Source organism: Clarias gariepinus, chromosome 3 (genome assembly GCF_024256425.1).
Source record: "Clarias gariepinus isolate MV-2021 ecotype Netherlands chromosome 3, CGAR_prim_01v2, whole genome shotgun sequence".
In the NCBI taxonomy this organism is placed as follows: domain Eukaryota; kingdom Metazoa; phylum Chordata; class Actinopteri; order Siluriformes; family Clariidae; genus Clarias; species Clarias gariepinus.
This window is the reverse complement of record NC_071102.1, coordinates 38,298,982-38,443,160: the sequence shown is the minus strand read 5'-3', so window position 1 is coordinate 38,443,160 and position 144,179 is coordinate 38,298,982. Positions and strand designations below refer to the sequence as shown.

General features: G+C 39.7%; 1 protein-coding gene across 2 annotated transcripts; it reads left to right on the top strand.

The window, feature by feature from the left end:
* The first annotated feature begins 39,968 nt into the window (after positions 1-39,968).
* On the top strand, positions 39,969-126,337 carry elfn1a (extracellular leucine-rich repeat and fibronectin type III domain containing 1a). 2 transcript variants are annotated; one of them, XM_053493282.1, is made up of 4 exons: positions 39,987-40,093; positions 52,194-52,442; positions 86,697-86,779; positions 121,805-126,337. In XM_053493282.1, the coding sequence occupies exon 4, from the start codon at positions 122,177-122,179 to the stop codon at positions 124,571-124,573; it is 2,397 nt and encodes a 798-aa protein (XP_053349257.1). In that variant the 5' UTR covers positions 39,987-40,093; positions 52,194-52,442; positions 86,697-86,779; positions 121,805-122,176; the 3' UTR covers positions 124,574-126,337. The 2 variants fall into 2 exon arrangements, with proteins under 2 accessions (XP_053349258.1, XP_053349257.1); XM_053493283.1 differs by lacking the exon at positions 52,194-52,442 and having other exon boundaries at positions 39,969-40,093.
* Positions 126,338-144,179: the final 17,842 nt, after the last annotated feature.

Sequence of the window (144,179 nt, the reverse complement as noted above, 5' to 3'; positions counted from 1 at the left end):
CTTTACTACCTTTAGTACTGTTTACATTACATTACATTTTCTCTAATTTCTTAACACTTTAATGGATGTACTGTAATCCCACTCTAAGGGCAGGATAGCTCAGTGGTTAAGGCATTGGGCGTCCAGAAGGTACCAGCATCAAACCCTATATATATAAATAAAAACATATGTTGCTCTGAATAAAGGTGTGTCCCAAATACTTTAAATGTAAACTGCAAAACATACACCAGTTTATTCTCTTTTAGACTCAAAACTACAACACTTATGTTTTCTGGTAAAGTTCGAACTTTGCGTCAAACTTTAAATGCTATTGTACCTGGACACACACATTCACATCTGCCACTTCATTAAATATGAATATCTACCGAACAAAATAATTTTGTGGAATTTATATTTTCTGAGTTTTTATTTATTTATTTATTTATTTACATGTTGTTTCTTCTCTGTGCTCAGCATTATTGGACCCTGCCGGTGATTCACTCATGAATAATGAATTCTGTACTGTGCCAACAGCTCCTTCATTTCTGAGTCACTCTGAAAATTCATTCTGGTCCCTTTTTTTTACGCTTACTTTATGTATTTCCGGGTATTGTTCCGAGTAGGTTTGCTGCGTCAGTTTACCCAGGGTAGCTATCCTTTACTTTCATTTGCTGTTATATAGTGATATCGTAAAATGTATTAAATGAAATAAACAAAAATTCAATAAATTCTGAGTAAGCAATAACTCTGTTCCAGGGACCATACAATACTGGGGATTAATAATACATTTATAGTGTTCCTAAAAACCTATTCACATAAGAAGCTAGACTCAGAAGATCTGAAACAAACAAATACACTGGACACCAGCGTAGCACTGAGTCAAATTAATTATGCTCTTTAAAAAAAATTACCCAATAATAACACTCTAGAAACTCTGGACTTCTTGTAATTCCTAGAATTTCAAAATCTACAAAAGGGGGTAGGGCTTTTTCATATTTAGCTCCAAAACTTTGGAATAGCCTTCCAGACAGTGTTCAGGGCTCAGACACAGTTTCCCAGTTTAAAAGTAGACTCAAGACGCATCTCTTTAATCTGGCATACGTGTAACTCATCCCATAACTTCATACTCCAGTACATCTATCCTGAATGGCAACTACGCTAATTCTCTCCATCTGTTCTGTACTTTTCTACCCATCCCGAGGCATCTGGAGATTGTACCAGCTTCAGTAGACAAAGGCCAACCCTGCGAGGATCCTGAGGCATCCAGAGAAGGACCAGCTCCAGCTGGATTCTGCTTTATGATGGTTGGAGCTACACATCCTGCTCCTGTGCTCCCAGTGATCCAGACCCCATCTGCCCTCTGCACCTACTGACTCCCTGTGCTGAACTGGACTTCATGTTAATCTACACAACTTCTGTTATATTGAACTTTCACCTGCACAACACAAATGATGTTATTTCTATCTGTTATCACCCAGATGAGGATGGGTTCCCTGTTGAGTCTGGTTCCTCTCAAGGTTTCTTCCTATTGCCATCTCAGGGAGTTTTTCCTTGCCACTGTCGCCATCACCCTTGAAATTTCATTCATTCATCTTGTTATTATGTAGACACATTTTCTCACACATACACAATTTATTATTTTTATTTTTATTATTATTATTATTATTTTATTATATATATATATATATATATATATATATATATATATATATATATATATATTTTTTTTTTTTTTTCTTTCTTTCATCTTTGTAAAGCTGCTTTGAGACAATAACACAAGACAAAAAAAGAAATAGATACTCTCACTCTGTCAGTTTAGCTAAAGTACAGTACAGATCACCCCATTCACATCTCTGAGACTCAGTATGGCAGTGCTAGCTCAGTGTGTTAAGGCTCTTAGTTACAGATGGGAAGGTCATCTTCGCTAAAGTTTCCTCTATCGGGCCCTTGAGCAAGGCCCTTAACCCTGCCTGCTCCAGAGACGCTGTATAATGGCTGACACTACAGTATGCTCTGACCCCAGTCTACTAACAAGCTGGAAGATGTAAAGAATAAAGAATTTCACTGTTCTATAATGTATATGTGACAAATAGATGCTGAACTTAATGTAACCCAACTTTAAGACCCCGGATACCAGAACAGAACTTACACCATCTGGCAAAAAAGCCACATGCTACGACTTTATTTAACCACCTTTAGCTTTGATGACGGTGCACAATATGGTGGCTAATTCATGTGTGAAACTGATTCCACATGCTCCCGGAAAAGACTCTTTTATGAGTCCTGTAATATGTGACTGTATGAAGGAAGGAAAACTCCATAGATGTGATCATCTTCTCATTCAGTACATTCAGGTCGTCCGCTGACTTCATTTTATTGCCACATAACGTTGCTGAGTCTAGACCTGAGCGACCGAAGCAACCCCAGATCACAACACTGTCTCCAGGGGCTTGTCCGTTCTTACTCTGACACACCCACCGCTCTGGAATAGACTCAATCCAGACTCAGATCACATGACCCTTTTTGATTGCTCTTTATTGCTCTAATCTTTATGCTCCCTATAGCAAATGCAATCTTTTTTTCTGATTTGTCTCAATAATGTGTTTTTTTTTATGCCCACAGCTGTTTAGTCCCAACCCTGTGAGTTCTTATCACATTGTGTGTGTGTGTAAATGATTTTACATTTACTGTTAAACATGGAACTGATTTTTACTGTCCATGCATGATGCAACTTCACCAACCGTTAAAGTGATATCTAGTCATGCTTTTTTTCTGATCACATTTCTTCTGTATTTTCAAAAATTCTCCTTAAATCTTCTTCAACTGCTAACATACTGTATCATGCATGAAAGATCTTTAACAAAGTCATATTAAATAAATTAGGCTGTTGAAAATCATTCGTTCAATAAATGTTTTTATATTTCACCTTTTGCTAGGGTCAATAGTAAAAATTAATTTTAATTATTTTTTATTTTATCAAAACAGTACTGTAAGTGCATCAAAAGTCCTAATATCAAATTCAATTAAATGATGTACAGGCTGGGTGAAAAAGTACAGTAACTAGGTATTAAATAAAGTCCATATTTCTAATGCACATTTATTGAAACCATGTGTACATATTCTTTATTACATAGGAAAATGAAAGCAAAATGTTTAATTTTAATGTAGGCACCGGCCACTTTTTTTCGGATCGTTCACTGAGCGTGAGGTCTTGTCCTGACCAGCCTTGCATAACAATTTCTTATTGTCTACCGACATTTCAAGGCCTGTAATATCGACACAAAAAAAATTGAATCCTATTTACTACCATCTATTTAGAGCCTGTTTTCATCATGGCTGAAGTGATACTACAACTTCTATAGTCGTTAAATATCGCCTAGTTAATTTTCACTTACCCTGTAGATTAAATTGGGAACAAATCTTTGACAGTGACAGGCTGCACAGTGCCTACAGACACAATTTATAAATTGTTTGTATTTACAGTATGTAACAACCTCATCAGCATCCTTGTTTCCCCTCTTGTCTATTCCAATCACAAAGTATTTAGCGTCAGCTCGAATGATCTGTAGGTCACTGTGGTTTAACAAACACAAAGCATATCTCCGAAACTACTCAGGTACAGGGACTGGGCTGAAAATGAGAGACAAAAAAGTCCTTCAGGAAGCCTGGAGAACTATTCTTCAACATAACATTAAAAATTCAAGAAAGTCTGGCTCTTTGGAAGCAAAATATGAAGAAATGAGGGGGCGCAAGACATTTGCACAGTACAGTACTGTATATGCCAAAATTTAATCTAATATAGAAACTAAAATAAAATAAACAAAATAAAATTCAGACTATACATTGATCAAACTCAATTATCATCCAATTCAGAATGAACTAATATTCCGGACAGTGCATAGAATGTGGGGTACCAGTCAAAAGTTTCAACACACCCTCTTATTCAACATTTTTTATTTGGTGATATGTATATTCTATATTCTGGACCATTAAATTAAAAAGAGTGTCCAAATGTTTGACTGGTACTAGGTATTACAATATCTTTCTCGGTGTTAGGGCTACTCAAATTGCCCAATTTATGGACTTTTATGGACCATTACCCAAAACAAAAACATACTTTCTTATTAACTGTTTAATAAATAACAATAAACAAGTATGTATATGTGTGTGCCCTTTAATGGATTAGGACCCTGTCCAGGGTGTACCCCACTTTATGCCCTAAGTCTCCTGGGATGGGCTCCAGGCCCCCTGGTATACAGGATGAAACAGTATAGACGATGAGTGAGTGAGTGAGTGAGTGAGTGAGTGAGTGATAAAATTCACCACACTAGTGTCCATACTGTACTATATATCCAAAACCTACTGGAGCCCAAAAGACATTTCCTGGTCAGTCATCTTCAATACATCAAACAGATAAAGACAACCTTTAGATAGAACCTGAACAAACAGTGTTTCATATCTACGTTCCATTAGCCTAGTGCTTAGTCACCACCTTTGTTTAAAAGCCGTATCAAGAGTTGATAGCAGCTTGGGGGAAATTTCACAACCCACTCACTCACACTCAGCAAACAAATACACTCCATATGGCTTATGACACAACTGTGACTTCCCAATCATCAATAATATCCAAACGTTTCCAAATGGGGAGAAAAAGGCTTCATTCTGAGCGATACTTTTATATCTTTCTCACAGCTAAGCCAGCATCACGCAATTGAAAATACCCGGTTTCTTGAATTGAACAAAACTCCAGCATACGCTCTTTCAAAGGAATATGCATTTGACATTCCCCCACTAGGATCAAATCTCGTCCCTTATTATTTCATTTTCACAAATAGTCTAATATCCAAATCCAATCCTACAGTATTAATGGCAGAACAAAATGGAAAGTGGTTACTGCCAGTGCTGACTCCTGGACACATTTCTTTATCATGACTAATACCTGTGCAACCAGGCTTATACAATATAATAAAAAAGAAAAATCTACAATTTAATATAATGGGCAGAAATGGTCATTATGGACACTGAAATCTGTACACCTTGCACACCAACCACTCTAGAAACCTACTTCCAGGACATATGGTCCTGCCTACCCATTTTGCATTTTTGCCAACCAGTCACTATTCAATTATCCCTCCTGCTGAACCACCGCATCCCGCTATCCTCATCACGATGTTCGCTTGGAGATGCAGAAATTAATCTGAAAAAAAGCAGCAGAGTATGTCTTACAGTACTATCCACTGCCAAATGGGGAGGGATTGGAAATCAAAGAATACTATCGATCTCACTTAGTGAATAAAAGGTTAATAATTGACTATATGTCAGTGAAAAACCTATTTATCTCCATTACAAACCCAAAACACAGAATTTTAATGAAATGTCTGGGCACCTACTTAAATCACTTAAATCAGCTACCTCCTTCTCTCTTTTCTTCTCATTCTTATTATACCATATATCCATCCACGTTCCATATGGTTTGACCTATGTAGGGTTGCAGCAGGCCTGGAGCCTATATCACACCCAGGATGGGATGCAAACCCATTGCAGGGAACAAGCAAACATCTAATCAGGCCAATCGGTCTTTGTACCAAGGATGGAATCCAGAGTAAATGGAGTAAATCCACCAAGCAATGGGAAGATCATGCAAAGTCAGTAAAGCAGAGGTAACAATGCTACTAATAATCCACTGGGCTGCCTTGTTGTTGTTCGCTAGTAGTGAGTGAGTATGCTATAGAGAATATGAGTTTCAATGGTTGATTCACCATAATGCTCTACTTTCAGGTTTATATAGTCAGAGAGCTTATCAATGACTGGTGTTGGTGATAAATCTTGGGACTTTTTCTTGATGTTCTTCTTAGTAGTAAGAAGAGTAGTAGTTGTTTTGTATGGATGGGTGGGGTGCGCTTGACATTTTTGAAATAACAAAATCCCAATATTATGAATATTTGGGGCATTGGTGGCTCAGTGGTACTGTAGGTTTCTTTCCCACCATGAGGAGGGCCTGGATTTAATTCCCAGCCACTGCATATACCCCAGGCACTGGATGCCGCACAGGTCCCAAGACAAGATAAAAATGGAAGGGTTGTGTCAGGGTGGGCATCCGACTTGAAACCTGTGCCAAGCTGTGAGTGAATTGGGTGGCAACCTCTCGACAGAAGCAGCTAAAAAAAAATGACAACACTGTTATCAATATTTATGGGACCCCTTTGTGAACTAAAGAAAGATAAAAAGATAAAGGAGGAATAAATATCATTGCAATTACTGTAAGTTCCTATTTTAAAAAAGGAAGGGGGTCATTTATTTATATTACCCAGATCTAAAAATACTTTACCCCAGGAGATTAAACGCTACACATATCTGAATAAAACTGGGGCTTTTTGTTATGTTCCAGCATGCAGATTTACCGCACAGTAGTGGGCTGTTTGCTGTTTTAGGTACATGTTGAATTCGAAGGTTTATGTGGACCTGGGGAGACCTTTATCACAGCAACACAACATCAGCTGCAGCACCAGAGGCAAATGACCTCAACAGTGAAACACAGTTCCTGGCACATGGGCAAGGTTTTCACAGTAATTATTTCTAGTTCTGTTCTAACAACTGCTTTTGCTTTATGTTTCTATGCACAGTATTATAGGCACAGTGCATTCACGAAAAAAAAAAGATTGTTCTTCGAAAAGTGCTTATGCTTAGCAGAACTGGTTTTTAATTAGGAAAATGACTTGAAATGATGTGAAAATGTAGGTCCCCATGCTGCCCGGCGGATTTTTTCGTTTGGTTCTACCATGCTGGATGGTCCTTATGAAAAATAAAGAGGATAAAATGACCATATACAGGATTAAACTTTACATCAATTGCTCTCGCTCTGCATGATGATCTAACCAAACGAGTACTCAGGAACATTTTACCGGATGTATAGAGGAAGCTGCAAAAAATAAACAGCTTCATGCAATATTCAGTATGAGGATCAAAGCACGTCTACCTGCCAGGTCTTATCGAGAAAAGCATGGAAGTAGCACTATTGCCGCCGGCCCTTGGCCATTATAAATGATCATCCTTTAACATCAGGCTGACATATCGGTATTGTTTCACGCTCTGCCTCCTCCTCGCAGACCCCCTGGCCTTTGCTTTCAATCAGACAGACTGCCGAATAAGCCTCCATTGTGGCCAAATAATATGTCTCTCAAGCGGGATGAGTTCTTTTACTGCTTCTGATTGAGTCCACACTGCAATCCCACCCTGCCTCCTCTCTTTGTGTAGCTCAAAGGTGGTAGGGAAAGAAAAAACAGCAAACAATGTTGCGAAGACGCTGACCTTTAGCTGTCAGACAGGGCTGTAACCAGAATCAGAATTTTAGTGAGGTCCACGTAGGAGAGGTGCCTCATAAAACAGTTGCTTGCCCTTAAAAAAAATCCTAACCTGCTCTTATCTAAGGTAGCTTGTTTTATTTTATTGCGTTAAATTCTCTGGTGGATAAATTTTCTCCTTCTCTGTGCATGCTCTTATTTTCCGTTTAGCTTCCGTAATATTCTTCCCAAAGACCTTATTGGATTATGATTATTGTTCTTCTTGTTGATGGGGCTGTAGTTCTATTTGTGCACACTTAAAAAAAATATATATATAAATAATATAATCATCATATTTGTGCAACCTGATAATAATATTTTTGCAATCAGACACCGTTACTGCAATTCAGTAATGTTACTGTAATCGGATAATGGTAACGAGATCAGATCACATCACCACAAGGTTCCTGCAGTCAGATAAGGTTACTACGATCATTTCATATTATTGCAATTACTGTAGATATTGTTGCTTTGATCAGATTATACAGATTTAGATTATTGGAATCTTAAATAACGTTACTGTAATCAGACAAAGCTATAGTGATCGGATAATGCTAGTGAAATCAGATTATGCTGTGGCAGTTAACGACTGTAGCAGTACTGTGTTCAGATTACATTATATAATAATTTATTATACTAAAATCAGATAAAATTATGGTGGTCATATAAAATGACTGGGTGGCTTAGTGGATTGGTGGGTTTCCTTCAGGTCCTCCCACAGACCTAAAACAAGCAGATTAGGCTAATTGGTGTTTCCAAATTTCCTGGACTGGAGGTCCTACCATGATCGGACAAATGGGAATAAATACAAAAGTCAACATTAACCTAAATACAATGAGATAAAATTACAATTTACATAACATTATTGTGATCAGATAACATTGTTGCAGTCTTATGTACAGTACTGAGGTCAGATAACATGACTGCAATTCAATAACATTAGTGTGATCATATATAGCTGCTGAAATCTGATAACATGACTGCAATTCAATCAGATTTAATTTCATTGATCAGATAGCTATAATCAGTTATTGTTACTGCCATCAGATGAGGGTCCGCAGTCAGATATGGTTATTATGTTCTTTTCATTTTACTGCAATTGCCATAGATATTGATTCTTTAATCGGGTACCATGACTGCAATCAGAAAACATTCCTGCAAACAAATGACATTTTTGCAATCAGATACCATTATTGAAATCATATAAATGCATTGTGATCAGATAATGCCAGTGCAATCAGATGGCAAGACTGTTGCAGTTAAATAGCAGTACTGCGTTCAGATTACATTACTACAATGCTGTTATAATACACTGAGATCAGATGACCTTATTGGGATTAATTAACATTTCCGAGATCAGATAACATTATAATGATCAGATAACGTTACTGCAAATAAATAATATTACTCTAATCAAATTCATTTTCTGCTACCAGATAACATTACTGATACAATATAAGGTTATTACAATCAGATCACAGAATCACTGTGATCTGATAACATTCCTGCAGACAAATAACATTATTGTGTTATACATTGTATTATATACTGTAATGCTGCTGAAATCCGATAACATTACTGCAATCAGATAAAAGATCTGTGATCGAATAAGATTACCGTGACCAGTTATTATTACTGAAATCAGATATGGTTGCTGTTATCAGACAAGTTTATTGCAATCAGATAACGGTATTGCAAGCAGACTATGTTATTGAAATCAGATGAGATTATTGTCAACTTTACCATGATCAGATTACTAAAAACAAATATTGTACGATGCAAGGTACATTATACATTATGCAATCTCCAATACTGGCAAACCATGTCTTCCTTAAGCTTTGCTTTATGCCCAGAGCCATGGTCATATCACAAGAGGTTTGGGAAAGAGCTGCATATTGGTGTGATGGACAGCAAGATGGAATTTAACAAACTGTTAAGATTTAAGCACCAACATAATCCAGGCCTTGTTCAGTAGCAGAATGGCAAAACACTGTAATGCTGACTGGCTGACGTTCAACTTTTCAGTTATTAGTTATAGATGTTTTAAATAGTAACATGGTTTTCTATGGCAATTAATCATCAATGGCAGAAAAACTCTACTGCTGCATTAAGAAGACACAGACAATATACAGAGTGCAAGACAGTGTACTTTAGATGCCTTTTCATCTGATTACCTTTTCAACTGAAGACTAGTACGATGACTCCATCCACTGGCATCTCATGCCAGTTTATTACTTCAAGAAATCAAATCAGATAATACAACAAAATGTATTTTTATCTTTAAGCATAATTGTTTGTGTAGCCCGAGGAGCCATGGCATTTAGTCCAGCAGGATCAAAGGCCGGTTCAACTGGTCCAATTCCAGGGGTGTAGCAAGCTTTTTAAAAGTGTGGGGGATGAATGTGGTTTGTTTGTTAACAATAAAAATGATGAATACAATGACAGAAGGGTGCAAAAGGTACTGTATTAACATACAAGATATAAAGAGCTTTCAATTGAAATGAGTGATAGTGATACTAAAAACACACTCAGAACACACTTGCTAGACTTGCTAAAGATTTAGAATCAGAAATGCTTTAATGATCTCAGGGAGAAATTATTTTGTTACTCCAAATATATAGACAACATTTCATACAAACAACATACTGTATATTCAGAACAAAAATATAAACAACTAGGTCCATATATAAATGCAACCAACAACAACAACAACTGACCCAATAATATATGACCAACTATATCTCTCATTCAAAAAGCTTTTTCTAAATAATAATAATATACACAAAAGTATAATAATATAAATACACATTAAAATAATATTCTTCCATAGTCAACAGCTACGCAAACTGACATTATTTCTCACTTTTTTCTCTTTAACAGATCCAATCAAACACAACAGGCAAGTCAGCTAATGAACAAACAATGCTCAAGATATCAAAATCAATTGCACTGGCAATAAACCCATAAATACATTGTTTAACATTGTCAATTTGTCCCTCCTCATCAATTTCCTGCCTTCTTCATCACAGTTACTTTATGCATTGCATGCCACACCATAACCGAATTTAGCTACTGAACACTATCCCAATTAAAAAATGTAAATCTAAAAAACGAAATATAATGCAGAAAACATTCGACATGTCAACAAAACATAAACAGAACATCTTCCCAAACATATATCAAGCTTATTTAAAAACCTCAAAAGCATAAACATTCAAAGGAGATGTAAATAATAATAACAACCATAAGTTCCCGCCTCCTCTGCACGAGCTGACCGATAAATCTAACGCACCAAGAGAGGCGGGACTTAATGCAGAACAGCCAATCATCAGCCGGTGTCATGTTTGAGAAGGAGGGGAGAGGAGAGCTGAAGCGAGCGGAGACACAGAGCAGCCAGAGAAACGGAGGAAGGAATGCCAAGGTGTTTGTTCAAAACTGTAGGAAAAGTCTGGGTGTTAAACCCTCTCACCGGGAAAGTGTGGGTGTTAAAACACCCACATCCCCCACGGGTGCGACACCCCTGTCCAATTCCACAGAGAAACCAATGCAGCGTTAATCATGGAAAAATCAATGCTGGTCATGATGGAAAGGCACCAGGACACCCAGTCCACAATAGCCAGCTGTGCACAGGGCCCAGCAGGCAAATAGCCCAAGGTTGCTGCCAGATACAATCCAAACGAGCACCCATGGGACGCACAGGACAAACAATTCTGCTTCATGGGGGCCCGCCCCTGCAACTCACATGTCATGTTCTAATGTGACATGTCCAGATCTTTCCCAGTGGTACAAGGTGTACCCAAATACCTAGCTGGTAATGTTATAGCTTGTTGGTGTATTCATGTATGTCTCTGTTTTTCAGAAACTTAACTACCTTGATATTTTAGTTGGTAAAAAGGATGGTTTAACCCCTGACAGATTCCTGTTGATAGATTCTGTTACATGTCCAGCCCACTTAATGTTTTTCTTTTTTGCACTCTGAGTCATCTTCGGCAGTTTTATTTTCTAAAGTGAAACATATACAGTTTTTTATGTCTAATGCAAGAGTCAGCCATGGGCAAATTTCATACAGCTGGACGATGACGGTTTGTAATAAAACCCATTACAGAATAAACCTCATTATAACGTTCTACCTATAACACAATAACACAATCTGCTTCCTATGTAAATGAGAATACATCCTCAGAACATATTGCCTGGTGGAACACCCCCCACCCCTCCCTGGCACGTTAATCATGGGCAGTGTCACATGATGCAAATGTTAGCTGTGTGTTTCTAGCAGCGCACCAGAGGTGACTGTGTCAAAAACGTGGGGCTGCATTACTTTGCAAATGAAATGCAGAGAAATTAAAGATACAATCATGTTCACAGGCGAGACAAAAGTGCTGCCGCGACATGGCATGACATTAGACAGCCAGGCCTGGCAGGGGAGTTTGTCCCATACAATTAAAATGAGTGCATCTCCAAGCAGTAGTCTGCTTCTGAGCTATTCTCTCAAAGGCCAGATTGTTTTTTGAGATGACATAAAAACCCAACAGATACACATCTAATTAGCGCACGGCTGTGGTTCTGCTTGTTGAACGCCTGCCTCCAGACATTTCGACCTAAACTGCTGGGAAAATCACATGAACATCATACTTGATCATGTCAATAGCTTTAAAGTTTGCCAAATAAATGCCACGTACCCGGGCGACGTGCAATTACCGATATCAGAGGCTAGAGCATCAAAAGTTTCACAGTGTGTTGTTGCTGTATTATGTTATTAGACTTCAGGGCTTGATAATTAGCTGCTCTCTGATCTAACTTCGCTGTTAAACACTCCAGGGTCAAAGAACTGGAGCAGTTGCATCATCTGTAGGTCAGAAGATGTTACTTACTTGTGCCTCAGAAGTTGCCAGAAATAATATACTGTATAGCAGTTGCTTTTGAATGGAATTACACATCGCTTTAAAGTGGCAGGTTTTTGTGATGTAAAAAATGAAACCAAAATGTTGGATTTTTTTCCACTTTTAATGTGATAGAGCAACCAACACATTTCAACTTGTGGGATCCCAAGTACCATGGAGAACCATGGGGGCCATAAATAAACAAGTGGAAAAAAAATGCGACACCACACTGACATTATGACAAAAATAGTCCGAAGGACAAGACAAGAGAAGTACAACAACATTAACAGAGCTGCAGGAACATCTGGCAAGTAGTGGTCACTCCCAGCATGTAACACAATCTCTAGTGTTCTTCAGTTATCAAAGCTGTGGGGTAGGGTGGCTAGTCAGAAGCCATTTCCTATGAAAAATATTCAAGCCCACCTAAATCCAGAGGTGGCAAGTAACTACTCCATTACTATATTTTACTCTGTATTCTACCTAAGTGTTTCCCATATGGGATTCTTTTTACTTCCACTCACTACATGGGTACCACAATCTGTACTTTTACTTCTTGTATTTTAAATAGACTTGTTACTTTTCAGCTAACAATCACACAATGATACATACACTGAATTTCCATTATACGTGTAAGCGTTTATGTTGTCACTCCCACCATATCATGATTGAGCTACACCCCAATGTGGGAACGACAGAAACAAAACAATTCCACCAGTCCAAGTGTACAGAAATAACTGGCAGGTTAATGACAGCGCAGATTGGTTAGTGCACCAAAGTGATTGATGGTTACCTGGGCAACAGTTCCCACCTATTTCGTTTCTGGGCTGCAGATTCTCCTGGCTCCTTTCTTAAGGCTCTTTAATGAGCGCAGTTGAAAAGGTTAGATTAGAAGCGATGTAGCCGAGGATTTGGATTAAATTTTGTATTAAGTAGGGAGGCAGGGAATAAGATTGACTGAATAAGATAAGACTGAATCAAAACGTGGATGGTCGGGGGGAGAGGGGGGGCAATTACATTAAAATTTTCAAAGCTAACCACTTTATTATGTTTTATAAAAGTTGATCATTATGGTATGATATGGACGGGGGGTGTTATTGGACACATTTGTTTGTTGGGGGGGTTACTCCCATTCCCCTGTAATTTTTGCCCTTAGATTTAGATACCTAACAAACATACTGAACAAAAGTGTTGTGATCTCTATTTTGTATTTCAGACCAATATAAATGTTTTTTTAACAAGTCTTTAATTATAACCTTTATGTGTTTTCTTTAGCCATATTCTGCATCCTTGTAGCATGCCCATGTTTAGTGGCTGAGACTATTTGCATTATGCAGGCTAAGCTAATGAAGTAATGAAAAATGGCAGGTTTGATCAGACCAAGAAAAAAATATTTGGGTATAATTGGAAAAGTTTACCACTTTAAGAACACCCGTGATGAAACATGGTGATGACAGCATCATGCTAGGACGTTGTTTCTCTTCAGCTGGAACTGCAGCTCTACTCAGAATAAAGAGAATCATTAATAGCCCCAAATACCCATTTGTTTTGGAAGAAACCCTGCAGGCCTCTTTGAGACAGGTGAAGATGAAGAAAAATTTCAACTTCCAGCACAATAACGATCCAAAGCACAAATCCAAGTCAGTAAACAAACAGCTTCAGAAGAAGATTTGGGAAAAGTTTTGAAATGGTCCACTCAGAGCCTAGATTAAAATCCTATTGAAAACCTGCCGAGTGACTTGAAGTGGGTTGTGCACAAGAGATCCTCTTGCAATTTAATAGAGAAGCTTTGCAAGGAAGAGGTGAATGAAACTGGCAAATCAATATGTGCTAAATCAGTAGACTTTTATCCAAAATGCTGCATTTCAAGCAAAAGGAAGCTTAAACAATGCACTGGTTAAGGGTTTGTTGTTTTCTCCTTAAAGCATCTCGATTTGTTTTCCACTTACATATTGTTGGTTGATATATGACACTAAATGTGCGGGGAAAAATGATCTAACATAATTTAGCTTAGTTTTCATTTTTTTGATCAAATAACAGGGATTTAAAAAAAAAATTATAACAGGGATGCGTAGACATTTTTAAAAAAAATATCCAGCGTACTCAGAAAAATGGCAACCTTAATGAGATGTAACTTAATGATAAACTCCAAATCATCAATCTATGACAAAAACCTCTTCCAAAGTTACGGTTGATCTGATATGCTTTTAGATTTCATCAGAAGAAACATTCAGCTGTGGAATTCTATTTCTAAATCCAATGTTAAACCATATTAGGTCTAATTATTGTCATTTTTATTAATTAATATAAATTTCATTAGTTGCCATTATTGCTTCACACTTGCTGTCTCCTGGAGTGCAGTTACAGTTTTGTCTGCACTCAAAAAGAGCTCAATATTTTTTCCAATGGAGCTAAAGTAAAACTGTAGACAGTGTTGGATTTCAAGTCAAGGGGCATGTTCTACACTACAAAAATATATTGCGCAAAAAACAAAACAAAAAAGAAAATCCTGCAGCATGATTGTGAGAAAGAAATATGAAATCAAAACAGACGAATACTGTGGCCAAAAGTAACAATCAAAACCCATAAAATAACAGTTATTGCATAGGCCACAAATACAACATGTAACTCCTATTATATAGCTATTATATAGGGGGGCCTGGATCTCAGGAGACTTAGGGCAAGAGACAGGGTACACGCGGGACGGGGTGCCAATACATTGCAAGATACATACAGCCACATGCTCGAACACACACTACGGACAAATTGGGAAGGCCAATTACAGTAGCCTAATCATCATGTCTTTTTCCTGTAAAAGAAAACCTGAACACATGGAGGAAACCCACCAAGCACATGATGAGAACATGCAAACTCCATACACATAGACCTGAAGTAGGAATCGAACCCAGTTCCTGGATGTGCAAGGTGACAGTGGCGACCACTAAACCACCACGCCACCTACATCATAAAACTTCCAGCTTAAAAGAATCTGTTCTCTACAAGGCCATTAAAAACAAAAAGGTTGTTAAAGACATTTTTGAAATCTATTGTGCTCATTAAGTTCAACTTTAAAGTCAATTATAACTTGACTTTCAGCAAACTCTTGTGTAAAAAGATTTGAGTTGAGTTGAGAGTTATCCTATCAGGAGTGTCTATTACTATATATATTCAAATGAAAATACAGCATGATTGATACACACTTGATACACTGATGACTAAAATTTGGGTCGTGCTGTAGAGTAGTGGCACTGTGCCTTTAGCACTGCGTCAAAATACTGTATGAGGAAGGGGTGTGGCTCTGTTAGAGACTACACATGTCCAAACAGGACAAGATGGTACACAGTTCTGTTAGAAAGTTTTCAGTTTAGTTACGGTGTTTTAGCAGCAGATTGATCGGCAGTAGGGAGTGGTGCCTCAGGCAGCTAAGGCTCTACAGTAGGTTGTTGATTTGGGGATCTGATGACCCAGGTTTGAGATGCGCTATTGGTGGATATGGGCCATACCCAATACTACTCAGCCACTGCATGCAGTGCCGGTCCCAAGCCCTGTTAGGAAAATGGGAGGGTGGCATCTGGTGTAAATCCTGTGCCAAGTAGGGCATGGATTGTATGTTCCGCTGTGGCGACCCCTTGACACGAGCAGCCAAAAAAACATTTACAGTTGATTACTAATGTTGTGGGTACGTGGTTTGGTGTCAGCCCAGACTAGGAATATTAAAGTGTCTGATAGCTCGGGAATGAAGCTCCAACACAGTCTGGCTTTGAGTGTCTGAAGGCATCAGTTTTCTTTTTTCCAGACTACAGGAGGTTGAAAAGTTGTGTGGGGGTGTGTGAGCCTGGAGAGAAGAAAGACCCTGCTGATCTTCTCAGCTGTCCTCACTATCCTGTGCAGAGTCTTGCCATCTAAGACGGTGCAATTTCCAAACCAGCAATACAGCTGCTCAGGATGCTCTCTATAACCCCTCTGTAGAAAGTAGTGAGGATGGAGTGGTGGGGGTGGGAAATGGGCTTTTCTCAGTCTTCACAGAAAGAAGACATCCTGCTGGGCTTTCTTTGCTATGGAGCTGGTTTTGAGGGAGCTGTTAAGGATTTCTGCCTATTGAACACGAAGGAATTCGGTGCTCTTTGACTATCTGCATGGAGGCGCTTTCGGTGTTCAGATGAGTGTGGTTGTTCCATGTTATCCTGAAGGCAACAACCATCTCTTTAATTTTGTTTACATTTAAAAACAGATTATTGGCTCTACACCAATCTGTTGGCTGCTGCACCTCATCTCTGCATGCTTATTCATCATTTTTGCAAATAAGGTCCACTGCGGTCATGTCATCGGCAAACTTAATGCTATAAAGAAATAACATGGGCTGGTCCTTTGCAGATGCAACACATGCAGTTATTTGTGGGGTACTGTACTGTAGGTACGAGATATTATTTAATTATTATAGCCTTCATTTCAGTGAGGTAATCCATTCTGAGATGTTGTGTATGTAGTAATTAAATTAACGTATATTTGTCAGGTTGAAAATTCACATCCTGCAGATGAAGTACATGTCTTCGGTCTCTAAACTCACTTCATTAAGTTCATTAAGCAGTCATCACCTAAATGCCTACATCATGTATCACTCCTTCCCTTGCACAAAATAGGCTAATACACTAACTATGTTTCAGTCAGAACAGGAAATGAACATGCACAAGGAACAGAGCGGCAGAGAAGACAAACTGAGTATGACACGCTGTGCATATTTCAAGGCCTGAACTCTCATTCCAGAATATAATGTGCACAAGCTTTCTTGTGTGAATCATTACGGACTATATGCATCCAGAAATCTTTGGACAGTGACACAATCTACATTATTGCCTCTGTATACCACCACATTGGAGCAATGAAATGCTGGAAGAAATCAAGATATGATTGAAGTGTAGACATTCACCTTTAATTGACCGAGTGAGACAGCTCATAAAAATAGCCGGAGGAATTCTGGAGCGTTCAGACATGTACAGTATTTTCTGTTTAGATTAAGTACTGTAAAATGCTGGAAAGTTGATAGGAGACATACTCCTATGAACCCAAGAGCTTTTAAAAATCAATTAAATGAAATGCTCTTCAAGGCCCCAGTGAGTCACCTGACCTCATCCCAGTTCACTTATACCCCTATCTTACCCACGCGGTTTCGCGCGGTGGCCGTACGTACGGTTCATCATGATTCACCGCAAGTTTTGGCGGTGTGATTATGTTTCTCACGGCTCATGGTATCTCCACGTCTCACGGTAACTCTGCATCTCACTGCGGGTCAAACCGCATAGGTGGGATAGGGGTATTACTGAAGACAAAACTCATGACAGAAAGAAACAAGCAGCAACTTAAGGCAGCTGCAGTAAAGGCCCGGCAATGCAACTCAAAACCGCTTAAATTAAAACTTGAAGTCTAGACTTGGATAACATCTTCAACGCTTTATTTTAAATCATTTGTGGTGTGTACATCGACAAAATAAGGTTGTCTATAGCAAAACATTTTATTCAAAACAGCTGCATGTCCATTTTGTAGAAGCTTTGGTAGGAGGCTGATGATTTATGTAAACTGAACTTATGTAAAATGATTTTTTCCTTGTTTGAACTTGCTGGGAGACTCACTACAAGAACATAATTAAAACATGAGCTTTATATATATTTTTTGCGTATTTACACTGAGAAAAAATGCTTGTGGCAGTCAGAGTTATAGCATTTTCCAAAAAAAAAAAAAATAAAAAAAAAAATATATATATATATATATATATAGATATAGATATGACCACAAAAATATATATATATATATTTTTGCTTTTTGACACTCTAAGCAGGCAAAATATAGTTCATTAACGTGATGTATGTTTTGTTTATTTTAAAAACTAATAAACAAACAAACAAAAAACTCATTCAACTAGTACTTAGTCACCCAATTTAAAAAAATGGAAGCTGGTGTGTTTTGAAGAAAGAAGCAGGTGCAACAATCCTCAGAAGAACTCTGGGTTCTGTAGGATGCTCAGTAAAACCGAGTAGTTAATTTAGTAGTTGAAAACTGCAAAATTTGTTACCGGCACTAAAGGATCCTCAAAGCGTCATCACAACAAATACTGATCTAGTTTCATTAATCACTGTTTATGAGCTGTCAAAAGTCTGGACACTCTTTCTAATTGCATGGTCTTTCCTGTTTAAATTTTTTCTACATTGTAAAACGATCTAGACGTGTCTGCTAATTATGATCTGTCAATCCTTCATAACGGCTCTAACTGGTCAGACGGCGCTGTTTGTTAATTGGTGATTTCTGAGGCTGGTGACTCTAAATGAACTTCTCTGCAGCAGAGGTACGTTTCGGTCTTGCTTTCCTGGGAAGGTCTTGATGAGAGCCAGTTTCATCATGGTGCTTGATGGGTTTTGCAAATGCACTCGACAATACTGTCTAGACACACACAAAAGTTTAATTATATAATTTCAATTTTATTGAAATAGTCGGTAAACATACTTAATTCTTTTCAGTAACTTTAACGTAAACATCTACCCTTTTTTTTTTTAACCATTATTTCTTTCTTATTTAACATCCACATTTTACTTGAATGTCAAGTCCTCTCTTAATTTAAATATGTTGCTACATGAATCTTTTTTTTTTTTTTTAAAGCTTATTTTAGTCTGGCAAATGTGCAAGTGTCTTTATAATGGATTACTTAAAAAGACCCACAGTCAGACTGACAAGGAGAAGATTGCACTTCTGATTCATGCATATAAAGAAACAAATAAGTTCTGCTCCATCTTGTTTGCATCAAGTGACAATAGAACTGTGCTGATTTCCTTGAGATTTGCCGTTCTGGGGGTTTCCATATGCTTTGTGGAAAACACTTGGTATGTGTGTGAAGCTGTGTATTGTAGTGCACACACCCATGTGTCAAAAGATAAGACTTTTAAAATCAGACTTTTAAAAACGAAACATTCAAATATTTTCCAAAAAACAAAACAAAAGCATGTTTGTAAACCAGACAAAATGGAATACTTACCTTTAAAAAAAAAAAAAAAAATGAAAAAATTGCTACAAAATCAGGAAGTTGATTAATGTAACCTAGACCATTCAATAAATGAAGCAATTTCAGCCACATTACTTCAGAGTGGATTGAGATCCATGAATTTCATACCAGTTTTTTCCAACTGTAACATGGCAATAATGCACAGCGATGTTATGGTGTAGCTGCAGTACACAGCTCCCTTTTAGCACCGCCGGTTATTGAATGTGTCCTCCGAGCAGAAATTGATGGGTCGCCTGACTGAACCAATCACGATAATTTCTGCTCTGAGAGACGTTTCAATAACTAAAACTCCTGTGTGCCTGCCAGTGTAATATGCTGCCGGCGAAAAAGGAGTAAAAATCAGGAATAACTGTAATCATGAAAAAGATCTGCTTTGCCAATTGATGTCACACTTTGTGAAGGGTAACTCGATTTGTTCGTCCATTCCAATGAACGCTGAAAAGTATTATTTTCTCAGTCTGGCCTGGAAGTCGGGATACCAGCCAATCCCCTAGTTTTTATAAAGCACGGGATTAAATTTACTTACATGTATTTTAATGGATTACTGTATAGGAGTTATCCTCCAGTCTAGAAAGAATTCTGAATGTTTTTGTGTCCTTTTGCACGTTAATTTAATTACGTTCAAACAAGGCATAGTGTGTATTTTTACATGGCCTTTACCTGCTTTGTTAAAACTATATTTTTCAGCCATTGAGTCATTTGAAGTATAATTTTCCTTGAACTAATAACATAACATACAGTATACAAAAATCGGTTATTGTCAAATGTACTACAGTATAAGTCTGCATAATACTTAACTTTTTTTATTTGCTTTATCATTAGCCAATTAAAAGTAAGGTATTATTTAATTAACATATTGTAGGTGAATAACATTTCTTATGTGTACCTGAACAGCAGACGGATAGCTCAGTGGGTAAGGTGTTGGACTGCTGATTAGAAAGTCCCAGGTTTGTGCCCTCGACTGCTCAGATACAAATCAGGTGTCAAACTCACAACCCAGCCCTTTAAAAAACGGCCACTGAAATGACATGATGGCATTTAACAAACGCCCTTATCCAGAGCGACTTACATTTCATCTCGTTAGCACCTGAGAGTTAAAGGCCTTGTTTAAAGGCCCGACAGTGGCAATTTGGTAAGGATGAGGTTTGAACCTGGGACCTTCCCATCAATAATCCAATGCCTTAGTTAGAGAGCTCTCTCTGAGTGTGGAGTATCTGTCACCCAATGTGACTGATGGCACAGGGAAGGACCCTTACCTTTCTTACCCGTATACAAATGCAAATAAAATATAATCACATACATTCATCTAAATACAGATATATGTGTACATTAACACGATTTTCTGATTTGTTTTAGCAGTACTGGTATAAAATCTAGAGCAGACTATAGCTGGAAAGCTGCCAATGTGTATCAGCTGTGCGGGCTAGTGCTCATTAAAAACTTCAGCATTTAGGCTACTAGGTCACGGCCACTGTAATTAAATTTTACATTAAAGAAACCATACTTATTAGCAGCAATTGAGAAATCAAGATTTTTTTATTTTTATTTTTTTATTTTTTTGCCTGATTCCTATCTTGATTGCTGACAAACTTGAAAAGATGGCGTTTGGGTAGAACTCATAACACTTAGAAGTTGCTGTGACACAAGACTGTAATCATCGGAATGCTAAGGAAGATTATACAATGAGAGCGAAAACATGAGATGATCAGGGAATTTGACAGCATAACATGATAAAAATTATTTCATGGCTTTTGGCCAATTTTTATTTTCTAACACATAAGTTGGTCTACAACAAATGTAACGTAACATGTAACTTCAAAACCTTATACAGTGTGAAACCTCCATCCATCCATCTAGAAAGTCCAACTAGGGACTGTGGAGGCCAATGCATTTATTCCCATTTTGTACAATCATTTACGGTCAACATTCACACACTACAGACAATTTAGCAGCATGACTTTAGACTGTGTGGGAAAGCTCAGGGAGAACATGTAAACTCCATGCATACAGACCTGACGTGGGAATTGAACCCTGGACCTGGAGGTACAAGGCAACAGAGCTAACCACTAAGCCACCATGCAAACTATATGAAACCTCTAAAAAAGTTATTAGGATTAATTAAAAGGTTAAAGGTAAAAATAAGCTAAATTGTGATATTATTATTTCAGGTTAAAGCCCACGTACATCTGTCTGTCTTTCTGCACGGGAAACTTTCTAACTGATTAATACAAAAAAAAAAAAAAAATCACATTCTGTAATGTGCGTGTTAAAATTTACTCATACCACTTCAGTGCTGATTTCAGCGAAAGTGTAAATATGAACTCATTCCAGTAAAAACATTCAGTTTAGCTTTTAGATATTAATTACTAAAACATTCAGTTTTAGCAATTAATATCTATTGCTGAAGGCGTTTGTTTACATTGAGCGCATGAGTGTTTTATTTTTAATTTTTTAATTTGAGTCTGGCACATAACTGTTCATAAAATCCACACAAAGTCAAAAGTTTGGACACACCATTTAATTCCACGTTCTTTCCTGATAAAACAATGCTGGAGTCCTCCAAAATATACAATATTCTCATTTGAACAGTTATTGTTGTTCAGATATTGAGATGTATCTGCTACTTCTGCTCTCTGAATCCTCTAATCTGGGGTGCTGTTTTTTAATTGGTGATTTCTGAGGCTGGTAACTCTTAATGAACTTCTCCTCTGCAGCTTTCCTGGGAGAACTTCATGAGAGCCAGTTTCATCATGGTGCTCGATGGGTTTTCCAAATGCACTTGACACAATACTGTTCTTGCAAGAACTGTTCCAGAACAGCTGACCTTTGTGTCTTACAATAACATCTGACTGTTGTTGTTACTTATTTACGTATTTGCTATTTCATAGTTTTGTGGGGGGAAAAAAGTCCAGTATTGTTGTAAAATATAGACAATAAATCCAAACTTGTGTCCAAACTTTTGACTGGTGTGCCCAAAACATGCATCAAATAGCCTCTACCAGTTTGTGGTGGTGTCAATAGTGCTTGCTTCAGTTAAAATAACAACTAAAGCTGCAAAAAAGGTGGGGAAAAAAGGCTAATTTTGTTGTCAAACTGTGTTTCATGTATCCTCTACCAATAGATGATGAATCTTGTCTCCGGATGACAACAGGCAAAAATAAAATGCAATATAGCAAGTGTTAAAGCACCGATTGCAAGTGACATCTTCAATAGGGAGGTTTTCCAAGTCACACAGGAGACTGAAAGAGACCACAGAACAACATACTGCTCAGGTTTCATGATTGTAGCTGTATAAATTCATGTTTAGAATTTGTTTACAAATAAGGGGAAAAAGCAAAATATCAAATTTAACCTGGTCTTCTATACAGGGTGTGTTCCTGAAAAGTGGCTTTCCTAGTAATACTGTATGCTCGGAGCTGCTGAACAGAGCCGCTTTTAGTTTGGATCCAAGAGGATTCATAAATTAATGTTCATGGGGTTAATGTATATTTATTTTATATTTTACTTTATTTACATGTCTATGTCATTTCTAAATTTCTCAATTGTTATATTTGCAAAAATTTGATTATTGTGTTAGAAATTGGAAATATTGGTAATGTTTTTGGGTGTCTGGAACGGATTATCTGCATTTACATTATTTTCTATGGTAAAATGTGTTTTGCAATATGAAGTTTTGCTCCTGGAACGGAATAAATTCATATGCCGGGTACCACTGTAATATATATATATATATATATATATTGCAGTACAGTGGTAAACTTCATATTGCAAAACACATTTTACCATGGAAAATAATGTAAATGCAGATAACCGTATATATGATGAAAATAATTTGTCAGATTGAGTGAAAACCCCAAAATGATGTTTATCAAATTTTGCTGTAAACCCCATCATGGGTATTATATGAGTCCATAAAACCAAATATAGGTTTTTTTTTTACCTATATTTGGACTTGGATATTTATTAACCTTTAGATGCTATCATTTTAAATAAATGTTCTAAGTTCACAAATGTATTTGCATATTATGCTAAATACCACAAAAGCCAAGTGATTAGAAAGATAAGGGTCGAAAGTGTGTGGTGTTTTACAATTAGCTGAAGAATTAAAGCAGGATTTTTTTTCTTTTTTGTATGTATCATAGTTCATGAACTTTGGGCCCATTTTTAAAACACTGAATGACACCACACTCAGATCTATCGAAAACATTCGCTTGCTTGAATTACAGAAGCGACAAAAACCTTATAACCAAGTTATATGGCTGTACACTCACTCACTCACTCACTCACTCACTCACTCACTCACTCACTCTCTAGACCACTTATTCTGTGGTTGTGGCAGACCTGTGGCTCATCCAAGGACACTCGGGCGACACCCTGGATGGGGCGAAAGCACATACCCACTCACTTACTATGGGCAATTTGAAAACACTGATTAGCCTGTTTTTGTGCTGTGGGTGGAAACCAGAGCACCCAGAGGAAACCCACCAAACATAAAATCCACACACACAGACCCTTGTCCCTGGAGTGTTGAGACAACAGTTCTAACCACTATGACACTGCGCGCTCGTACATGAAAGTCCTAATAAATACAAGATGCAGTCAAAAATACACTACATGCAGAATTCTACTGTGTATCATAGTAGATTTTATAAAAGTACATTTCCTAAAAACAGGAAATATTTAGCTGTAATTTTCTGACATCGCAAAGCTCTCTCAAAAACCATGGGGTATTACTGCATTACCATCAAAGTAATATCTGATTGTGGACATGATTGAGCATTAATTCCTAACATTACTCTTGCGTAATGCATTTATCTGATGGATGTTGGATCGATTTACAATTCTGCACAAAACTCTGCGCCTACCTGCAACTTCCTTTTGCGTGATCATAAAAGTTTAAGAGGTTGTGCTTTCAGAGTTTCTAAAGACCCACTCATTATTACGTGTTCGCCTATTTTTAGCGCCGTACAAAGACTGGCGACGGTCCCTTTCCTCTGAGTCATACCTGACCTCAAGTGTACCCTGTCATCAACCACAAATATTTTTGTCTCTTCAACGAATTCTGTATGTTTGCATCAATCACATCATGACACAATAATAAGTATCGTTACTAATAATTATACCTAGACCCTTTCTATAATCATCTTTTCTAGCAAAGGATGCAATACATAGACAGGTTAAAGGATCATGGTGTATAAAAAAAAAAAAAAAGAAAGAAAAAGAACCAAATTAGTGTGTACTGTATATTTCAACATTCATGCACATTACGTCTCTATCACTATTTTAAACTCTTTTTAGGCGTGACAAACCAAAAGACATTTGAACAGTATTATCTAGAGCCCGTGTGATGGTTTATTGTGTATTTAATTGCGTGTATAATCACTGTAGCTAGAGGCGAGACGAGTCGGATCTAAAGCTCGCAATGGAGAAATTGATGTCGGGCTCTGACATAGAATGAGATATAAAACCAGAAGTGTATAATGATAGTGCGCCTAGTCATTTTTAAGTAGTGTGTAATGCCACCCTGTATAAAGGTGGCATTAATTTCCAAACAGAATAAGTAAGCTCAGCAGATTTTGGTTTCGAGGATTAGTGTAAGCTTTCTTTATCAGGTTTCTGGAGACAATGTGTTCTTTTTCACTGGGCCGCTAAATCAGACTAACTGTTATAGATAAAATGTAATCTCTAATTTTAATGCGTGTAGGGTCAAGCCTTTTCTTTTGAGACTCAGTTTCAAGTTTAGGTGCAGCAAAGCTAGAAAGAAACACAATAGAAAGAGAAAATGCACGACTTGAAGTGGTCACGGGATTAAGAATTCTGAATGCATTGAAAATATTCTATCTATAGGTGGTGGGAAAATTACGTATGCACTATTTAATGGGTATAGAACTTGTAGTATGAGTGGAGCGCCACCTCATGGTGCACCACCCCATTTTGCTCTTCCCGTTGGCCGGGACGATGCGGACCTCATGAAGGGCCTCCAAGAAGTCCAGATCTGACTCCATGTCTTTTTTTTCTGTGGGTTTTATGCAAAGGAGGAGGTGTAGAGGCACGGATTCAGGTGGTTCTCATCAATATCACAAACAACTTCCTTCAGAAGTTTGTGCATTCCATCCCCTGGCCGTTTGAAGAAACTGGTGCTTGATGCCACTGGTGCTTTCATTAAAAATGTTTCTATGTAACAAATTACATGTACTATACAATTTGTATCAAAATGCCTGGTTACCAGTCATTTTTTCACCCACACTGTAGTACACTGGTTCTTGGTTAAGTGTTCAACTAACATTTCTAGCAATTTCATGCTTACAAAGATCTGAACAAGCAGACTCAATGCCAACAAACAGATTTATAATGATCAGGTTTAAATGGATTTGTTTTTTAGTGAAGTTTCATTTTTAACTTCTTCCATTGGCATGAACAATTCTGTATTAGTATGTGGAGAATAATACTTTTCCGTCCTTCGGATTTTGGACATTCAGTATTCATTGACAACCTTAAGAACAAGCCATGGTGTCAGTTCAGAGAGGGCAAACCTAAGGGAAACTTTCCCCTTTTTGACCTGATGTGCTTCGGCTCTGTGGCTAGTCTCTGGTCTGATGAGCTGCCATCAGCTAAATTATTTACATAAGGGTCACTCCATTACAAACATACCCTAACTGTGACACAATTCCTGAAAAAAAAAAGTATTTTATAGCCTAAAGCTGACATAAATATCAGAATAAATGGCACATGGATCTAAATATAACTTCACTTAAACATGACTTATTAGGCAATTAGATTTTTTTTGTACAGTGCTTTTAACAAGTCACTATCGCATGGAAATTAGTCTATAACTATAATCTACAGTATAGTCTATGGGTGACAGCAAGGAAAACCTTGTTCATCCATCATGAGACGACAATAGAAAGAAACCTTGAGAAGAACCAGACTCAAAACGGAACCCATCGTCATGTGACTGAAGCAGGTGTCCTGTGTTGTCCATGTAACCACTCACTTACTCATCATCTATCCCACCTTATCCTGTATTCAGGGTTGCGTTGGGGCCTGGAGCCTATCTTACTGTAGGAGATTAGGACAGGGTACCAATCAATCGCAGGGCAGACACATATACATACAACAGGCAATTTGGGAATGACAATTAACCTAACCAACATGTCTTCAAACTGTGGGAGGAAACCCACCAAGCACAGGGAGAACATGCAATCTCCACGCACACAGAGATGTGAATCCAGCCTGGCCGGGAATAAAACCCAGACCCTGGAGGTGCAAGGAAACAGTGCTAACCACTACCATTTAAAAATATGAAAACACTCAAAAGATCAATAAATAACATTAACAGAAATTTGTACCTAATCAGTAAAAAAAATTTTGAATATTTGCAATATATCTCAAGATCTACTTATTTTCAAAAATATTAATGGCTTAAACACTCAATCTTTAAAAAGTTTATTTTAGAAGCTTTAAACTTACACATTGTTTAAGCTGCCAGATTTTCTTTGCGCAAAGGCCAACATGTCATGGTGAGCCAATCCTGTTGCTTCATGCTGTTAAATGATCCACTGATCATATAACAGCATGAAGCAACAGGATGAAAAGTGCATCACTAGGAAGTTAAAGTAAGACCACATCAGTTATTGTAGTTATGATAATTTAGTTGCAACATATCTACAGTACATTAACTGACTGATTTCACTATGTTATTGTTCTTTCTGTTGCTTCCTTCAGGGCTCACCACAGCGGATCATCCGTTTGATGTTGGCACAGGTTTAACACCAGATGCCTTTCCCGACCCAACCCTCCTATTTTTATGCAGGCTTGAGACTGGCACTGAGGGTGCCCTGTAATCCCAGGGGTTGGATATGGGAAGAGAGATTCTGGGCCCCTTGAAAACTTAAAATACTGGACCTCCAATCCTTTTGTAGTTACCATAACCTTTATAAGTGAAATGTCAAATTCAAATCAAAGTTTCTTTGTCATATACACTGAGGGCGCTTGGAAGTGTCCTTACCTCTGCCTAAGAGTGTGGGGCATTGGCTGGGTCGCAAACCTGGGGCTTCCACAGGGCAGGTGAAGCCATCTGTGGCCTAACGACTTTACTACGAATGGTTCCGTCTATGTGCCCCCAAGCACATTGTCCATACATCCACTATTTCTGTCGCAAGTTCCAGCTCGATGCCTGATTGTATCTGAGCACTTGGGCGTCAAGGACCTCGCTCAAGGGTTCTACATTGACAACCTGGCAGCAACTGAGCTTGAACTTAACTTTGCACAAAACATCACAAATGTAACATGAAGTGCGAGTTCGTTGGAGTAACTTATAAATGCCCCGCAAAAAGATCCGCTACAGAGGCAAACCACTTCATGTTTACAAAATTGAAATCACTGAGATACAGTACAGACAGATGTTTTTTTTTTTTTTATATATATATATATATTTATCTGGGTCTGTGTTTGGATCACAGTCTGCCAGCTGTTGACTCCTGAATGGAGGAAACACTTAAAAGTCCTAGAAGACAGTTCAAAACACCACTATTGAAAGAAACCCTGAGGAACCTCTTTTTAAGTAGCCTTTTTTTTCCTCAAAAAGCCTGCAAGCGTACTTCCCTTTGGCATTTTAAAAGGAGATAAAAGTCTGTTGATGGAAGGTAGCAGTCTTCTGAAGAGAGGAAGGCTTTTAGCAGATCTTAACAATTTATTGACAAATCAGGAAAGAGCTCTAGGGTCTCCCTGACATCCCTAATCACAGAAGTTTTGCCCTTTATATGTGGTGCAAACACTTTGGCCCTTTTACAAGGAGTAGGGCATACTCTCTGTAGGCGGGTGCACACGGTTCAGTGTCAGACCAGTTTTCTCACCGAGACGCTCTTGCAGATGGCCGGCAGCTTTCATACAGTGCAGCTGAAATTAACGGACACAATGAGAGATTGTCCAGATTCATTGTAGCTGAAAAAAAAAAACCCATTTGAGTGAAGTATTATTAAGTAAGTTCATGTTCCCAGACATGAAGATTAATAATACAAAAAATAAATTGCAGACATGCACTGGTGTGACAAAGTGTGTTTGAAGCACAATGTGCAGTGGCACATGAGGAACATAAGTCCCTCAGGCAATGCCATGAACATCTGTTATGCTAAATATATCATTTGATCTCACAGCAGGTACATTTTCAACAACATCTTCCTCTGTGTCGCACCAGCGACTCTTTTCTGCAAATACGCTACGGGATGTTGAGCACTCAAAAAGGTGAACAAGTCAGAATGGTACTACTCTGACAAGAGGAGAGAAAGCTGCCGATTTGGAGAAAACACCACAACACACTGGAAATATTTTAAGTGTAGTCAAACGTATATAATCGGTGGGCACGGCGTAAAACCTCATGATATTTACACGTGACTTTAAGCACAGTAAGAGGAGAGAAAGCTGCCGCTTTGGTGCAAATGTTTTAAAGAAGGCGGTACGTCCATGAATGATAATCTTGATCGTTCCTGTGAACATTCAGCGAGTTACTGGTTACAACTTGCGGCCGAATTGTGGAACACACAGTCATTCAACAACACCACTTGTTCACGTTACAGGAAGTCTGCTACTATAGGGGTTACTGCCACATCTCCAGTCGTGACGTCACTCCGAGCCACATGTTAGGAGTTCCTGGGAGGCCAGCGTTTTACACATGAAGCAAGCAGTCAGATCACGGCTTTGGCGTCTCTTTCTACATTAATGGTATCCAAGCACAAGTAAGACACTAGGATAAGTACATTAGTGTAGCAGGGGGTTACTGTCTGTATATAGAGAAAAAAAAAGGGAGTTTTTTTTGCTAAGATGTGCAAAAGCTTAGTACTGTAGCTACTTATACTTAGCAATGGTTTGGGAATGTAGCTAAAATAATCTTATCTCAATATGTCCATCCATCCAACTGTACATTCTTTATACCGCAGGGTCACAGTGGGTGTGGAGCCAATCCCAGAGAACATCACAGAACACAAGTGCACAAACTTATTCACACACCACTGGCAATTTGGAACCACCAGTCAACCTGGACTGTTGGAGGAAACCTGAGTCTCCAGAGAAAACCCACCAAGAGTGGAGATGGGATTCGAACTCCCAAACCTGCCAAACCTCTCAACCACTGTGCTGCCTTGTCTCAAAAGATATATATTTAGAATTAAGGCTTAATCATAATCAATCTCTCGCGCCCACAATGCCAACATGAACTGTACAAACATTTCCTACTAGAAATGCACAACCTTGGTGGATACACACTGAAATATTTACCAAGGTGGGTAAACACTGAAATATCAATCCAGGCATTGCTTCATCTCAGACCGTGTGTATCATGAAAAGTTTTGCCCCTGAAAACAGACCCACAATAACGAGTCTTAATGAGTCTATGAACCACGGAGTGCACTTCGCGTTCTCGTCATAGTCTGGCCATAAGGAACGTGAAGAACGTGACAAATCTGGCAAAAAGAAAAAAAGCAGCAAAGCCACCTGCTAAGCATTCCCTGTGGAGATCGGGGATGTATTTTATGATGTGAAATTCCCAGTTGGGGAAAAAGCTCACGGAGGGCTTGATGCGTGACTACCGAAAAAACTTGCCCTGCTTCACATCTTTTTAGACGGACGCAGTTCAGGACAACAGACATGCTTGTTTCAGTGGTAATGATGTGTCTCTGTGCTATCTTGCCACCGTGGAGGTGGATAAAAGTTTGATAGAAGTTTGACTCCACTTCTGGAGATCAGTGTAAGAGAGAGAAAGAGAGAGACTGATGGGATGTTAAGTTGACCCTGTGCCACTTTATCTGCTCTGCAATCTGACAGACCAGATGTGATGTGAGAAGGCCTGTCATGAAACACCTTCCATCCCTTCAAGTCAGCATCAGCCACTTTTCACTACGGTTCCTCATTAACGGGGCAGATGTCAAAAAAATCCTTGCCTTTGTGAGATTCTTTTTCTTTTTGCAAGACTGCTAATAAGACGCCGTCTCAATGGCTATTCCTGAAGCGATTTAAGAAAAATGGTCTTTTCGCACTTACCGTGCAGATATTTGATCTCTATAAGATCCCAGACATTTTTGCATGCAGGTGGATTTTTTTTTTAATGGTATGAGCCATGCATTATGCATGCATATCAGATAATTCATAAAACAATCCAATTTTTCGCCCTTATTAGGGAAAAAGAGGCGACCCTTTCATTAATTCTAATTAATTCAAACTTTTAGCACCAAACAATTCTGCAGAGCGGCATTTCACAAAGGAGAGTTATCATTTCAGCACATACATAATAGCGCTGACCTATTAGCATGCTGACAGTTTCCAAATGAGTGCAAACTTTTTTTTTTTTTTTTTTTTGAAAAATCTCAGCACCCAACAGGCCCCCATTAATCAATTTGCTCTTTAATGAAGCTTGGTTAGCATGTCAGGCTAATCTGCTTTGGAGGAGGTTAATTGACACATCCAATCTTGATTAAACTCTTATGTCAGTCAGAGTAACACCCTTCGTTAATTAGCAACACCCAAACAAAAGGAAACAACTTTCCAGGAATTTCGAAAGCAGTGCGCGTATATGTGTGTATGCTGCAGGTGACTTGACTGGAGAGCTGTCATTACCCTGGCACCGGTCGCACAGTCACCTCTGTAGGTGTAGACGAGAGGAGCCGACGGTCTCGGGGGAAAAAAAAATTGAGAGTGTCAGCGGACTGCTCACGCTGCTCCTCGGTTCTGAAACTAAACCTGTCATTTCAGTCTCCACTGAACTGCCGAAGTTACTCGGCTGCACAGTTCTGTAATTTAAAACGGGGGAGCGTTCAAGGTCCGGAGAACGCAATTTGGTGTCATCAAGCCAGTGCGAATCAATCCAGGCGAGGTCCAGTGGAAAGCCTTCTGCACAAAACAATTATTGCACAGCAAATCTGGGATTTATTTTCAGGCACTTCGTCATCCTGAAGGCTTAACAGTTCGTCAAAATTCACCTTCCGCACCGGCATATAAGAAGTATCTAGTCTGGCCAGGACAAATTCCAAAGGTAGATCCTATGAGCGTCCTCCTCTGGCTCTATTTTTAGAGGAAAAAATGCAGATGAAGGTTTACAGTAGGGATCTGTTTTAAACGAACACTTTTCAATCTGTTGTTTCGGCTCTGCGTCGTGAGCTAGGAATGGCTTTGACGCTGATGTGTAGGCGGTTTTGAGCCTCTGTTTGCTCTCATCAAACTCGTGCAGTGTCATATAGTGTTCTGGAACCTGTTTTATGGCTGAGGAGTGGAAACGAGAAGCAGGGGATGGTGGAGGAGAAGTCAGGCGGATGGTTTTGGCGTGGGCGGAGAGAAAGAGGGGGGGGGATCCTGGCAGGTTGTGCGCAGACAGCTGCAGACCAGCGGGCATCCTGATGGGAAGGGGCCGCAAATCATCCCAGCACAGAGGAGATACCACTGAGCTGGAGCTGGAGTGGAACTTAAAACTGTTCCCCTCTTCATTTTCGCTCTCTGTCCTGCTTTCTCTCTATTTTACAGCTTTGCATTACATTAACGCTTGTTTGCATGGAGATGCATTTATCGCTCTCGTGCTTTGTCGCTTGTATCACATCATAGGCTCGAACCACACTCCCACACACTCTCACACAAAACCACCCACACACACACACATACACACACACAATGCCTACAGTTTGGTGTACCGTACCCTCCCCCATATCTCTTAACTGAACACAATGACTGAAATATTATGCTACTCAGGGTGCATTAACATGACATCTAAACCACTGGTGTGTCTGACGTCAAGATGTCACATGCCAGCAAAGCAATACGAATGAATGATCCTATTTATCTCTTGCCAACAAAGTCTCCTCTATGTCCTGCAGGTAGCGCAAAGGGCGGCACCGAGCTGAAACACAGGTGAGAAGATCGCTGGCTGTATAAACGTAGGCTCTGGCAGGATGTCAGAAGCGTAGACGGTTTCGCAGATCTTCTGCCAGCCTGGCAAATGAATAGCTGCTTTATACCCCCATAGTGTTCGAATGCATTCCATCCTCACAACTGTGTGATCAGAATTCACCCCCTCCTCCTGCCTTCATTCATACACGTCATTCCTCCTTTTTGAAGCCCCTGATTCGCCATTGTCCCGCGCACAATAGCGCCGAGCGCTGACCAGACAGCGGGAGTGATCACAAGCACACCATCAGTCTCAGCTCGAGAGAAAGGAGCCAGCCAGCAGATCGTTGACAAGGCTGACAGTAGGCTCATTCCGAGCTCAACTAACTCGGCCTTACAATCGCACATTTTTAAGTATTTGCTCCTGGCATGTTGTACGGAAACATACACAAAATAAACACACAGGTTTGTACCTTTACCTATTTGTTATTACACAGGTTAAGATCTACAGTAAGAAAACCATTGGTGTTATCAAGGTGTTCCTGTGTCAGGGATGGATTTAAACCTGCTTCTGGGAAAAACGGACTTCTGATTGGTGTACAGTATGAAAATAATGACGTATTATTGGTTAAAACATGGAGTTTGCATGTACCCCCCCCCCTCCCCGCTTGTTGGGTTCCCTCTAGGTACTTGGTTTCCCTTGTAACATGCATTGTATGTCACTTGGTCGCTTTTAATTTGCCTATGGTCTATCGCTGGATGTGTAATGTAAATCACCCTACAACAATTAGAACTGTATGTTTACATGCACAGTAAAGTCACCCTATGATTATAACTCGACCAGGCCATTTAACTGCACTAGTGCTCTTGCTCATACCAGGGGAATACATTTATTGCCCAAAGTACAGTACTGTGCAAAAAGACTTAGGCCACCATCCTTTATTCCAAACCATTTCTGATTTCCAAACATTAGCATTCCATTAAAATTAAAAGTTACAGACAAATACTTGTACACCAGAAAAGAAAGCAATGTATTAAATAAGCGATCACATTTGGCAGTTGGAGATATGCCTCTTTTATCTTGTTTGTATTGTATTCCCAGTTGACCTATTACTGTACATCACACACCAAAACAATCGACAAACACGTTAGCTGGAGGCAAACTTGGATGGATAACATTCCAGCGCTGTATTTTGTATAGCGCTATACCTTGTGAGTTGGGTGTTATCTGAAGGCAGACGTCGCCACCGTATTGTTAGCAGCTTCTTTTCCAAGCCTGTTTCGGGAACTGAGAAACATGCGCAGAGTGCTTAGGCCAATTCCTGGGAGTGCTGGTCTGACTTAGAGAAGTTTGATTTAGTACGATTTCAGTCGGACTACTGTAACACATTTATATACGTTTAGTAGTCTGATTAACACAGTGTCATGTAAACGTAATTGAGTGACTGTGCTTCCAAGCTATGTATTGTTCTAAATTTAAGCTTTGTCAACTAAATAAAAACACAATGGCTTTTAAAATATATACAAAATACGAAAATAACTAAAAATTATTCCAATGCTAAGTGTCAGAGATTCAGTGTTGCCCTTTGCCAGTGTTGCACCCCAACTCCTGTCATCCTACACTATATGGATAAAAGTATTTGGCCAAACCTGCAAGAACATTATATCCAAAGACATATACTTCAATATGGCGCCGGTCCCCTTTTTGCAGCTAGACAGCTTCCACTCTTCTTGGAAGGCTGTCCACAAGATTTTGGAGTGTTGCTGTGGGAATTTGTGCCCATTCACTCTGTAGAACATTTACAAGGTCAGGCACTGATGTTGGACGAGAAGGCCTGGCTCTCAATCTCCGTTCCAGTTCATTCTAAAGGTACTTGATGGGGTTGAGGTCAGGGCTCTGTGTTAGGGCCAGTCAAGTTCTTCTACACCGAACTCATCAAACCATGTTTTTATAGTCGTTGCTTTGTGCATTGGGGCACGGTCATGTTTAAACTGTTGCTACAAAGCATTGTCCAAAATGGCTTGGTATGCTAAAGCATTAAGATTACCCTTCACTGATCATAAGAGGTCTGACTGAAACACCTGAATTGAATAATTAACAGTTTTTTTCCATATAATGTATCTGAACTTGCCAAGGCGTTTTGTGTCATGAATGCTGTTCCAATTTTGCCTAAGCCTCTAATTCCTAATTCACACAACACTGCCTGTTTTTGAAACATCTCTATTATCTGCGATTGCATCTGTCTCAGCTCTCATGACTGTCTCAGGTCCTTGTGAGCATTTTTGGTCACATTTTTTTCCATATACAAAAAACAAACATCTTAAAATAAATATCTAGTCCAAAAACTCTTTAGCGGTGTAATCATGACCTTAAAGGATTGTTAAGCAGTTTTTTTTTTTTGAGTTAATTCGCAATAAATCCAACAAAATTGCTTCTCTTTATTATGTTATGCTATTTATTTTGCCAGGTGCAAGGCAGCGTGTCCTGAGAGAGTCCGTTCTGGGTCCGGCCTACAGAAGAGTGAAAGGGGCACCTGCTGTTGAAAGGCTGCATGTCATGGCTTTTCAGTCAGCTTCATTGTGGATGAGGATAAAGGGGCTTCGTTCAGTAGCCAGGACTAAGCTGGGGCACCTCGTCCCTGCTCGAGCTCTTTTGTAGATATTTTTAGTAGCAGTGGTGTGTTTATCCAGACAGCCGGGACAGAATGTGTGTACTCGAGCACCTGCACTCTTGAGCGGCAGTTGTCTTTCTTTCCCGCTGAGCTATACCTCTTACAGCTGGCACTATGAAGTCTTGTTTGGGAAAGCTTGTACTTACATACAGTACATGCATTGTGGTTACTTTTTTAAGGAACGCAATTTTTTTGCAGGTGGTGGAAGCCTTTACCATTCCAAATGTTTCATGTTTAATGTTCCATAAAAAAAAAGCACAGTAAGAATTTAACTCGTGTAAGAAAGCTGTGTATTGTAGTGTTCAATTTCACTTCAGCATCGAGATGGATGCGGATCAGCCTCTGAGCGGAAACACAGTCTCCGCCCACTCCAGACAGTGTCCCTGAATATTCAAATCTATGCAAATGGAACGCCTACGTAATGAACTGCTGCCTCTCAGATGGTGAACCCAGTCCGGCATTGCTCACAACCAAACATTTTGTTTATGTAAATTATTGAATCACTCAAACCTCAAAAGACCACTTTGGAAAGTTTGTTTTGCTGGTGTTTTGTGAGAAAATGTGCTCATTTAGACAGCAAACGCTTTGTCTGTTCTGTCGTTTGCTACAGGCAGATTTGTTTCTCCAGCTTTTGCATTGCATCTGCATTTCTGACAGACCAGTGCGATGGTTCTGACTGCCAACTCTCTGCACTAGCCTGATAGTAAAAGCCTTAACTCTTTCAATTACTTACCTTTTTTTTTTTTTTTTTTGGTCACTCATTTCTGCTTATGGAATGAAAATCATGCAATGTGTAAATGTCTATGAGGAATTATTTATACTCACCCTGAGCACTTAGTGCTGTTATGCTGGTTGCCCCAACATGACCTGATTTCATAAATTCCAAAGAGGGGCTTATGATAGCTCTGTCGCCTTGCACCTCTAGGGTCCAGGGTTTGATTCACAAAATGTTATGGAGATGACTTAATGATGACAAGAGTAATGTGCACATATGAATGATGATGTTTAAAGAAGGGGAAACTAGTATTAAAGACAAACCACAAAGTGGGAGACCATCAACTACGACAAAGGGAATTTTAAAGGTGTTGATGCAGATTGATGCAGATAGATGGCTGGTGATGGAGACTATGTTGAGGAGTGCAGTTTAAGTGTGAAATAATAAACAAGTTATGCCCATTTTTGCATTACTTTTAGTACGGCCCTTAATAATAATAATAATAATAATAATAATAATAATAATAATAATAATGAGGGAAAATAATATATACAGTGTTAAAAAAAGTTTCTATTTGAGTCAGATTCTAGAGGTCTAGATTCTATTGAGTTCTTGATTCAATTGGTCTGGCAGTAATCGGGACTATGTGTGGAAAATGAAATTTAATTTACCTTAAAGTTTTCAAAAATCACAGTTCATTCATAATTTACTTTTACTTACAACTTTTTTAAATAGAGCCTAGTAGATTTGGACAGCTTTTCCCCTAACAAACAAAATTATAATTTAAAAACTGCATTTAGTATTAACTTGGGTTTATTTGGGTAATTTAAGTGTGATAATATGCAAAAAAAATAAATAATAAAAAATCAATTCTTTATATATTTTACTAGATTTTCAGATCAGATGGAATTACAAATAAGAAACAATTACCTCCTACTTTACTGAATAAATGCTGAGGTACTGACATACAGTACTGTACCATGGTGCTGAATTGCAGTGTTCATGCGCCAGCCAACAACCGCGTACCTGACTCAATGTCCTCCAGATAGGAATCCCTCAAAAGCAACTATTCTGAGAATTAAATGAGACTAAATAATAAAACAGAATCCCTGTAAAACAATTCAAAGGAAATTCTAAACATCTCTGATACTTTGACATGCAGGAAGCTCCTTAATTCACACTTTAGTGTCACTGTTTAATAACCCCATTTGCTAGTTTAGGAAAACTATCTCATGCTGTTTGGCAACACAGTCAGTGAAAAATAGAAAATCAATGCAGAAGCCAATTTAATTTACCAAATGGTGGCATTTTTAAAGCACACTCATATTTTAGACTAGGCCATGACCAGGATAAGGGCGCATGTCTTAATTGAACAACATCCTCCCAAATATCCCAAAAGAAGCCTGCAATAAAAGTATGAGGTTGTTGAAGAATCAAAACATTTTAAATAAAATACTTTTTTAAAAAATGTCATTCACAGTTCAAATTAGTGTGTGGATGATTGCCATTTATTATACGCATGGCAAGATTTTTAACCTTACTCCTTCACATTCCCAACTATAATTAAGAAATTTTCTGCCCTGAGACCTGGTGCGCCCTGAGAATGCCTTCTCACATACATCACCTAAAAGAAGGTCTTGCCTGTGGCTAATGCTCCAGAGTCCCTGTCCTATTCCCTGGGCTCGTACCCACTCGGTGCCCACACACCGTAGTGCTAAGAGCAGAGCGGCATGGCGGCAGGATGGCACAGCCTCCACCGCATGTTTTCTCCCTGTCAGAAATGACTGCTGCTGCACCTTGCCGCTGGCTCTCAGCCCCAGACGGAATTACACAAGGAACGACAGCAGCCATAAATCAGACCCAGGACAAGAGGAGTGTATTGTGTATGAGGACAGCACATGGATGACTGCCAGTGCAACCCCAACCTCTTGTAAAAGTTTACCAACCTGTAACTGTGATGGAGTACAGGTGGAGGATGCGGCCGGAGGCATGTAGTTGCGCAAATACAAATAGGTGCTCTCTGTGTGTTTATTTTGTGTTACATTTTACACAACCAGTAATGATATCATACAGTATTTAATACATGAATAAATAGATCCAAAAGTCTGAAACAACAATGTGGTTTCTAATTTTTTTTAAATATTCATTACAAAGAAAGAAAATGTTCAATGTTTCATATTTCATATTTCATATTCAGGATTCTGCACTATTTCTAGGTCCCTATTAAAATATTTCTCTGATATTGAACTGCATTGTACAAAAGGTCAGATTTTTCTCATGCCTAATCTCTTCTGCTGGAGCGTGTGTACAGATGACATGCCGATGGGTTTGATCTAAAAATAGATCATCAGGTTTTGCACAAAACTGTAGAGTTAGCCAGCTTGAGTGCACACTACTACTTATTTTTTTTCTTTACCACAAAAATGTGTGCTGTATAAAATAGAGAATATGATCATTCTGAAAACACTAAAATTTCATCAAAGAATAGTTTAAAATATAGGCCATTTAATTAAATATCTAAAAAGAAAATGTGGATATACTAGGTAGAACACCTGGAGGCGCGAGTCCACCCACTAACCCCTCTAGGGTCAGAGGTTAGATTTGCTCCCTTGAGTCTGTGTGCATGTTTTCTGTGTGCTCGTTGGGTCTCCTCCAGATAATCCAGCTTCCTCCTACAGTGCAAAGACATGCCGCTTAAACTAATTGCTGTTCCTAAATTGCCCTGTGGTGTGTGACATCCTGTCCATGGTGTGTCTCGTCATATATCAAAACCAGGTTTAATATTTGGCAAATATTGCAAATTATTTGCTAAATAGATCACTCGTCTGTCGCACTTTATCCTGTATACCAGATGGAGTACACCCTGGACGGGATGCCAATCCATCGCAGGGCACAGACACATGCTTATTCACACACTATGTGCAATTTGTGAGCACAATGCATGTCTTTGAACTGTGGGAGGAAACCAGGGCATCTAAAGGAAACCCAACAAGCACACAGAGAGAACATGCAAACTCCAAGCACACAGACCTGAGGTGAGAATCGAACCCTCGACCCTGGAGGTGCAGGGCCAACCTACGCCAAATGTGGCACCCTAGATGAACAGGTATTAGGTCTTAATTCTAAATATTAATATTTTTATTATTATAGAAGGACACTAAGATGCCCAGAGACTAAGCTTCTGCTTGGGATATGTAAGGTAAAGAGAGAGAGAGAGAGAGAGAGAGAGAGAGCTAAGCCACTCTGAGTGCACTCTTGTGCTATAATCTTGTTTACACCAAGAATCTTGTTCATAATAAGGTTATATTGCAACTTCCATCTCTTTCATTTTCTACTTCCAGACATTTCAATGGCCTGGGTGAGCGAAAACCTTCATAACACCTAATGTGTTTAGTGCCCCCTCTCCCCCCCCCCCCCCCCCATTCTCTCTCTTTTCCTCTCATTCTCTCTCCGGGATGGACAGAGAGGTCTAACCCAGCAGCGAACCAGGGATTTTCAATGACCCTCTGGTGAATCCGCAGCATTTATAGCCCTGCGGCCAGGCGCAATCTTCTTATGAGCTTTACTTCGGCCCCAAGTGGACCTGTGGCTCAGTGGAAGGGGCATCCTGGAGTAAATAAGAGCGAAGGGGCGACGGTTAAACCCGCGCGCTCGCTAACGGACAAAACCCCCTGCCTCGCGCTCAGCTCGCATCGGGAATACATAAACGTTCCCGAGTGAGAGCGAGAGAGAGAGAGAAAGAGAAAGAGTGTGTGTGAGAGAGAGAGAGAGAGAGAAAGAGTGTGTGTAAGAGAGAGAGAAAGAATCGCATGGATTCCGGAGCGCGCCGCCTCCACGTCGGGGGTTCATGGTGACCTAGCGGGCTTCTCATCTCTAACACAAACCGGTAAGTACAGTACAGTAAGTCTACATGTTTTGCGAGCACTAACGCTTGGGAATGCGCCGCGAAACGTTCCGCGTGGACGTGTTCCTCTCGTGCGTCATCGTCCTGTATAACATCGTAGAAACACATACTGTACTGTATAACATCGTAGAAACACATACTGTACTGTATAACATCGTAGAAACACATACTGTACTGTATAACATCGTAGAAACACATACTGTACTGTATAACTGCGCTTCCTCGGGACTTTTTTGGAAGGCGGGGTGGCTACAGTACGACTGATGAGTGATAACCGACCGCTGACGAACTCGCGCCTTTGCGTGTCTCTAGTATCCAGTTTTAATACAATCATGAGCAAAAAAAAATCATTCATGTGCTGTATGCAGTGTTTATTGGGCTGCGAACGCGCATCGGTAAGTGCAGGCATGTGGGGATGGGGTCGTCAAGGTATTTCACGTTGAGCTGCTTTACTTTTTTTTGACTTCCTGTTGGTTTGAGCGAGAGAGAGAGAGAGAGAGAGAGATACACATACACACGCACAGAGAGAGAGAGAGAGAGAGAGAGAGAGAGAGTTTCAGCACCTCGGACAGCAGGCGACTGTTAACCGCTAGAGTTCGCCTTCAACCGTTGAAAGCCGGCGCAGTGCGACTGATCCTTTCCTTCCTCTGTGTCTCCGTGTCTGGGATTTCGTTCAGCACAGCTGTGTGAGGTGAGTATCCTCCGTGTCTCCTTCTTCGATAATGAAGAGCTGATTATTTCATACATATACTAGTCCATAGAGCAGAATCAGGCAGTGTGCTATGTATGTATACTCTGGTGATCTCCAAGTTTAAGTCACTTCTGTCCTTATGGTCTGGACTCCTTCTGTGCGTCTTCTGCTGTGCATGCTGCTCTATTATTTTCTTCCTCTATTTTATTTTTTCATTGATCTGCAAATGTCTGACGGATTTAGGCAGATAACATGAAGAGCGTTTGCACTCAAACCGGGTTTTGTTGTAAAAGGGAGACAGAGAGAGAGAGAGAGAGATAGAGCGAGAGAGAGAAATGATGACAGAGAGCGATGTCTAACTAAACATGAGCTGGGAGTTAGAATTAAGCCACTTTATCTTAGATTGTCACAAGTAAAAATGAGTAGCTTTCATGTCTACTAATATAGTGCAAATGAAATAAAATCCACCTCAGTGTATAGCCATTCTAGTCTATTAGGCACAAATCAGATTCTGTCCGCGTGGGCACTTTACCATCATGTGCAATAAACTTGAGCAAATCTATAGAACTGAAATTGCAGTATAACTACCAGGAACACGAGAAGCATTTGAGGTGCTGCATGTGTTAAAAGTAAAATAGATAAAAAAAAAAAAATAATCATGAAACTTTATCTCTACATTCATGCCTGGGATTAAGACTCAAAAGTAGTTAAGAAGATGCTGCTTAAGGGAGACTGGGGTTTGAATTGTTGTTGGCAGTTTTTTTTCCCCCACTTGTTCTTTTGCTAAGTGTGAAAACGCATAAGAGCTGTACACACCAGCTGCCAGTGCTAAAAAGGCGCCTGTGTGTCTCCTTAGATTTAGACATTTATTAGGGCATGGTGTGACCCACGCAGTTCATAGCACCGTAATGATGTGTTAAGGGTGCCTCTGAATGATAATCAGCTGCACGCATTAAGAAACAAGAGGCTGCAATCCAAGCCACAGTGTCACTCATGGCTTGTCAGTCTTCTTACACAGGCTATTTTTCAGAAAGGCCTTTATTTATTTATATATTTATTTTTCAGCTGCTAAATGCCATCTTATGTGCTCACTGCCTCTCCTGGTCTATTGATATTCATTTTGCGTGGTGGCTCATCTGTGCAAATCCATAGAGACAGGATTACATGGAAACTATCCTCTGATTTAACCTGCTTTCACTTGTTTATCTAATGAGAAAATAAAAGTAGGTATTTTAATTAACTGTTTGGTAAAGTGCAAGAATGCTGCTCAGTAATTTTTTTCCTGAGGGCTTTGCATGAGAGTTTGATTGCTAGGAAATGAAACATATCCTTAAACTTGTGCATTCACATTTTCTATAATGTAAAAAAAAACAAAAAAACATAACAGCTATGTGCCTTTTCCTTTTGGCATCGATTCTAAATGATGTTCAAGCTCAGGTGCGTCTCCTTGCGCTCCCGTGTTGGCATTCAGACAGTGACTTCTGGCTAAACAGTGCTTCACATTTTAAAAGCGACAGAGACGGGTTGCTTTGTAAATCTCACAGCGTTTGTTCAGTGCTTGTGCATTTTAGCATCCCCGTCTTGTCTCTTTCCAGCTCTAATCGTGATTATGCAGGTTGGAGATTGACTAAGCTAGCTTGAATGCACTTTGCCTGAGCCAGGGTTTTTGTTGCGGGGAGACGGAGAGAGCGTTCCAGACTTGCAAGATGGTGAGACGCCGTGATGTAGATGGACTTCATGAGAGCAGTGGGACATTTGCCTTAATATTAACTCATTAAAAAAAAAACCCTGTCAGTTCCAGTAACACTAAATGTCTAGTGTGTGATGTTTTCCAGGATGTGACTCACATTGAAAAGTTTACGAAGCAAATAACTTGCTAGGGATTAATAGAAGGTGCTGTGTGACATAAAACATGCGTATTTGAGTGCACCTTAAACCACCGCTCGTCTCACACACTTTTATATACACAATAAAAATCAATTTAGACTCAGAATGAAATAATTATTATTGATAAACATCCAAAGACCAGTCTATAGACCCACAGATCTATTGGTAAATTAAAATTCCACGTATGCAAAAAACATACAATTTCATCATCATCATTCAATCTTAAAATCTGTTTTTAAAATTCACTATTCATATCGTAGACATAAATCAAACTTCATATTCATATTTTTAACATCCTAATACATGCACAATAAGAATAATTGCCCGTTAATAAATAAAACCCTTTAAAAGCTTTTTTTAATATAGTTTTTTTTACAAGGAGTCCTCTGAGTAGAGCTCTAGTAAGCACAATGGGTAAATTATCAGGCGTACTTTATTGCCAAAGATATAATTAGCAGTACTATTTGATTAGCAAGGTTATTCTTTATGGCTGTACAAAACGTATGAGCCATTATTTGGTTTTTAACCATTTTAATTAATTTATATAGAAAATGTAAAAAAATAAATAAATACTTTACCATTTGAACACTGTACAGAGTAAGACATACATTATGTTTTATCACTGATGGCCACAAACTGGCAAAAAAAAACTTAACTCTCTACTTCACGCATTCATCTGCGGCAAGCTTTTGAGTCTGGTTCTGGTTGCAATGGATCTGAAATCACACCTCGTAACTGTGGAGACAAAGCAGGTGAAATCACTCCAGTCCATCACAAGGCACCACAGACACTCTTTAACAATGTTTCACAACTAGTCGTTTTATATGCATTTTATATGATTTTGGACAGTGGGAAATAAGAAAAAATTGGAACGAAGATGGAGAGATCATGGAAAAAACCTAGCACAGACACTAACCCAGGGTCAGGATCAAACATCGGACATTGAAGCAAAGAGGCAGCAGTACATATATATGACATGTTTATTTGTTCATTTTTGTGTACGGGATATAAAAGTTCTGTAGACTGAAGCCGAGTTTCACGTTGCATCTGCAGGGTTTAACTGCTTACAACAACATGTTGTCTACCTTTCCTTTCATTGAAATGAATTTTCGGCTTTTTTAAAAACATTCCCTCCCTCTAATTGAGATGAGAGTTCTTTTTTTTTAATATTATTATTAGAGATACAATTATGTACTTCATCCAAGTACATAATTGGCGCAACTAAAATCCACCTACTATCAAAAGTACAATAGGTTTTCTTGAAAGGCTTCAAAAATATATAAATTCAGAAAAATGGCATGCAGCCATTTGGCAGCATTGTGCATTGGAGGGTTAATGTGGACTTCTATCACAGAGCCTGGCTAATTAGAGATGTTTTTCTGAAAACGTCATTTTCTTTTTCAATCCTGTTTTATATGTCTGCTTCATTATGATCTTCCCATAGCACGTCTCTATGATATGGGAAGCTTTTAAGTTTTATTTCTAGTTCTTTTCAGATTGTAACAGCTTTCTGTGGCTCCAGAACCATACTCATGTAAGGAATAAAGAGGCCACTCTGGAGCAGCTGAACACACTTAAATCAAACAGAACAGGAACAGGGACTCTGGGTGAGCCAGAACTAGAGCTAACACCAAGTCATACAACACAATAGTTGCAAGACAAACATAAATTAAAACCCTAGGTCTGAATAGACAAATTAATCAGTGATAAACACAAACCAGGTACACACGATGTACACATGCTTACATGTGACTACTGGTGGCTGAAGGGTATTGTAGTTCAGCACCCTTGCTGAAGTGTGGCTCCAGACATAACAAAAAAGGTCCATATAGTCATTTGCAAATACCATGCCTGTTACCGATTATCTGGGGGGAATGTGGTCTTTTGCAAAACAAGGGGGGATTACAGTTCTCCATGCCGCAAGCAGGAAGATTAGTACACACTGTTAGTCAGGAGGTGCGATTGAAGTTCTCTGTGGAGTTAGAAGAGGAGCAAGGTGGTAGATCAATGCTCTTTGTGGAGCAGGAAGGTAGACTTATGTCCTCAGCTGGGTAGAGAGGGCAAATTACCTTCAGCTGAGTGGGGTGGTAGACAGACACGGTTTGTGGAGCAGTGTTATATTATCAGGTCTTAAAAATGAGGGTTGGGGGAAAGAAGACCTTCTTATCAGATTCAGATGTTTAGAGATTCAGAGCTGGGAAGGCTGCCCCTTGGGCTCTGGTCTGTGCAGTGCTAAAGAGCCACTGTCAGTGTTTGGACATATGGCTCTGGCTGAGACACTGGCTATACTAGAGGCTCTCCCCTTGGCCTGTGGTCTAAGCATTGCTGGAGCGCTGCTCTCGGGGCATGGCTGCATGACTCTGGCCAACACCCTGGCAGCAGTCCACGACCCCACGAAGGCTTTCAGGAAGCCTCACAATAGGTTGGTCACAGTAGTTGATCAGTCTGTTTCTGGTTGCACTCTTTGTGGTCCCACAAAAACATCTTTGTCTCCCTCAGCTGCCTCCAGTTCTGTTTGAGCAAGAGACTCATCTGCAGCATCCTTTTTAAGGCCTCGTGTTCTGTCATGAATTACCTTCTTACTTGAATGCAGGTGCAGATGCTTTTTAATATGCAGAGTTAAACACGGAACTATGGCTCTGAGCACGAACAAAACCGTAAACACACAACAAATGCAACTAAAACAGATGAACTAAAAAGACGAACACAAACCGAGTGCACACGATCGCACAGATGTGACTAGTTGTGGTTTATTTGTAGATTAGTCCAACACTATTCCTGCACATCCCTGGCAATTCATCACTTTGAGCACCTGACTGTATTTTACCGCATGGTGTGTCCTACATCACATAATAACAAATAGTCAAGTGATTGTCATTTGACCCCTGAACTTTATAAAAATTTAAGGCCGAACAAATTCTCTTTAAATAACAGGACAACAGGTTAAAACCGATGCAGTAAAATTAGTAAATTTGTGGGGTTGTTTTAGTATGCTATATATTTCTATTGCAATTCAATTTAATGTAAAAAATAATTGTGGTTCACTGAATTCAGTTTTAATTCAGTTTCCTGACATTGAGTAAAACTTTTAATTTCAGTGTGTATTGACTATAAATCCAAACATCTCAAACAGAAACTGTTCTTGTTTCTTTCTAAATTTATATTCACAATCAAGTAATACTTCCAGATGTCTAACTGATCATAAGAGATATTTTCCAGAGAGAAAAAGAAGTGAATTTAATTGGATGAGATGCATCAGCAAATAGCTGGCAAAGGCTGACTAAGCCTGGAAAGAGAGTGTCAGAATTCACTGACATTTACATGTCTATTTATTTGTAAATGTATTAAGCATTTACAGAAGCTTTTATCCAAAGTGACTTAATGTAGCGGAGTCAAGTAGAGCATAGAGCAATTAAAGAAGCTGACAGCATAGTGCAAGTGCCATGAGACACTTTCCACCAATTGACATTTGGTGGTTCAGGAGATAATTAACCTCGGTGGACATTTTATCCCAGCTTTGACAAAAGGGCCCAAACAGAACATAAAGATGGTGACTACACTCTTGGTCTCATTGACTGTACCTACAGTACTATAATAGTAGTTCTCATGTAGAACATGAACATGTAAATTCTATGGAATGTACATGTAAGATCTTGGTGCTTTTCATGTAGTACATTTATGTATTTATCAGGTTAGCTAATAATGGAATTTGTTTTTGAATTAATTAAACAGTTATATTGCATCTGTTGCAATCTAACTATACATATTAATCAGTCAACAGCTGTTATTTTTTAAACACACAAAGTGTACATATAGTACATTTATTTGCAATTCATATTTTACAGTTACAACAGAACTGAAAAATTGTCTTCAAGTCTCTGATGGTCATGCCTACATAATAGGAAAGACTATGCAAAATGAGCAATGAATAAAGACATGCCATATTAAATTATGTGGTAGAACGAATTAAGAAGAGGCTCTGTCTATGGTGCTGAAAAGCCTTAAGGCAGCTGTTAAAGTGGCATACAAGATTTGATTTTCTTTAGCTCCTTAGAAAGCATACTATTTAAATACATGTTTTCTTATTGTCACTTTTACATGCTCTTTTAGGTTGGAATTACAGAAAACATGCCAAAACACTGAACTGTATTGTGTTCTTGGCTACATATCGAATTAAAACTGCTCAGAAGCCTTTGAAAAACAGAATCCCAAGACTAGCCCTTTGATGCTTCTAGAGTACTGTACTGTTCAGGAGAAGTGCCTGTCCAAAGAATGTACGCCTACCTCCAGAGATGGAGGGCACAATCATTATTCATCCTACAGTGAGTGCCGAGCCTCGGGACAGCTTGCAAATGGGCAGATGAGCCATTGACAGTCGCAGAAAGCACTTGCAGAGAAAGAGGGGAAAAAAATAAGGCTGTCGTGCTTTCAGAGTCATCGTTATGCATTTAGAGATGCACTAGCACTTCTAGATAATGTGGAAATTATAAAGCCTTTACCGCTGAGTGATATTTTATTTCAATTTACCAAAGTAAAGATTGCCCAAGTTCTTAGATTTTATCTCTTCACAAGCATAGCGGCGACATTGGAAAGGTTCAGTATGCTGCTCAGGTGAGTGATTTACGTGTGTTTCGTGAGATTAGTAAACTGTTGCCTACTCTGACCTGGCATGTGGTGCGACAATATTTGTTTTGGAGGTTTCAGCACCAAAAAATTGACATCTGTCTTTGAAGGTTAAGGTGGATCACAAGCAACTATCTGAATTTTCACCAAATGGTCACAACACAATATTCATTCATTATTGCATTCATTCTTCCTAAATAAGTGCGTTATCTTGGTCAGTGTCATGGTGGATCTGTAACCTGTCCCTGGAACTCTGGGCAGGAGGTTGGAACCTACCTTGGATGAGATGCAAGTCACTGCGTGAATTAATTTGTATAAAATGGCATACACTACAGGTAGAAACAATGACAATGTATTATATGTCACTGAAATTCTTTAATAAATTAATCCTGTTCTTTGCACGAATGAACATTTTAATCAGCTTCCAATCCATCATCATTGTTCTGGGGTTCAACAAGCCATGGAGGGCATCCAGATTCTGGCTAATCTACAATAGATAAAGACCTTTCATTAATAACAGCATATTGACTATGTTGTATATGTGAAACTCCTGATATCCTTCACATAAATTAATTAGCAGTTCCAACTATTGGGTGAACTGCTGTTGTACGTGCTGGCCTCAGGTCTGGTTTGATGAATATTCTGTACTCATATGAAACCTTATTCAAGCTTGTGACACACAATGGGTTCTGTCATTGCTGAATTCAGAGCCTCTTTTATTGATTGGGTTTTTGTGCAAGCATATGGCGCATGCACATTCACTGCTTAAATATATATTCAGAGCATGTACTACTTCAAGCATTAGAATTTCAGCACCCTGTATGGGTAACTAAACTGCTGCATCCATGTTTGAGGAAAGGAATAATATACAGGAAATCACATGAAACAACAAAATATGGCAAGTTAAAATTTTAAACAAAACTCATATTGTTTTGAAATTCAAAATGGTGTAAATGGGCAGTGTTTTACTGTAACTATAGCCAAAAGTAGATGGTGGAAATATATATGTTGGTAGAATTTTCTCTTACTTAGGGTCATGTGGAGTCCTAGGGGACTCTGGAAACTAGGTGTGTCACAGGGTACAAGCATGCACAGACTCACGGCAAATTTGAAAACAATTAGCCTAATCATGTCTTTGGACTTTTGAGAGGAAACCCAGCAAGCATAGGCAGGACATGCCCTGAACTCTCATTCCTAGAGCCTTATGGGGGGGCCAGGGGTAGCTCAGTGGTTAAGGCATTGGACTACGGTTCAGAAGATCCCAAGTTCAAACCCCCAAGTTGCCACTGTTGGGCCCTTGAGCAAGGCCCTTAACCCTCAACTGCTCAGATGTGTAATGAGATAAAAATGTAAGTCGCTCTGGATAAGATGTCTGCCAAATGTCTAAATGTAGAGTTGCAAAGCCAGTGTGTTAACCACTTTGCCATAGTGCCATCTTAAACACTCACTCTTGATCTATTCACCAAGTTCCTCACACACTATAAGGATTTGAAATTGATTTATACATTAATATATATGACATCATACGTCCAAGTTGTTAATAGTTACATGATTAAGCCCAGCTGCTGCACTGATCTTCTGGAGTGACATACCTCTCAATACTGTCCAAGAGGATAAAACACTTTTTGTTTAATAGCGTGTCATGGTAGGATAAGGCTTCTAGCCTAATTGTAAACTGTGATGATGACCCATCAACGACTGGGTGAAGCTCTGCTTTAACAGGATAGCACTTCATGTGTTGACAGATGAATAGCTGACTCTATTACCAAATAGCCATTATGAGTTCGAAACAGTACCATAAGGCTTGCATTGGCATGGAACTTGTGCTACTGATCTTTGTAGAAAATACAAAGATCCGTTGGGTCAACAGATCATGATTCTCAATCAATTACAATGATTCCCATTAAGACAAGAATGCTATAAGATAAAACTCACTTAATCTCTGTAGCCCTAAGGGACTGCAATTGTTGCAGCTTTGGTTAACAGTCAAGGCATGCCAAAACTGCCAAGCAGCCTACCAAAATAATTTGTTGAATCCTAAGGTCTGCTCCAACACCAGGTTCACTGTAAATCAAAGCACTGTAATGTGCACAAGGAGGTTGGAGGCGCCACAGATGGCTTGCTCCGTAGTGGAGGCCTGTCAAAGGCAATTGCCCAAATATGGTAGTACTTTCATGCCTCTGGTTGTCAGAGTTGACAGGAATGTTGACATGCATTCCCAAAACACCCTCAGTTTTACAAAGAGGCCGGAGGGTAAGACAATCAATTGCAATGCCTGTTGTCAACAGGCAAGTCCCCCCAAAATCTGTGTTTTAGAGTGAAGAGGACATAAAAGGTGCCTTGCACAGGCTCACTGACGTGACCCGCTCTGTGGCTGGGGTTTAAAAGTATTTAAACCCAACTATAAAAAAATATTAATAATCAACAATATAGTTTCCTTTCTGGGAGCACTTTTTTGACCAGCTTTAGCTGGTCCACTCAAGGGCAATTCATTATTCTGTTCTGGAATTTGAATCTGAAAGCAGGGAAATAGATTTTGCACAGATTGTGTCAACCAAGCCTGGTGTCATCCATAAACCAAATTGGTGGAGATCCATCCTGCATCCCGTTCTATGTGTCTCACTGCCAGGAAGTTTCGATCAGCTTTGTGACAGAGGGCTCAATAGCTGCAGATTGAAGAGATGGCTCCAATGTGAGTAGCATAATTGTAGTAAATTGCTTGCACGCCTTATGTGGAAGGCAATATTGTAAGATCTCTTTAGGATATCACCAGTAGATCTATTTAGGCAACAGGTACCAGAACGAACAGTAATTTATTTTGTCCAATGAAGCCACCAGTAATGCAATGCAAGTGACAATCTGACAGGCTTGCGGCAACATTTAGAATGGTCTAGTAGAGGGTTTAAAAAAAAAAAAAACTCCTTCCAATTCTGTCAAAGTTTTACTACTGATGCACAGTGAAATTCCCTGTGGCTGAAGCTGTGCAGAACAACACATTTCATGCTATGAGCTGCTTCTCAGCCTCTGGTCAAATCCAAGCTGTTCGCCATTCAATGATGGCTGTCCCAGACTGTTTGGTGCTACCTGGAGGCTGATAAAGGCTACATCAGATTTTCTTACAAACACAGCAATTCCAGATCATTTCCTTAACACACTCAATGCTTAATTGGTTAATGCACCGTATATAAGGTACATGTTCATTCCCAGCATCCGGAGATCTTGGTATCCTTCAGTGATCACAGAGCCAAAGCTCTAAGTGCATACTGTCTAGTGGAAACTAGCAAACTCTGTGGTTAACCACAAAAAAGTATGTGTCATGCTGGGAATACTCGCCCCACTAGTAAAATAGAGTCACGTTGCTAGTCCTCAGGCGCCTGGGGATGTAAAAGCTGAGTAACTTGCCAAGGAAGCATCGCTCAGCAGAGAAAAGAATAGATGAGGAGAAGAAGGGAGAATCAGTTCCTGCTATACTGAGCACAGTATGAGTTCTCGTCGTATACGTGACTTCAACTCTAACATTACTCATTTCAACTCAGAACTGCTTATGGCAGGACATCCATACACATACAGTACGTGCAAATACGTTGCACTCTGTTCGGAGTCGACTTGATATTTGAGTGTAACTTTGCTGTACAAGCACATACAAGTAAAATAGCATTAATTATGACCAGAGTCACCATGATACCGTTTGTCTTAGCGGTAAACGTCTTGACAGTTGTAACGCTTACAGGAAAGCATCCAGGTGTACTGCCCCCTGGTGGTTACAAGGGGTAAATTAGAACCAATGGCAGAGTGATAAAGGCAAACAGAAGGTGATAAACTCAATCATTTTAATCATTACTTTAAACATTCTATAGACAATGAGGTATGCAACTTGAATTCAGTAAATTGTTTAATAGAATTAAACAGTCTCAGTTTATAAGTGATAATTATTTAGTTTGAATTGTACTCAACATACTACTGTATATGATGTAATGATGTTAGATTAGATTTAATTAGAAAAGAAATGAGATAGATTATAAAATCAGATTTGACCTTGTTATTTCTGATGGCATCAATATCTTTGTTGCACACACACACACACACACACACACACACACACACACACACACACACACACACACACACACACACGCACACGCAAAGCCATAGACCAATGCATGCTGCTCAGCAAAACATGCATGTCGCAGCCATTATAATTAGTCCCAGAGGGACATACGGATCCTTAGGAGCAAGGACCAAAAGGACCCTAGAGTTACTGCAATCCAAATTAATTTCATGAATTTATTCATATTAATATAGCCAAGATGAATTAATTTAGGATCTCCATTCAGGATATTCAAATCTTCTTTTGTTACCAGTTTGGCTGTTAACCTACGAGTTAGGAATTTTTCATTTTATCTTATGTGATTTAATATTGACCAGACTGACGATACACGACAATCTTGCTGTAAATAGGGGACCTATTATGCAAAAATGTACTGTTTAGTCATTTTTAGGCATACAGATGAGTCTTGAGGGAAAAAAAAGGAGTGGCCTTGGGTTTAAACAAGCCAATTAAATCTTTCTTCTAATGTGACATCATATAAGAAGACCCCCTACCTTGGCTCGTTTCTCAGTTCTACACAGCTCTGCTCAGCTTTGCTTTGCTTTCACAGGGGTAGGACTCGTCCCTCTCTTTTGCACTGACATGAAAGTTTTTTTGAGTTATTAAACGATGCATTATGTCAGGGTATTTATGCTGGAGTATTAACACACACTCTGGAGACCATGTTAAAGTTTTAAAGAAATAGCAAAATATGGGACCTTTAAGGTGTGTGAAAGTTGAGTTTATGATGCAAGGCTGTGGATGAAAAGAAGACAAAAAATATCACTAGTAGACTTACTCTATAGGTATGATTAAAAAGTGACAAATAACAAAGGGAGACATTTCTCTAATATGCAGTGCTGTGCAAAACTCTTGAGCCAGCCTTTTTTTTTTTATATTAGATTCTAACAAATTGTGTAGATTAAATTAAAGCAATGGGAACAAATGTTTTACTGCGACAGGCTGCAAAGTGACTAAAGATACAATTTTAAAATTGGTTGTTTATGTAACAGCCTCAGCAGCGACCTCATTTCCCCTCTCGTCTGGTCCGGCCTCTCGGCATTCAGCATCACCAGTACACTAAACACCAGCCTGATCATCATCTGCACCTGTTTCTCACTGGTTCATGCCTTAAGTTAGATGTGTTTCATGCTTGAATGATTCATAGGTCACCGTGTGGTTTAACAAACAAAAAACATTTCTGCGAAACTGCTCAGGTACAGAACTGGACTGAAAATGAGAGATAAAAAGTCCTTCGGGGAGCCTGGAGAACTAGTCCTCTATTTTAAAAATAAAAGAAAGTCTAGCTCTTTGGAAGCAGAATATGAAGAGATGAGGGGTGGCTCAAGAGTTTTACACAGTACTGTACTTGATCTTTTGTGCTTTGTGATTCGATATCTCTTTTATAAGCAATATATTGCAAGCCTTTTACGTCTGTGTCTTTGCTGCAAACACAAGGCTCGCGTTCTTCTTCACGCCACCTTTTTCTCCTTCTGTTGCTAGGAGAGAGTGTATGGTTTTTGAACCCGTGAATATTTGTCTGGACCGCGCTGGTCGCCGCAGCTGAAGTGCCGAGAGGCTATGTGAGAAGAAACGTGCCGAACCGAAGTGCGAGGACAGGTGCTGCTTGATGGAAGCAGCCAAACAGCCATCTGCTCTAGAACACTTCTAGCCCCTGGAAAGGAGCTGTCTCGTACTTGCAGAACTGATTAATGTCTTCGTCTCGCTCACCAAAAGACATACCTGGCAGATGTGAGTTACTTTGATTTCGGGAAATCTGACACTAGTCAGACTTTTACTAAATTAAATCAGTGTTAAAAATGAAGGAGGAGAAAAAAAAAACAGTTTGGCATGTCTTATGGTGCATGAAGCAGAAAAAAATAAAACGTTCATGTTGTCTGTCTTTGTGTCACATGTGAGACGGGAAAAAGTCCAATATTTTATTACCAGCGTAGTTCAGTGCGTGAGGAATGACAAATCGGTGTGGTCCACCTTTTCGGTTTCCTTCTGTGTCTTCCCGGCGAGTCTGAGAACATCTCTGCCAGGAAATCTTGAGAAACAGCGGCGAAGCGAACGCTCACTCCTGGATATCTTGACAGATTTATCTTGCTCACAGGAGCGGGTATAAATGTAGAGTGTGCTTCTCAGACAGGACCACGGTGTAAAAAACCGGTGGGTTCAGCGGCCCTTTCCTTCAGCTACACTGACATGGGTTAAGGATGTCTCCTGAAACAGGGACATTTAATAGCGGACGCCAAATCGTTCATGACTCAGAGACAGGCAGCGGATGTCCAGGACGATTTTGTCAAAGTGAAGCGGTTATGTCGGAGTCTGTGGGAGGGCTGTGAGTCTAACATTAAAGATCGGGGGGAAAAAAGAAGGCGTTGGTAAAGCGGTGCTGTGCTCTACAGTTGTAAGTACCTGTGCATCGTATTCATATTCTCTGCTACTGAACCAGAGAGACGCTGTTAAAATGGCAGACGGCAGTCGTTCCTCATATGCGAGGGTGTATCGCTGATACCTGCTTCATGAGGGTTAACTACACCATCTGCTGAGACAACAGGGGTCCTGCATTGTCAGGTTTTGATTATAAAGACTCCATCCAGAAAAAAAAAACAGGACTATAGCTGAACTATAAAGATCACGGATTTACATACACTTAAATGCATAGTGCTTCTTTCCTCCTAGCAAGGGATTGAAATCTAAAGCTAGCAGGCCTTGTATGGGCAATATTTTTAATCTGCTCTGCTAATGTGCAATATTGATCGCTGTTTCCAGGGTACCATTAAGAACCCCAAGCATCTCTTAAAGTTCAGTGGGTAATTAAGTAAAATGTCTTTTAAATTCTATTGACTGAAGATTGCACCAGCTGCCAAGATAGCTTTAATGCATCTCAAGATTTTTAAGGGCTCTAAGCATTTCTGTCATGGTGGGACGTAAATCTTGCGTTGTGGCAGGCACGGGCATCGCGCTTACGTAAGCAAACACATCAGGTCATAATTAAAGGCTGGGAATTGTTTTAAATAATTCAACCCATGACTGTTTATGAGACTCTATGATGAAAAAAAAAAAAAAGCATTACTTGTCCTGGTAATCAGCAGCAAGAGTGCAAAGAAAAGCAGCGTTACCATAGAGACCGGCTTCAAACTTGGAGAAAATACAGTATGCTAGGATCTATTTAACAAATATGTGCCAGTATTCACATGGTTTGTTGGCTGCCGTGTTTACCCGCAGTGTCTCCAGGCATTACAGTGTAGACACATACAGTATCTTCTGCAAGAATTTGGAAATTTGTGCATTAGGAAATTTACACACAGCTTCTTTAAATCACTGAATCATCATTATAAGTTATTCAAATCATAAATTTGTATCAATTTCCCATTTGTTGGGAAGGAAAGCATGACCATTAGCACAAGCAATGGCTTTAAACATGGGCTGTATACATGGATAATATAGAGTGTTAGCATAATTATATACAGTAATATAAACGAAGCATGGTTTTTACAAGTATTTTACACACTCCATTATTGTTCACTTGTCATTTCGTTGTGTGAATAATTCAGTTTTAACTTTGTGTGCAAACTGAAAAGAAATCTGTTTTTTTTTTTTTTTTGCAGTTTTTGTAATTCCTTTAGGCACTGAAATAATTCCATCCGTCCAGCTAGGAACCTCTGTACTCCAACTAGGAACCCTCAATGATGACCACTGGATTTATTAATAGTGTTAGAATTTTTGGTGGTAATTTGAGAAGATCAATCAGTGCATGTCTTTGGGAGGAAACGGGGAGAAAATGCAAACTCCATGCACAAAGACCCTGAGGTGGGAATCGAACCCAGACCCTGTAGGTGCAAAACCACAGTGCTAACCACTAAGCCACCGTCTCGCTACTTAAAAATAGTTGGTTATTAAAAAATTGCAATATTTTAAGACTTTCTTAAAATACTTTACTTTTGTGATACTTTACAAACTTTTCATTGTTGTACTTTTGGTTGGCGAAGCGTTTTATGGATAATAGGATAATAATCTGTCCGAAAAAATGTGTACAAGTAAATGCTATGGAGCAAGGATGCCTTCAAATCAATCAATCAATCAAACAAACATAAATGCCTGATAAAGCTCATAATACAGTAATTAATGAAATAAAGGCACTATTTGGTGTGATGAGGCTTTGAGGACCCTGTAGTCTCGGGTACAATGTGCCTGTAGTACAGCTACAGTTCGTCTAAAAGCTCCTTTTTTTGCTTGCAAAACCCTGCAGCTTCCATCTTGCTTTTTTTTTTTTTTTCTAAAAAGTGATTGCTTATATAATGTACTTCTTTCCTTTCTAGCATACAAGTATTTTCCTGTCAGGTTTAATTTTATGATAAAATATTGAGGTTTGAAAATGAAAATCTAGCTATCTATGCAAAAAAACAAAACAAAACGGAACAATACAAAAACCTTTATTTTCTACTGATACATTTTATCTTAATGTACTGAAACTAGTACACAGTTACCAAATGTGGTTCTTTCGCCCGATTAAGGGTTAAATCATGTTAAATGCATATTCTGCCACAGTTCCATGGGTACAGTATTGTATCTATTTGAAATAACTGTGTGTATGTTGCATTTTTAAAAATTCTAAGTTTGGATTATTGGATAAACTCACTCATCCACTGATCCACTCATCCGTATCTCCTGCTAGATCGATTCCTTTTTTAGCCAGGGAAAACCTTAACCCATTTAATTCATTTATCCTCTCTCTCTCTCTCTCTCTCTCTCTCTCTCTCTCACTCACACACACACACAGAAACACACATTCACTCTCTCTTCCTCTCTCTCTCTCTCCCTTTACTGTCTTGATGTTCTTTATGCTTCTTATTTGTTGGCCAAGTACCGTGCATTGTGGCAGGCCATGATATGATTGATCTATTTCACATGCCTAGTAGTAACTTCTGTTTCTAAAAACATTTCTTAAGCCCTGGGTTGTTGGTATGAAGCCTGTATACTGTACCTTCGATTTTCTGGTCATCAGTCTTCTCTTCCATGTCTTCCTACCTGCACTTGATTTTAGTAATGTGTTTTTTTTTTTTTTTTTTTTTTTTTGGGTGGACAGTGCTTCATAAACCCTAATGCCCAGAGCCCTTCATATACACCGTATACATTACATCCAAAGTACTGTGAACACCTGACCGATACATTCACATTCCAGATTTATTCTTTTTATTCTTCTATAATGAAAATCCTTTATAATGAGCTCCAAGGCATTTGGACCGTGGCTGTGAGGATTTACGATCTTTTAGCTATGGGGGCAATTGTAAGAATTTTGGCCTCTTGGTTTTCACTCGCTCACTCACTCATTGTCTCTACCACTTTATCCTGTGTATAGGGTTGCCCTGGACAATCCATCACTACAGGACATTTGGGAATACCAATGAAACCAGAGTACCCGGAGAAAACCCACCAAGCATGGGGACTGAATGCACACAAACCCGAGGCAGGAATCGAACCCAGACCCTCAAGGTGCAAGGCGACAATGCTTACCATTAAGCCACCCCTCTTACTGTAGGTCCTATAAAGGGAAAATGTAAAACTTTAGCCTGCAACGACATTTCAGACAATTCTAAGCTTTTTCGTGGTAAAAAGTTAATGGAAGACCCAAAAAGTCAGTTGTCCACAGACTTTTGGACGCATAATGAACTGTTGTTCAGGTGACTGAAAATGCCAGCGTAGGACGTGCTCAGACTGTCAGACAATCCACAATTGCTAAACACAGTGTGAGAGTGTATGAGAGACATTAAAGCAGAGTTGAAGCACATAAAGCCTTTAAGTGGAGGCTTTGATGCAAAACCATATAGTGCTGTCTATAAGGATGTGATTATAAAAAAGGATATGTAGCAGATGAGTCATTCTTCTCTCTGCCGAACTCCCTGCATGTTGATGCGGGTGGAATAGTGCATGCCTGAGTCCTTGACTTCTACAGTAAGGGTGTCTGCTGCTTCTGTTCTACTTTAACATTAACACGATGGTGGACCACCACAAGCTGCCGGAACAGCTTTGTTGCTTGTCGGGGTAGGATATTAAAAGTGTCTCAAATTATACAGTAGAAATGGAAAAGTATGTGTATATATAGTATAAACACGTGTACAAAAGTGAAAATATCCAGCGAGCAGCAGTTCCCTGAGAACAAATGCCTTGTTTATGCCAGAGGTCAGAGTGACCAGACTGGTTCAAGCTTTTAGAAAGGCAACAATAACTCAAATAACATTTTGTTACAGCTGAGGTATGCCAAAGAGCATCCCGTCAAACCTTAAAGCAGATGAAGACCACATCGGGTGCTGCTCCTGTCACCTAGGAACAGAAAAGTAGGGCTACAATTTGCATGGACTCAACAAAATTGGACAGTAGAAGGCAGAAAAACATTGCATCATCTAAAGAGTCTCAATTTTTCCTGTGACATACGGATGGTAGGGTCAGAATTTGTATAAACATCATGAGAGCATGGATCCATCCTGTCTTTTATGAATGGTTCAGGCTGGTGGTGGTTGGCGCACTTTGGCTTCACCCAGTATCAACTGAGCATCATTTCAATGCCACAGCCTACCAGAGTATTGTTGCTGACCATAACCCCCACTTTATAAGCCCATGATAACACCGCATGCCACAAGGATCTCAAACGGATTTCTTGAACACAACAATGAGTTCACTGTACTCAATTGGCCTCCACAGTAGAGCTAAATCCAATAGAGCACCTTTGGGATGTGGTGGAACCAAAGAACCACATTGTGGACATACCACCAACAAATCTGCAGCAACTCCAGCAACATTTCCAGCACCATGTTGGATCAATGCCTTGAAGAATTACGGCAGTTCTGGAGGCAAAAGAGGGTCCAACCCAGTACTAAAAGGGTGTATCCATTGAAGTGTCCAGTGAGTCTATGGTCTGAATGTGCAGAGTGACGTAGAAGTCCGCCTAGTCATACTAGTCATTTTGAGCAAATTAATCCCTTTTATCCTGATCGATTGCAGTGTAATAAAGCCAGACGTGACGTTGGGCTTGTGGGGCAACAGCACCGCTGTCCGAATTAAATCAATTTACCACAGTATATTTGTGTGCCTTAAGCAATAAAGCTCATCTCGTTCGGCCCCCGGTTCCGTGATAGCTTTTCACTAAGTGCCGCATCACAATGCAGAGTGCAAACCAGCTTCCCTTAGCCCTGCTTTAGTTGTTTACTTGTCTCGCTCCAAAAAACAGGTGTCTTGTGGATCTTAATGTCTTGCAGCCTTAATCGTATGAAAGATTTATTTATTTTTTTTAAGAATCCTTGCTTGATATAGACTATGATTACGGTGAAATGGGCCGTGCAAGTAGTTCTAAGTGAATGGCATTCAACGGAAAATGATATTCCCGGGCGTTTTAACGAATAGACGAGCTTGGCAGATGGCATGAACAGAGGTGCTGCACCAGCCTGCACCTGTTGTCTGTACTCGCGCAGGCCCTTTGGTGCTAGATACACCGGGCTGGCTTTCAGCCGCAATCAGAGCAGCCGGCTGATTGCCGACTGAGCGACAGAGACATGAGAAGGAGAGCCAAAGGGGGAGCAGGAGAGAGAAAACGATGAAATTGTGAGCACTGTGAGGTGTTATCCTGCTGACAAATATGGATGTCCTTGTAAACAGTGTGTCAATTACACCATCTCACCTTAATGCTGGATGACAGACTAATGTTTATTAGAGACTCATGGGTGAATATTTGCGCCTGGCTCCAGTCTCCAGGGAGAAGCGCGGTGTTTGATGAGACTCTTCTCAACTTCTCAGTGGATTTACTGTACTCAGCTGAAGCCACTGCCGAATTTAACTTGTCATTCGGTGGACTTGAGCAAGGGAGGAACGAGCCACTCTAATGATGTGGGATTTTATGTGAGCGTAGACTGAAGTGAAGCTGACAGCCTGTTCCTTGCTGACTTTGTGCAATTAATTTGCTGATAGCTCACCATTTCTTTCTTTCTTCTTTTTTTTTTTTTCAAGAGAAGTACTTTACATTCAGTCTGTCATTTCAAATGAATCAAAATGCCTCAACTAGCTGTCACTCTCTGGCTTTCTCCATAGCTGGCTTGACATGTTAATCTTGTGTTCTCTTTCACATTTCCAAAGCCTTAAGCTTATTATCGAGTAACTACATGGACACAATACAAAATAATGAAGCTATTATAATGTTAAAAGCGAGGTTGGTTCTAAGAAGTGGAATCATCTATAGATGGAACCTGTACTGTACATGACAATGCCCAAACTAGGGACAAACTGGGGACAAACCATTTGATTAACAAAAAAGCCTTCTGCTTGATAACAACAATCAACATGTTAAAGATATTTAACCAGGAATAGCAACACCATTCTATCTTACATCCAAAAAATAGCACATTCTACTGTATGAGTGTTAAGTGATGTTATGTAAATCTGCAATTGCTTGAAGTGTCCATGGCACCTTGATAGGCTTAACGGGAGTATTATAGTAAGTATTATAAGGAACATACAGTATAAGGAATGAGGGTTGTTTTATGAACACATGTCAGAGAACAAAGAGAGATTCAAGAGATGGTAAGGGACTCATCACAATGTCGGAAAACCATGACAATGCTTCCTAATTTGATTAGATTAACCAAAAATGACTGTTTTATTTACTATATAAAACAATATGACGCCAGACTCTCACACACATGTGGTTATTAAACATCTCACTTCAGATTTATTTCACTGCAGCGATGTGCTTCACTCTTCTGGGAAGGCCTTCCACTGGATTTTGGAGCGTGGCTGTTAGGATCTGTCTTCATTTAGCTACAAAAGCATCACTGAGATCAAGCCCTGATGTTGGGTCAGGAGGTCTGGAGTGCACCCAGCATTCTTGAGTTCACAACTTGAGGACATCCACTCGAACCTTAACAAACCATATTGGAGTGGAGCTCGGTTTAAGTAAGGTTTATATCTCTTAGGTCTAGTGAAGGGAAGCTGTAATGCTGCAGCATACAGTAGAAAGCCATGAGTTGTGCTTCCAACTTTGTGGCAACTGTTTGAGGAAGGGCTACAATCATGTTCACAGCTGACTTAAGGTCCCACCACAGCATTTTTAGTGGGTTGAGGTCTGGACTTTCATGCCATTCCAAAACCTTGATTCTTTAACATTTTTTAGCCGTTCCGATGTAGATTTCCTAGTGTGCTTCAGATCACTGGTCAGTTCCACCAGGTTTAACTGTGGGACTAATAGCCTCACGTTTGCTTCTAGTATACTCTGGTATACAGGGACGTTCATGGTCGACTCAGTGACTGGAAGGTGCACAGGTCTTAACAAGCCCAAATAATCACGCCTCGACCACAGGGCTTGACAGTGGGTATAATCCCAAACAACTTCACTTTGGACTCATTTGTTCATAGTCCAGTACATTGTTCCAGAAGCCTTGTGCTTTATTTAGATGCAGTTTTGCAAACCTCAGCCTTCCTTTCATGTCCTTTTTAGACAAAAGAGGCTTTCTCCTGGCAACCCTCCCAAACAAACCATACTCATTCAGTCTTCTTCTAATTGTGCTGTCATGAACTTAACATTTAACATGATCACTAAGACCTTAGCACTTGGGTTATTTGTATTTCCCTGTATTTCAACCTGTTTTTAATAGTTTCCAATTGTAAATAATCTTTCTTACTGTAGAGCAATGAACTCCAAATAGTTTGAAGTGGCTTTTTAACCCTTTCCAGTAAACTTGCTTCAATAAGACCACTGATTAAGTCTTTCCCTTTTGGGATTGTGTTAACACACACTTGAATGGTAGCAGTAAAAGGGGAAATCTTTGCATCATCAAGTTATATATTGTTGTTCATCTTTTGTAATACTAAGCTTATTTTTATTGTGTTTTATCACAAAACAGCCTAAAATTTAAAGAGGCGGTAATAACTTTTGAACATGACTGTACATTCTGTATGTGTTTGAAGGTGAGTATACTTTTAGCCATATGTATGGAGAAAGAAAGCTTGTCAGAGAGAGAGAGAGTGTGCACACAATTCTGGCACGCTCCATTTCATCATCAGAGTACTCCCGTGGTTAAATATGTAGGAGAATCTGCTCTCTAAGACGTTCCACAGAACCAGACCCCTTATTCATCATCAATGCACCTCCTTTTTCGTTCTCTCCATCCTTCCGCCTCCCCCCTTGTTTACAAGATTCAGTCAGCCCTGTTTAGAACACGCCCAGCGGTCTGCCTGTCTCTCATCACGGGTCGTGCCACCCGTGTTCGCTGGAAACCGATGGACACAAATTAGAAGGCATGTAACGTGGCACATGAAAATTTGATGACACCTCTTGCTGTGTGACGAACTTGAGTGCTGTCCTTGTCCCTCGCAATCAGACCGTCGTAATATTTCAGCGGGTAATCATAAATTCATCTGAAGGAAATATTCTTTCCAAAATGATTCTGACGCCTGCTCTTTTTCTTTTCCTTTCTTTCTTTTTTTTAACTTTAATATTCTTACAGAATAAATTCAGTCCTCTTGGCTTGGTTGGAAATTCAATCATTTAGATGGAAACGTCCATAAAACTGTGATCCATCAATCACTGGCTATTATATATATATATATAAAAAGCACATTAAAACTGTAGTCACCCGGGTCATTTGGTAAATGACAGTAAGTGACTGTAATTTATTGTCTTTATATTGTACACTTGTTTACCAACAATGGCAACCCAGCTTTGAATTGAACCCACAACCATATGATCAGCAACCCAAAGTACTAGAGTCACCGCTACAACCGTAGGGCATTTTTACAGTACCTGACATAATACAGTATAGAGTTGTGAATTACCATGACAGCTAGGACATTAAACATCATATATAAATAAATAAAGCAGTCGTGCATTATTTTTACAATCAAATGCTTAAAATCACAACAGAAATGCATTTTTAATGAAAGGTCAGGTCATTGTATTGATTCTCTTCAATTACATACACCAACTTGATTGATGCTTCCCATCTAACAGCCGCGACTTACCCGTGGGAAAACTAAGTACTATACGACACTCCAAACAGGATTGAATTGTATTTTTTTTTTTTTTTTTTTACAGCTTTGTGATATCGTACAGTAATTGCTTCTACAATAAGACTGTGTCTTGATAGGCAGTAAAAAGTGTATTTTAAGACCAAAAAACGCAGTGTGCTGGTGGATTTTGAATGTCACACTCCTTGTTGTGTCAGTCCACCCACATCAGTACAGGCACTTTCATTTCTAGCTACAAAAATAGCAAATAGCAAGAGGAACGATAAAAAAAAAAATGGAAAATGTCTAAATGATTGAAATTATATTTTGTGCATGTATGAGGAAAGAGGCCAGTGAGTTTTGCCCATTTTTCCCCCCATTTCATTTTAATTTTCTGTTCATCTTGTCACTATGTATTACTGTGAAAAAGTCTAATTCCGTCATATTTTGCTCCCAAAGAGCCAGACTTTCTTGTATTTTTAATGTCGTCTTGAGGGATAGTTCTCCAGACTTCCTCAAGGATTTTTTTCTTTTGTCTCGCAGACATTTTCAGTCCAGTCCCTCTACCTGAGCAGTCTCTTAGGATGTTTTTTTTTGTTAGGCCACACGGTGACCTAAGGGGGAAAAAAAAAATCTAACTCAAGGCATAAACCAGTGAAAAACAGGTGGAGATGATGAGAGATGATCAGGCTGGTGATTAGTATACTGCTGATGAGTGGTTGGAACAGACGAGAGGGGAAATGAGGCTGCTGCTGAGCTTATTACATAAACAAACTAATAATTTATTAATTAGTTTATTGCTAATAATCTTTAGACACTTTGCAGCCTGTTGCATTAAAACATTCCTTTTCGTTTCTTTCATTTAGTCTACATCATTTAATTTAAATGAATTTAATATAAAGGAATGATTGGTGGCTCAAGACTTTTGTACAGTCCTGTACATGGATGATTTTTCATATTTTAACATACTTTCAGGTTATACACATTCAAATAAAGCTTACTGGCTTTAAAAAAAAAAGCCATTTTAGCAAGTTGAAATATGTTTAATGTATTTAAATTTGCTATTACAAGATTTTGCCAGGCCAAATACGATTACTAAACTCATTTCTTGACATTATTTTTGTCATTTTCAAGATTTCAAAATGTAAAAACCTCTTATTTTATTGGCAGATTTGCATTTTGCTTCTTCTTAAAAAAAAAAGTCATACGGCGATAGAATAAGACATTTTAATTCTTCTATCATGGTTATAGCCTATTTCTAAGATACAACTATTTTAAGCTTGAAATGATTATTTCAAAAAAATGTCTAATACATTTAGTGCAATATATAATCAAAAATAGTGCCCAGTGGCTTATCGGTTGGCCTTGTTGCCTTGCCCTGCTATTGTGGTGGTTTGAAGTCTGGTCTCCGGTCCTGTGTGCATGGAGCGTGCATGTTCTCCTTGTGCTCAGTGGGTTTCCTCCGGTTTCCTCCCACAGTGCAAAGAAATGCTGTCTAGGTTCACTGGCTGTTCCAAATTGCCTGTAATGTGAGTGTGTGTGTGTGTGTGTATGTGTGTGCTTGTGCCCTAGGATGGGTTGGCCCCCTGAAGACCCTACACAGGATAAGCAGTATGGATAATGCATGCATGAACAGAGCAATTGGACTAATATACAGTAGATTATCTCCATGATGAGAATGTGGCTTTGAAACGTTCTGCATTTCCTCAGAATACACAGTCATTAAACTGACATGTCGTTGGTTGCTTTTTTGCCCGAACCTCAGGCTTTAGCACCAGGATGCCAGGTAGCGGCAGAATCATCATCATGCCGTTCTTTAGTTAAAGGTGTTGTTGTGACACCGTCTGGCCCGTGCATGTGTGCGGGCAGAACATGACGGTAGCATGTCTGGCCTTTGCAAAGAGTCCTGCCTGCCCTCCCTCAGGCTGAAGCACTCTTGAATTAACTGGGACGAAACTGCCTCTCAGTTCATTTTCTGCAGTTCCCTGCTGCCTCTGAGCACTGCTTTCTCTCTCGATTTGATTGATTATAGGTAATGTTAACCTCAGCCCACTGTGTTGAGAGCGTACGTGCTTTGCTATGTAGCCAGCCTAGTTCCTTTTATTTAGCTCATGTGTGCCAGAGAGCCGGGCATGCATTTCCGCATGAAAGCAATCTGTTTGGACGCAGTCCTTCCACAGTGATAGAAAAGAAATGTGATGTGATGTTGATGCCCCATATTTTCTTTGGAAATAGGCATACATAAACCATCGTGACCTTTCAGTGGAAGACAGATTAGGGTGTTTTTTTTTTTGTGTGTGTCAGAGAGTCTTCTGGTTCCCGGAGGATGTCTCTAAAAACTCGGAGCTTGGGAACTGTTAAGGTTCAAATTTAATCAATGAAACATGGGTTTTGTCCTCGTACTTGCCGATCGTCAGAGAAACAAACACACGGACGCCATGGAGCGTTGGAACGTACTCTGGCTTATTCACAGAACAAAGGAGGTACCTCAGCATAGGAACATCTCACCTCACCAAATTTCTGAAATTTTGCAAGAAATTCGCTTCGGCATACGAAGCATTCTCGGCATTCGAGTTAAACCGAATGCAGACTAAGTTGCGGGTACGTCCAAGAGCCGTTAAATCTGGTTAGCATCAGTGGAAAGTCAAGAGAAGCTGTTTCACATTTTTTATTTTTATGGGTTTTTACTGTATTTTGCATTTCGTGAATAATTTAAAGAAGCACGATGGCTTCCAAGAAGCGGCAGCAAAAAGGAAAGGGAGCCACTTTCAGTTTAGTTTTTAAAGCAGCTGGTTTAAAAAAAAAAAAAAAAAAAAAATATATATATATATATATATATATATATATATATATATAATTTTTTTTTTAGAAAATTGCTATATTTATATGATAATATTATGAATATGATATTAATTTAATATACTGTACATCACACTATATTTATTTTTTATAATTTTGAAATGATTTGAAATCCTGAACAAAAAGTGTTTTGTTCAGGATTTCCAATATTCAGTCATTTAAAGTAAATACACCTTATCTTTAATTGAAGCTTTAGTATCTACTATCCATTTAAAAGTAATTTTTTTTTTATTCTCTTTAATCTCAGGTGATTGATATTTTAAATAATTAAATAAATAAAACCCATTCAAAGCCACTGTCCTTGCGCACAGTTGGAGTCGATGCTGATGTCTCCGAGCGCCGTTTGCGGCGCGCTACAACGTGCATTATGGATGTGATTTCATTGAGCCTGAGAGAGCCCACATTTATGGTCAGCAGGACTGTTTTTACTCGTGATGTTCTGTTTTGTGTATCACGCCAAGTGACCGAGACAGTCAGGGCGACAGTGGAATTATATAAGTGAGCGTCTCAGTGGAGGCTGAAAACAAGCCAGGAGCAGACAGACGGAGCCAGGCATCACACGTATTTCCTGGAATGCTACATGCTGTGATCTATCACCAGATTTGCCACTACTGATAGCCCTTATTGTACTAGTAACTCAAAGTGTCTTATCTAATAAAGCCATAGGCTCCTGGTGCTTGCTTCCCCAGAGCCAATACTCATTTATTCGTTTTTTTTAATTAAAGTGTAATTATTCTCATTGGTTACTGAAAATACGTTTCCCTGAAATGATGAGGTTATGCGTTAGGCGTTGCCATTTATTTTATTTATTTATTTATTATTTTTTTTCCATTGTGTGAGCAGATTGATGTGAGAATAAATAAGACGCGTTTATATGCAGTCCTGCTCATCACTTCGTTTTATTAGTAATCTCAGTGTTGGCTCTTATGGGTCATTATCTGTTACATAATACCTATTGTTATTGCCTGATCTGAGAGCCTTGATTAAATTGCTGCAGGAGTAGAATGGAACATGTGTGTGTGTGTGTGTGTGTATGCATGCTGTTTGCTGGTGCTAGAGCTGTGGGCTGGAGGTGGTAAGCTCTCCCCTGCTCTTGTCTGAATTACCTGTCCACACTGATTAGTAGAAGTCAGTGTGGATTGGATCTCCTATAGGATCCTGCCTTTATAATTCAGATAAGCTCCCATCAGGCTGTGCGCTCCGCCCTCTTCAACTGGTTCTTCAACCTCGCCGTGCATCTCTGATGGCAGAGGAAGCGTCTCGCTAACTAACAGCGTCTCTGCATTCCTGGGGACTTTATCCAGATTAAGCACGGTAGAGCGTTCTCGCCACTCGACTGAACCAAACTTCTCCTTACCCTTTGCTCTTTCCTGCGCTTCCCGCCGTCTTCTGAACTGCTCCGAGGAAGGAGGGGAAAAGGAAAAAAGCTTTTCTAATTGACTACCGAAAATGGTCTGAAGAGAGAGAAAAAAGGTCAGATTGAATTCAAAACGGTCAATTAGCATTTAAGTGTAATAATTGAATTTGCCACTAAGCCAAAAACATAATCCAGTTTTACAGTCCCTAGGCCATCGAGAGAGAGAGAGAGAGAGAGAGAGAGAGCATGTTAAATGCATCCTTAATGTGTGCTGACACAATCCGGTCCCTTTATACAGGTTTTTCCATAGCTTCTTTAATCAGAGTAATCCCTGTTCATGATCCATTAGCCGAGTGTGACATTTGCATTGCGAAAGAACGGAGAAAGCATCAGATTCATCTGACTCCTGTATGATCTGCGTTTAAAGCTCGTTCGGGAACCGGTTTCCGGGAAACACCGGGCCGTTTTTAATTCACAGGCGAGAAGAAGCCGAACAGACAGGAGGGCGACTGTCCTTCACCTCCCTCGCTACCTAATCAGCGGCATCCGCTCGCGCCTGCCTGCAGTGGCTTGTTCCCAGGGGCTCAGTCAGACGCCCTTTATTGGAGCATCTTCAAGAGTCCTGCATAGTAAACCTCCATGGAGAGGTTTTTCCACCTTTCTTAATCCCCGAGTAATCCCGCTGTCTGGCCCATGCCTCAAACAGACAAACACCGCGGAGTTTCCCACACCCTATTACAATGCCCCAAGATGCACTTTTGTACTCCGTTAGTCCTGGGAAGGCCTGTTCGCAAAGCCGCAGTGCTTTCGTTCCGGATGACAAACCAAAGCAGGGAAAAAGACGAGGTCAGAGAAACGACAGGGATCTAATTGGATTCATTTGGAGGAGATTATTGTCTTTATTAATGCTGTTCATTTGGGATATTTTAGACTAATACATTTAGCCTGTTCTATATTTACATCAATAGACTTGGGATTGGATTGTTAAAGAAATTTGAAGCAGGACCGATGACGGCTCAGATGAACCATTTCCTTATTCTTATGCAAACAAATGCAGTACTGTGCAAACATTCTGAGCCTCTCTGTGCAGAAGGACTTTTTTTGCCTTTCACGTTTAGTCCAGTCCCTTTACTAGAGCAGTGGGAAATCAGTGGATTTCTTCTGTTTGCTAAGCCATATAATCAGTTATTCAAACATTGCAAACATATAGCATAAGGCAAGAACCAGGGAACCAGGACGGATGAGCAGTTGACTAGATGATGCTAAACGCTCAGTGGTTGGAACAGAAGAAAGGGGAAATAAGGTCGCTGCTGCGGTTAAACAACCCATTTTTAAATAGTATCTTTAGCCATTTAAAAAAAAACAAAAAACATTTGGTCCCATTTCATTATGCTTTATATCAATCTGCTTATTTGTAATTATAAATTTCGCTTCTTACTCATTTCTGAACAGTTCTGAACTAGTATTCGTAATGTATTCTTATCGGGTTGCGTCCCTAATACACGCAACACCCTCTCCATGCACTTGACATACAACTAGTTCAAAGCAACAAACCTTTCCATGTTTGCCTGCCTCTAATCCCTGTAATCTCTATTTTTTTTTGTCAGGGGGCAATGTAAGTGTTTGAGGTTTAGAAAAGAAAAGAGGATCAGGGCTTGTCTGAGAACAGGACTACTGAGCTCTGCAGATGTCATTACTAGATCGCAGAAGTCGAAATAATTGCCCAGGGGGTACTATTGATTCGACAGGTTGTTCGTGCTTGACATTTGTTCAGCCAGACCTGACAATTGCTCAGATAAGGCTGATGTCCATGTCAGGACTTGATTTGTATGATATTATGAAGTGTTAAGGAACGTTACACGGTTTTGCCGTTAAATGTCACTGATAGGAGAAACAGAGCACAAAGTGGTTTAATGGTAAACAGAGACGAACCGCTGGCGTATTAGTCAAGATTCCGTATTAGTTCTTTTAAATTAGATATTGATTCAGGCATTTCGAATAAATCAGTGAAAGGGTTTTCGTATATGCTCCAAATGATCACCTCAGGGCATGTCATGATGATATGTGAGGCTGGATAGACAGCATATACAAAATACCATGGATCACCCAAGTATCTCCTGTCTGCCCAACCCAGCGTCATGGAGAGGGTGATCTGAATATGTGCGGTTTAGTAAACATTGGCGTGTTTGGCATAGTGGTTATCACAATGGGTCTGGGTTCGAATCCCGCCTTGGAGTCTGTGTGCATGGAGTTGCATTTTCTCCCCACTTTTGTTTGGTGGGTTCCTTCCGCTTTCCTCCCACAGTCCAAAGACATGTAAATTAGGCTGATTGGCGTTCCCTATCCAGGGTGGACCCCGCCTCGTGCCCTAAGTCTCCTGGGATAGGCTCCAGGCTTCCCGCGAGCCTGTACACAGGATAAAGCGATATAGACGATGAGTGAGTGAGTGAAACAACCAGGTCATTGTGCAGCCTTTAGAAAGCTTGAATCAAGTAAATCATTCCAAGAGGTGCAGCCATCAGGACTCCTTTCACAAGCCAAACACCTGTCAATCATAATTCGGTTTATACAACATCTCAGGCTGCTTTAATTGGAATCCTTCCCTTTGAGCACTATGGGAATGTGAGTCTGTAATGCCGATCGCCACTGTGGCATACGAGGCTAATTTGCAGTCTTGAATCTCAGCTGCTTAATGGATTCGAAAGGGAAGCGAACCTCACAGGCTGTGCCTCGAGCCTCCTGCAGCATATCTTCAGAACGCGACCACTATCTCGGCATAAACGTGTTATTTCACGTGCTATCCCGGAGTGTTCTGTAGCACAGCATTAAATTTCTCATCTTCAGCATTTTGGCACGATTCGTAATTCTGTATGGATGCTGTAGTTACATATATCACTGTCCAGGCAATGCACTATTTTGCATACTTAGCACAAACACATGATATAATCGAATACAGTAATAACTTAATCCAGCTTGCAAGTGGGAAAAAAAAAAAGATCCGCTCTCTTATATCCATCTGCAAATGGCCCTATCTAGATAAGTCATTAGGAAGATGCTTTATCGAACGGGAAACTTGGCAAGACTTCCTTTTCAAACTAACGCCTCACCTCTGCACGTGAGTAGGAGTAAACGTGAGCAGGAACATTTAAACAGATGCATCCATAGTCCAAATTTAGATTTTTTTTTTTTTTCAAGTCTTTTCAAGCCTCTCCAGCACCCAAAACTAACAGCGTCCCATCATCCCGAAACGTTTTAAATACGCCAGTGACAATGCGCCTTTTTGCTTGTTGGATGATAAAAAGAAAACGCAATCAGTTACAGTGACTCTCGGTAGCAGCTGCCCAACATCTGTCTTCCCAGATGTTGCTGTAGTTGGTGACTGAAGGCCTTCGCGCACAGGCGGTGTAATTTGTGGATGAAAAAGAAAAATCGTAGCATGAAAATTCTAACAGGCGCTACCCCGTGACAGCTCACACGGGTCCAAGAAATATAGATTTTCTTTTCTTCTTTTTAAATTGCTGCACCTGTTCAATTCAACTTCAAACAAAACAAAACAGTATTTATTCTATTTTTATTAATGCATCACATTCTAATCATCTTAAGGGTATTTAGAGTGTGGCCCTTGTACAAATATCTGTATTGCAAATCGAAAAAAACGTTCAGTTTGAATAAATCGATGCTAGTTTGCTACACGGTTGGAGCTAATGGGGGAAAAAAAAAGAAAGTAATACCTCATCTGAGGATACAAGTAAAGCACAGAATGGAGACTGCTAAGAATGCTACATTCTTAGAGACTGCTTTGTTTATTAAATTTGGATGGAATTAGCCTTTTATCGTAGCATTAGGATTTACTTCCCTGCTAGCCTATTATAAAAGGCGTTCAAGTTAAACCGGGACTTGTGATGAAATTTCTCTTTAAATTTACAGAAGACTTCAAGCACAGTACGATGATGAGGCTCTTAGCTGCAGTAAAACAATAGAATGGTGCAAACGATTTAAAGAACGCAGAAAGCTATTTCAACATCTTGAAGGAGTTCCTGGGAGGCCAGCGTTTTAGCGCATTAGTGCAGCAGGGGTGTATATAGAGGAATAAAGGGCGTTTATACTCCCTAAACTGATAAAAAGTCTTTTTTTTTTTTTTTACTCGAACACCTCTTGTAAAATGTGCGATTTTTTTTTTAAGGATTGTATTTTTTTGTATAATTCTTTTTTTTACATTTTATTTTTCATGACTCAAAGTATACAGAAGAAGTGCACAATAGGGGACTGTCTCGAGACTCTGAGTGTGTCTGGAAGAGTGGCTCTCATCAACGCCTGACCATACATCTCAAAAAAAAAAAAAAAAGCTAAGTGTTTTAGAGCAGGAGTGGAGCCAGACATTTTTCTATCTGAGTGGAAGTACGACGTTAGTGTCGCAGGCGTACAGTACATCTGTGCAATCTGGGTAAATGTAAAAGTGCAGGTCACATACAGGTAAATCTAGCCTCCGCTGTGACTTTCAAAGGTGTTTTTTATGAATAATGCAACTGTTGAGAAGGCAAACATTGTGGGCTACTAAAGAGCAACGCAAAAACACCTTTTAAGTTCCATTTAATATTACATTTGTTCAATTATTCATCCTCCGAAGAGAAGCTTCTGCGCCTGTTGTGAAAACTGTTCGAGTTTCGAGGCTGGCATTGTTAGCACAGAGTACATCTGTTTCCTGGAGAAAAAAAAAAAAAAAAAAAAAAAGCCTTTGAGTAAAAAAAGGCTTTTGAACGGAGCAGAGAAGACAAGGTGACAGGTTAACCGAGTTCCATATGTTCCATAACACTCTGTAAAGCAGCAGCAGCATTTGTGTCACATGGCGTGGTGCCACTGTTCCTCATCACACCCTAAGAGTGTGATATAGAAGGTACAAAAATGAGATGTGTATGTATGGGAGAGAGATAGAGAGAGTGTGAAGGAGAGTGGAGATGTGTAGAAATTGTGTAGAAACACCTCGTCTTGGGTGAGTAAGAGGAGAAAGAAGATACGAATGGTTAATGAGATGTAAATAGCGAAATGCCTTAATGATAAATGGGTTGCAAGAGTATAAAACATACGTCTTGGTAAAAAAACAAAAACCAGCTTCAACTCGCGTTACCTTCCATGCGAAATGCCTCTCATGTTCACAAACTCTGGTGTGTGTGCTCAGGTTATTGGCACCACTACTTTATATAAAGAGTGTGCAGATTTACTGAGATATTACATTTTTCATTTCAGATTTGAAGTGCTCTCTGTGGCTCATGACCGCTCGTTCGGGCCGGGTCATTCTTGTGCATTAGACAAGTGAAATGATCTACTAGAATAACCCCGGCGCTGAGTGACTAGACATCGCATGAAGCTTTTATATATATATATATATATATATATATATATATATATATACACAGTACTGTGCAAAAGTCTTAGGCACCATATTATATACTGTAACAATTTGGTTATATATTTCCATATACAGTATAACTTATAAAATTATACATAAATAACATTACAGGAGAATATATGCATGGCTGTAAAAAAAAAAAAGATAAACCAGTTTTTCAGATAAAAACAAAAACCTAATGTACGCTCCTGGGATTTGCAGGTTCAGAAAATCCCAGGTTCAAACCCCACAAGTTGCCTCTGTTGGGCCCTTAACCCTTAATTGCTCAGATGTATAATGAGATAAAAAAAAAAAAAAGTAAGTCGCTCCGGATAAGAGCGTCTGCCAAATGCCTAATTGTAAATGTCACAATCGCTTCTTTCTATTTTAATGCAAATCTCAGGAGCGTACATTAGGTTTTTTGTTTCCATCTGAAAAACTGGTCTGTCTTGTACTATATTACTTTCTTTACATGCATATATTTTCCTCTAATGTTATTTATTTATTGATTTTTTTATTATATATGGAAATACTAAATGATTTTGTACATAATTATGCAGACATGATAAACATATAGAACAAAATTGGTACAGCATGTTATATGTGGCCTAAGACTTTTGCACAGTACTGTATATATATAAATGCTATTTTTTTCAGGCACATACAGACATTTATTCTGGAGTCATCCCTGATCCGAAAGCATGATGACAGGGTCTTCAATCCATCTAGTCCCCTATTGATTGGCTTTTCTTTGGGCTTGGTCAGTGGCACACTAGTCCTGATTGACACGGTGGGGGATGCGGTCTGGGCGCCGCCTCTTACCAACACAGTGGCCGCCTGGGTAATAAGGAGGCCCGGTGCACGGGCACGCAAACAATCGAACAGGTGGGGTTTGGACCCCAGAGAGCTGCACTTGTCAAGACCAAAACAAAGACTTGTGCAATTCGTAGGGTGACGTGTGCCAGCAAAACAAGACCGATAGATTCCCTCCTATCCTGTATCTATACCCTGAATAGAATCTTTTTTTTTTCCTGAAAAAGGGAGAAAAAAAGCTCTTGCTATTCCTGTCATCTAACTGGTTAAATGTGTCTCTCTACAGACCTCCAATTTTCCACTTAGGAAAATTGAATTGATTCATCTTAATGATGTCAGGTTATTAGTGAAATGCATTACCGCAAAAGAAATACTTTTATATCATTCCGGCATGGCTTGATATGTATTCAGCAAGGCATAGACTTAATTGACGGCTGCTAATTGCTCATCCTCTGTTTGAACAACTATTTAAAAAAAAAAAAGATAATCATCATGGTATAATTCATTTCAAGCGTTTTGACTGATTTGAAAGAGAGTAAGTAGCTTAATGGACTGACCTCTGTAGGCAATTAAGGTTCATCAAGGCTAACTGCAAACTGATATATAAGTATGTGCCAGGAATAAGTAGGGACTCCAGGCGCGATGATGACCCGTTATGTACAGTATCGTGCAAAATCCATCATTTCTTTACAGTATATTTCGCTTCCAATGAGCCGAACTTTCTTATATATTCAATTCAGTTTTGAGGAAGAGTTCTGCCGGCTCGCTGAAGAACAATATTTTCAGTCCTGTCGCTGTATCTGAGCTGTTTCAGAGGAATGTTTTTTGTTTGTCAAACCACTCAGTTACCGTGCCTTGCAAAAGTATTCACACCCCTTGAACTTTTCCATGTTTTGACACCTCACAGCAACAAACGTAAATGTATTTTATTGGGATTTTATGTGAAGGACCCACACAAACTGGCACACCATTGTGAAGTGGAAGGAAAATGATAAATGGGTTTTAAAAATTTTTACTATAAAAAATCGGAAAAGAGTGGCGGGCATTTGTCTTCAGCCCCCTTTCCTATGATACCCCCAAACTAAAATCCAGTGGAACCTAAAATCCAGAATACACCTATTAGCTAAATTAGTAAATAAGTGACTTATTGAATCTCATCATTTATAATTTCAGTATAAATACAGCTGTTCTGTGAAGCTCTCACAGGTTTGTTAGAGAACATTTGTGAACAAGCAGCATTATGTAGCTCAAGGAAGACACCAAAGTTGTGGAGAAGATTAGAGCAGGGTTAGGTTATAAAAGAAAACATCCCAGGCTTTGAACATCTCACAAAGCACTGCTCAATCCATCATCTGAAAATAGGAAAGGTTATGGCACAATTGCAAACCTACCAAGACATGGCCGTCCACCTAAACTGACAGGTCGGGTAAGAAGAGCATTAATCAGAGAAGCAGCCAAGAGGCCTATGGTAACTCCAGAGGAGCTGCAGAGGTACACAGGGAGAGTCTGTTCACAGGACAGCTCTAAGAGCCGGGTCTCTTATGGAAGAGTGGGAAAAAGAAAGGCATAGTGGAAAGAGTCCAAAGTTGTAAAACGTCCTGTTTGCAGTTTACGTGGAAAAGTTCAAGGGGTGTGAATAGTTTTGCAAGGCACAGTACCTATACTGTAAATCATTCAAAAATAAAAATAAAAACATTTAACTTAAGGCATAAAACCGATGCAGGTGATGACAGATGATCAGGCTGGTGATACTGAATGCTGAGTGGTTTGAACAGACGAGAGGGGAAATGAGGTCGCTGCCGAGGTTGTTACATAAACAAGCTATTTTTTTATCGTATCTTTACTGCACTGTCACATTAAAACAGTTTTTTTTTTTTTTTTACACTTCTTTAATTTAACTAAATTTGAAGAACTAAGGGGTGGCTCAGGAATTTAGTGGCGTACCGTATCATCTTCCTAATTATACACTGCTTTAAAAGCTTGATCGTTGCGAAGCTAATCAATTAGTTTTTCCTTTCTGATTTAAATTGCAGTTGCTACAGTATAAGGACACTCCAATCAGTGACCACTCACGGTGCAAACCAAGTGTTTCTTTTCATAATACAAGAACAAGGCAGGTCTTTATCCATTTCGCCAGCAGCTGTGTGTGTCCCTGATGACCTTTCCAGACTGGATCTTTCCCCTCGTCAATGCCGGGGCTCTATCTGATCCTCATTGCTCACTAGGTTCCTCAAAAACCTTTTAATGAATCAACCATGCCATGACCCATCAATACCGAGACGTTGACTAATACGACGAGTGCAAACAAGCGGCGGGTGAATCTTTCCGTTATTGAGTGCTCTCGGAGTAAACAAGCGAAAACCGACAGCATGGGAGCTACATGCAATCACTCCGTTATCGATTCGTGGATTTCATGACGCCTTTTAAAATGAAACACAGGGAGACAGACTTGCTTTACATTATTGCTTATTAGTTCCTTGACTTTCTATAATTCTATGGTTTCCAGTCAAACTTCGGGCACTCAACAGAACCTCCGGTTATTGCACAAATGCTCGAGGCGTACGATCTCGGAAACATGCATCGTGGGATATTTGACACTGGCCGTGACGCTAAAAGGGTGTAATTATTATTTTACAGGTCCTCTGACTCTTAGGTGTGTACGTTGTTAATCAAAATAGTTGTGTAAAGTGTGTACTGCTGAAAAAGCAGACCCTAGGGGAATGCAGAGAGAGAGAGAAAGAGAGAGAGAGAGGAAGAGAGAGAGATTTGCTAAAGGAAGCAGAACTGAATGACTTCTCCTCGCAAGCACAGGTGTGTGGCTGCGTGCGATTACCAGCGCTCCAGTCAGCCATTTAGTTGCCTAGACCTGACGTGCTTTGACTGATGCACGCTCGCAGGAGGCTTAATGAGTGCACACTGGATGAGAATCAGCACCGGGAAATTGATTTTCCACCTTTATTAATGAGGGAATATTTAAATGGTCAAGAGTGGAATCATGGAGAGGAGCTCCGCTTCACTCTTTCAGACTTACAGAGACCCAGGCGTGCTGGTGCATTTTGATAGCAGTGTGTGTGTGCAAGGGTGAAGAGGGGGTTGGCTAAGAACAATGGTGGCGACTTTTTTTTGTGTCGTGTCAGGAAGCACTGTTAAGCTGGAAAACCAGCCTTGATCAACAATCACGGTCATTTAAAGCAACTGATTCTTGCCGTACCTCACCTAAACATAATGAACTCCTTTTAATTAAGAAAGAAAAATTAAACAAGCAATCACTTCCAATGCCTGTCACAGGATGAGTGGTGATTCACGGCACCATTAATGCACTTTATTTGCACTCCGCATTTGTTCGAAGCTCGCACTGGGACTCTGCATGTGTTACAAACACAGAAAACATTTTGAAAGCATCAACGTGCGAACCGCTCGTGCTCGGCCCCCTCTCGAAGCCTCTAATGGAAGCACTGCGTCAGATCTATAACAGCGGGAAAGCTTGTCAGGCGCCTGTCGCACAAATTGTATTAATTACTGTTTGTTATCGATTTTCATTAGAAAAAAACTTCCTGCTTAAATGAACTTGTAACGTCTGATTATCAGCAATAACACAATAACAAGAGCGTCTTGAATACCTGAGGCTGTCTTGCAAAATCGATTTCATGCAATAAAGTCAATCTTACGTTGTATTATAGAAGTTTAAAAGGTTAGATGTATGAACTGCGCGATTTCTTTTTGCTGTAATAAATAATATTGTGAAAAGGAATGTGATGTGGATTTAACAAACAAGAAAGATTCCCATTATGTCATTTTTTATTTTGTTTGTTTGTTTTGTTTTTTTGAGAATTAATATCTTTTAAGGAAATCCTAAACAGTTTAAGTTTGGGCTGGACTGCTGTTACTCCCAAATATTCTGTACTAACTCACTGAGCAAAATTGCATGAGTATCATTCCCCATCGTTCAGGAGGTCAAAGTAAGTCATATGGGAAAAAGAGTCAGATACTGTCTCTGGTTCCGGTACATACCGCGTTTAAACGTGTCTGGCAGAAAACGGAGATCACTTCCAGGATCACAGGTGATGCAGTTGATAACAAACACATGCAGGTATGTAACATATTCTTTGGTTTAGATCGCTTCATCATAGCGAGAGTTATTACAGAATATTCGAGGCCTCTTTCAAATGAATCACCCCAGATATATTTTTTGAAATTTTCTATATAAAGAAAATAAATTACTAAACTAATAGAATTGAAATAAAACGTGTGTCTAAACGTTTATGCAGTGTAGATATACTGTATAGTCAGCCAAAAACACTTTAGGAAAAGAAAAATAGTATGATGTATATTATATTTATATATTATTCATACTATCATCATATTATTCTCATATACATCAATATATAACATATAGCAATAAATATACAGTAGTATTAAAATATTCAAACAATAACAACAAGAGGTCAGCTGTTCTGAAACCGTTATTGCAAAAACAGTATTGTGTCTAGTGCATTTGCAAAACCCAAATGCAATATATAAAGTATTAAAAAAGTCTTGCAATTAAAAATGCTATATTATCTAAGAAAAAAAAATTGTTTGTGTTGTTTAAACCAATAAAAAGGGACATTTTCCTTGTCCATGCATGAACACTGGAGACACATCTGAATAAAAGTGAGTAAAAGTGAATTTTGCATAATAGGCACCATTTAACGAGTCTAAAAATGAAGTAAATTAAAAAAAAATTGTAATTAAAATTATCTCCGTCCTTTCATATAAATCAACAACATTTCATGAAAAACATCAGACTTCCATGCCATTTTCCTCGGCAGCAGAACGTTATTCAACAGAGCTCCAGTGACCGAGGCTGATTGTCTGCTGAATTCCCTGAACTGAATTAGAGCCCAGTTTTGCTAATGGCTATGATGACAACACTCATCCTCATCTATTCCTGGCCCAGCTCACCAGGCATTCATGCCATTCCCAGCTAAAGATTACAAGAGCCGAGCAATCAAAGGCGACGCATTTCAGATACGCGTCCCCCATCCCTCACCCCGATGAGGAAGGAAGTCGATGCGGGTGTTAACACTAATTGCTGTCCAGTGATGCTGAAGCACGAACACCTTCTTTCGCTCGCTTTAAGAAGGAGCGCATGATGCTCGGCAAATCTGCGGCATCCATATTCATTCGGGGGAAAAAACCTGGCGAAGAAAAAAGCTCGCATTCAGGTTGCTGAGAACGAACAGACCAATGAAGAGTCAATATTAAAAGCATAAGCCTTATTAGATGATGAAGAATGCAAAGTTCATTTTACGCCTTGTTGTCTTTCATGGCAGCTCGGCGTGTTGTAAGAAGAGCACCGTTTGTACGATCGCAGCATGTTTCTCTTCCATCGCTTTCTTCTTCATTAGCTCAATTTTGTAAGTCTTCATTGCAAAAACAAACTTTCAGAGCAAAGTAAATGCTGTATTTCAAGCTGCCAGTGCAGGATGATGTAACTCCTCGTTCCGTGCACTCACTCATATGTATCTTGTTAGGGAGCTGCTTCTGTTGCATTCCGTTATTGAGCTATAAAGAATGTAAACTCTCTAAGGGGACTCATGAAGATGGGAGGGATAATGAGCTTTACTTTTGTTTTCTGGTTCCTGATTAGACTTCGGAAGCAACGCACTTCTTATTTTAGCGGCTGTAGCTAGAAGAAACATTGCACCGAAAACAAACAGAAAAGAAATTAAAAATCCATCCTTAATTAGTAGCGAGTAAAATATCGTTCCGTTGGTTCAAAGTAAAAAAAAAACAAAAACAAGAGTTTGCAATTAATTACTAATTAGCAATCTTTGGGTCACTTGTTTTTTTTTTTTTTTAAACGTTTTAAAGCTAAAAAAAACACGCCTGATTTATTCTTGAGACTTGAGAAGAGATTTGCTTTTGCGCAGGGTGACGAGAAGCATCGAGCTTAAAAATATTGTCCTTTGATGTCTCGGCTCAAAGTTTAATCGATTTACGAGCGAACACTTTCTTTTTATCTAACATTGCCAGTGGCTGCTCTGTTCCAATTTACAAGAGCATAATACCATTATAGCTTCTGTAATGCCTGTTACACCACCCCTTAGATATTGTCAGGGCCTGACAGCTTCCTCAGCCACTATTTGCTAAAAGTCCACAGACGTGCTGACGTACTGTAAGCCTCTTCTAGGTTTTTTTCCCTTCTTTCTTCTGTCCATTAGCTGCAGAGTCAGAGTCTCCTTTCTGTGCTCCAGACAAACAATCCTAGGTTACCTATTTACCATGAGTACAGCGCATCATTCCATTGTGCCCTAGAGAGAAGGTCAGCAGCATGCGAGAGAACATGCATACAGGCCAGTCGTTTTTTTTTTTTTTTTTTTTTTCACCCTACATGTTGAGTACAATAACTAATTATAGTCCGTGTCACTCAAGGGAGCGCGTGTTGATTACGGCCAGAAGTTATTACAGCCCTTTCATAACCATTCTGTTGTGACGGTCCTTGGGAGTAGGATGAAATAGATTGGTAGTACATTAATCTCATTGCCGTGTCACCGGATTTTTAGGCATTTTCTTTGGAATCTATTACCGTTCAAAGGCCGACCTCGCCCACAAAGTACCACCAAGCAACTGATAAATGAATACTTCTCCCAAGCAAAGTACACCAAAAGAACCCTGAGAGCCACATAATAGCTTTTCTTGTGTTCTGTAACACCATGCTTTCTCTCTTTCTTTTCTCCCTCTCTTTTTTTTGTAACTGCCTCTGGTCTCTACCTGCCTCGAGCTCCGTCAGAGTGGCAGTAACAAAAGAATGTAGCTGCTTCGGCGTAAAGATGGCACGCGGTGTAAGCTTTTACAGGTTAAAAGTTAAGTGCACTGCTTTCAGACGTTGTAACAGTTATTGCGGTGGTGAGGTAAAGGCAAGCTTTAACTCCACATAATAGAATACGAGATTCACAATCTCGTGCAAGATAAAAAACAACAACAACAACAAAAAAAAAACAGGCCACATGAATGTTACAGTACCAGGCGTCACATGCATGAAAATGCTGCTTTGATTACTTGCTCAAGGCAAAATTACGTGGGTGCATGAAAGCCCAGTGGAAATCAATTGAAGCTAGTTGGGTATTTCATTGGATTTTATTTATTTTCTTTAGAAATATTAAAACATTTAAAATACCAGTGCAAAATTTAGTCGATTCAAAAGAGAATTGAAGATGTCAATTTTAAAAGTAATCATTAAAAATCAGCAAAATCTTGTTTGCATGGAAAAAACGATAATGGTAACGTGGCACAAAATGGGTTGTGACAGCTTTTGAGATATTTAAACATTGAGCCATGCGCAACACATTTGGTGGGAAAATCTATGGAATTATAAACATTTATTATTTTTATACGAAGTCTGCCTACGGCTTTAAGTTGAGTTAAGAAATTAAATAACTTTGGGATTAAACAAAATGTAAGAATAGATTTGTTTAAGGCTAAGTGTATATATTTTTGCAAAATTATAGGAAGAATAGACATAATATGTTTGCCTTGTGTAAACAGTAAGCATTTAAGCAAGGGCCAACCTGTGGCTCTGAAAAATGAGTAAAACGCTCCGCTGCCAAAACATGCATTTCCTCAAATGACCACTAGGCTCTAAAAGTGAGTCAATCCCCCATAGAGCCCAATGATAAAATGTCCAACTTTGCAACAAAAATAAACGCTTGCTGCCTGGTACAAGACGATAGTTTTGGTCTCTATAGCCAGGGTTCCATTCATGGCAAACTGTATGGAGGATAAAGGTTTATGTAACTCATTAGTTAAAATAATATTAAGCCATAACGTTATGCATAATTACGGGCAATTCCAAATGGTTTTTTGGGCGTATTGCAAGACTAAAACCGCTAAATGTCTAGTAACTGTTTAGTAGCTGTCTAGTAACTACCTGTACAGTAGTGTTTGGATGATGGAGTTCAATTGAATGCAACATGATGTTGAAATATCTATTATTATTTATATAACCGTTACAATTTTGGTTCCAACCAACAGCCAGCCTCTGCTTATTCTGCCCATTTATAGATAAACCAGTTTTTAGGAGTCAGTTCCTGGAAAGATGGCAAACCAAAGCTCCCACATTTGAGCTTTAAAACTGCTCTTCAGAAAAGCAATGGCGCCACAGATGGTCTGTCCAGTCCATTTTTATGCAGTCTATGCATGCATCGTATATATTAACCTAGACGTTATCTTTTTTAGATTAAAAGCACTTCAGGTCATCAAAAGTAGCAAACTGCAAAAGTCAACACAGGACTCAATCTGAGCATACGGTGATGTGGCCAGAACAATGCATCACTGTGACTCTGATGTGGCATCAAAACCCCAAAGACCAATTAGGGTGTACAGAGCCGACTGCCAAATGGTATTGGCGTATGTGAAGCGGATGAAACATTGTGGATCAGTGGATGGGCTATTAGACAAAACCTACCATGCACAGGTGATTTAGCTCTCAATTTCAATAACAATTACTCACCTCTAACAGCTAAATGTGAAAGATTATAAGCCGGCAGTAATGATCTACACTGTGACTGCAATGCATAATGTAGGGGTTCGTATCAAACGTGTTCTCTGCTTCCTTGGTAAAATGACTGACATATAGTATACCATATATAGCCTTGTATATACTATCCCAAGCTCTGTTATAAAACATCTTTTGATTGATGGAATACCTATTATTTTATTTTTAGCCGAAGAGGTATGTTTTCTTTCTTAGGTTGGTCTGTTTGCAAAACCAGCACTGTGAACTTTCTCCTTGCCTTTCTTAAACCACTCCAGGGGGGTAAATCTAGCAGTGCAACTTCTCACTTCTCGCTTCTATACCTCCAGGTTGAATGGAGTGACTGACTCATTCAGTTGTGAAATCAAGTTTACGGAGATCTTCCCACTGTTTTTTACCCTCCTCCTTCCTTCGCTTCTAGTTCATAGCATTCAAAGTTAGAAAAAAAAGAAGGAAAATAAAAAAAGGGGGAAAAGTGACAGCCCTGAAATCAAGTCTGCCTTCAGTAATCTTCTTCCCATCTTCCGCTAAGATGATCCCCACGGAGGATGCATTATCTTCGCCGGAGACGACTCTATGTCACTGTCACTTTCCTGTCCTGTAGCTAAAGGCAGGGTGATTATGTCATCTAAACACTTTTTGAGATGTTTGACTACTGTGTCAGATCTAAAATGTTCCCTGCCGTTGTAAACAGGGAGGCAGGTGCTGGGCGAAATCTTTCCCCGTGGATTTGTACGAAAGGGCTTATAACACGGGCTAAGTGTGGGATTTGATTGTAAATAGAGATTCATATTCATGAATGCAAAAATTAAGCAACCAAAATAGTAACTCATATCTTTAGGATTTCATCTAAAGCCAGCTTTTCTTTCTCACATATAGAAATAGTGTTCTGAATACTTAGGAGGCGGCATGATGGCTTAGTGGTTAGCACTGATTCCTTCAGGGTCTGGGTTCAATTCCTGTCTTGTGTCCATGGAGTTTGCATGTTTTTACATTTACATTTACATTTAGGCATTTGGCAGACGCTCTTATCCAGAGCAACTTACATTTTTATCTCATTACACATCTGTAGTAGCAGTTGAGGGTTAAGGGCCTTGCTCAAGGGCCCAACAGTGGCAACTTGGTGGTTGTGGGGTTTGAACCTGGGATCTTCCGAACCGTAGTCCAATGCCTTAACCACTGAGCTACCCCTGTTTTTCTTGTGCTTGGTGGGTTTCCTCTGGGTGCTCTACATTTACATTTACATTTAGGCATTTGGCAGACGCTCTTATCCAGAGCGACTTACAAAAAGTGCTTTAATGTTTACAACATTGGATACATACTTACTATTTGCTCTGGTTTCCTTCCACAGATTGGTCTAATTGGCGTTCCCAAATTTCCCTGCATTGTTTATGCACTCTATCCAAGCGTACCCCATCTTATGCCCTAAGTCTCCTGGGATAGACTCCAGGCCCCGCAAACCAAAAGTCCAAACTGGACTACTTTTTACATGTTCACTCGATTTCCGTGGCTGCTTTATCCCGGTTAAGGTCGCACTGAACCCGAAACCTCTCCTGGGAACACTAGCCGTGAATACATCCTGGATGGAACACCAATCCATGCAGACACATAGGTGTAATTTTCACTCGTTTTTGAGAGGTCAGAGGAGACTGAATTACCAGAAAGAAGCCCACGCAGACACGAAGACAACACGTCCCCTCAAATAATAACTCGCGCTCAGGTCCGACGCTACCCACTGCACGATCCCAAAATACATCTAGATAATAACGTATCCGAATATATCAACGGTGCGGAAGCTATGCGGAATGTCCATCTTGTCAAACGTCTAGCTCGTTAGAGCAGTCAATACAGCCTCACTGACATTGTTTTCCCGCTTAATTGTTGAATCTTGTCAAGTTGTTCTAAATAGACCGAGGGAGAGTGGCAGCTGCAAGCTCTTATTTGCTAATTCTGAACTGTCTATTCCACGTCCTCTTCATCCTTTACGAAGGCTGTCGTTATTCAGAGGATAAGATAAGGAAAGTACATAAGGCTGAGCAGAAGAACTGGATTTTCAGTGTTTGGATTGAATAGCGCAGTGCAATAAGGTGAAGGAGACAGCTTTGCAAACATTCAATCATCGTTGGGGGAAAAAAATGACATTCCTTATGTTCTGCTGCTTTAATTGATCTCCATTTTTTGAAGGTATATACTTAGGAATATTTTTTTTTTGTTTCCTAGGAACGAATTCTTTCGAGGTTTCATGATACAGAAATGTTTAAGAGGCGTTCATGTCAATCAGAGACTTGTGAAAGATGGCATTAAACCTATTTACGGAAAACTTTAAGCACATTACGGTGATGAGACTTTCAGCCATGAATGACAATCCCTGCCAAAGTGCATTAGTGGAGTATATACGGAAATAAAGGAAGATTTTTCTCTCTTATAACTTCTGCAAAGTCCTGGATTGACTTGAACATGCCTCTTATGAATTGTTGTGTGTATGGTGTTATATACATCATGCTACATTTTTCACTCACTCTCACTCATCTTCCATATCGCTGTATACAGTGTCACAGGGGGGTGGGGGTGCTGGAGCCTATCCCAGGTGGCTTATGGAAAAATTGGGAACTGCCAGTTAGCCTAATCAGCATGTCTTTGGACTATGGGAGGAAACCGGAGTACCTGGAGGAAACCCACCAAGCACAGGGAGAACATGCAAACTCCATGCACACAGACCCCGAGGTGTAAGGCAACAGTGCTAAGCCAATGTGCCACAATGCTACACTTCTTGCCGCAAAATAATTAAAGCCGTATCTTTAACTTTATTCTAACGTAATGTCTTTTCTCATTTTTTGACAGACAGGATCTCATAAATTTAAAAGAGACATATCTGTGCCCTGTCGATCTAGTATAAACAGCATGGTACTGTAGGCAAGCGTCCAGCTATTTTTGTGCTTAGTTGCCACGTGTGCCCCTCTGCATGTGTTAGATCTGAGCGAAGGCAGTCATTCAGCGAAGGCAAAGAGGAGGAAAAACGAGGCAGAGCTCATGGTCAGTGCACTTTCCATGCACTCATTCCTCGGAAACATATGGGGCTTTATCTCTTTCTCTGTCTCTATCTTTCTCTATCTCTAGCTCTATCTCTCTTTTTCCCCTCTAGTGCCATCACATGTGTGTCAAAGCTAAACTCCTGGGAAGAAATTGCACATGCATAGTAGGGCTTAATTGTTTTTTATTTCCAACCCACAGGAGCTGTTCCTTAATTAATTAAACCCCGATGCACGGGAAGCTTCCCTCTCTGTGACGAAGAGCAAAATACTACTCCAAATATTCATTCAGCATCAGCTACGTGTTTACAGGACACAGTCTGAAGGCTAAGACAGTCGCCCGCACCCTCGGGTCTGGTGCACGAAGGCGGGGGGTTAGAGGTAGTATAGGCCAGGGCAGCTGCGTGCTTGAACCTGCCAAGGACTGTGCTTCCCAGGCTTGCTCGGTGCCATTAAATGGGTCATTGAACAGCTAAATGGAGTCATTATAACGAGTAATTAAAAGAATAGCACCCAAGACTCTGAAACTCTCCTCTGCCTGCCTCTGGGTTCTGCCGCCTTTGGGCTTTCGTAGACTCTTGCTGCATAGCAGCTGCTGTAGGCGCTCGCACCGGAATGCAAATCACATCTTTCCCAGCTAATTAAACCGCATTACCAAGGCTTTTCCATTATTGAAATTCTGACGAGGCATTAGATTTTCCATGGGAAACAAATTTGTTTTCGCAAGTCGGACCGTCGGAAGCACTTGTTGGTTTCATTCTCTCTGACGCGGCGTCCATGATTTCATTTTGGTAAAGAATCAGGTTTTGCTTGGATGGCATGTAGCGGAAGCATGGAGGCACTTCTAATCAGAGCGAGATCATTTTCATAAATCTAATTTGGGAATTTAATAAAGAAGCGTCTTTCTAAAAATGTCCGGTCCCCAGGAGAGTAAAATCGTGCCTCTTGATTTTTCTGTTGCTGTTCGGTGCTTTTCTCCTCTTTACTCAAATCCCTTGCCGGCTTAAAGCCGTCTCAGTGCAGATTATAACTGACATTCGAATACAATTAATGACATGCCAATCAGTGTGGAATATCCATAGAAACGTACATACATTAGTATAAGGAGTACACAAGAGTCTCATCTGCATATTGATAGTTTCACATTTGTTTTTTTTCCCAAAAGGACATGTTTATATCTTTTATGCCTCAATCAGTGTATTACGTCATATAATACGATCCCGAGAGTTACGTAATATATTTACTAAATGTCAAACAATATGTTATTCTCGGAAAGGTCAGAGTTGTCTTCATAGCATTTATAGCTTTTAATTAGGATTTCTGCGGGATTCGTTGCATTTCGGCTGGTTACATATTTTCACGGATGATTACTTGATTATAGGGTGCAGCAGAGGTTTTAACAAGAGATCATGTTTTCCTGTTTACATCCAGCATGTTTTGTACTTCCTGGTACATCGTCATGGACATGTTTCTAGGTTTTGCTTGTCGATCATGTGGGTTTGTGCAAGGTTCTCTGGTTTTCCCCCATCTCTAAAAGAAATGTATGAGTGTGTGAATGTACTGTATGTGTCAGTGTGTGATTGCGTCCATGGTTACACATGATGGACTGGAATTCCGTCTAAGGTGTGTTCCAAGGATAAGCTCTGGACCATTCACTTCCACCGTGCGCAGGACACACGGGACAGATGTAATGCATAACATCACAAAAATATATGGAAATATAGGAAAGATTTCAAAGTCATGCAGGAAAAGGTTTCCAAAACTCGTTTTATAATTTACCCCGTCAGCTACTCAGTTCAGCTCCAAGAAGTGGAAAAAAAAAAAAAAGAGAGAGAGAGATAATATGTGCAATATGGGCGGTGCAGCAAATTGTGTAGGGCTTAATTAGTTGGTCTTGCTTGCCGATCACAGCCAAAGCTTACTCTGGTTAATTGGAGTATGGGATTCATTAGCATTAGATCAATGTCGGGGAAGGAAAAAAAAAAAGAATGGCTTATGCACCGGAGAGGTTGCGTCATGACAGGAAACCGACTGTCTCGAATCGGCCTTCATCGATCCTCTGTCACACATCGAGCTAAAGATGTTCAGGGTCAGCATGAAGACAGGCAGGTTTAACATATAGTCGAGAGGACTGATGTGTGTGTGTGTGTGAGCGAAGTGGATATGGAAAGACATCTCATGAAAAGGATGAAAAATGGTTGAAAGGATTCTGAGTAGAAATCCAAAAAGTGTAAGAAGTGTTAAATGAGTAAATAAATCAATGAATAAATAAAACATTTAAGAGCCACCAGATTCAGTCAACAATCGGAATATTTCTTTTTAATTAAACTGCAGTACTGTGCAAAAGTTTTGAGTCATCCCTTATTTTTCCATATCAAATTAAACGCAATTAAATTATGCACCTTAAATAAAAAAAATCGTAGATGTAACAATCTCAGCAGCAGCCTCGTTTCCCCTCTCGTCTGTTCCAACCACTCAGCATTCACCATGAGCAGTATACCAATCACTGGCCTGATCATCTCTCATCACCTGCACCTGTCTATTACTGGTTCATGCCTCAAATTAGGTGGTTTGTTAATGCTTGAATGATTCGTAGGTCACTTTGTGGCGCAACAAACAAAAAACATTCCTCGGAAAGGGCTCAGATATGGGGACTGGACTGAAAATGGGAAACAAAAAAAGTGATTCATAACTATTCGTCAAGAGTGGATTAAAAATACAAGTTTGGCTCTTTGGAAGCAAAATATGCAGAAATGTTGAAGAAAATATGGCTCAAGTCTTTTGTCTCAAGTCTATTACATTCTATGATACCATAGCTACTCTATTCAATACATTCTATACAGTAAGAGCATTCTCTATGCAAGTTTTTTTTCCCTCGATCAATTAACCTAAACCTTTTAATTTTTTTGCTTTCTTTTACAATTTAAAGAACACCAACTAGGTCAAAGGTAGATGAATAGTCATATTGAAAGCGCATTGTCTTTTCTTTACAAATCTATGAACAAGATAAACAAATCTAACCCACTGGGTCTTTGTGCTTTTTCAGAGACCGAGAGAGTAAGAGAGAGCTGCTGATGAAGGGGTGAGAGATGCGTGTTCTCAACGGAGTGCTTAACCTGAGCAGCAGGGGTAAGTCTGGTTTTGGCACAGCTCTATGCCCCTATCTGTGGCACGGTGAGAAACTGGGTTGCTTTTTCCTGGTTCAGCTTATTATTATGAGCATACGTGATAAGACGCCTGCTCAAAAACCTTATCCTGGCTAAAAAAAAGAGATGCAGTTTCAGAATGGTTAAACTATTGGCCTTTACCGAGCAAAGAAATCATTGAAATCGCAGAAATTGGGTTAAGCACTGTTCAAGGTGTTACTAAAACCTGGTTGAATTGTCAACTTTGTCTAAGAAATCGTTGTATGACTCATTTAAAAGCTTGTTGAACTCGTATTATAAAACACTGACAGTAGAAATCAGATCGGTGTTTAATAGTGAAATTTGCAGCATTTCCATACACACACACAATTTGATGAGACTTCACAGGACTGGGACTAAACAGCTGCGTGGTCAGAAGAAAACCACTTGCTAGTGAGACTAATCATGAAATAAATCCTCAGTTTGCTAGAGAGCATAACGATTAGACTTTGGAGTGATGGAAAACGGTCATGTGGTCTGATGAGTCCAGACTGAGCCTATTTCAGAGCGATGAGCTCGTCTATGTGAGAAGGGAAGCTCATGAAGCGATGCGACCATCATGCCTTGTGGCGGCTGTACAACTCTCTGGGGACAGTGTGATGATGTAGCAGCGGCTGTGTGGACCGTCTCAGTTGAGCCACGTCTTCACTCATAGGTAGCCTAAAAGCTGGCCATCACAAATAAATCAGATTGAATCAAAGCGTGTCAGTCAAAATATCACAAAAGTGTTTCTTTTGGTCTAATATCTACTTTCCATGGAGTACTTTCTATAATCAAAAAGAGAGGAATAATAATATTATAATCTAATAATATTTTACAATAATAATAATAATAATAAGGCAGCACAGTGGCCTTGCACCCCGAGGGTTTGTTTCCCCCCTCGGGGTCTGTGTGCTACTGTATGTTCTCCCCAGGTTTGGTGGGTTTCCTCCCGGTACTCTGGTTTCTTCCCATAATCCAAAAACATGCAGATTAGGCTAATTGGTGTTGCTCGTAGTGTGTGAATGAATGTTTAAGTGTGTGTCTGCCCTATCCAGGGTGTACCCCGCCTCGTGCCCTAAGTCGTGCCCTAAGTCTCCTGGGAAAGGCTTCAGGATTCCCATGTCCCCGTACAGGATAAACAGTATAGAAAACAAATGAACAATATTATTTATAATAATAATAATAATAATAATAATAATAATAACACTGAAGAAACATTTATAATATATGTTATATATAACATACTGTATACATACCTAACATATATAATCAGATTTTATATGATTGAACTCAGTTTCATTAAAACTATTTTTTTTTATGTATCCAACATAATTCGATCAATTATTTTCAAAACGCAGGATAAAATTGAACCCAAACTGCTATAAGAACTAAAATAATTTAATCGGACACTTAGGTGGCATGGTGGCGTAGTTGTTAGCACTGTTGCCTTAGACCTTCAGGGTCCAGGTTTGGGCATAAAACACAAGCACAACAATTTAAGGGAGAAAGAAACGATCGCAGTGTCTTAGTAACGTGCTTGTGCATCACAAGAACAGCTTCGCTGTGCCATAGAATGATCGTTTATCCAGATTCTGATAGTGTACCGGAGATACCGAGCAATATTCAATCAAACAGTATTCCCTGAATGGGTGTTTTAATGACTGCGAAGGTCACCATGTGAATGGGAAGGCTGTCATCCTGGACGAGAGCACTCCCATCAGGGCATGAGTGTTTCATCAGAGGATGACTGCGACCGCTCAGGATAGCTCTCTATTGATTTGGAGTGACCCTTACCTCTAGGAGGACGAGTGGACCATCAACTGTCGGGACATTAGCATGCGATGGGACAGATCCGCATGTCGTCGTTGTTGTTTTTTTCTTTAATGTGTCACCTGTTTTTAGGGAAAAGTTTTTTGTGTATAATGAGGTAAAATAGGAGGGAGTTGGTTAGTTATAAGTAGCCTGCAAGTTCCTACCTGCTGGAAGTCTTTTGCCTTTAAGGCCTCTTCTGTGCCGGCTGCTTGCCCACATCTGTCTTCAAGTCTCGGTGCCTGCTTTCTGTCTCAAACTAGCTGATGCAACTTGGGGCAACCGCATACAAATGAGATGCAGCTCGTGGTTCTAACAGAAGGAAGCGAACAGGAGATCACGTTGAAAAGTTTGTAATTACTTCAGTGATGAAAGCATACAAATTAAACGCTGTCAGTTGTGTACATGTAGATGATTTTATTTGGTAAATAACAGCGTTTCACCATGTCCAATTTAATTCTCGAAAATTCCAGGTGGATTTTCATGCTTTATTTCGTCTTTATTTAGTCAACAACGAAAAAAAAAAAATGAACATAATTTTTTTTTTTCTTTGCTCTCATCCTTAGCGGTTCGCTTTTATTCTTGTCAGATGATCACTCTGCATATATACTGCCTGGGTAGAAAAAAAGCTGTTTTAGAAGAAGTGAATTATCTGCCTGCGTGAAGCAAAGGAAACATTAAAATGACTGGAATCAGGTTAAGAACTATCCATCACGTTATTAAAAACCTGGAAGGATAGTGCTGAACCGTCAACTTTCTGGAATAAAGCATCATGAATGAGCACAATCAGAGATCGCGTAAAACGCTTGGTGATGTTGCATCATAAAAAAAGCGAAATAGAAATTAGAGCCATGTTTAATAGTGAAAGTAAGACAGTTAAAAAAGGGGTTCAATTTACTAGTGAACATTAAGCTATGGTAAAAAGGTCATGTGACCTGATGAGTCCAGATTGAGCCTATTCCAGAGGGACGGGTGCATCGGACTAAGAAGGGAAGCGCATGAAGCGATGCACCCATGATGCTTAGTGCCCGCTGTACAAGCCTCTAGGGGCAGGGTTACAGTATGTTTAGGGGTTGTTTCAGGTCCAAGCTCATAATAAACTGCTCATGTTTAAATGCAATAATGCATGCTGTGTGAACATTAGTTTAGAAGTATGAACTAAAAATGGATCTGCAGCTGAGTCTGTTTATGAGCGAGGAAATAGGCATGAACATATGTTTATGAAACTGTTCAAATGATAATATTTAACCTCTGTAATAGGAAGTTATCTGAGCAGGAGACTAGAGATGAGAAGACGTGAAATCTATGTCTACATGTACGTTACTAGTACAATCAATTAGATTCATTTAAATATATTGACATATATGTGGTTCCTGGTTACAATAATGATAATCATTCATTTGCAAGACGTCTGGAGCCGGTCCCAAGAGACTTGGGACACAAGGCAGGATACGCCTCCAGCGCACACACTCATCCACACACTACAGGCAGCATCAATTAGCCTATCCTGCATGTCTTTGGGAGGAAACCCACCAGGCACAGGGAGAACACCCAAACTCCATGCACACAGACCCAAGTCGAATCCTCGACCGTGAACGTGTGAGGCCACAGTGCTACCCACTACTCCACCTTCCCACCAGTAATAACAATAAAAATAGTATGCTTTAAGACAAGCTATTAGTTGAATGTAATCTTGTATTGGTTCATGCAAAGCATTAAGAAACTTCTGTGTATATGGAACTTTTTTGGGGGAGAACTCCGATCATCCTCAATCCTGTTGTGCCTATTTAGATTCATTCCCGTCTTGCACCATCTCACATCCCTGCAAACAAATAATAAGTGAAAAGAAGATAGTTACAATAAAACAACACCATTACAGCAGTGCTGTGATTAGAGCATGCTTAGAGCCTGGCACCAGGTAACAAGGTTACTAGGCTAATATTTTCTGTAAGCCAAGGCACAGAAAAGCAGATATAGACTCATAACTCTTAATCTTCACTGGTTTCGGGGATCTGGACGGGAATTTGTTTTAGGAAGAAAAAAAAAAACAGCAATGTAAATACCCACACTGACATTAGTATAATTTAGTCCCGTATAGAATTGAGGTTTATTCCATATCTCGAGTCTTTCTGCATGAAGCACATATTTTTTTCGAGCAACAATATTTGTTCATCTGATTGCAAATCCCTTTTATCTTACATATCCATGTATAAAGCCTTTTTATTGTTTTTATTCAAACCATTTTTAATTCTCTGACTACAACGTCTAGATATTTTAGAATTATTACTAACTTATGTAATCCTCGATCGGTCCATACAGCAAACTTTTTTTTTTTCTTTTCCATTTTTTTTTTTTTTATACAATAGATAAAAGATATAAGATACAAATAAATATTTGGCGAAGTAATGCAAATTTTACTCCACATCCACTCGGTATGGAAATATTGAGTCGTACATGAAAAATATGGACATTATTCTTCATATTAATGAGACGAGAAATCATAATCCTGAATAATACAGACCTTCTGGATGACTGGCAGAAATAGCTGGAAGATCATCCACGTCCTGCTTCTTTTACTTTATATATACAGTATACAATCAAACTATAATATATGCTACACAGTTTTATTTAAATGTACAGTACAATACTGTGCATAAATCCTGAGCCACCCCTCATTTCTGATGATGCAGAATAAATTAAATAAATGAGAGCACATGTTTTACTGTGAGAGGCTGCGAAGTGCCTAAAGATACAATTTAAAACCGGTTGTTTATGTAACAACCTCAGCAGCGACCTCGTTTCCCCTCTCGTCTGTTCCAACCACTCAGCATTCAGCATCACCAGTATACTAAACACCAGCCTGATCATCTCTCATCGTCTGCACCTGTTTCCCACTGGTTTCTCATGCCTTAAGTCAGATAGGTTTTATGCTTGTATTATTTATAAGTCACTGTGTGGGGTTTAAAAAGCAAAAATCATTTCGATTAAATTTCTCAGGCACAAGGAATGGAATGAAAATAAGAGGCAAAAACATGGGAAAATGGGCGCCAAAGAAGAAAGCCTTAAGAACTATTTCTACGTAAGACTACTCAAAAAACAATAAAGTCTTGCTCTTAGGGAGCAAAATATGAAGAGAATTGGGGGTGTCAAGACTTTTGCACATTTACAGTACTGTTTGTCTTTTTCTTTGCATTTTTTATTGTGCTTTGGTTCAGTGCCCTCCTAGAACATAGATTTTTACCCTAAACACTGATGTCTGGCCTACCTAAGAGTTTGCTTGTATTGGTTCCATCCACGTTCTAACGCTTTCAGTTTCCTCCAGCTTAAACACAACCTCAAATCATGATGCTACCACCACCGCCCTTGATGTTACCTGGATGAGCTGCATTTGTTCTCAACCAGACAAAATGCTATGCTTAAAGACCAAAACATGTGGGTTTTTTTTTTTTCTTCTCAAAAAGCTCTTCAGTTTTTATTTCCACAAGCCTTGATGAATTCAACTCCAGACATGCCTTTATGTTAGGCTCTTTCAAAAGATTCTTTCCTGGACAGTCTCCCATAGAGACCAGATCTGTGAAAAGCTGAAGATATTGTTGTGGTTTATTTCAGCCAGTGAGCTCGGTAACCCTTCCAGTTTTGAAGTTGGACTCTTGGACGTTTCTCTGACAATCGACCTTCCTTTACAAGCACTAGGGTTTGGTTTGATCTTTGCAGGGTCTGGTTTGTGCCTCTTTTTATTGCTACAGTACATTTCACGGAGCTCCAAAAAAGCTTTTTACCTTAACATCTTATTCTAGTCTGTGACACATGAGGACTGATGTGATCAGCCATTTTAGCTGTAAGACCTCCCTCGTGGGTTCTCAAGAAAATGAAATACTAGTTCTAATTTAGACTGTTAAATTAAGGGGTGGGACGGTTGAATATTTATTAATTGATTTTTTTTTTTCCTTAAGGAAATTTCCTTTAAAACTCAAGCGGCACAGATCTATTCTAGCTATTCTAGATCTATTCAGATCTATTCTAGCAAAACGGCATAGGTCAATAATGATATGTGTGTGTGTGCTTATATGGAGGCCTTGCCGGTGTCAAACTTGTATTTGGGTTTTCTGCTATGTCAGGTAGAACAAAATCATCAAATGTTATCATTACTTTTATAATGTGTAGATTTGACCTCTATCAAAATATCAAATTATTATTATTATTATTAGAATTATTATTATTATTACAACAACAACAACAACAATAATAATAATAATAATAATTAGAAACAGCCGAAAACAACCATTTATTATTCTTCTTCTTCTTATTATTATTATTACAACAACAACAACAACAACAATAATAATAATAATAATAATAATAATAATAAATGGTTGTTTTCAGCTGTTTCTAATTATTATTATTATTATTATTAGTAGTAGTAGTAGTAGTATTACAACAACAACAACAACAACAATAATAATAATAATAATAATAATAATAATAATAATAATAATTTTCTTCTTGCTACCATTACTGCTAACATTCTAGACACACATGATGCTATGTCTTTACTAAATCTTGTAAATTGTTGTTTTCGGCTGTTTCTATTATTATTATTAGTAGTAGTAGTATTACAACAACAACAACAACAGCAATAATAATAATAATAATAATGATGATGATGATGATGATGATGATGATGATGATGATGATAATAATAATAATAATAATAATAATAATAATAATAATAATAATAATAATAATAATTAGAAACAGCCGAAAACAACCATTTACAAGATTTAGTTAAGACATAGCATCATGTGTCTCTATTATGTTAGCAGTAACAGTAGCAAGAAGAAAATGGAGCCACTTTCAGTTTGGTTTTTAAAGCAGCCGGTGCAAAGAGGAATCATAAATTAAGGTTAAGATTTGAAATATTTTGATCGTTTTTATATACAAAAATATAATGATAGTGTTGGAAATCGGTAATATTTTTGGGTGGCCTGGAGGTGAGTGGTTTACATTATTTCCTTTGGGGAAAATGCGTTTCACAATACAAATTGTATTGTATTCTATTAAGAACTCTAGGACGGATTACAATCATATACAAAGGTACCATTGTATAAATCCCCCCCAAAAAAAAGAGCAAAAAAAAAAATGTCTAAAATGCTCTGAACTCTAAGAGCTACACCATTTGGAGAGAACCTAGACGTTCGAGTAACTTTAAGACTGCAAATGAGCAAAAAAAAAAAACATGCAAAAATAAAAATCACTGGAGTGTGAAGGTTTTCTGAAGGCACTGCACTGAAAGTTTTAGTTATTAGTAGATGCTGTACAATTGTACATAAAGTTGACAACTCAGGGCACCTTGGTATCATCCATCCATAAAGAGTAGTGTGTGGGTGGTTACCCCTTCCTTCCTGATCCAAACTCCTAGAATAGCAATGCAATAATACATACCGGATGCTCTGCCATACATTCCTTTTCAACTAAAACTGCGGATTAAATTTGTCATTATTACAACAATTAGAACTAGATATTGTTTCTATTTGTTATTCATTACTACCATACTGATAAATGCTATCTAGCTATTAAACACAGAGAACATTGCTCCATATAATTAAGGTACTTATTTGCATCATATACCACATGAAGACATCCTTTCCCATAACCAGTTAGCAGGAGGTGAAGGGCAGAATTGATGTTGTGTGAAGCAGTCCGGCTGTTATTCCGGCTCTTTCTCTTTTCTAAAACCTGAGCGTTGTTCTGTGTTCCGTGTCCCTAGTACCTGTCAAACATATGAGCTAATCCCTTACACACTAAGGGTCCGTGGAACATTATTACACCCTCTACAAGCACAACAGTTCCTACAGTAATATGAAGCTGCATGAAACATAAGAGACCATCAAGGGCACACACTGAGAACGTTTTTTTATTTATTTATTTATTTTTTTTAATGCTTTGCAAAGCCTTACTTTCCTCCCGAACAGGTAAATGCGTTTCCTCTGAGGAGCTAATGCTTTCCTTACCTTTTGGAAATCAGATTGCTGCATGGCTTTAATGCCATCATTTGGATGTCCAGCTGAGGAGTGGTGTCCATCACGCTGCCAGGGCCATTAGCACTGCTGAACAATCATCTTATCTACACGGGGCATGAAAAGAGGCACGGCATGCCATATCAGCCTAAAGTAATTGTTCATTTCTAATGGCTTATATTTAGAGAACGAGCTGCCGCATTCAGTGAAAGCGAAGAGGATTAATAAAAGCCAATTGGTGCGAGGAGCTGCGGCGGTTTATCAGCCCACAAGTCGTTTTCACTTTCCGGAAAAAAAAAAAAGAAAGGCAGGCGGGCGCATCAGGGACACGTCTGCTCAGTGAAGCACTACAAGTTGTGCACGGACTGTACACGAATGCAAGGGATCGCTAGCTTATGGATAGGTTTTTGCCCTTAACGTACATATTTGATAGGATTAAATCTGGTCTTACAGTAGTTCTTCTTATCTGCACATTTTTCGTAATTTCAGACTTCTATCAGGCAGAGGTACCCGTGGCTTATTATTAGTGGGGAAAAGGTGCTGTATTTACAGAGGTCACCTCGGCACAATGCTGACCTTATGATTTATTTGAAGTACCTTCATCACCAGCAGTAAAGTAAATATCAGTACCCTTTATTTAGCGCAGTCAGTTTCACCTAGTATTGAGTGGAAATGGAATAGTTCATCAACACGAAAACTATATAATAATTTGGTCATCTCTAATAATTATATAATACTAAATAATAGTTAATCATAGTCAGTGAATAATCACGATCATTCACACTTTGAAAATACCCTATAAAAGTGCAATGTTGGAATAAATAAATGCATGAGAAACTGGTTAGAGGAAACAGATAAGCCAGTTTTTATATTTCAAATATTAACATTTAACAAATCTCTTAAACAGGACCGGCACAGCATGTAGTGGTAGGGTAGTGTGGGGTGTGGCAACCCACTGACAGCGTGGCTCGAACCTGGATCCTTAGATCGAAGAACCAGAAACCTAGAGCTTTAACCGCCTGAGCCACCACTCCCGCATCTTACATTTAATGTATTCTTGTAAAAATAGTTCCACTTGAAGGTAGTTAAAGCACACAACTTTGGTTTTATCCAAACTCCCATCTATAAGCTCTTTATAATGAAACTTGCCGTTCAGCACACCTGGTGATGTTTCCTCAGTCATCTTATTATCCGTGTTAAACGTGCCATTATCACATACAGCCAGGTTACAGTGCTGTGATTGTGGGAAGCCATAAGGGTCAAACTTGTCATATGTTTAATTTCTGCTTAAAAAAAAAAAAAAAAATCAAATGCATTAATAGTCACAGCCCAAGTTTAAATTTATTTTTAGCCAAATTCCTGAAAAAGCACCTTTGTAAAAAAACATCCGTACTACATAACATCAGTGAAAGCGGCTGGCCAAGATATGGTGTTTAATAGAAAGGGTTTTTCTTTTCCTTTACTATAAGTCATTAGAATCTTAGACTTAAATCTCTGGCTTGCATTTAATTTTCTCAGCACCTAGGAGCTTGCTTTGTATAGGAACGACCTGCAGTCTAGACATGCCATATTGTTTTTAAGGTTTCCAGTGTAGACTCCTAATTAAATGAACTGAGTTATTTGTGTTGCTTAATAAGCATGCTTTCAAAGAGCTTGTTAATCTGTATTATAGCATACGATTGTAAAAACAACAAGGTGTCTTTACATCTTAGTGTGTCATTCAACATCCCCTCAAGAGTTAATAACATACTTGGGCAAGCGTTGAGGTTGCCTTTAGAGCCTCCTGCATTCGTGTCTTCTCAGTTCCCAAGCAACAGCCATTTTTCAAACTGTGTGTACAATGTGTCACGATGAGTGCTGGAGGCATGGCTGAGCACACACTCCAATGCTCTGTGACCAGAGTTAATGATAATGTTGGTGAACTATCACCATGCTAATGGTCTGAACGCACTGTGACAACATTTACCCACAGCCACTTATTGTTGCTCCTTTTCTCCTGCCTGACAAGATGGATGAAGGCCTCTTTTGTAACCTTGTCTGAGGACTAACCATTATTTAAAAAAAATAAAATAAATAATAGAGGCATATGCTTAGTTACTGCTAAATGAATAACAATTAAGTTGTTCTAAGTTAGAGATTCGTGCAAAGAATTAACAACGAGCAAGGCAATAATAATAATGATGAAAAAAATTAATAAATCATACATTTATTAACATCCAGCATAAAGTTCGACAAAGCAGACACAGCTTGGCTCCTGTCATGGGCCAGCTTAAACCGGATCCTTTCATATAGAACTAACCATTGCCGTAATCTCTTTTTCCCACATTAAGCGATCTCGGCCTAGCTCCTGCTAGACCAGTCTGTGCATGTGTGATGAAGTAGAAATCGTTATCGGCTTTGCTTTAAATGATTACTTTACTCCAGAGTGCTCAATTAGGGAACAGCAGAAGCTAGCAGATACTCCGGATTCGTACAACAGTAACTGTCCGCTATGATTCAAGTTCTGTAGAATGTTTGTGTTAAAAACAAACAAACAAACAAACAAAAACCCTTTGATTCATCTGTTTCAAAAATATGAACAAGGATGAAATACAGTATGTAATCGAGGTTCAAAAACAGCCCATGGATATACTAAGGAGGTTTGTTTTTTACTGCCTAATGTTAATTGCATGAACTGACCAAGAAAAGAAGTGGTGTTCAAGTCAAAAGCGGGACTTTTGACCTTTTTGTGCAGAATAACAGAACACAATTCCTAGAGTAAAAATTCCCTTTATATAATCCTGTGCTACTCTAATACACATCCCAGCACTTCACTAGTGCTTTTATCCCATTAAGGTAGAAATTAGATTGCATTTACATTTGAAATGCTCTCCCGGCCTCCCAGGAATCCCTTTAAAGGTCCAAACACATAGAAATGACTTGGAGCGAGGTCAGGACTGTATGGGGGATGTGGCAATAACTTTCAGCCGAATTCTTGTAATGTGGTGTAGGTGAATTATTGTGTGTACACTGACAGTGGCAAGTTGGCAACAAATTGTTCATCGGTTTTCAAAGATCAGGTGTTCCAAGGGGAACGCCCCTTGTATAACACAACTTACATGAAAAAATCCCAAACGTAAAATTCAGCATGAAAAGTTCATTAGAGGCACATCACATCACATCACACAAATAAAAAAAAAAATCTACATCTACTGTACGTACAACACTATGTGAGTGAAAATAACAGAATTGTTCCTGCTGTTCTTGCTGTTGCTGATCAGCTGTCATCAGTTAACTTTAAAGAATCCTGATGTAATAAAGCCAGTAAAACATACTTTATTTAAACCTGTAGAGAAGTGCTTTCCAAGCTCTTCGCCCCTACAGACTTACTGCATCCAAGGAAAGTAATATAGCTTTCTTATGCACTTTATGTATAATCAACCCACTAACATTATAAAGAATGAGTTTAGTCTGAGTCTAAGTGCTTGAGCACACATGCACTTTTAATGCGCGCTGCTTAAATTGGGGAAACGTAATCAGATCTAAATGAAATGTTCCCTGAGATTCCTGATTAGACGTAAAGCCCAGTTATGAAAACAACACTTTGTTTGCTTTATTTAAAATAAGGATATACAAATATATCATAAACTCATAAATGTGCAACTTGTAGCTACAAAGGAAAGTGTTTGTATAGGAGGATACTCGTTTTAAACCAACACGGACAAATATATGGGCGAAAAATGCACTTGTTATTCACATACTCACTGTCTCATGGCATTTTATTAGGGTTTGTAATTACAGCTTGTGTACACAAAATAACGAATTAATAATGGGTTAGTCATTTAAACAGCCTTAATAATAAAGAGAACTCAGGAGCAATGAGGGCAAAGTGACCTTTTTGGGGTTTTGAGGGCTGTGACTGTAGTATGTAGCGGCATGGTGGTGTAGTGGTTAGCGCTGGGTTACGTCTCCAGGGTCCGGGTTCAGTTTCCACCTAGGGGTCTGTGTGCATGGAGTTTGGCATGTTCTCCCTGTGTTTGGTGCGTTTTTTATCACAGTCCACAGACATGCAGATTATGATGCCTGTAGAGTCTGAATTTTGACTGGAGGTGATACCATGGTTGTAAAAATGGTAATAAATACAAATGTTACCACTGACCTGCATAGTCCCTAGTTCAGGGGTAGGCAAGTTTGGGCCTAAAGAGCCACAGTCCTGCAACTCCAACAAAAAACTTGCCTGTCTGTAGCCTTAGTAATCCTGAAGACCTCAATTACCTTGTTCAGGTGTATTTAATTGGGGTTGGAGCTGAATTCTGCAGCTCTCTATAGGGCCGAACTTGCCTACCCCTGCCCTACTTGACTACAAATGTTCATGTACGGAATGTAGTACATTATATTATATCTCGCCCCTTTAGGATGGTATGGCAATTAGTAATTTCAGTACTTCTAAATCTTGCCAAAACTGTTTAAAATCGAAGTCCACTGATGCGTTTTAATTTGAACGCACCTGTATATTACATTGAAATGGAAACGCTGTCGACATTGCGCCTCCATGTTCCGGGTTCGATTCCCGCCTCGGGTCTGTTCTCCTTGTGCTTGGTGGGTTCGCTCTGGGTACTCTGGTTTCCTTCCACATGCAGACAGGATAAAGCGGTATAGACGATGAGTGTGTATGAGAGAGATAACATAGAAATGCAGTAGTGGGTACAAATGATACTAACTGTAAATCGTATACCAACTTTTAATAAAAATATAAGGTATAAATTAAAGAGTACAAGCCAGATCCAACTTCCTCACACCTTTAGAAGACCTTATGGTCTCAAAGCTATCTGAATTCATTTAAAAAATGTGTATGAAGCTTTTATAACGCAGACACAAGCATGACTGCCATGAATGACATTCGCGCAACCATGTCCCAGGGACTGTTTTAAGTCTACAGTTCTATGATGACGCAGCCCGCTCCATCAAACTATTACTTATTCATGTAACAGGCTTTTTTTATGCACTCTTGAAAGAGAAAGTGAGTCAGGCTCAGACTCAGATCTGACTGATTGATTCTGTAATAGTGTCAGACCTATCTGTGGTTTGGTTGCATGGGTATTGATTGTACAGATTTTTTTTTTTTTCCCCAACTGTCTCAGGAGAGTTCTTATCCAGACAGAAGCCATAAGGGCGATAGCTGTATGATGCACGCCGTGATGTTAGAGCCGGAATGAAGGGGAGGTGTCGTGTGAAGTGGGGAAAGTGCCATCTAGTGGCACTGCGGCTTTTTTCTGCTTCGAGCGAGTCATGCATGAATGGAATCACATGGCGAGACCGGAGGTGGAGGACGCCGGTTCTGCAAACTTCAGAGGAAGAAATGTCTCGAGAGTGAAGACTGTTAGGATTAGCATTTAATCAGGGAGGGTACACGATATTCAGCAGGAGCATGATGGTGCATGAATTTAGTCGGGCAAATGAGAGCCGAACTTGTTTATAGTGTCTACTTGAGGGCATGATTTGGAACGATGCCACATCTGCATGGATGGCTTGGAGGAAGCAAAGCTGATAGCCTGTGGTTAGGCTAATGTAGTGTATTGCTTAGGAACGTACACAGTGCCAAGTGCTATCAGGTGATGTCATCTGATATATGAGAGTTTCTTACTATCCCTGAAAGAGGTGTTGCCTTTTTTTTTCTTCTTACCATATCGGATACGATTTATAGACTTCTCTTTTTCTTCAGAGAGCGAATGAGACAAAACAAAGTCTGAGAAGACACCGCAGCACAAGTCATACCAACTTTCCATATAGTGCCAATATCCACATTGCCTATGGGAGTTTAAATTGTACTGCTCATTGAAAAAACACACCCTGTATTTTATTTTTTTTTTATAAAAAAAGTCACGATTCCATTTAAAGGTTAAAATTCTGACATTTAAAATGTTATCCATCAAATATGTACTGTAGCTACAGCTAGACCTTTTCTTTGGGTAGCAAACTAAAGCCCCTTAGGGTCACTGATCAAGGCGGATATCTTACCTTTTCTTTCTGATCACTACTCATACTCGGGGTCCATCATTCAAATGGAACAGAAAGCCAGCAGCATTTCTGAACGCCGTAGATCATGCTACGTTTAACTCTCTCATGAGGTGCGGCACGGGAAATAGCCATGGCATGGTGGTTTGTTAGTTTGTCTGAGCAGGCAGAGTGCCTGTGGATGTAATGGTGCGAGCTTGGCTGGGGAGGAATGTGGGCTGTGGTCTCCTGGGGACGGATGGAGGCAACAGAACAGCTGCACTCTTTAAAGGACGGTGATGGGGATAGAGAGGGTGTTTGGCTGACTCATTTCTCTGTTGTAGGATGGAACCTCGGGATGCCTGTAGGGGGATGAAACGGGTCTCGCTAGTCAAATCTAATGAGAGCAATGTTGGCAGGTGTTGCAGGAGAGGAAACATAATGGCGGTTGTAATATTACAGAAACGCTTTCTGCACAAGAATTAGACTAGTCTATTGCTGTTTTAGATTTTTTTCCCTTATTCCATCATAAAGATAGGATATCTGATGTTTATTGATAAGTTGATCTTTAATAGACTGACTTGATACCCCTATACTGTTTTGAGCTTGCCTGTCTGTCATACTATTTCCTTTATTGAGCACCTGATTGCCAAAAAGCACAACATTATAATATCCAGACAGACAGATGCTTTTTTTTATTTTTTTATTTTTTTTACTTACCCTGTCTCAACATAGTGTTTCTTCTCCTCGATTGTATATTAGGATAAACAAATGGCACTCAGTGTGCTGTTCTTTCCTTTCACAGCCACCCCTGCTCATACCCTTCAGTACTCACACCTCGCCTTTCCTGCTTGGTACCCTCAGGAATACACTATGTCAAATGATTTCATCTTAAAAAAAGGAGGAAGGAAGGGAAAAAAAAAAAAAAAACAATCTTATTTCCCAAACCGTCCATCTGGCAAGACAGCTCGCAATGTTTATATTCACATTCAACCAATTCACTGCTTCTGTCTGCTCTCTGCAGTTTCCATCACCGTAGATAGATCACATGTGGGCTGTGGAGGTGGGGGGTTGGAAATTTTCTTACAGGCCCAATGTCCTCGCTGCCACGGCGTTCTCTGCATGATTGATTCCGTTTCTCAGTCCAACATCCACTCAGCAAGCCTTTGCTTCGCTCTTTTCCTCCCAGCTACCATTTGCTATTCATACTGTATTTCCCATGCATGGAGGAAATGAATTTAAGTGAACCAGATTGCACGTAACACAAGAAAAAGCTTGATGTCTGCATGCACTGGTTCGGCTTCTGGCTTTCACCTAGATCTGTTTTTGCGTTGTGCGGAAGAAATAAGAATACAGTATAAACAAGAAGAGAAGAAAAGTAAAGCTTTTTTGTATGGCTTCGTAGAGCTGTGATTATCAAATGCCAAGTATTAAATATTGTTCTTACATCAAGGCCTACTGATATTTAGAACTACAACAAGGTGATATGTCTTACATTTTAATTTTGGAATTAGTATTAAGGGGACCTGGAGCCTATCATAGAAGACTTTGGGCACAAGACCTGGATAAGGTGCCAATCCATTGCAGGGCACACATCCTGTACACATGTTCAATCACACACTAATCCAGTTATCCTAATCTGCATGTCTTTGGACTGTGGGAGGAAACCAGAGTACCCTGAGAAAACCCTGACAGGGAGAACATGAAAACTCCACGCACACAGAACCCAAGGTTTGAATCGAACCCCGACCCTGTAGGTGCAAGGCGACAGTTCTAACCACTAAGGCTCTGTGCCACCACCTTCAGTTTTCAACCAAGCAGGAAATTTGTCAAGCAGCTATGACTGTACTTGTAAGATCAGTTTAATGGCTATTACTCTTTAATCTTACTTGATTAAAGATTTAAAGACTGAAGGGTACTTTGTTCTTCATTAAAATGCCTAATTTCTCCCACCACATTTGAAAATAAAATGAAGCAGCATGATGATTATTAGTATCGCCATTTACCTCCAGGTTTGGGGGTTTGAATCTTGCCGCTGGTCTGTGAGCATGGAGTTTGCTTGTTCTCACCGTGCTTGCTGGGCTTCATTGGGGTCTCTTCCCATAGTCCACAGATATGCAGGGTATCCTGATTGGCATTTCCAAAATGCCTCTAATGTTTGATTGGGTATGCGACCTTGTTCTAGTGCTACCTATTCAGGGTGATACCTATTCATGGTATACCCTGTGTTGTAACCCGGGTTTGCTGGAATAGACTGCTTACAACTGTACAGTGGTGGGCAAAAGTATTAAAACTACTGTACATATGCCTACAAAATGTCACACATTAATCCTAGCCTACAGTATCTGGCTGAAGAGTTCACTGAAAGACTAGGGAAAACCTGGCTATGTTACTGTAGAAAGGCCTGGTTCATCTGCAGACCCAAACTCGATAGAAAAACTTGTTTGACACTGATGAAGAAGGCAGAAGCAGGCAAGAAACATTCTTCTGTAGATTATCCTCAGGAAGCAATCGAGCAAGCATGGATTGAGGGAGTGACACCAGAGTACCGCAGACGTCTTTTTGTCTTTATGCCCAGGCGGATGAAGCAGGTTTTGAAGAATAAAGAACTTTATACTAAATAGTGGTGACGAATATAGATTACTGCACAGTGAAATGCTTTATTCTTCGCATATCCCAGGTTTGTTAGTAGACTGGGGTCAAAATGTAGGGTCAGCGACCCTGGAGCAGACAGGGTTAAGGGCCTTGATCAAGGGCCAAACCTAGTGGAGCTGGGGCTCGAACCGCTGACTCTACAATCGATAACACAGAGCCTTAACACACTCAGCCATCACCACCTCACATCTGTCAATCTTATACAATAATGGATAGATTATTGGTTGGATGAATGATCATGGCATGCATTGTGTTTAGTGCACTACATAAGACATATATGGGAATTACAGTATGCTTCACACTAGACCCCAAAAAGGTCTAATATTGGTTTTGTCATCTTCGGCTGGAACCATGAGTGTCATAAATATATTTGTATTATTTGTTTTTTTTTAGTTAATGTAAAAGCATGGGCTGTAAGTTTCTATAAGTTATGATTTTGAAGAAAGGGCTGCATGTGTTAATGTGTTTGAGTTATTGGGATGTTTAGCTTGGTAGGGTGGGGAGTCTTGGCCCAAAGAATATTTGCTTTACAGGAATTTGGCTCCGGGTCAAATCGAATTGATGACCCGTGGAGTAGAGTGAATTATTTCGATGGAAGAATCACAGCTGTGAAAAATAGCTTAGAGCTCAAAGTATCATATTGGTTGTGGTTTGAATATAAACACTGAAAATATAAGGGATGGGGTGAGAGCACAAAAATTCTGAATCAAAGTTATGAAATGATTCACCTCTAGGCCGTTATGTTAAAGTTAGCTTTATTTTTTGATCATCTTACTTTATCCTGTGGCTGCTAATTGGGGGAAAGCGGGGAGGGGGAATGCGCACCGAACAATGCGGCATGCAAATAATTATTACACTGGATCATTTGAGGGGAGATTAAAGAGAAAAAAAAGCTTGATAAAACACTTAATAGAGCATTCAGCCCGAATATTTAAGAATCGAGTGATAACACAAGGGAAATTAGGGTTAAAGGCGTTTTATCACCTGCGAAAACGTTCCAGTGCTAAGAATCAAACACAGCAAATCTACGGTATTATACAGTATGTACTGTATCTTATAATATAACTACACAGTAGCATTTTGTTATGGAGCATTTCTCACACTTTCTCACAAACATTACACATTTAACAATGAATGCCCTGACCACATACGGTAATTATAATCCTCATCTACATCTCTCCAAAAAGAAGTGTTAAATGATTAGTTTAACTGCGTGCTTAGCAAGATGATTATAAGAACAGTGTGGAAACCAGAATATAATTTATAAGGATGTGAGTTGTTTCATGTTGATCATGAATTAAATGGAATCAATGGCTAAAAAAGAAATGATTACACATTTCAGGAAAAGAAGAAAAAAAAAGTATGATGTATATTATATTAATATAACATTAATAATATTACCACATTATTGTCATAATGTATGTAAACATTTAGTATTCAAATATTTATACAAGTTTTAATGCATTTTTTTCCAGCTGACTCTATGTGCATATACAGTATCATCACAGTACTTTAAATTTAAGCTGTGGGAGTGGTGGCTAAGTTGGTTTAGTCTTTAGGATGCGGGTTCAAGCCCTGCAGCCGGTGGTTTGCTACTGTACACCCCATACTACCCAACCATTCCATGCAATGCTGGTCCCGTTCTGGAGAATTAAATTAAACAATTCTTAAATGTTAATATAAAACTAATTCATCTGTTTTCTTTAACCAGTTGGTCATGCCTTTCTTTATTCCAACAAGCAAATGTGAGTATTTTAAAATTGCGATTAATCGTGATTTTTAATCGTGATTTTTTTGCGATTAATCATTAATCACAAACTATTTAACAGCACTAAAATAATTTAAAAAAAGATTTAAATCATCCTTATGATATTTACCCTTATAATTATCATTTATACAAACAGTACAATCACATTTACTACATTTAATCCAGCCTAGCCTTATTAAACATATGAAAATGATATTACTTAGATTTTAGTCTAATCCCTTTTTGTGCCTTGCAGTTGGGTGTTGTGTCTGTATTCTGTTGAAGGATCATTCATGCATATTCTGAGACTTTGTAAAATGGTTTCCATGGTGCTGCACAATGCCCTTGCGTACCTTTTTTCCGCTGTGTCATGTTTTTTTACATAACAAGGGATCATTACACAGGTGATTCAGTCAGTGCCCTTTACTGTACATTTAAGGAGAATATTGCTTCCTACTCTTATTTATAAATCAAGTTGATCCACTTATACGTACGCTGGTGAGCCATAACAATAAATCTACTGACAGGTGAAATGAATAGCATTGATTATCTCGTTAAAGTGAGGGGATATACTGAAGAGTCGGTACTCAAAGTTGATGTGTTGGAAACAGGAAAAATGGGCACGCGTAAGAATCTCAGCAGCTTTGACCAGGGCTAGGTAGTGATGGGTTGGAGCAACTTAGAATTGGCAGGTCTTGTAAGGATTTCCGATTATGCAGGGGTTTGTACCTATTAAAAAGTAGTCCAAGGAAGGACAACCTGGGGAACCAGCGATGACATTGTCATGGACACATAGGGCTCATTGATCTGCTTTGAGAGAGAAGGCCAAACCGTCTGGCCTGATCCCACAGAAGAGCCACCTGTACTGTAGCACAAATTTCTGGGTGCAATAAAAAAGTGTCAAAGCTTCCTGTATGCAGAGGCTACATAGTCACAAACAGGTCAGAGTACCCATGCTGTATCCTTTTCAAACGCCAAAAAGCACCTGAAAGCATAATGGACGCATGGGCATCAGAACCAATGAAGCAATGGATAAAAATGGCCTAGTCTGATTATTAATTAATCAAATTGTCTTTTAAATCAGGCATGTGTGACTCTGACCTCTGGATGACATGGCTCCAGGATGCACATTTAGAAGAGTGTCCTGCTGCCATTCATGTGGGCATGACTTCGACACGTACATGGTGCCTTACCTAAACATTATTCATCCCTTTATGGCAACAGTTGCCTATTGCTAGTGTCTTCTTTCAGCAGGATAATGTGACCTGCCACACTGCAAATATTGTTCAGGGGTTGTTTGAGACACATAACAAAAGTTTTAAGGTGTTGACTCAGCCTCCAAATTCCACAGATCTAAATCCAATCGAGTATTTGTGGGATGTGCTGGACAAACAAGTCTGATTCATGGAGGCCCCTTTCGCACAACTTAGATGATTTAAAGGATCTGCTCCTGAAGTCCCGGTGCCAGATTCCAGAGCACACCTTCAGAGGTCTGCTGGAGTCCATGCTTCAGTGGGTCAGGGCTGTTTTTGCTGGCACAAGGGGATCTTACACAATATCAGGCAGGTGTTTTTGTTTTGTTATGGCTGTGCATTTTCTATCAGTGTGCCCTTGAGCTTTACAACTCCAGTACAGGTGTGATTAAGACTTTACGGCCAAAAAAGTGTGCGTTAAATGGAGAGTAAAGAATAATCAGGGATTACTTGGCTTATTTCAAGCCGGGCACTCTAATTGCAAATCAGGTCTCGACTATGTGACTCTTTTACCTGCCGGCATAACCTTCAGAACAACATCTTTCCATAATTCATAAACAATCCAGATGCAGCCATGCGGATCTAGCAAACTGGTAAAAGAGCTGGCACCTGCTCATCAAGTGGATTGTGTGTGTGTGTGTGTGTGTGTGTGTTTGGCCTGCCAGGTCCTGAGTCAGCAGAGGACGAGGCATCCACTTCCTCCCACCTCACCCTGGATGCTCCTAAATACGGACTGCTAGGTTGATGAACTGGAAAATTGCATTAAAGTCTGCAGGTTTCTTTTGTGCCTTTTTTCCTGCTTACAAGTGCTGAACCGATTTAACGCAGAGTTACAGACTGACACCATTTTGGAGACAAACCAGGTGCACTACAGACTCCTTGTTGTTCAGTTTTCTTGTAATTACATGAAGGGATGATTATGTCAGGTGGTTTACAGGCTTTCAAAATTAACGGGTGCCAAAAGATAAATAAATAATATGTTAACTTTTTTTAATTACTTGATTGTTGCATTGTTTCACTGCAATTGTACAGCGATAGAACTTTGTACACTGTTATGCTGCTATGCTCATGACTGGAGATTTCCAGTCAATTACAATCAATATGATTACATGTCAATTCTATTTTCTATTTGTATTACTTGTACATAAGCTACATTTTACAGCCAAAAGTTTTCTATATTTCTATACTTTCATTTTGTTATTATACATTTTTTATATTCTTATTTCATATTCCTATTGAGAGTACAACCATACATCCGAGAACTGCAATCGGAGCCTATTGTCGTTGCTCCCGTGAACATTCAGTGAGTGGAACGCCAACTTATGGAAGAGACGCATCGGTCCTTACACACAATCATTCACCAGCACCACTTGCACTTGGGAATTATTGCCACATATCCCATACAGTCCGGTCCTCGGTCCAAGCCATTTCCATACGTATGCAAAAAGATGTTCCTGGTAGGCCGGCGTTTCATATGAGAAGCATGCAGTCCGATCATGGCTCTGGCTCAGAAATCTTTCTACCTTGATGGTATTCCAGCTCGAGTGAAACACTGGGATAAGTACATTAGTGTTGCAGTGGATTATATGGAGAATTAAAGGGAGTTTTTACTCTGATAACTGTGTTCTGTTATTCTGCAGAGTCAAAAGTCCTGGTTTGACTCGAACGCCCCACGTAATGATTATACAGAATATTGGATTCCATTTTGTTACGGATCCTTTACAACACCTATAAACATATTTGGTAACACATTAGCTAATTTAATACTTTACTTATACTTTAATATATTATTGCTTTGTAATTAAAACAATCTGCAACAGTGTTATGCCTAGACCAGTTTATGTTTGTTTTTCGGGCAGGGTACATGTGCCAAGCTTTTCGTGGTCGTTTTTAATGAGCATAATCCTCTCTAAGTGCTCTTAATCTCCTGAATAATTAATTGTCTGACATTTCACTTTTTGCTCCGTTAAATTGTTCTGCCTCTGCAGTAAGACATTTTGAACCCATTTGGAAACACTGTGGCGATGGAGAACAATAATGCCTAACGAGATAGCAATGAAGACATCGTCTAGTTCCCAAGTACTGTATATTTCTAACATCAAATTTACTAAAAAAATGAATTGAGTTTCACAGGCACGGACATGAGGACACGTTCCTCAGAAACAGTTCAAGGTGATATTTCGAACTGATTTCTGCAAGGACCTAAATAAGTCTACGGAAGCATGGACTGTACAAGGTTCCAAAGGCATCAAAAATATTAAAACCGATTGAATGATGCTGTTTGACCTTCACCCTGTTTGGATCATTTCACAAATCTCTTCATTTCTTGTGGTTACAATGACGATGACGTGCAAACACGTATTTTAAGATATCAACCTGATGAGTATCTCGGATGGACACACAGATGGTCGGATCAACAGACGAATCACAAAGCAAACAACTCCAAAATGAAAAAATTATAGACGTTCCAAAAGTCACCAGTCCTTCTTCCCTTCTGTTCCCAAACAGAAATCTAATTTGTTGTACTGTAATTCCATCATCATTCTAGCAACATACAGTTAATTTAAAAACTAGTGCTGTCAATTGATTATTTTTTTCTATAGTTAATCACAGAGCTAGTCTGTTATTAATTACGATAATTTCAAAATACTCATATTTACTTGAATTATCAACATGCATTGTTGGAATAAAGAAATGCATGACAAACTGACAAATTAAAATCTCTTGAATGGGACCGACACTGTATGCAATAGCTGGATAGTATGAGGTGTGGCAACCCCCCAACAGCAAGGTTCGAACCCGGATTCTCAGATCTGAAAATCAACAACCTAGAGAGCATTGGTTTTATCCAAACTTTTATCTACAGTAAGAGCTTTTTATTATTATTATTTTGGATTTTTTCCTGACTTTGTCCCTAACTTAGTCATGTCCAATTCCTCCCCGTCACTAGGGGGCTTCTAAATTAAGGCTACTACTACCTCTCAGTCAGGAGGGCCGAAGACTATCACGTGATGCCAGCCAACCGCATCTTTTTCGAACTGCTCGCTTTTTCCAACCGCATCTTTTTCGAACACTCGGAGGACTCGTAACATCGGGGAATCATCTCTCTCTAGACCTCCGGCTGCGAGAGGTTACAGCATCACCCGGGAATCGAACCAGTGATCTCCGTATAATAAGGCGATCACTTTACCACTGCGCCAACCGTAGGCCCCCATCTTAGAGCTTTCAATAAAGAAACGTGCGGTTCAGCACACCTGGTGATGTTTCATCAGTCAACTTATTATCTGCATTAAACTAACCATTATCGGCGACCGATCTGTGATTATGAAAAACCGTTAGGGTCAAACTTGGTCATACAAATGCATTAAAATGTCCCGATTAATCAGATGTGTTAGCCCTTATAAAAACCCTAAATATGTCCTTACACTCTTTTAAACTGATCAGATCGAAGCACTCTCTGACCTCTCTATGTTTCACCTCTGAATCAGTCTTCTCGCGGCCTAACGCATAACGCCGTCGTCGACCACGTCGCTGAATTAATGTGGCTTCTACAAGGTCAAACTGAAAAGTGCCACAGGGAAAGAGGTGAATGCTCCAGCTTCCATTTATATGTGAAGGCACTGACAGTCCGTGAGGATATAAAAGGCTTTGTCTGATAAACAAATGAGTTTAAAGCACACTGAGGCAAGCACAATACTTTTCACTTATCGGAGCGCTAAAGTTAGATAAAGATAATTAGTGTGCCATGCCCCGTGGCTGTCCGTGCTCTTGACTGAAAAGTCAAAGTAAAAAAAAAAAAAAAAAGAAGAAAAACAACCAGGTTGGGAACAAAAGTGCTTCTGATGATGTCATAAGCGAGTGACTCACTTCGCCGCGAAGAGATCCGACTTGCGGCCGGAGCCTATCTTATAATTAACCTAGTGTGAAATGCTAATAGCAGGTGAAAAAAAAGGAACATTTCCGACTGTTTTCTAATTCTTTCACTTCAGGTGAGTTCAGGGAGCTTTTGATTCAACGCGCCCCATTTTCCCGGGAGCGCTCTCATCATTACGACGGAATGGTTCTAACACCTGTGGATTCTCCATCTCTGAAGAGTGGAATCAGAGACAATCATTTCTTGCACCACATGACACACACACACACACACATGCTGTATGATCCTGAATCATTTCTGATGGATGGAGAAGACATCAAGAGTGAATGGAAGCAAATGGATCATCTTCTGGGGATTCTGGGGTAAGGGGAGTGATAGGGGGATTATAGTAAGAGACGAGGCAGCTAAGGGAGGCAATTTGGTACAGTCTATTTTTGTAATTGGTGGAACTGAGAGGGAGAAGTGTCCAAAAACAAGCACATCCTGTAGATAGAGGGAGATAAAGCCTGTTTAACCTGCATCAACCATCATTTTTATATATATATATATATATAGTGGGCGGACAGTTACATTATCAGTTTCACCCAGTTTGTTTAGAAGATACTGAACAGGTTTTCATTACACACAAGAGAGCCCAAGAGGCTTTGGCAGCATGGAAATATTTGTCTAGCCCCTGCCTGAAATGGAGTGGCTGCTGTCAAAAGTGTTTTGTCCCAGCAAGGCCTATGGGACGCAACCACAGCGCAGCAGGAGTATCCTTCTGAAACAGCAATTCACTTTCCTCGGGCGTTCTGCCGGGCCGGTTCGTGCTGTATCAAAGCCAGCAATGCAATATTTAAGATACGATCCCTCTTACACATTTCGTCCGCTAGTTCTATTTGCAGTTACGGCGATGTCTGTTCCCTATCCCGCTGTGAACCGGTTCACACTTGCACAGGACGTAGGCAGAGAACATGGCGGAATGTGACATCGCACCTACCTAGAGTGGAGCGAGGAGGTCATGCTGTTGTATGGAGCACTTGTTGTTATGACAACGATTCTTCAGCAGACTGTATTCCAGCTTGGTTCATGCTCAGGCCTGTGCTGGCTTTAAGTGGAAATTCAAGATGTTTGCACAAATCATTCAGACAAATTGTAGTTATGTCATCCATAACACTGTACTGTATATTCAAGTGTATCTGTTATCGTGATTATGTTATGAGGAATGAACTCATATATCCTAATCCTTTAAAGACAAACATACAGTATTGACAGAATAGGCCTAAGGATAAACAGAAAGATGCTTCTACATGTATTGCAAATCTCGATAAAGTTTTAAGACAACAGTTGCCATGTATTCGGTGACACAATGGTTTAGTGGGATTTGAACCCAGACTATAAAGGTGCAAGACGACAGTGCTAACGCCTCGCACCTCCAAGGTCCAGATTCAATTCCCACCTTGGGTATGTGTGTATGGAGTTTGCATGTTCTCCCCGTGCTTGGTGGATTTTCTCCGGGTACTCCGGTTTCCTTCCTCAGTCCAAAGACATGCAGATTACTCTAATTGGCGTCCCCAAATTGCTTGCACTGTCCAGGGTGTACCCCGCTCAATCCCCTAAGTCTTCTAGGATAGGCTCCAAGCTTCCCGCGGCCCCGTAGACAGGATAAAGCGGGATAGACGGTGAGTGAGTGATGCTGATGTACGACAGTCTTTTATATTACATAGATGATGTCACTGATTAGATCTAGCCTTTAGTCTACCTGAAGAATTTTGTTAATTAACTAAAAAAAAAAAAAACAAGTGAAAAGCTATGTGGCTTATGGCGAAATGGCCTGGGTCACCTCTAGACCTTAACCCTATAGAAAACCGGTTGGACACTGGCGAAGAAGGCAGTAGCAGTCAAGAAACCATCTTTTGTACGTAAATGATCTTAAGGAAGCAGTCAAGCAGGCATGGATTGAGCATGTCACACAAGACTATTGCAGCTGCCTTTGTGACTCTACAGTATGTCCAGTCTGGATCCAGTAGGTTTGGAAGAATAAATGACTATTCATTGTTGTATAGCACTTTCCATTGCATAACACAATACATTATTCCCACTCACTCATCTTTTACACTAATTAGTTTAACCTGCATGTCTTTGGACTGTGGTGGGAAACCCACCAAGTACAAGAAGAACTCTATGCACACAGACCCAAGGTGGGAATCGAACCCGGACCCCTGAGGTCCAAGGTGACAGTTCTAAGAACTAAAGCGCCATTCCGCCTATGCTTAATTTAATTAGTTTAAATGAAGCTTGATAATTTTATTAATCTGACAAATCCCTGACTAATTTTAGTAACGCCTGCACCTAATCTAATAGCCCTAGCCTCTCAACCATGGTTGTCATGGTGACCCCCTAACAAGTTCATACCTTACAGTTAAAGGTCGCGATCACCAGAACATCAGAAACAATCACTATATACTGCAATCTGTATCTGCAATTAGCAACTTATCTGTCTCTAATACTTATTCGTCAGCGTTTACCCTGACCCTCTAGTGTGTTTTATTTTGCATGTCTGGATTTTCTTCCCTGCCAATTTCTTTTTTTTTTTTTTTTCTCATTTCCAACTGGTCTATGAGCCATCTGGTTCTCTACATTTCTGTATTTTTTATCTACCCTCTGCACCTGGGTCCCTCAGCACTCTTACATGTACGAATCTCTCCAATCTCTCTTTAGGAACCGATGGTTATTTTTGGAATTGACTTTGCTTGGCCTCTTTCATTTTTGGACATTTTTGTCATTGCACACTTTTTTTTTTCGTAGTGTGACAGTGTAGCGCAAACACAGTAAACCACAATTTCCTGACATTGGTTATGACAGATCCTGGGACAACAGAGCACTTTTATTATATACTGTATAAAGTTTAGGCAGAACATTTAAAAAATATAATTACTCCATTACTCTTTTATTTATGGACAGACATTTTATTGTACATGATAACTTTTTATTAGTGATATTCTGTTATGATGTAGTTTCTTTTTGGATACCTTTTGCCCTTGAGGTTCAGAGCATTGCTAATTCAACACAGTGGAGTCCAATGTTATATTTAGAGCTGATGACAAAGCCTGAATTGATTAGAAATGGTGCCTTCTCCTCTTAAAGCCTTGGATGGTTGGTTTTGGTTATGCTTCTGGTTTTGGCATTGCCAAGAAGACACAGAATATATTTGTTTGTTTGTTTGTTTGCTTTTTCCTGCACATGTAGTCATTTGAGGATTTCTCATATTAATTTCATGGACATTTGAGCCAAGTATGGTTTATAAAAGGTGCCATTAGTCATCTCTGCTTTGCCACCTCAGTGCACTTTCTTTTAAGTTCCTGCAGGATCTTAAGGTAACCTTTTTTTATCATCATTATTTTTTAAACCAATTAGACCCAGGTTCGATTCCTACCCAGTGCCCAAACCCGACCGTTGGATGCCGTGCCAATCCCAAGCCTGGATAAAATGGGAGGGCAACTGGCATAAAACCTGTGCCAAGCTTCTAAGTGCGGACCAAATGGTCTGCTGTGGCGACCCCTTGCCGGGAGCAGCCGAACAAACAACAAACCATCTAGCTGTTTAGATTTAACACCTACTGCTATAAAGAAAATGATCATAATGCTTTATTGCTCAGTGAGGCAGTTTGTTGGTAATTAGCCTCCAAGGATTGAACTTTCTGGAGTTAAGTTAAGTTGACTAAATGTCATCCTCACTAAAGCCATTGCATGTGTGGCAACGCTGAGGGAGGGGAATGAATATAGAGTGTTTTGAAACCGATTACGCCACTTACTTACTTACTTATTACACTTACTTGTGAGCCAATGAAACAACCCCATCACCCACACTGCCACACATGGACATGCAATGGCTTCAGCAACAAAGGCTCTGACATTTAAGCATCTTGGTTGTCTTACTATGGTGCAATTTAGAGCTGCGGTGCTCATGCTAAATGCATTTATTTTTTCCCAGTAATATACAATACATATAGTACCAGTCAAAAGTTTGGACACTTTTAATTCCAATCTATTTCCATGCTTTAATTTCTTTGTACATTGCGAAGGGCGTCCAAAATATTCAATGATCTCCTTTGAACAGTTGATATGGAGATGGATATATTACTTCTGCTCTGTAAAGCTTCATAACGGCTCTAATCTAAACCAAATCAGCCCTACTGTCTTAAAATAACACCTTGTTGTTACTTAATTACCTACCTAATGCCATATGTTTTATTTATTCTCAAAGGTCATCTGTTTTGGAATAGTTTTTGCAAGAACAGTATTGTAATTGCAAAACCCATCAAGCACCATGATGAAACTGGATCTCATGAAGACCTTCCCAGGAAAGCAAGACCAAAAGTTCATTTAGAGTCACCAGCCTCAGAAATCACCAAATAACAAACAACACCTCAGATAAGAGCTGTTATGAAGTCTTTACAGAGCAAACGTAGCTCACACAATTTAATATTAACTCTTCAGCAGAAGATTATTGTAGATTTTGGGCTCTGTCAGCATTGTTTTACAATGTACAAAGAAATAAAAATGAAAAAAAAAAAAAAGATCATGGATTTGGACAGGATCTCCAAAATCTTGACTGGTGCAGTAGTGTATATACATATACATACTTGACACCCTTGAATGAGACACACTAGCACAGCAAAATTTTCTCTCAGTACGCTGGAGCCATGATTGAACTGCTTGCTTCACATCTAAAAAGCTGGCCTCCCAGGAACTCCATGACGGCCCAAGCATGAAGAAGTGGAAAAGGATCGGGGGTCGCTTGGATGGGGGTCAGGACTGTACGGGGGATGTGGCAGTATCTGACAGCCGAGCTCCTGCGATATGCACGTGGTGTTGGTGAATGATTGTGTGTACAGTTCCCACATTCATTGATTTTTAAGGCTTAGTTGTTTATCATTCAAAGAAACGACTACAGTAGGCTCCTCTGCCAGGGTCATATATATTGCCTCCTTTAAAATATTTGCACCATTGAATCTCATCATTTAGAGATTTTTAGAAAAGAAGTCCTGGCTTGACTTGAATAGTCCATGTACCTCTCTCTCTATATATATATATATATAACATTTACCATCTAATATATTAAGAATGAATGTCTCACGATAATACAATGCCTAGTTGGCGCAGCTTTGTGCTACTTGATGGAGATCAGTGCTCCAGAGAGACAGGCATGAAAGCCATGGGCCTGTCCCAGAGCACTGGGAGTTCTGATCTCAGAGCCACACAGACCCATGGGCCTGAGCCATTCACAATGCACACTCTGCCAAGCATATGGCTGCCTGTGCTCCTCTCCAGGCCCTGTGGAAATTGAAGTTTATTTTTTTGTTAGCTTGCCCAGTGCTTGCCACTGACAGTCCACACTAAGATATAAATATGGATTGGATGAAAAACTGGAGGATGCCCAAGTGAAATGTGTTGTCAGGTATGACAGTTTTCTTTGGCACAGGTTTTGCAGTGGAGTACAGTACAGTCTAAGGTTTCTCAATTATGTATAATGCAGGAACAAGTTGGAACTGTAGTTCTGGTTATCTCTGTCTGAGGCCTTGTTCAGTTCCTTGTAAAAAAAAAAAAAAAAAAAAAAAAAGAAATATTTACAAGATGTTGCTTTGGAAGTTTACTCTGAAAGCTGGATGGATTGTATTTTATTGTATACACTTAATGTTCATAAAATTACAAATAAATCAGTCTTATTCATGAGCAGTGAAAAATGTCCCTGGATAAAGTCGCTGAACAAATTAATGAATACTGTTGTAAATGTTCAAAATGTCAAAGAAAAAGTGTGTGAAACGAGCATCGGGTACCCCTGACTATAGCATAATGATTAATTTCGACACTAAGCATGACAATGCCACACACTTTGAAGTAGTGAAAACTAAAGATGCACTGTGGTGACTATTGTGCAACATTCCTACTGTACATACTGTAGTTTACATTACACCTAAACTTTCATTTTTCATTTAGACTGGCAGATGTGTATACAGCTCTGAATATATTTAACTGTATAAATAGAACAATAATGAATAAAGTGATGGCATAGTGGTTAGCAATGTCGCCTTGCACCTTCAGGGTCTGGGTTCGATTCCCTCCCCAAGGGTTTGCGTGCATGGAGTTTGCATGTTCTCCTTGTTCTTGGTGGGTTTCCTCCGAGTACTCCGGTTTCCTCCCAAATTCCAAAGACAAGGTGATGAGGCTAAATAGCTTTCACAACTTGCCCACAGTGTGTGTGAATGTTGACCAGACATCCTACCACGAACGTAAAAATGGGAATAAATACAATAATCACCATGGGCCACTACGGCCACTAGTTGGACTACAGAAGTTCCTAGACTGATGGATGGTTGGATGGAATGAATAAATAAAAGAAATAAAGAAATGACTGATAGGCAGAAAAATGCTACAGCAATGCCAAATATATTTTATATTTAAACCTTTAAACCATGTTTATATTTTCACCATAGACACGAACTAGTGCATATGCCTTTGTTTCCTCCTTTTGCTCATTTTTTAAAACAGTCTTTGCATATATACTGTACAGCATATGCAAACACCCTGTGAGGTTTATTTTTAAGTAATAAGACTTTTATTTTCAGTCTTTGTAAGACACAAGAGATTTCAACCTTTGTGTAAGCTAGTGATGGGATGCTTTTTGTCTCACTACATCTTTTCTGTTTCCTCATCTCTTTACCTCATCCCATTACTCACATTACATACAAAAGTCTCCATAAGACAGGCCAAGGTCAGAAAAAAAGATGACCCCTGATCTCTGCAGTATATTACTTCACTTGGAACCATAATTCCCTTGACCACATATTTCATCCCAATCATCAGTTTTGCTATGGTGCTGATCAAGGTCCTACACACACCTCTCCCTCGCTTTTCCTCTAGAAACCACCCTCTATTCATGTCCCAAGAGACATCCATTTGTGACACCAGGACGTTAATTTTTAGCTGGATGGATTTTAGATAGGCAACAGAAAACAAATGGCTTTGCATTAAATTATTCAGATAATCGTGGATGGCTAAAGGAATAGTTTAGACAGAAATCTACATCATATTCCCATTTATCACAAATGCAATCAATCAACCGAGACAGATTTTGTTTCAAAATTCACTACACAACATTCTCCATTACAAGCCATGCGTTTGCACAGTTATTAAAACCAACTGAATTCTTTTTAAAAATCCCCTTTGTTGCAACTGATGGTCTTCCACTGTGCAATAGAATGTTTACAGAGATGACAGAGAGATATTATCTACTGCAATTTAATTAACTTTTGCATTACTCTTAGTACATGTCTATCTTTCCGTACGGCAGAACTTTCTAACTTATTAATACAAGGAAATAAATGTTGTGAAGGTAAATATCTTACACCTTGTTTACTCTAAGTTAAGTGAATTACAGATGAAGTTTTGTCTTAAAACAACTTAAAATTCATTTATACTGTGCCACGTTAGCGCTGTTATTTCAGTGAAAGTGAAAATATGAACTAATCCCAGTAAAAATATTCAGTTTAGCTTTTCTAATTAATGTCTAATTAATGAGCAAGTAGCGCATTAGTAGCTTATTTTAAAGTAGATTATTAAATTCGTCGCAAGTGTTCATAACGTCGCTTATACTCAACATTTTGATTTCACTTATATTGCAGGTTTAACTTTAGGAGGAAATACTGCAAAAGTTTCACCGTTCGACGCTTGCGCATTACGCTGTTAAAACTTGTGCCTTATACTGTAGCCTGGCAAATAACTTCACTTCTACTTAACATTTTGATTTCATTTATGCTGCTGGTTTAACATCATGCAAATATAGAAGGACTGACAAAGTTTAATTAAAGTCTGTCCAGACTGTTTTGCGTGATGCTGTGCCAAAATCTGGCTGACCAAGTTCCGTTTTAGCCGCAATGCATATTTTGTCCATATTTAAAGCTAAGCAGTATGCCATACATCAAAAAGTACAGGAGAAATTTGATTGATAGCCATTTACTAGTTGCTACATTAGATACAGTGAATTAACTTTTGGATTAAGGAAAAAAAAAATTAGACATTTTATTTTGGCAAACTGTCGCTGCCTGTTTTTTTCTCGCCAACCGAAGGAAGCAAATAGCCCCGGCCAGGTGTTATAAATACAGTGGACAGACTTTCTTGGAATTAGTATAGCATCTCTAAAAGGATAGCAAATTCCCAGCTGTTGCTGGCTTGTGAATGAACCTGGACCTCTGTAGATGCAAAAAGCATGACGAAAAGCAATATAAAACTGAGCAACATTTCTTTTCCCTTAACCAATACCGCACTTTTCCACACCAGGCATAATGGCTCAGCATCTCGTATTCAGGAAAGTGAATGCAGAAACAGATCTGTAATATCAAGAGAAAATTCACAAATTTCCTACTAATGGAATTGCAGAGAGAAAATCTAATACATTCTATATTTAGCTCATATTCTTTCCTCCGCTTATGTGACTGCTCGGTGTCTGTGTCACTGCTCTGGTATTTTGCAGGTTATTGAAATTTAAGAGAAAATGAATGAGTAAAGGATTCCAATCTGATTGGAGAAGAGGATGGCAAGCTTTGAAAATGCAGGACAAAGATAATAGATGGTTGTGCTGTCTAGGAAGCTCTGCCCTTGGGTTGTAGACATGTCCAGAATTATACCCTGATGAATACGATGACAGGAGATCCCTCCCAGTGTAATAGTGTGTTTTAGGAACAAGACAGATTTGCAGGGCGATTTTTAATGACACCTGGCCGTTTGACGTATTAGCTCATTGCCTCATATTTGTTTTACATACTTTTCCACTTATTTTAGCCAGAGCAAAAAGATTTTTGGGGGAGGGTTCGGGGTGTTTTAATGTGATTCCTTGAATTAAGGATATTGTTTTTTTTTTTTGTTTGTTTGTTTGTTTGTTTAATGATCTAAGAATAAGCACTATAATCCTTCCATTTTCAGCTCTCAGGCTAGCAAGAGACAATCTAATCCATGTAGGAGAGTAAATACAATGCTTGTCTAACATATAAATCTTTTACTACGTAGAAAGCAAGAGCCTAGTCCTAAACCAGTCTGGTCTGCCCAACAGAGATTTAAAAACTGCAGTATGGTTGGATTTATAAAAGCAAGCCATGCCGTGTAATTCATTTCATGATGACGTGTGTGAAATGTAAATGGAGCATACAATGATCACTTTCGTCCTGTTTCGGTCTCGGCTCACCCCGATTTCTACAAGAGATATAGCAGCTAGGTTACATGAGACACTCACGATGGGTCATTTGAAATTCACTTAGATCAGGTAGTTTGCTTCATCAATTTAAGCAATCATTGTCACTAATACTTTGATAATTAATTCTTCGTCAATCGAAATGGAAGCACTCATCCTGCACTGAGGCAGGTCACTTATAAAGCCTAAAATATAAAATCAGAGAATAAATACAGTACGGTATAAGGTTAAAAGTAGGTGGATACCTGACCATAACATGTATATTGATTGTCTAGAATATCGTTGTATGATATAGGATTAAGATTTCCCTTCACTGTGACTAAATGGTCCAAACCTGTTCCCACACCAATGCCCTGGGGCACAATGGGTGGCTCATAAAGACTCGGTCAGCACCAAAGTTGATATAGAAGAACTCAATTGCATTAAGCCCTTACTTCAACTGCACTGAACACCTTTGGGATGAATTGGAATGCAGACTACACTCCAAGCCTTTTCACTATGCATAAGTGCTTGACTTCAAATGTTCTTGAGGCAGAATGGGCAAATCCCCACAGTCAAGTTTTCAAATCTTGTACAAGGATTTTTATAACAGCAAAGGAGGAACCATACATCTATCGTCTATACAAATTTTTTTCTGTGTAGCGTCGCAAAGGGCCTGGAACCTGTCTCAGAAATTATAGGGCATGAAGTGGGGTGCACCCTGGATGGGGTCGCAACCTGTCATACACCCACACACTATTTGGAAATGCCAATCAGCCCACATTGCATTTCTCTGGGACGGATAACCCAGGAACCACAGGAAGAACATGCAAACTCTATGCACGCAGAGCCCAGGGGAGAATCAAATGATACTGTATTAAGATTTTAACCGTGCACTTCAGCTAAAGCATAGAAGACATGGTTTGATGTCTGAAGGCAGATTAAGCCTTTATGCAATGAAGGTGATACTTGACCAAATTCAAGATGTGCCTTCTTCCATTCTATGCCATTTGACCCACACTATGACTCTGAGTATTCACCCAGAGTGTCACTTTCAGACCGTAATATTAAAATTTATGTTCAACCCAGATAAAGTCGAATCTTATAAGATTATGATTTGTTAGGAGACACAAAGTTTATGGTCTACTGTACCTTCACTAGATTTTATAGCCAGAACAAGAATCACAAGCCATATGCTCTGTGGTGAGTTGAGTGATGCTCACCCTCAGCAGGAAGTAGTAGCAATCCTTGAGTGATTATTACTGTCAAGAAAGTTTGGTATGTTTGTCTGATTACACAAAAACATGTCCATGAGGATGAGTATTGTATAACCAAATGAGTTCTATGTCAGTCCCGCCTGGAGAGAACTTGGCAAGAAGGTCTAAGGGAAAGACGGTTGTATGACAGCATAAATGACTTTGTGGGAGGTTTGGCATTCATGTGCACACACACACACACACACACACATGGTGGTTGTTTCTCACTGCCACCGGAATTTATACAGGATTTATAGAAACAGTTACATACATACAGTAAGTAGTGTTTGTTACCAGTTTGTTTTATGATGGATTATGTACGATAGAAATATCTTCTTGCACCTCCACTATCAAAGGTTCATTTCCTGCCTTGCGTCTGTGTACATAAAGTTTGCATGTTCTTCCTGTGGATCGTGGCTTCCCTCCAGGTGCTCTGGTTTCCTCCTATAGTTCAAGGGTTAGGCTAATTTTGTGTTTCCAAAATCCCCATAGTGTATGAGTGAGCTTGTGTACCTGGCCCTGGCTTCAGGCTTCCCATGACCCTGTATACACAGTATAGAGGATGATTACCTAAACCTTTCTAGTAGTTTTCTGGTGTTTTATTTTAAGGCTCATCTGACTGAACATATTTCTTTTAAGATCTTAACAACCTGTTACAAACATGACATTCATATCTGTATTTCCTGTTTGAAGAAGAAATTGATTAACTAATTTAAGAATCCATCGGCTGCTACCAGGCAGCCATTTAACAAGGCATGGTGTAATTGATCTAATGCAGCACCTAAGCATTGGGTTGTCTCAGTCCAGTCTCACAGTTAATGGGGTGAAAAACAGGGACGCTTTATTTTCTTCAACCTGTCAAGTGGTAATTGGCCAATGGTATGCTATAATAGCGATATGCCACTGGGACTGCACCTCTTAAATTGTGCACCAAATAATTGCAAGGCTGGGTATTGAAAACAAAGCTATTTGTGAATGTCATTTAACACTATAACAAGTGTATAGTAAATAAATAACAATGTGCCCACGTTGAGTAAATAAACTACATATTACACATACATGCACCTATAAATTTGTTACGAACAGTAGTGCGTTTTATGGATATTAAAGTTGTCTTTGTATCTCTGGTCAATTATTTTCACCAAAAAATATATGACTGCTAACCTGCATTTATTTTTATTTTTTTTTCATTTTTACAGGCTGTACCTTTGGGGCCATAAATGAGACTAAAGAAATGGAAAAAAGGAAAAGACAAGGGGATGAGAGCCATCAATTCTTTCCCAGGAGAAAATAAGCACAAACTAACCTGAGGTGGTGATAGACTACAACCCAACAAGAGAACCCTGTATAAGTACAAATACTGTGGCCACAAAAGAATAATAAAAGTTAGAAGAAAAAAAAAAACTGAAGATCTTATATAAAAAACTTCTATTGTTGCCTAGACTCTGGACACCAATTTCACTTTGTCTACAGAAAAAAAAATACAGCTGACTATCCTGCCAGAATACTGTGAGGCTCTGTCCAGCCTAGTAGAAACTAAACGTGACATCACTACCTAATTGTTCCTATCAATGTTCATGATCTCCAGAAAGGCATACATGGCTTGTAGTGGTGGTGTCGTGATGAGTGCCTTCTTCTGGTCTATGGCCATAATCTATCTGACTCACATAGGTGGAGTGAAAGGTGACTGCTGGCTCATTGAAGGGGAAAAGGGCTTTGTTTGGCTTGCCATCTGCAGCCAAAACCAGCCACCTTATGAGGCCATTCCTCAGCATATCAATAGCACCATTGTGGACCTTCGCTTGAATGAAAATAAGATTAAAAGTATCCATTATTCTGCCCTCAGCCGCTTTGCCAACCTAACATACCTGAACTTAACAAAAAATGACATCAGTTATATAGAGGATGGGGCTTTTTCAGCTCAATTCAACTTACAGGTACTCCAGCTAGGTTTCAATAAACTCCGTAACCTAACAGAAGGGATTCTCAGGGGGTTAGGAAAGCTGCAGTACCTCTACCTCCAGGCCAACCTGATTGAGACTGTGACACCCAATGCCTTTTGGGAGTGCCCAAATATAGAAAACATAGACCTCTCTATGAATCGCATTCAGGTGCTAGATGGAAACACCTTCACCAGCCTCACCAAGCTGACAACCTGTGAGCTTTACACCAACCCATTCAACTGCTCTTGTGAGCTTCTGGGGTTTGTCAAGTGGCTGTCAGTCTTCCCCAACAGAACAAATGAACGGATGGTATGTGATTCTCCTGCAGGTGTTTCTGGTTACAGTCTTCTAAGCCAGAACCCGAACAATCCTACTCAGCGCAATGCACTGCATATGCTGTCCACTGTGTGCACGGAGGACTATGTGACTCCGTATATCCCTGTGCCTCCTGAGACCACGACTTTCTCTCCAGATGTTACCCCTTGTGAGCTGGAGGACTGTCCTTCTGGTAGTGAGCCAGAGGAAATAAGCATTAGTCCCACTTACCCAGACCTTGATGTAAAACCAATTATGAAGCTAAAACAAGTCTCCCATACAAATGCAGTGATTAATGTTCAGATACCCCATCCTTATAAGAAAATGTACATCCTTGTTTTGTACAACAACAGTTTCTTTACAGACATTCAGAATCTAAAACGACAAAAGGAAGACGTTGAGTTAAAGAACCTAAAACCTCACACTGAGTATACCTACTGTGTGGCCTCCATACGCAACTCTTTGCGCTATAACCATACGTGTCTCACGTTATCCACAGGCCCCCAAACTGGGAAAGTGATAGAGACTAATAATGCTACAGCCACCCACTACATAATGACCATCCTAGGATGCCTTTTCAGTATGGTCATTGTTTTAGGAATGGTCTACTATTGCTTACGAAAGAAAAGGTACCAAGAGGAAAAGCACAAAAAGGCAGGTAGTATGAAGAAGAATATAATAGAGCTTAAATATGGTGGTGAACTGGAGGGAGGGACTATATCCAGGGTGTCTCAAAAGCAAATAATGGCTGCGGAGAGTATGTCTCGGATGCCATATTTGCCTTCTGGGAGTGAGATGGATCAGTACAAAATTCAGGACATAAGTGATACACCAAAAATGACTAAGGGCAACTACATGGATGTGAGAACAGCTGAGCATCAAGACCGAAGAGAGTGTGAGATGCCTATGCCAAGCAATAGTCAGGGTTCTGTTGCTGAGATCTCCACAATCGCAAAAGAGGTGGACAAAGTCAACCAGATTATTAACAATTGCATTGATGCTCTGAAGTCAGAGTCAACTTCTTTCCAAGGAGTCAAATCTGGAGCTGTTTCAACAGCAGAGCCGCAGTTAGTTCTGATCTCAGAGCAACCCCAGAGCAAATCTGGCTTTCTGTCCCCTGTTTACAAGGACAGCTACCACCACTCCTTACAGAGACACCACTCCTCAAACACCTCCCCAAAGCGACCCAGCACGGCAACCGGCGGTCCCATGCGTAGTCCGAGGCCCTACCGCTCAGAGGGGGCATATAAATCAGACTCAAAATACATAGAGAAAACCTCGCCTACAGGTGAGACCATCATGACCATTACTCCAGCTGCCGCTATACTAAGAGCAGAGGCAGAGAAGATACGTCAGTACAGTGAACACAGACACTCCTACCCTGATGCCCAAATTGAGGAGCTTGAGGGACCAGAGAATCGTAAAGCATCCATCCTGGAGCCTCTGACAAGGCCTCGGCCCAGAGACTTGGCCTATTCTCAGCTGTCTCCTCAGTACCATAACCTTAGCTACTCCTCCAGCCCTGAGTATTACTGCAAACCAACTCACAGCATCTGGGAACGCTTCAAGCTCCATCGCAAACGGCACAAAGATGAGGAATACATGGCAGCAGGCCATGCCCTGCGTAAAAAAGTGCAGTTCGCCAAGGATGAGGACCTGCATGACATTCTAGATTACTGGAAAGGTGTGTCCGCTCAACATAAGTCTTAATCTTCTCAAGTGTTTCTTCAAGTGGCTTTTTGTTGGACTGTGACAAAAGAATGAGTTTTGAATTGCATTTTAATGGAGGACATAGCCAACTTTGACTAATGGGGAATGTGGGAAATGGGAAATATACTCTTAGTTTTGTAAATTTACCAAAAGGATATATACAAGATAAGAAAAAAAAAATCTATATGTTCAAGTGGATTATAAGTATTTGGTTCCGCATGGCCAAGTCCTGTGACAATGGATTTTCTACTGTGTATAGTGAGAGGAAAAAAAAAAAAAAAAACCACACACACACACTGACAGATGTCTTCTGGAAATATGTTTCTTCTCACTGTACATTGATTAACAGTTCTCCATATACAGTATATTGAGTTATAAATACAAAGGGACTAATGTACAATATAATGTTTTTATACTTACAGTAAGAGATCGTTTATGGTTATGAAGGAAAAGCAAATAGGAAACGTTTGATTCAGGTTTAGATTATGGATTATAGACTCAGCTCCTGTGACATTTGTTTGTAATGAATGTTTGGAGTTCAGACGGATAAACATTGCACTTGTCACCGGAATGGTTTATGTCCATTCGAAACTCCATTTAATCTAGTCTGCTTTGTCATTATTCATTCATGTCACTAAATATAAAATGCACAATATTATAATGTTATTAAAGGCTCATAAATTTGGATAGCTTGTTACTTCAAAACAGATCGGCGGGAGGTATCTCTGAAACGTCTGCAGAATCGGGATGTGGGGAAACGCATCCCAGAAAGATTGAGAACCGTAAGATATATACAAATATATTTATAAATATATGTATCCGAATGATGACATCAATGAAAACCCATCTCAGTGAAATCAACTTTTATATGCATTAGAGATTTATTTACCGGTGAGTCACTTATACTTTGTTTTTCAATTGTACAAAGCTTGCTGTGAAGAATTTACAGTATAACGGCCAGCTCAACTGTTTGAGCGACAGCTTAGAAACTCATACCGTGCATAAGTCTCCTCTATTCTTCAACCCTGAGGATGAATGTATTACATACAGGTCATGATAGAAAAATGCAGCCTTTTTTTTCAGCTGCATGTTTTGTTATTCATACTTCTTTTCTTATCAGTTCTCTTTCAACAGTACCAAACCGACTAGAAAAAAAAGAGACGTTTAAAATCGTGCGTGTTAGTTGTTTTTTTTACTGGTTTGACAAACAAAGAAGCTTTTGTAAATGTTCAAAATCAATTAACGGAACGGAGCTGGAGCTATGGCACCGATCAGGAACGTGAGGCGTGCAAGACGAGAGACACTGATTGACTCCCACCCTGACCTGTTGCCACTGGATTCCATCACCAGAACAGTGTTACAGGAAGTGACCGGGTCGTCCAATTTCTTATTTCAATCGCCTTAAACTTCTGAAATATACGTGTACCTGCTTTTATTTTCCTTTCTCTTTAAGTGTTGATGTTTTTGAAAGGTCTTTATTTCTTGTCTTTTTTTAAAAAAGAGCATTTCAATAGATTTCAAGAACTGACCAATTTATAGCCAATCTAGCAAGTAATCTGTGTGTTTTTATATTGCATACTGTAGCACTCCTATATCATAAACGTTAGTAATGTTTGGACAATGTGAACTGAAGCAGCTGTTGCTGAAATACATCAAGAAACAACCAAGAGCACAATAAAGTGTTATTTTTATTTCTTCTTACTATATTACCTGTTTCAGACTACTGTGATATTAAGGGAAATTCCAAGACCTTAATAATCATTTTTTTTCCTTTTTTCTTTTTTTTTTGTGTTCAATGATATGCCTTTCGAAAAAGTATGAACTGTGATGATCGTGAACTAAATGAACTAAACTAAGAAAGAAAAAAAAAAAACTAATGAGCTCTGTGTTTGCTGCTCTTTTTCCAATTATATTGAAGTCAACTCATTTAATTTCCTGAACAGCCTGAAGTGACTCAATTTCCGATTTTTGTAACCCAATGTGATTTTTCTTTTTGGGCTGCACAAATTTTTCAGATCAAACCTGAGTCACTTTGGCTACATGCGCATTACAAGCCACATTGCTCTGATTGGATTTGCATGCCATGACGGTTCATTAGCAAAGACTTTTATCCGATTTTAATGTGGACGCCTCTGAAATGGCACGTCTATGCATAATGATACATCTTTGCTCGCATTGTCAGGGTTAAAAGATGGCATGAGTTTGTGCAACCGCTTACTCATTTCAAATAATAAAAGCAATTTTAGCAAAACCATGCTTTGGATTTTGCACTGGAGGACGGCGAGCAGTTAGTCGGCTGGATTCGCTGAAATCCAGGAGGAGGATGAAAGCCAGAGGCCCCGCTTTAGTTGTCTTGTCAGCTATTGCTTGCACTGCTATGAAATCCCTGTGCTGCCGACTAAAAAGTACAGCTGACTAACTTCTTGCCATCCTCCAGAGCAAAAGTCCAATTTTTTTAAACGAATGAGTGATCACACAAATATGGCGTGTTTTAACTCAGACGGTGTGAGCAAAGGCATACCAATATGCACATGCATGCGGTTTCAGACACGTTCACATTAAAATAAAAAAATAATAAAAAATTTCGATAAAAGTTAATTGTGATTATTAGCATGCACTCTCATGACATGCAAACTTCATCTGACCAAAAACTTGACATTGAGCAATGTGGCTTGTAACCTATACAGTATACAGCCACATACAGTAACTTAAGCTGCCACCTTACAGCTTGGTCATAATACCAGTTATGAGAATAATGAGTGTCAATTATGTTGCATGTGTTCAATCTTCTGCTTCATGATCTTGATGCTGAGAGCATGCCACTGCCAGCCAGCTTTCTTGTTCCAGCAACCACTCCAGTCCAGACACTGTGAATGCAATGTGAGTCATGCTACAACCCTCATATTTGCATCAATAACACATATTTTCCTTTGACAGTTTGATGTTGGACACCATGAAAATATGTCTTTAGCAATGCACAAAGCACAGTAAGACTCGTATTAAGACTGACGACGATTGAACAATATCGTCGTCAGAGTCTTCATGCCATTTGTAAAATGAAATCACAACCTTTTGCCATTTTCAACAACAAAAAAAAAGTTCATTTGGTAAAGTCCAGTCAGTAAATTGTAATGAGATTTATGTCTGTGCATATGATATTAAAGACAAATATAAGAAATATAAAAAGCACAAAACTCTTTATACTAGTTCTAATGAACAAAGTTTCTAATGTAATTAGAGGGGGAAAAATCATTAGTTTTTTTTTCCATTTTATAATGAGATCCTGGTTTAAACACAGATAAAAAATAATACAAAAAGTCTTTGTTATCTGTTGTTCTATTACTACACTGGAATGACTCCCATTTTCCCTTGTGCTTTGATAGTTTTCATAATATTTCTAGTCACTTTCATTTCTTTGGTTGTTAGATTTAGTCTAGATCCTTCGTATTCAAAAATGCACATTTGTTCAACTGAGCACATTTGTTACACTGGATACTGGATTTTACTGACTTTAATAAGCTGTCATAAAGTATCTTAGGTCTATATCAATCCTCCGAACTGCTATGCGCATTTGTTCATTTTCTATTCCACTTACACTTTGTGTGATCACAAGGAGGTTAAGGCTTAGGGGACACCCTGGATGGGCTGCACACCCCTTACAGGACACGGGCGCATGCACACTTGCAAATGCAATCACACACTACAGTACGTGCAATTTGGAACCACCAATCGGTCTACACTGCATGTCTTCGGACTCGCACCCCCATTGCAGTGTTTAATACCTTTAGTGCATGTTGAGACTTTAAACACAAGTCATATGGAGGTACTACTTACTACACATCCCCATTATACTGTCACCACACTTGCCACCTGTCACTTGCCACCTGTCCTGGGACCAGGTGTTGACTTCCTTGTTATCCTGGGCAGCTTGTGAGTTCAGCCAGAGCTACATTTTTTTTTTTTTTCTGTCGTCTGAGTTGTGATAACTGTTCACTCTGAACTGCTACTTATAATCGCTACTGCTGTTACAGCTGGTTAGCTTACACTGTGTTTTGTCCTACCACTAGAATTTCAGCTACCCTGGTGTGAATGGGATTGCAGTGCTGCTCCTATCCTTTTTTCCTCCCATAACACAAGAAGTTGTGATTTGTCACCTTTCTACAAACTGCTCGCACTCATGTTTCAGCCTATGAACCACAGCCCACACTTAAAGCCCAAGAGGCATCCAAACACCTCTGATCTGCCTTATGGTTTGGGCTCCAAATGGCATAACCCATCAAGTCAACCACACACAGCCCACCAGGGGAAATTGCAGGGCTGGCCACGAGATGCTTTACACCTAGCAATCTCACATACAGGACAGTGACTACATCAGATCACTGAGTGTTAATGACCATTTCAGAAGGTACAAATTCTAGTTCTGCAATCAGACCTCAAAAACCTCACTGAGTGAAGTTCCTTCATTAGCAGAGGCACATTGGAGAAAGCAATACTTGCTATTCAAGGCAAGGGGGTCTATTCAAAAGAGTTTGTTGTTTTGAACATGATTTCTATCCTGTTTTGGATTTAAGAGGACTGAGATAGTTTCTTCCCTTTGTCTTTGTTTAAGTCCTTACCTGTTGTTTCGGCTGTGCAGCCATGGGACTAACTCACATTTATGGACCTGCATGGGGAATACATACTATACCGTATATTTCGACATTGCCCCAGAAGACAGGTACATCTTAAGATTTGCCTTCCTGGAACAGAAGAAGTACTTCAAAGCTGTTTCTCGCTACAAAGGTTGTCTTCTCAAGATGCATACAGGATGTCAGACATGTCAAGCTTCTTCAGTTTTGAGAATGACACAAATATTGATTTTCTAAATGTCTGTTGCATCAGTGTTTTTTTTTATCTTTTTAATTATTTACAGCTGCATTTTATAAATATTGAAGGATTTTATTAACAATTACATTACATTTATGCAAAAAATCTATATTTGCAGTGTTGACCTTTTTTTGTCAAGACCTCTGCGATTTGCCCTGGCATGCTAGGGACTTCTGGGTCACATACTGATTGATGGCAGCCTGTTCTTGCATAATCAATGCTTGCAGTTTGTCAGAATTTGTGGGTTTTTGTTTATCCACCTGCTTCTTGAGGATTGTCCACAAGTTCTCAATGGGATTAAGGTCTCGGGAGCTTCCTGGCCATTGACCCAAAATTTTGATCTTTTATTACCTGAGCTACTTAGTTATCACATAGTTTTGTCTTATGGCAAAGTGCCCTGGAAAAATCATTTTTCATCACCAAACTGTTCTTGGAAGGATGGGAGAAGTTGCTTCTGGGGGATGTTTTTGTACCATTATTTATTCATGGCTGTGTTCTTAGTCAAAATTGTGAGTGACGCTTATGAAATGATGGTAACTAGTATTTACATCTGACAAAAAGATCTAAAAATACTCAAACATCAGATTTTGTAAAAATTCATTCTTGTGTCATTCTCAAAATATCTGGCTATGGGTGTACATAAGTGAACAGACCACGCAGGACAGACATGCTCCTTTTATACTTTTCCATATCTTAAAGCTCAATCTCAGAGTGAAATCTAAAATGAGCTCCCTAACACTAAGGCAAGTCGTTCACTTTATTAGGATTCAAATGGATTCCTCATCCTGACACTTGACAAGCAAGTGCAAGCAAGTCAATCTTTTTGATTACACCTTCTTCTGACTGAGACATCTAGTCCTGCTGCCTATCAGCTGTGTTGACCTTGGGCCAGCTTTAACCAAGTAATTTTCACAGATGAGTCATCATTCCATGTTGAGGAGAGTGATGTATTCACTCTTAGGGGGTCCAACAGATGTGGGAAAAGTTTTACTAGCCTCGTATGAATTAGGAATCAAACCACGGAGTCCTGCTTAAAAGCCATAATGTGGCCAGCAAAACGCTGACAAACAACAGAAGAAGAACTACATGACTTGTTATGAGTATGAGCCTTGTAGAAATCCCACGAAATCCTACTTTTACTGTCCATGTACAGCTGACTATCATGTACCGCTTATTCTCAAGGTCTGTTTTTTCCTCTCATCTGTTTAATCTGAATAAACTTGTGCTGACTGAGTGTTGCCGTTTTAAGAGTGCACACGAGAGCACATAAATGATGCTATGAATGCTAAGATTTATGCTTTCCCACTTTCTACTCAGAGAGATAAGCAAACATCCATCAATCTTGTCACAAGCCTCAGGAATATTTGACTTAGGATGAGCAGTTTTGCATATGGTTTAGCAGCTAAATCAAATGACTCCTAATGTCTTGTTTTCACTGCAGAAATTTGATAACAGATAAGATGTATGTATTGCACAATTCAATGGGCCGGTAAACAGGTCAACATGTGCTGATTATGTGTTCCACTCAGTAACCAGGTGTCCTGAACAAGTACTTTATATACTCATTAAAAGGGGAAAACATTCTTACAATGGTAAGGACTCTTTAAATTAGAAGAACACATACTAGAGCTGTGAATCATAGGCAGACCTTTAATTCAATTTGATTCACCTTTTTGAGTGTTGCAATTTAGTATTTGAGTCCATTCAGTAGAACAAATGTTCAGTCTCGTCTTTCTCAAGCAGCCATTTTGAAGTATTAAAAACCACTAAAAGCATTTATATGTACAATACCTTGTAACTTGTGTTGTTAATCATTTAAATGTTATGGCTCATACAAAGTGATAAACTTTGTCCATTCCAACTTTTCGCTCCACACTCCAGTCCAGGAGGTGGCAGTATTGCACCAACCTTTCATAAATGCGAAAAGAATAAGAAGCAATTATCTTGAAAAACTTGAGTACTTTTCAAAATCTACTGTACTGTATGTGGAAGATGCCGATGTTTTAAATTTTCTTCAAAGGTTTTAATACATTTTCAAGGAATTTGTTCTTTTTAGACCATTTAATGGTTGCAAGTTTAACCATCAAAATCATAAAAGCTTTAATCAATTCTAAATTGAAAACTGACCTATCCATCCAATAAATCAACGAATTATTTTTTATAGTTAATTTAAATAACATGTACAGAAATACATATACAGTACTCATCAACAAAAATATCACTACACCATCAAATTTGGCCAAGCAATGCTTTTTCTAGCAATAGCAACAGTATTGCAATAACAGAAGAAAGCTGAGAATCAAGAAAGTACCTTATGGCTCGAAATGAGATAAGAATTAAAAACAAAAGTAAAGCGGAACACATTTTACTTTTTACTTTTCATGTAGCAATATACACTCCTCTACCAAAGTATGTGCCAAGCTCTCAGAACATGTAAAAAAACTGCCAAACCTGTTTGAACAACCAGCCAAAAGAACACTGGCTGTTTATTATAGTTTAAATCATGGTTATTTTTACTTTTGCCGCCAAAGGCTGTATTAAATAATAGAAAATAGCAATTAAACAAGGAAAGCTGGTGCGGAACAGCTCATGCTCAGCTACTAATAGGATGGTAAAAGAGTGCTTTATGAAAGTCAACTTAGATCTCGATTTGTTAAAGTAGGCCTATAAATAAAAGACTCACATATTGTGTTAATCATCTAGGAACCTTTCTAGTCCAACTTGGGACTGTGGAGGCCAGTGGTGACCATGGTATTTATTTATTTATTTTTTTACATTTTTGCAATCGTGGTATCACCTCCGGTCAACATTCACACACACTACAAACAAATAGGAGGCACCAGTTAGCCTAACCTGCATGTCTTTGGACTGTGGAAGAAAACCCACCAGGCATGGGGAGAACATGCAAAGTCACTGCACACAGACAGGAATCAAACCCTGTTCCTGAAAGTACAAGGCACTAACCATTGAAGTGACAGTACTAACCACTACCCTACCGCGCCACCAGTGTGTTTGTATCTTCTATGAAATAAAATAGCTACTTATTCCTTACTCAAGTAATACTGATTTTGACATTTTCAGATTAGATTAAATCAGATCAGATCAGATTATATTAGAAGTGCTAAATTTAAATATACTAAAATCAATTCTCAATACACTCACATAAACTATGCCTTGGTTGGATTTTCAAATATACAAGGCGGCTTTGAAGTCCAGGTTTGATTCCCGCCCAAGCTTGATGAAGTTTGTATGTTCTCCCCATGCTTGGTGGGTTTCCACCCACAGTTCAAAGACATGCATATTAGGCTGACTGTTGTTCTCAAGTTGCCCATTGTGTGGGTGTGCTTCCTGCAATGGATTGGCACCCTGTCCATGGTGTGCCCTAAGTCTCCTGGGATAGGCTCCAGGTCTCCGCGACCCTGAATACAGGATAAAGCAGTTTAGATGGTGAGTGAATAAACCATATACAATGAAGTATATTTAAATGCTAAAACAAAATGCTTACAATAGTTTCTCTCATACTTGAATTCAACATATATATTTTTAGCCCTTCTCTCTGTCATTTGCTTCCATTTCTGCAGTCATTCCTATGAGAAAAGTCATCTATTATTTTATTTGATCCTTTCTTTGGTGTAATTCACATTTTGCTCATTTCTCCAGACATACATTTCAGAGAAAAATATTCATTGTTTTGTGATAGAACTGGAGATAGTAATCAGTGATATGCAGACAAACCTTATTTTATTGTCATGGTGAACGGTTTAGTGTTGCACCTCTTGCATGTCTGCTTTTCTCAATTTGCCTACTGTACATATTTTGAAGTTTATGCATCTAGTTTCTTCAAGTTAATGTTTTCGCATGCACATGATTAGTTTTCACTGAAATTTGTCTTATTTATCTATCCAGCCTTACTGCAGGGAGGTATAAAAAATTGATAAACCACAACTGCACGTGCTAATTTAAATAAATCTAATAATGCATCTGTTATATAAACATTATTTAATATTGATAACCATGATCATGAATGAGGGGTTGATAAGGAGCATGAAAACATGGTATTAATTTTTGCTCCTTCAACCCTCATCCAGGAATTGCAATTAGCCCATCTAATTAGAAACAAATTGTATTGCAAATGGGGAAACAACGAAATGATGGGTTATGATCGTCCAATCAATTCCCAATTATTGCGAGCTAATAAACAAAGCATAGCCAGAATCACAATTACAGGTGGAAATGCTTCCAGTATGACCAAAGGGTATAAATCTCTACTATAGCGGCAGGAAAAGTACATCAAGCCATTCAGTTTATATCTGTCAGCTGTCATTCATTTGGAATCACCACATCTTTTAAGAGATGCTGACATCAGCCCAGTGACATAGTCGATTTCTTTTGAAGTCAAAGAAATGAAGGAGTGGCACTGCAGATTATTCAGGAAAAAGTTGACGTGTGAAAAAGTATACTCTGGAGTTTTAAAGAAAATAAGATAAGTTTTTCTTTCTATGCATCCACTTTCACACTGTGCTCTAGGGTGTCTGAAACAATAATAAGTCAAGAGAGACAACCTTTTAAACAGGCAAAGTGGTAAAGAAGATTAGGAACAGCTTTGGGTTTTTACGTTGGAAAAGTCCAGCCTACACCAAGGCAGCCACCAGGCAGAGGATAATATCAGTAAAGGAAGTGGAAATGATACGATACGGCCATGAGGCAGATGCGGGTTAGCAACCTTTTGCAAAAGCTCTAAAGAAAGTCTGAGATTTTCATCTGCCTTGGGCTAAAATCATCTCCTTCAATTTGCAGAGGAAAGTGGACGCTCTGGTAAAAGCATGAACATGATGACATATTTTACCTTCTTCAATTCTACCACACACATTAATCTGAGATGCATCCAAATCTCATACATCTGTAAGAATAAGATTGGAATGCACACACGGTGTCTCACTGACATGACCCATTACCAGTAATATGCAATCGTCTGATAAATGTGGCCGCAGTAATGTGTTGCAATTAATGCAGGTTACACAATAAACAATACTGTTTCTATATCTGTGTCATCCACCCAGGGCTCATTTATTACAAGATCTGAGTGAAAAAGTCAGTTGTATATGAATTAGATCCAAGAGCCTTTCTTCTTTTAGAAACAGAATTTGGCTAAATCACGTTTCTGATGCATGCCAGGAGAGCTGCTCTAGATTATGATAAGCTGGGCCAGGCTGCTAGGGGAAAGAAAGGAAAGAAAGAAAAAAAAAGATTGACAAAATGCAAATTTTTGTAACATAAATAAATAAATGAATGAACAAAAATAAAAACAAGCAATTTAGCAAATGCATTATAATCAATGTTATATATTAATAAAAGTATACAATATACCAGTTTTACTGTACATAGCAAATCAAACATAATAATACATATTAACTACGTGATGTAAATAAATCAGGAAATATCGTACTGGCATATTATGCTAAGGCATCTGGTGGCAAAGATGTAAAGTATAGCACCTCTTATTTGTAGTTTAGGATGATACCCAGGGGTAAAATTTTACTTGCTCTATAACTCTATAAATCTATAACTCAGGAGACTCAATTTCGTTGCTTTTTTATCTGATATGAATCTAATGTGTTCCTAAAATGTAATAGGATTAACAAGTGAGACAGGACAGTTGGCAACAGGAGTCGTGCTTAAAACATAATGGAGCTCACCTCATTAAACTCTGCTTGCTGTTATTTATTTATTTATTTATTTATTTATTTATCTTATTTGGGGAAGTCTAAGAAAAAAGTCTAAGTTCTTAAAAAGTAATGCAGTTTAAAAATTGAAAAGCTTCTCTTATTGTTTAAATGATTACATAATAGACATGTTGTGTGATGGTTTAAGGTTTAAGATAGAACCTGTACAATGGCTTAGTTATTAGCACTGTTTTCCTGCACCTCCATGGTCCAGGTTCAAAATCCTGCCTCGGGTCTGTGTGCATATAGTTTGCATGTTCTCCCTGTGCTTGGTGGTTTTCCTCCTACTGTCCAAAGACATGCTGATTAGGTTAATTGGTGTTCCGAAAGAGGCCGCAATGTGTAAATGTTACCTGAAGGTCCTACTGCAGTTGTAAAATAGGAATAAATACAATGGTAATCACGATTGGCCTCCACAGTTCATAGTTAACATAAGTAGGTTTACAGATAGATGGATAAAAACCTATATAATATACCCTGATGCTTATTCTGTATCTTAAAAATGCCTTTGAGATTTGTGATATCATATTTTTATCATCTACCCCTGTTCTACAGTTCAGTCTTTTTCCTGCAAATATTTAAATGTATTTTTGTTTCTTATAAAAGGAACTAATAAAATAATGCACTTTATAGACTGTATTATAATATAATATCATATAATATAATATAATATAATATAATATAATATAATATAATATAATATAATATAATATTAAAATGCTGATTATTGGTAAATAAACATAAGGAAGATCAAATAATATTTCTTACTTAGTTTTTGTATACATACATAAGTCAGGTGTTTTGGGTTTTAAGTTTAGGTCATATACAATACTTGTGCCAAAATTCTGCCTTAGTTTTAATTACAGCAGCATGCATTTGCCATGGCATCGTTTCAACAACCTTCGTTCCAGAGTTGCATCGATTTCTGGCCGGGATTTCTGATGACGCGAGAGTCAAACTTCTCCAGCGCATTTCAAAGTCCTTTAGTTGGGTTAAGGTCAGGACTTAGACTGTGGACACTCTTTCACCACACAAAGCCTGGGATATACCTGTCCCAAAATCCATAGATTTTTGGTAATTCAGTACATTCAGGTCATCAGCTTACTTTATTTTATTGCCCCATAACGTTGCTGAGTCTAGACCTGAGCAACTGAAGCAACCCCAGATCATAACACTGTCTCCAAAGGCTTGTACAGTGGACACTATGAATGAGGGTTGCATCGCTTAATGCTCTTATCCCCCAATATCCCCTTATACTTTTCTTCCCAAAGTCTGATTTTAGGCTCTCTTAAACAAACTGATGTCTCTCTGTTTGTTTAGCTGTTTAGTCCCAATCCTGTGAGTTCTCATTGCAGTGCGCATGTGGAAAAAAAATTCTTTAACTATTTATCATCTGTTCTTTTTCAAAAGCTACACTAGATGCTGCGTAAAAACGCTATGGGAACATCTTTTCGTGTTGCCGGTTGTGAAGCAAATTTTGGCTTATATAACCTCGGTCCGGTGACGTCATCTGATGAAACGCACCTGCAGGTTATAAATAGGAGTGAACCGTGAACATTCCTCAGATCTTTGTCTTCACCGCATTGTGCGAGTGTGTGTGTCAGCAAGCATAATAAAATACATTTAAAAAAGCAGAAAAAGGAAGATATATAAAACTCACCAGCAATTATGGCGGAGTTTAGAGCTAGATGTCCCCCTCCTTGCGAAAATTTCCTTTCGGAGGGCGATCTACATACTTTCTGCTTGGAATGTTTGGGTGAGAGACACGCTCTCAAAGGGCTTAATGGAGAATGCGAACATTGTGATCTTCTTCCCATTAAGGTGCTTCGCGCGCGCCTCGCGTTCTTTAGGGAGGATCACTGAGGATCACAAGCCGACCTGGCCGAGGCACGAGAGACCTCCTTTCTCTCGCTCTCTCCCCTGATCCCGAAGTCTCCCATTCCACTTCACGAGCGCACTCCGGTGTGTAGAAGAGACTCGCTCTCCTGCTTCTGTGGAAATGGAAGTAGCTACCTCAGAACTCTTCTCTAAAAATAATAGTATGAGGAGTTGCTTGAAGTCATAACATTGATTGGCCACAGGAGCAAGTTCACCCAAAACAATCAAAATTAGACGAAAGATTTCTGTCAGGTGGACAGGAGATAGAGCCACAACACCACTCTCTTCCCTTTTTTAATGACCTCCATAACGAATTATCTTCTTCTTAGAGTAAACATTTTTTTATCCCGTATTTTTGTACCATCGACTTCGTTTTATTCGATCATTGTTGATGCAAAAGCACAAGGATATATGGTGATGCCCCAGTTAGAAAAGACGCTCACGGGGTATCTCTCTCGTGGGATATCATTCTCCTTAAAAAAGCCAACACTTCCCTCCAAGCCGTGTAGAACTTCTTCTACCCTAGTAGGGAAGGCGTTCCAAGCAGCAGGTCAGGCCGGCGCTTCCTTGCACACCATGGCGTTCTTGCAGGCGTACCAGGCTGATCTGCTGAAGGATTTGAGCACGAGCGGCACTGTGAATCAGGAAGCATTCACAGAATTATGCTGGGCTACTGATTTATCCCTTTGTGCGAATAAACAGACAGCCCATGCTATCGGCCTTTTTATGGCCTTCTTGGTGACCGCTAAAAGGTACCTATGGTTAAATCTGACAGGCATCAAGGATAAGGACCAAACATTCCTCCTTGATGCCCCTGTCTCACCTTCCAGCCTATTTGGTGACGCTGTTAATTCCGTCGCCACTAGGTTTTGAGAGGCTAATGCCGAACCACTAACCCCCCCCCCCGAGCCCCCCCCCCCCCCCAGTGCCGTCGAAGTACTAAAATTCATACCCCTTTCGGAGAAGCTGGCAGCGTGGAAGCTACACTTCCGTGATACTGGAAAGGGCGCATCTGCTGAACTCCAAACTCCTCCAGACATGGAGTCAGGCTACTACAGTCGTTATTTCTTGGTCCCCAAGAAAGACAGGGAGCTGCGTCCAATCTATCTCAAAAAGTACAGATTCAAAGTGTTAACTGTCAAAATTATTGTTTCACAAATCCAACCAGAGAATTGGTTTGTGACAATAGACTTGAAGGACACATACTTTCACATGGAAATATTGCCACATCACAGGAGGTTCCTGAGTTCGCTTTAGGGGGAAAAGCTTACCAGTATCGGGTCCTTCCATTTGGTCTAGCTTTGTCACCCGCACATACACAAAATGCATACTGTAGATGCATTCCTGGCCCAGTCTCAGCAGCTAGCGCTTTGACATCGGATGTCGTTCTAGCTCACCTCCGTTCATTGGGATTGAGACTCAATGCTCAAAGGCAAATAAGGGTTACGCAAAGGACTTCATACCCTTTCTATGTGGTTCAGACCCCGGTTCCTGACTTTGGGTTCCACTCTAGGTCCGTCTTGTCGTCGCTAGTGCTAACGACAGACGCTTCTTTTACCGGCTGGGGTGCGGTCTTGGATGGCCGTCCAGCCCAAGGGATCTGGGGAGGCCATCTTCTCGCATGGCACATCAATTGCCTCTAAATTATGGCTCTATTTTTGGCCCTACAGCACTTCTTTCAGCAGCTGAGAGGCTACCATGTCCTAGTGCGGGTGGACAACACATCGATAGTCTCCTACTTAAATCGCCAGGGCGGACTGCACTCGCGCCGCTCGAGTGAGCTAGCGCATCAGGTTCTGCTCTGGGCACAGGACAAGTTCCTGTCCCTCAGTTCGATTTACATTCCGGGGCACATGAATGTGGGGGCAGATTTACAGTCCAGACAAGCTGTGACACACAGGGATTGAAGACTCCACCCCGAAGTGGTCAGTCGAATCTGGGAAAGATTCTTTACAGCAGAGGTGGACCTCTTAGCCTTTCAAGAGACAGCACAATGTCCCCTCTACTACTCTCTGACTCATCCAGCTCCCCCTGGGTCTGGACGTGATGGCCCATACGTGGCCCAATTTACACCTTTATGCATTTCTTCCGATAGCTCTGCTCCTGGAAGTCCTGGCAAGGGTCCGTCAACACGGTTTACGCCTCTTACTAATAGCGCCCCTTTGGCCGGCCAGAGTATAGTTCTCGGATCTAATATCTCTCCTCGATGGCTTACCTTGGATGATTCCAGTGAGGAGGGATCTTCTGTCTCACGTGCAGGGGATAATATTTCATCCCCCGCCCAAGCTTTGGAACCTTCATGTTTGGCCCCTGAATGAGGCCAAACATGAAGTCAAGCTGGTCTTCCAGCCAGCGTAATTGACACTATCCTAAACGCTAGGGCTCCCTCCACTAGAAGAACCTATGCCCTCAAATGGAATGTATTTGAAGGTTGGTGCATGACGAAGCAGGTAGACCCAGTCCACTGCCGAATTGTTTCAGTGCTGGAGTTCCTGCAAGAAAAGTTTTCCTCGGGCTTGTGCCCTAGTACCCTCAGGACATACGTAGCCGCTATTTCAGCCTGCCACGTTCCGATTGAGGGAGTTACTGTGGGAAAACACCCTTTAGTTGCCCGTTTCATTCGTGGAGATAAACGTTTGAGGCCACCCACTAGAGCCACTACCCCTTTGTGGGATTTATCTATCCTGCCCGAAGGTCTAATTGACACTCCTTTCGAACCAATAGAGTCAGCCCTGACAGGTTTCTGACCCTTAAAATTTTTTTTCTTGTGGCCATTACCTCTCTAAAGAGGATTGGAGATCTGCGAACCTTGTCAGTCTCCCTATCCTGCCTGGACTTTGCCCCTGGGCTAGTCAAGGCCATTTTGCATCCTCACCCGAACTATCTTCCGAAAGTTCCATTCTCAACCATGCACCCTGTTGTTCTTGAAGCCTTCTGTCCTCCGCCTTTCACAGCTTTGGAGCAGGAGAAACTTCACCTACTGTGTCCAGTACGTGCTGTTCAGATCTGCGTCCACCGCACCAGCCAGTGGTGTAAAAAGATATTCCCATAGCTATTTCATGCAGCATCTTGTTCCCGCCTTTTCAGGGAACAGGGTTACAGCAAAGTAACCTGAGACCTATTTCTCGCCTCTATTTGATGCCCCTATCTCGCCTTCCGGCCTAATCTGCGATGCTGCTAATTCCGTCGCCACTAGGTTTCGGGAAGCGAGGCTATATAAACAGGCCTTCGGGAAATTTCTTCCCCGCCGTGCTCAAGAGTCGGGTCTGTCGGCCGCCCAGTCTCGACCATGTCTGAGAGGCACAGAAGGAAAGCGTGCTTCAACCATGGTTTGTGACAATAAATCTGAAGGATGCATACTTTCACATAGAAATTTTGCCACAACACAGCAGGTTTCAGAGGTTCGCTTTTGGGGGCAAAGCTTACCAGTATTGGGTCCTTCCATTTGGTCTAGCTCTATCACCCCGCACATATACAAAATGTAGGGATGCAGTCCTGGCTCCCTTGCGACTCCAGGGCAATCGTATTTTAAATTACATAGAGGACTGGCTGATTCTGGCCCAGTCTCAGAAGCTAGCGCTTCGACATTGGGATGTCATCCTAGCTCATCTCTATTCTTTAGGATTGAGACTCAATGATACGAAAAAGCGTTCTCTTTCCGGCTCAGAGGACAACATACTTGGGTGTCAGGTGGGATTCGATCACTATACAGGCACAATTGTCTCCCGCTCGTGTCGCATCCATCCTCAGCGCCCTGAAAGAAATCAGACTAGACCAGAAAGTAACTGTCCATTACTTTCAAAATCTGTAGGCCTTATGGCAGCTGCATCCACGGTGATACCTTTGGGCCTCCTGCACATGAGAGCATTTTAGTTGTGGCTAAAAGCCAGGGGATTTTACTCAAGGGCCAATCCCCAAAGGCATATACAGTAAGGGTTACGCGCAAGGACTTCATATCCTTTCAATGTGGTTCAGACCCCAGTTTTTGCCTTTGGGTCCCACTCTAGGTCCGTCTTGTCATTGCAAATGCTAATGACAGACGTTTCCCTGACGGGCTGGGGTGCGGTCTTGGATGGCCGTCCAGCCCAAGGGAGCTGGAGAGGCCATCTTCTCGCGTGGCACATCAATTGCCTCTAAATAATGGCTCTATTTTTGGCCCTAGAGCACTTCCTCCAGCAGTTGAAAGGCTACCATGTTCTAGTGCGGGTGGACAACACACCGGTAGTCTTGTACATAAATTGCCAGGGCGGACTGTGCTCGCGCCGCTTGAACAAGCGCACCAGGACAAGTTTCTGTCCCTCAGGGCAATTTACATTCCCGGGCACATGAATGCTGGAGCAGACTTACTGTCCAGACAAGCTGTGACACACAGGGAATGGAGACTCTACCCTGAAGTAGTCAGTCAAATCTGGGAAAGATTTTTATAGCAGAGGTGGACCTCTACCCTTTCTGTGGGAAAGCACACTTTGTTTGCCCATTTCATTTGTGAAGCTAAACGGGTGAGGCCGCCCACTAGAGCCACTATCCCTTCTTGGATTTTAACTATGCAGGTGCATCTCATCAGACGATGTTACCTGATCGAGGTTCTATAAGCCAAAATTTGGCGTGTTTGATAAACACATGCTTCACAACTGGCAACACGAAAAGATGTTCCAGCATTTTCACGCAGCAATCTCTTTCCTGCTTTTTCAAAGTAACCTGAGATGATTTCTACCGTTAATTTTTTTCCTTTGCAACTTCACCAAGCATAAAAGTAATCTCCTGTCACTGTCATTCATGATTTTTTCATCCACATTTTTTCCGAAGTTGATTGATCAGCACCATCTTTCCAGGTTTTAATAATGTCTTGGACAATTTTTTTGTTCTTAGCTAGTTCTCAGTCTCCTAAGTTATTTTCTTTGTTTGATGTAGGACAATAATTTGAAACTTCTGAAATACAGTAACATATTTTTCCTGACTATGGGCTACATATCCTAACCTGGATGTTTAAGTCAATACCTACTGTATTGATCATTGCAGTACATATCCAAGGATTTTATGTATTTGCTTATTTAAATCCAACCAGTGACTTTTTGTTTTTTTTATTCAGTGAAAAGCGTTTTGTCGTAACAATCAGTTAAGTTACAGTGACTGTAAAAAAAAATATTTGGAAAATGTACTATTCTATGACTTTTTCGCCACATCCAATAATCTTCCCATGGTGTGGCTAGAAACAGAGTCAATGACAATTAGTACCTGAATTATTTCTAATGGAAATTTTCAAAGGTCATTTCACCCATATGACGCAAGTCCATGGGGAATTATATGTCACATCAATTAACTAACATTAGTTAACCAACTAATTGCAGCCAATTAGTCTAAAACAGTCTGAAGTGTATTTCGTACCGTATGCACAAATAGAGGTTTACGTATGTGTGTGTGTGTGTGTGTGTGTGTGTCCTTTTTATTTATTTATTTTTTATAAATGAGATAGGAAGTCAAGCTGACATTTAAAAGAAAATTTTAACAAGTTGTAAATGATGAGTGGTATATATAAATCATGATGAATGAGTCATGTCATTCCAGATGTCTCAATGCATGTGTGTTATCTACACTTTGGCAGTAAGCAGAGGACCACTGCCCACATACTGTACACCTACAACAGTGTTATGCAACAGCAACACTTCCTCACAGTTACATCAAATACAATTCTTTTAGAGTTAGTACAAACGGTCCTTTTTCATTAGTACAGTATTTACAGTGTTTACAGAATTTAAAATAGAAACCATGTCTAATCAATCTTGTGTCTTATTTTCCTTGATCAGCATAGTACAGAAAATAAGACACAACAAGATGTGTGTGAAAAAAAAAAAAAAAAACGTATTCCTGTTTGATGATATTCTGTGCAAGCATGATAATGTTCTGTATAAAACATGGCATTAATTATTTGTTTTATTAATCATTCTATTGACTTAAGTACAGTACAGTATATTGTGTTTAATAAAGTGTTATCTTTATATCACTGATAATTGAAACTGATTTGTATCATCAAACAAAAACCAGTCAGTAAGAGTACAGGACATTTTTCTGTTTTTGATTATATATATATATTGTAGCGTTTTTACGCCGGGAAGAATGCTGGAGAGACGAGTGAGCTTATTTGCTACCCAATGCAATGGCTGGGAGTACTTTATTAAGCCCACAGCATGTAAGGCATGAGTAGCACCTTCACTCAGGAGCCTACATCCAATTCAGCACTAGCTTGAACTGGAGCACATTTCACACGTCTCACACCCCTCACACAAACAGGGCCGAAGTCACCAACCCAAACACCTTTCCCCAACATGGTGAACACACACCGACATCCCCGCAAGGCATGCTGGTCGTCAGCCGCCGCCCCGCCCACGCCACACTGCCCCCACCCGAGCTGTGACCGTCCCTGGTCACCATGACGAACTCCGTTTCAGAGGCGTGGAGGCGGTCGGCGCTGGCGGTGGGAACGCCGGCGTCCTTTGGCAGGTGAGGAGTGAACGCAAATGTAGTCCTGAGGCGGTCCGGCCTCCAGAGTTCGATGGTTCCCCGGCGTGCGGCTGTGGAGGCGCAAGACTCGTGCCCGCCCTGCCAACCGCACCCGGTAGATGACATCGGAGAGCCGAGCTGGCTGTGAGAGTCCAAGCCCATTCGCCCCTTCTGCCTGGCGATGAGCGGTTCACAGTTCCACAACCCGTGGAAAACAGTGGAGCCGGTGTCCACGAGCGCCCGCAGTAAGACGCCGTCTGGCACACAGTCGATGTAAAGCCCCGCGGGGCTCCCCAACCGTCCACCCGGCGCTAGTTTAGCGGCTGCTGGTGTACGCTGTTCCTCAGGCCTGAGAACGTTGAAGCGGTAGTCCGGCTGTCCATCAGGCCTGAGAACGTTGCAGTGGTAGTCCGGCGGTCCCTGGCCTCGGCGTCGTCGCGGAATCTCGGAAGCGGTGTCGAGGCCTAGCCGCGACGGGCAGCCCTGTCCCCGGCTAGGTTCACCTACCAAGCGCCACTGAGCTGCGGGCGGTCGCTCGGCTCTTTCGCCGTAATGTGCCGCCATTATGGGCTCAGCGCGCTCGACCTCGCGCAGCGCCTCCTTACGATCACCCGCGCCGTCGCCTCGCTGCGAAACGTCGG

Bases quoted from the DNA above. Each gene is read 5' to 3' on its own strand.
- elfn1a (XM_053493283.1), top strand. From the start codon at position 122,177: ATGTTCATGATCTCCAGAAAGGCATACATGGCTTGTAGTGGTGGTGTC.